This window comes from Diospyros lotus, chromosome 13, assembly GCF_014633365.1.
Source record: "Diospyros lotus cultivar Yz01 chromosome 13, ASM1463336v1, whole genome shotgun sequence".
Taxonomy (NCBI): Eukaryota; Viridiplantae; Streptophyta; class Magnoliopsida; order Ericales; family Ebenaceae; genus Diospyros; species Diospyros lotus.
Window position 1 is genome coordinate 6277798 of NC_068350.1, and position 118757 is coordinate 6396554.

Below are 118757 nucleotides of genomic sequence, written 5' to 3' on the forward strand. Positions count from 1 at the left end.
CTTTTGCTATTACCAACATGTTAGACAAAAATAACCTCGAACAATCGCCTAGATCTCCACATGTTCGAAGTCACCCAATCAAATACTTACCCAATGTTTGCTTCTACACCTGCTTAGCAAGGGAGTTAGTAAAGGATGAGCAGACATTTAACTGTGAATGAACAAAAACAAGCAAACATATCGATTCAACCTTAGCTAGAAAGGTAGCACCAAGTTGATTTGGATGTAAGCACTGTGGGAATACTAGGATTTTGTAACTTAGTGGCTTAAGATAGCCTAGTTTGACAAATAGAGGGGGATTTCACAATTATCAAAATAACCTAAACAAGTCCTATTTGGAATGGGCTCTACTAGATCAGGTTGTCTTTGAAGTAGTCTATTCTATATGGGTTCTATTCTATCAAGCAATGTCTAGAGCAATTCATCGTCCTCCTTATTCTCATAAACTAAGAGGTTTCATGTTAATAACTCAATCAGCTTCATAGAAAATATACCATATAACATCCATTGACAATAGCTAAGAATATTGACCACATTCTATTTGATGATTGATTTTCTGAAGTGGTAGCCGCACGCTCCCTTCTTGCCTCTCCGAAGGTACCTGCAATGGAGACGAGGACTTGCTCCCCCGGTCGATCTCCGATGATCAAGTTAGTCCTCGATCCAGGATTAATTCTCCCTTTTAAACTATATCTTCCAGAAGAGGATAAGAAGAATCTCCCACCTTTTTCTCTTACCTTTTCTCGGGATAGGGATCATGGAGGGATCTTCGGGATCTCCCTTCCGCCTTCTTCGGAACTTTCCCGATAAGGATTTCGCGATAATATCCGTCTCCGAAGAGTTCGGGATAGCTGTTACCTCCGTGACCTTCGGTGGGTTAGCCTGTTCCTGAGGCCTCGGAGATTTCTTTACTGAGTGCCTATCCGATTGACGTGGCGATGCTTGTCTGCCATGTATCTTCTGACCGCCACTAGGTATCCGTCTTGGCGTAATTATGGGACCGAGGGCGTTCTCCTCATCACTATTATTCCTATTTCTTAAGTGGTTTGAGGATATACATGAATGTAATAGAGATATACATGAATTGCTTCCTTTGCAATAAGCTGTTGGAAAATTAAATCCTGTTCTTTAAGATGCTATATCAGCTATACATCTTCCTCGTGTCTATGCTTTTTCCTTCTGCTGAAAAGTATTGAAGGCCTGAATGGTGAGATTTGGACTTAATTGCAAGCCAGCCATCTTTCTAGGAGAGCTGAACCTGAATTCAATGGCCTGTATATCAGGGAGGCTAAGCTCCAGCATGCCATTACATATTTTTTGGTTAAGTTGCTCTATCTGCCTCGTCACCTGTAATCTTCTAGTGCCTTTAGCTGTTCCGTAAATTCTCCACTTTAGAGTACATTCTACAAACGTAAACCTCTCAATTCAAAATTATCACCCATGACCATTGACTATCTTTCGTGTGCATTAGATTAGAAAATTATTTTAAGAAAGGGAGTCCATGTCATTAACTTTCATACTACAAATATTCACAAGAAGCATTTTTAACTCCTGACAATTTCAACCATTTATTATCTCAATTCCAAGTAGGTTAAATGGCTTGGGCATTATCAGGAGCAGTTTGGGCAGCCTAGAAACTGGACCAGGCCAGACAAGTTCTAGTAAGTTATTTTATTTTCTAACTTTCAGGGAAACCACACCCTCCTTTGTCTCTAGACCCTTCTGGGCAATTTTTGGAACAAATATGGACCTCACACACTATTGAAAGCATTTACAGATATCTAATGTTATAAAAATGATCAATATATGGTCCCTAGAACTGGTTTTTAGCTCTTCTGAAAAGGCTCATATAGTCCTTATTAGGTACAGAAATAATAATTCCTTTCCTTGTGACATCTTATGTCAAAGTTTTACTCCTCGTTAAAGTAAGAGCAGCAGAGTGCACTAGTACAGTTCTTTCTGTTCAAAAGACTTGAATTTAAGAAATTGGGATGAGGTTAGAAGCATGGGAATACAACCTTAAGCTGTGAGATAATGCTTTAAGTTGGAATCTCAACACTAGCCCAAAAACCTTACACAGTATATATGAACTTCCAAATAAGCCCTAACCCTTTGTAATACCCCGAGAGCCCAGAGAAGTTAGTATATATCGAGGATAGTGTAAGAAAGGAAACAACACCAGCTGGATACCTTTTGGGCTGAATGTTGGCAAAGAACTCCCGAGTTAAGCGTGCTTAACCTGGGGTAATCCAGGGATGGGTGACCCCCCTGGGAAGTTCGTGTAGGCCCATCAGGATAAGTTGTTCCGGATCTTCCTATCGCTCGAACGGGATGTTACAAATGGTATCAGAGCCGACCCCTGAGCCTTTGAGCGTGGTGGTGGGGCAAACCTCAGCGAGGAGGCTGAGTCCCGAGGGGGGCGTGAGGCCCCTATGGGGGGTGCGTGTAGGCACCTTAGGCGAATCCCACATCGGCCATGCAAGGGGGGAGAGATCTGGGACCGGTTGTAAGGTCGCATGGCGGGGACGTCATGTGCTTAAAGGGGGGGAGAATGTAATACCCCGAGAGCCCAGAGAAGTTAGTATATATCGAGGATAGTGTAAGAAAGGAAACAACACCAGCTGGATACCTTCTGGGCTGAATGTTGGCAAAGAACTCCGAGTTAAGCGTACTTAACCTGGGGTAATCCAGGGATGGGTGACCCCCCTGGGAAGTTCGTGTAGGCCCATCAGGATAAGTTGTTCCGGATCTTCCTATCGCTCGAACGGGATGTTACACCCTTTCCTTTCCCACTTCTAGCTTTCACATTGACTAATATTTGTGCCACTGATGGATTTGATACATTTTTCCATAGAAGTTTAGCAACCTCGCTTTGAAAATTAGATTATTCCAACCTTACCAATTTATAAATCCTACAACTTGTTTATTCTACATAAAAACCCTAATCCACAAACTTCTAACACTTTAGGCCACCATGGACCCAAAATAAATAAGAAGTCCAATTTTCACAAAGAGCTGAATGCATCACATCAACTAGATAATCTATGAAAAATAAATGGATGGTTTTCAAACAACTTCTACTTCTAGCACTAATATCTAGACCTTCTCAAAGTTTCAAGGGGATAAAAACCAAGTGCATGTTCATTTTGTAAAAATATCACAAAAGAGTTGCATTTTGAGATTCAATTCCAATCAACTTTGTTATTCAAAACTCTCAAGTTTCATTGACAAGAAATGTAGGCCCCTAAGTGAAGCTGGGAGCTATGATATCGAGAAGCTCAGTCTATCAAATATCAGGTTGTATTATTAAAGATATCTATATTAAAGATATCTAGCATTGAGTATACTACAGATTCTATCTTCAGTAAAGCAGCATCCAGAAATACAAAGGGGAACATCAATAAGTGATTTCTGCAACCCATGGCAAAGATATGGATTAAGAAACTGCATTTAAGGTTTTGGGGGATTAAAAAAATTAGGATATGCTAACAAGTACATCTAAATTATACCCTTCCTTTGTTGTCACTAGTAATTGAAGCGTAGGGAGACCAACTATCAACATTCCATTCTGTGCTGGATGAATTACGCTTTCACTGTAACTATCGTGTATTTTGATGACCTAATGAAACAGAGAATGGCACCAAAACCAACAAAAGGTATATAGAGAATATCATAATTTCTGAAGAAAAATTATCCCAAATATATTCTCATTGAGAAAATTCAGCTAAGATGATGCCACACGTAACATTTCAAAATTATGAGTTGGAACAGTGAGCGTTGATCTTGAATCGAGGAATCATAAACTACCATGCCATTATATATGAAAAAATTGCATAAATATTCTGTCTAGTCTACATAATATTACTCATTGCCAACAATGATATAAAAACCAAACGAGAAATAAGAAACGATAGAAAAGTTATAAAAGGAAATATGGTTTGATGTTGAAACAGCCAGACACCCATTTCCTCGCAAAACCATAATTCTAGAATTTCCAATAATCCAAATATATTTCTTTTTTGAACTGTATACGAAGTACAAACATTCTTGAGCAGAAACGAAGTAAAAGAGAACCCAATATCCAGTCATTGCTGCACAATTAAATGCCGCGATAAACAATAGAAACACTGAAATGAACTCAATAACTTATACCCATTTGATTTTTTGACCTCAACTTCCACATAACAACACAAAAATATGCAAAGTTTCAAATTTTTAATCACACTCACCAGAAGAAGACGAAGAAGAAGATGAAGACGGACAGTTTCTAAGATGGGTTCGAGCAGTTAGTGGTGAAGATGAACTTAGCAAATTCCTTCCCACCTCCATGGATGTATGGAGGTGTGGGTTTGTATTTGTTTGGAGATAAACCAGCAAGAAAGAGAGGGAAGAGTCGGGAGAGAGTCTTTGGCACTTCCGTTGCCTCAGAATTGATAAACCCATCTCCCCAAAGGATGAGATTTTCCAATTCTCCGGGCTGCTTGGCAACACCACCCCTGAAGTTTTCACTAATTTCGTGACTGCCCACTCTTGCTCAAATTTTCTTTAAGAAAATTATCCCTGCACCCCAAAAGTTTAGGGCCAGTGCCTCCCCATCCCTAGACGAATAGCCTACACCTAGGGATGGCAATTGCAACCGAAATCATGGGGAATCGAACCGGTCAACGCGGTTAAAAATTATTTGACTGGGTAATGGTTTGGTTCGGAGAAAAACCGAATACTGTTTCAATGGATATGGTTTGGTTATGGTTTTCACTAAAATCAAACCAAAACCCAAACTGAAACCGAACCAAAAGGTGGGTAACCGAACCGAACCGAATATATATATATATATATAATATATATTATATACAATCCCGTCCACCTGAGCTGAGCCCACCTCAGGCTAGCTCACCCCAGCCCAATTGCCTTGCTTGCAAACCCTTCTCCCCTTCTCTTCTCCTTCCTCACTCAATCTCGCTCTCACTCTCACTCACCCTCGTTGCCTCTCGTTTGTCTGCCCGCTCTCGCCCTTGCTCTCTGCATGTCTCTTGCTCTTGCTCGCCCTCGCTAGATCTCTCTTACTCTCGCTAGGGCTTGGCCTCTGCTCTCGCTTGCCCTCAATCTCTCTCATCCTTTCTGTTTCATTTCTTTTGCTCATCCGCGCGAGCTCGCCAATTGCCCTCGTTCTCGCTAGGGCTTGGCCCCTCTTGCTCTCGCTCGCCCTCGATCTCTCTCACCCTCGCTGCCTCTCGCTCTCTGCTTCATCTCTCTTCATATTAATTTATTTTTTATATTTATAATTTTATTAGATGGAGTTGGCTCATTCATTTAAGATGGATATGTATTAATTTACGAAGAATATATTAATGTTGTTGATGAAGGTATTAACTTTCGTAGCTAATTTTTTTTAGCTTAAATTACAATTTAATTATGCACATATTAATTTATTGATCTTAACAATTGTAGGTTTGGAAATGTGATTTTGTATCCAATAAGTTTTGTAACTTTATGCAAGAATAAGGTAACTCTATTAGAATTTATCTTTGTTTGTTGTGAAATTATCAAAAAAATTTATGAATGCTATTTGTCTTTGTTTGTTGATATGGATTAAACTAAAAAAACCATGGTTAAACCGAAACCAAATGGTTTGGTTATGGTTTTAAATTTTTAAAACCAAATGGGTAATGGTTTGGTTTTGGTTTTAGTAATTTAAGTTTGGTTTGGTTATGGTTTTGGCAAAAACCGAAACCAAATCGAACCATTGCCAACCCTATCTACACCATCTTCAAAGGGAAATGGCTTGTATTTTTAAATTTTTATTAAATGATTAAATATCTAAATAAAAAATAAAAATTTTATTTTTAAATTTTTTAACTTTATGATATTAATTAGAAAATATCATTTTTGATGTTTTCTAAATTTTTTAAAAATGAATGTTATAACTTCTTGAAACATAAAATATTAAAACATATTTAATTACAAAATTGAAATTACAGAGTAGAAAATATTTTTTAAAACTAATTGGAACAAAGTATTCTATAAACTAATGGTTCAAATTGGCAAAAGATTTTTAGATGAAGAAAACATCGAAGATAAGGGGCACTTTAATTGTGATAAATGATTTTCAATCTATTATTTTTAATTTTTATAAAATTTTGACTTTTTATTTTTTAGAAATGAAGAAATTAATTTTTAATCTTGAAATTAGAACATTCACAAAAAAAAAAACACTTTTATTGTCTTTTGTGTAATTTATGTTAAAGAATGTGACGAAGATAATTTAGAAAAGAAATTTTGAAAAAATAATATTTTTCACATCTTTAAAATAGTAAGGAAAACTAAAAACTTATTTTAGTGCTTTTAGGAGTTTAATTCAATTTTGAAAATTGAAAATTTTCAAATCTCTATTTTTAATTCAAAAAGTTTTCATATCTAAACAAGTTTTTTAGTTTTTTTGTTTTCTAATTTGTATTTTTTTGAATAATTATGACTAATTTCCACAACTAAATAGCCTGTAAATTTCCTCACAAATAGTCTATTTTCTTCTCGAGACTTAATCTCTAGTTATAAAGATACATGAGATTTAAAGATGAAAAAACTAATAATATTATTAATAAAGCTTAACAAAGACTAAACGTAACTTAATAGATGGAATATAAGGTTGGAATTATTCATTCAAAAAGAAAAAAGAGAGAGAATAAAATATGAATATGATATTTTCAAAATAAAAAATAACACAATGGGTAAGATAAAAAGTGTGCCTACTTTTTCTCAATACGTCTCTTGATACTTGTCTCTTTTACTAAATATATATATATATGTATTTGTAATGTTTTTGCAAAATTAAAATGTGTCGAACTTTTCTCTAGCATTTTGACAATGATATAACCTTTTCACCGTTCAAATAGTAACTAATTGAGAGATATGTAAAATTTTATATATTATTAATAGTGTTTAAAATCATTGACAATGGTTGGGACCAATCACCAAAAGGTTTGTTTTGATTAAGAACATGCACGAAGAAACAAGATTAGACTTCCCAATTTAGCCTTTGTTATTCAAGTCAATATGAAGTACTAGTAGAAATTATGCAAGGAGCAAGATCAATTATATGGATTTACCTATATAAGGTCTTGGTTCTTATGTTGGCTAGACGAGATGAAATACTCGGTATTATCTTCGACATTCCCAAGCTTAACAGTTATAGGTTGACAGATAATTTCTCAAGTCAAAATAGGATAACATTGAATTTATTGAATTAGTTTCGAATCCTCATAAATTAAGATCCAATAGTTGAATCTATTGACTTATTTATTAGAATCTATGCCAGACAAAAGGACACGTGACATTGTCTTATTGGTTAGTAATATGGGATTTATTGTTATCCAAATATAGCTTAATAATTTCATTCTTGGGGTGTTTCTTTGCTAAATAATTTTAATTTTAATAATTTTCCTTCACTAAAGATATCTAGTATCCTTTGGGTCCCCATGACATTCCATCACTAAATAATTTTAATTTTAATTTAATTTTTTAATTACTTAGTAATAGAATATTTCATTGCTAAATAAATTTAATTTTTTAATTATTTAGCGACAGAATATTCCATCACTAAATAATTTTAATATTATTTAGTGACTGGAATAATATTTCGTAGTTAAATAATTTTAATTTAATTTTTTTAAGTATTTAGCAACGAAATATTCAATCGCTAAATTTAAAAATTTAATAAAAAATATTAAAAATTATTTAGTGACGAAATATTCCATCACTAATTCTGTTACTAAATTTAAAAAAATTAAAAAAGTTTAGAGACAGAATATTCCATCTCAAATTCGTCGCTAAAATTTAGCGATGGAATATCCGTCGCTGAGTCGTCTTTAATTAGTTATGAAATTTTTTTTTCGTTAAATCCATCACTAAAATGTGTTTTTTTTTTTTTTTTTGTAGTAAGAGTAGGATCTCTTAATTTAGCCTTAAATTCTCAAGTCAGCATAAAGTACTAATAGAAAGTATGTAGGGAACAAAATGAATCATATGGATTTACATATAAGGGTCCCAACATAGGTTAGGCGAGATAGAAAATTTAGTGTTATCTCCAAGATTCATAGGCTTAGCGATTAAGAGTTGATGGATGATTTGTCTAATAAGATTAAGATAATAGTGAATCTGTTTCAAATTCTCCTAAATTGAGATATGAGAGTTGAATCCATTAATTTATTTCTTGGATCTAAGTCGAATAGAGGGAGACACGCCATTAGCTTATTGCTTGGCAATAGAGATGAATGGTAGGCCAAAATTTGTTGTTCTCCAAATAAAGCTTAGTAATTTCACCCCTTGGATGTTCCCTCATCACTTATAAGTAATAGTTTTGGGCTATAATTTATTATGACTATCCGAACAATATTCAATGTTTTCTATATATAGAAAAATTACAAAAGATATCCACACTAGGTAATAGAAAGTTCAAATCCATAATTTCATACTTTCATAAGATTAGAATTATCACATGAATCATCCTTAGAGACAATATATATATATATATATATAAACTACGACTATTTTTTTATTTTAATTTTCTAAGTTGCTAACCATTATCTAATGGGAATGTTAATTTCCAAATGTCCAACAAATATGATCCATAACTAGCATAATCTTTTCTTTGCTTTTCTTTTCTTCAATGTGTGTTAACAAATTATAGAGTGAGCTTTGTTTTAAAAGCAGGGTCCAAATTCATAGTAATAACATCTGAAAATAAAAATCAAATTTACTTGTCTCTTATGTAATATTAGCAATCTTTTACTCTTTATATTTCTACAATTATAGAAGAACAAAAAAGAGTTAAAAAGTACAATTTTTAACTATCATTTTTTCAAATATACATATTCTTATTGAGAAAAAAAAAAAAAAAAAGTTAACCTTTGGAAGATAATACAATAAGGAAATTACCCCCACAAGCATAAAATCAACTCTCCCATTGCAACCCAAAATCAAAAGGAAAAATCGAATGTTACAAGTTACCAAACACAAACAAATACCTCTTAATGTTGTTGGGCCTAAGAAGTATTTGCCAATCTCCTATAAGTTTGGCATTCTCATTTAAATTATAATCATTAAATTAATATTCAACAATAAAAAAGAGAACAGAGTGATGAATTGAAAGTTTTTATAATCCGTAAAAAAATAGTTAAAATATGATTGTTACTCAACATCTTAAGTAAAATGTGTCCAAACATAATCAAAAATAGTATTAGAAACTCGAGTTATGCACATTAATTATTAAAGCGCTAGATGTTGCCACAAGAGTTAAAATGCCCTGCAAATAATAGTTAGGTCAACTCAAAAAAAGTAGCTAATCCACGTGTTTCGTTTGAATTGGCGCAAGTGGTAGGTCCATATTGACTTATAAATTAATTATTATTTACCAACAGCACTCACAAATAGCACAACCAAAAACCACTCCCATACAAAGACATCAACCCCATATTAATAGCTTGAAAGATTTGCAGTGAAGCTAATATTAGATCATAGAATATGAACAGTTTTATAAAGATTGCCAAGCACTTCTATTTACACAAAGGGAAATTCTATCGCGAACCCGAAAAATTACTCTTCACAACCCACGTCTTATCAAAATTTTTAATATTTTTAAAATACCTATTTTATCCCCCCACAACCACAGCCAACACTCTTCTCCGATCACCTCTCATCGCCGACCATCATCTCGCATCTCTCTTTCCCTTCTACATCATATACACACAGACACATATATATATATATATACACACAACAACCCAGCACACACACACACATATATATATACACACACTCATACACACCTATATATATATATACACACTCACACACACAAAAGCATGGCCGCGGCCATGAAAACCTCCGCACCTCACGGTGCGGAGGTTTTTAGCAACTCTCGCACCGCGAGGTGCGGGAATTTCAGCAATCTCCGCACCTCGCGGTGCAGGAGTTTCAGCAACCCCTGCACCGCGAGGTGCGGGGATTTCAGAAATCCCCGCACCTCGCGGTGCGGGAGTTTCAGCAACCCCCGCACCGCGAGGTGCGGGGATTGTTGAAATCCCCGACTGCCAGCAGTTGGGAAAGCCAAGTTTTCCCGACTGCCAGCAGTCGGGAAGACTTTTTATATTTTTATATTTTTATTTTAATTAAAATTTTTATTATAATAAAATAATACAAATAAATAATTTTTAAATTTCTGGATTTTAAGTAATTATAATTTAACTAATTTTAAATTTTAAATCATGGTGTTGAATTTTTAATACTTAAAAGAATTTAAAATTAATTAATTTATCTTATTAAATTACTTAAAGATACACATATCTAAAAATTCTATCATCATTTAAAATATATTTTTTTTATAATTACATATATTTAAAAAGAATATATTTTAAATGATGATAGGATTTTTAAATTTATCTTATTGAATTAGGTAAAGATATATATATTTAAAAAAAATTATTTTAAATGATGATAGGATTTTTAGATATGCATATTTTTAAGTAATTCAATAAAATAAATTTTAAATTTTTTTAAGTATTAAAAATTCAACACTTAATTACAATGATTTAAAATTTAAAATTAGTTAATTTATAATTACTTAAAATACAGATATTTAGAATTTATTTATTTATATTATTTTTATTTTATTTTATTTTATTATAATAAAACAAATTTAATTAAAATAAAATAAATAAAATAAAACAAATTTAATTAAAATAAAACAAATTTAATCAAGCCTTCCCAGTTGGGGAAGGCTTGATTCCCCGCACCGCAAGGTGCGGAGATTTTAGAAATCTCCGCACCTTACGGTGCGGGGGTTGCTGAAACCCCCGCACCGTGAGGTGCGGGGATTTAAAAAACTCCCGCACCTCGCGGTGCGGGGATTGCAGAAACCCCCGCACCGCGAGGTGCGGGGGTTTCCATGGCCGCGGCTGCCATGGCCGCGGCCATGAAACTTGTATATATATATATATATATATAAGTGTGTGTGAGTGTGTATATATATATTTATATAGGTGTGTGAGTGTATATGTGGGTGTGCGCTGGATTGCATGGTCGCGGTTGCCATGGCCGCGGCCATACTGTGTGTATATATATATGTATAAGTATGCGTGAGTGCGTATTTATATATTTAGGTGATGGCTGAGGATGAGAGATGATCGGAGAAGAGAGTTTGTTGTGGGTTGTGGGGGTAAAAGAGGTATATTAAAATTATTGAAAATTTTGATGGGACGTGGGTTTTGAAGAGTAAATTTTCGGGTTCTGAATAGAATTTTCCTTACACAAATAGGGGCATGGCACTTGCATGCAAAATCTACTTAAATTATTGTGAATAATCTCAATACATAGTTTCATTATCTCGTTTATTTTTAATTTGCCCATAAAATTAGGCTTCTAAAGATCAATTTAACATTTTGTTATCCATGTTACATGCAAAAGCCCTCCAAGCCACTTTAACCTTTGGACTATTGAAGTTCCAAGTCGCTCTTTCGTGCATTTCTACAAACACACAAAAGGCGCCGTTGGGAAGCTTATTATTTCACCAATGGTCCTGTGAGATAATTGCCGCACAGCGATGCAAATGGACAAGCTGACGCTGCAAATTTTGTGGCCAATTTAGAAGCAACAGGTGAAGGTAGCCCAGTACAAATGTGTCACATTCTCTTCTCGTCGTCATTATATCTCTATGAACTCTCCTTGCAACTTGTTTTTGTTTCAATTTGCGGGCGAAGAAGATTCGGGGTCAGGAAGGGTTTCCCCTTTCCTGAATTTGCCAACTTCGAAAACTCAATATGTACTCAGAGAAATGACTTCGTAGATACAAATGTTCTCTGTTTTCACTTTCGTCTCTCTTTGGGAACAGTTTCAGATCCTTGATTCTTGAGGCATTTGTCTGGTTGCGCGCTGCTACCTTTTGCTTGTATCTGAATCTTTTGTCCTTATAATCTACACAGTTCGGATCATCTCTTTCTCTCTCGTTGCCGAGAAATTTCCTCGGCTTGTTCTTACCCTATGAGCAAATAACGGTTCCAACTTTAGATGACAAGAGGTAGGTGCAGGGGCTATGCCCTTTAGCCCATCTGTTGCTACAATTGGGAATGACAAACTCAGACAACGACACAACATATTAAACTTTAATCTGAAATTTATGTTGCTTGATTATAAGTTTTACTTACTTAGGTTGTTGGTTACTGGAGAATTATAGTTCATATAATCGACTCCACTTAATGAGATAAAATTTTGATAAGTTATTGTCCCCTACCTAACATAATCCTCCTCTGTCTAAGCCTAATACCGAAAATAAATATGAATTCAAGGATAGAGGAACACCTCTCCTCTACTACATGTCACAAAATCTTTGAAGGATACTCGATATCTTTGCAAAAGAAAAGGACCTGAGGTCAATTTTAGCATCCAAAATCCCTTCCCTAGCACAGGCATTAAAGGATTAGAGTGAACGCTAGGAGCTGTGATGTTGATCTCACATCACGTGCGAGTCACGCGCCTAACAATAGTGAGCTGATTTTTTGGGTTAGAACAGAGTTCAACCCATGCAACTCTCTCCCTTGCTCTCCTTTTCAAAAGTGAAAAGCGGAAAATTTGTATAAAAAGAAAAAATTGAAAGAATGGAGTGATCATAGAGAAAGGATCCATCAACAACGTCATTTAGGTAATTATTCAATCTAAGGATGCTGTAGCAGAGTGATTTGAAACCATTCATACGTTACTCCTTAATTGATGTGAGACAAGAACCATAAAGGAGAATAGCCATAGGAAGTTTCTTTTGCTAAGGAAAAATAGGAAAATTTGTACTGTGAAGAGAAATGTGGGGAGTTGAGCGGATCATAATTATTGTTTAGCAATATCTGTTCAACTATTCCTTTTTGAAGTACTTGTTTAATTGGGGAAGGCTAATCAGCAAGTCTTTTTTCAGAAGGGAAAAGAAAAGCATTGGCGGCAGCCCCATGGTCCCTACCGGCTGGAGTGCATCCAAGCTATTCCAATGTGCCTGTGATCAGGTAAACAGGCATATTTTAAACATTAGGCCATTTAGCTCAAGTAAAAATCAAGAGAAGATACAGCCAAGTAGGTCTGAATCATGACAATGATTTGCCTCAAAGACGAGAGAATTTGTCCCGTTTAATTTGTACTGAGGTGTCTTTTATCTCCTTGGTGGGTTTTTCCTGCATGCTAGTATTCTGCCAAATTGGCTAATGAAAGAAACAGAATCCCAACTAATAGTTTTCCATCAGTAGTACTACTCAAAAACCATGGAGTACTAAATTTCAAAACATCACCCATGCCTCCAGCACCTCCATCTCTACCAGCCCTTCTGAATGGCTAGTTTAGTCTCCACATCCCAGCCCAAGAAACTCTCTCTTTTCCTCAACACATCCTTCCTCTTCCTCCTCTCATTCTTCATCTTCACCAATGTCCTCAGCCAGTCCAAAGGCTCTACCACAGCCTCATTTATCCATGCTAGAAGAGCACTCTTGCAGCACCCAAACAGTGATAATTGCACAGGGATTCATCAGCACGCTGATTATGAAGCCAAGTGTTCATATGTGAAATCGGAAAAGGCTTGTTTGCCCAAAGGGTACATAAACTACCTCCAAGTTTTCTACTGCAGCTGTGGCCAAGTGCCCGTGTTGGGCTACGTTGTCTTGCTCATATGGCTTGTTCTTCTGTTCTATTTGTTGGGTGACACTGCTAAAGAATACTTCTGCCCATCAGTGGAAAGCTTGTCTAAGATCTTGAAGCTCTCGCCAACCATCGCCGGAACCACCCTCCTTCCTCTTGGTAATGGTGTCACCGATGTGTTTTCCAGCATCATCTCCTTTACCCGTTCCGGTGATGGTGGTGTTGGCCTCAACAGTGTACTGGGAGGGGCTTTCTTCATATCTAGTGTAGTTGTAGGCACCATAAGCATATTGATCACAGATCATGAGATTGCAGTTGACAAATCTAGCTTTGTAAGAGACGTCCTCTTCTTCCTTTTTGCTATTTCTTCTCTGTTCTTCATCGTTATAGTTGGAAGAATCAGCTTGTGGGGTGCAGTTTCTTTTGTTTCTATTTACTTGGTCTATATTCTGTTGGTTTCTCTCATGCACTTCTTCTACAGAAAGAAAGAGAGGGTAGTAAACTTATCAACAGCCTCTCCAAGTTCAAGGAGCTTTCTAGGTGAATTTGGTGAGACGGGCGTGCCATTACTGGGCTATGTTGATGAAGAAATCCCCATTTCAGTGGATAAAGCTGATCTTGAAGCTTCGGATCAGAAAGAAGGAGAAGTACTAATTCCGGATGTTGAATCACCAATTTTCGTACACTTGTTCTGGTTTCTACATCTTTTGGAGCTGCCCCTCTACTTGCCAAGAAGGCTCACCATACCAGTGGCTCGAGATGAAAGATGGTCCAGGCCATTTGCTGTTATTTCAGTTACACTGGCGCCAATTCTAATAGCCACTATTTGGAACACTCAAAGGCAAAACATGGATGCCAAAACCAGTTCTGAAATCTACATCACTGGAGCATCACTTGGCTTTGTTCTTGGGATTCTTGCATTTTCCACCACCAAGAAATCCGGCCCACCAAACAAGTTCTTGCTCCCTTGGATTACAGCAGGGTTCTTGATGAGCATCACGTGGACATACATCATCGCAGAGGAATTGGTTTCTTTGCTGGTTTCTTTAGGGCACATACTGGGAATTAGCCCCTCAATTCTAGGGCTTACAGTCCTCGCTTGGGGCAACTCAACAGGGGATCTGATATCCAATGTTGCACTGGCCATGAATGGTGGCTCAGATGGGACTCAAATTGCAGTGTCAGGCTGCTACGCGGGGCCATTGTTCAACACATTGGTGGGACTGGGGTTCTCCCTGGTTTTTGCATCTTGGTCTGAATACCCATCTTCTTATGTGATTCCTAGTGACCCTGTTCTGTTGGAGATTTTGGGATTTCTCATGGCTGCCTTGCTCTGGGCTCTTGTGATTTTGCCCAAGAAAAATATGAAGCTGGATAAGTCTCTGGGCAGCGGGCTCTTGGCCATCTACTTTTGCTTTCTGTTCCTGAGATTTTCCGGGGCTCTTGACATTCTGAATCGCTAATGGGGCTTGAAGATGAATTCTCCCACGTTTGAACTCGTTTTGCTCTTTCTCAGTAATATATACTTGTGAAGGATCTGTTCTACTCTGTTTAAATTCGATTTCAAATCTTTTCGTTTTCTTCTTCTTCTTTCTGTTTTCGATCGAGTCGAGAAATTCGTGTGCTTGACTCAATGGACTCGTTCAAACCCAACAACTGGGTGTGGAAAGAATCTGCAAAGGGCTTTCGCTTTCAAGAGGCAACGCAGAGAGAGTTGAGTTGTTCATTCCCCATGGGCAAAGCTCGTCGGCAGCCCGCAATGAATGTCGTCCGAGTTCCATAATTCCGATGGGTTAAGATCTCGCCAGTGTTGGGTGAGTCAATGCTTCCCATCCTTGCTTTTTTTTCTTTTTTTTTTTATAATATATATATATATTTTTTGTCAATAAGAACCTGCATTGCATTGAATAAATATTGGAAAAGATGTCGCCATAGTCCCTTACAATCTGGATTCATCATTTTTCTCATCTTTTACAAATTCAGACATTAAATATCATTATAATTTTTTTTTTAAATAAAAATGTCCTTATCCGTGATTAACCTCAAGAATTGGTCGGTGATAAGGGAATATTATAACGATTAAGGCTTCAATTATTTGAAGAATACGGCTAAGTTCACACACATATACGTATATGTGTGTTTAGTTGTAACTTGATTACTGGTTATGGGTTTTTCATTGTATGAAAAAGACTTATAATCTGTTTGCAAAGGAAGGATAGCCCCCCCCTTGGACGTAGCTCTGCTGGCAAAGGGAGACTCTCGGGGTGTTGCTTTTTAGATTCCCAGTTTCAATATTCAAATCCTGATCAAGAAAAAAGCTCAGCAATTATAATGATCTTGAAAGTTGAAAATTGTTTATCTCCTTCACGTTTGTGGTGAAAGGTTAGAGATCAAACTGATCACTGAGTCCTCTAATTTACGTATCTTACTAATATCATAAAATCGAATAACAGAATAGATGATACGTTAATAAAAAAAAAAAAAAAACATATATAGTTCACCTATTGTATACAAGTGCACTCCCTCGTCCCTCCTCAGTCCACCATCAACCAATTTGGTTCTGAAAGCTATGTCGTTGGGTCAATTTTGCCATGAAAACTTTTTATAAATAAAATATAGACCCTTTCAAAAGTTTATAATTTGGCGTATTTAGTCTCTTTATAATTTTATTTTTGATGATAATCCCATTTAACATATCTTTTTCCTAAAAATGAAAACATGCAGAAGATGCAGAGAATTTTAACAAAAACAAATAAACAGAGGATATAGAGAACTCCTGAAAAAACACGTAGGCAGTGTGGGGGGCATGTTTGGTTGTGAATTTTGCGCTTTTACAACCATTCCTGGAACTAATTAAAAGCATATTTTTGGGAGTGCAACTTTGTTTGCCCCATTAAGAGAGGTGAACATAACCCCTTTCACGAGGGGGTCGCCTCTCCCACATCAATCACTACTACAATCTCTCTTTTCGTGGTAAAAAAGAATAAAATAATAGTCAACACATGAGTTAGCAAGTGGCGAGGTAACGACGACGAGAAATGATTATTGGAGCAAGAAAAGGGGAGAGAGAGAAACTTTATGAGTAAGTTTTTTAGAAAATGAGACATATTCTTGATAAAAATTAACGAGAGATTATGTTTATCCATTTATCTCTTAAAAAAGGAAATGAACAAAATCGCACTCTATTTTTGATGGGTTTATTAAACCTAAACGTGCCCTTTTTGAATTTTAATGGTACGGGATGGTTTGTGAATTTATTTATCTAGGATAAAAGGAAGAAGAATAAATAATTGATGCAAGTGGAAGAAAAGGGTTCCAACACTCCTCTAAGGTCCAAGGAAATGCTAAATTTGGGTACATCTAGTGGGCCCACTCTATTCATTGGCAAGGCTTGGTTGCAAACCACTCGTACCCCCCAAAATTGACAACATATGATAAGTTGGACCTAACTCACCTGTCCTCAAGAATGAGGAATAAGAAGATGATTGAATTCACAATCATAGGTGTCGTGTGATTCAGATACCCTAATTTTCTTATCTATCTTACAAATTCTCCCACCCAATTCATCTTCTTCCATGGATGGTTTCGCTTTTAAGAAATTATTTTCGAAACAAGTTTGGAGAAGAGATTACACGGATTTTGTAGTGATTTAAACGACGCTCACAAGAATAAGTAAATATAGTGTCAAATTGTCTCTATAAATTCTAATCTCAATGTCCAGTGGATAAGATTAAGCTAATATTCTTTTTGCATAAGAAAAGTTTTAGACACTAATTTAACTATGGGTGTGTAAATGCTTGATTTGATTATTGGATCGATTGAAATTCAATAATCAAAAAAATTGAACTTCCGTAAAAAATTGAAACGAACAGATTGAACAAACCCAAAAAGTGAATTAATCAAAAATCAAACTAACCAAGCAAAATTCATAAAAACTAAACTGATGGAACTAACCGAACAAACCCAAAAATAACCAAACAAACTAAACCAATGTTCAGTCTTACTGTTGTCGCTAGCCACCTAGTCAATCGGTGATTTCAATTATCAAAACCGATTATCAGATTCCTCAACTACGGTGGTTCATATACTTAAAAATAAGTTTGATCCAATAATTGATTTTTTGTAAATTTAAAAATTAATTTTATTATCAAAAAACGTCATCGCCCACCAGTCACGGTGGATTCTGACGATCGGAATTGACCATCAAATTCGCCTAGACTTAGTGACCCACATATCCAAAAATCAAAAGAATTTAATGGTTGGATTTCAATATCTCTAAGTTTTAATCTAATGAGTCCAAGTATGATGTGAATATTTGAAAGAAACAAAGACAAGTCTTTGAGGTGATAGTGGCTACAAAGGTGGTGTCAGCAGGCGAGCGTGGCCGTGGTCGATGTTGGCGTCAATGTTGGCGTCGACATTGGAGAGAGTAATGGGTCGTTGGAGATGAAGGGTAAAGGAAAAGGCTTAAGGTGGTTCAGTCCTTCTAGCTTCCACCATTCTGTTTTTGTCTTTTATGTGTATTTTTTTTATACTACACCTAAAATAATGTCATTTTAATTAGTGTAGTTATTTCAAATAAAAAATCGAATCGAAAATCGAACTTTCCAAAAAAAATAACTGAACCAAACTATTGCAAAAAAATAACAAAATCGAACTTATAAATTTGGTCGATTCGGTTCGGTTAGTTCGGTTTAACCGAAATCGAACTTCTTGTCACTCCTCAATTTAACCCTTAAAACTAAGAGAGAGAGAGAGAGAGAGAGAATATGGTATAAATACATTATTACAAAAGTATAAGATTTTAATCTGGACTATGGTTACAAATGGTCAAAAGAAGTTCACTATGGTGTAGCATTTGTTTGGTACCAAACTTTTTAGTTGTTTCTTGCTAAAAGACACGAGTGACAACTAAAAAGAGTCCTTGTGTGATATTATTGTCAAGCAAACAAATGTGAGTGCATGTTTCTGACCACTTCCAACACAACACGTGCTTGTATAATAATATAAATAAATAATTTGGGGCCATAAACCCGTCATTTTTGGGCCTACACCGGCATGACTGTGATCGAGCCCAATCATATTTTCTTTCAGGGATTTGAGGCCTACCCCTGCCCCTGCGCTCCGCCTGGGCTTCCAAATCCTGGGCCCGCTACCTCCCAAACCTTCAAATACACGACTTTCAGTTTTAGCTCCCCGTCTTCATTTTTATTTTCATTTAAAATTAACAAGTTATTTTTGGTAATTATATTTGTCCTTACTTTGTTTTCTCCATAACAAAAATTCTACTTAATCACTTAATGAGAGAGTAACAGTCTCACAAGATAAATTAAGATCTCACACTTATCAACACAATTAATGAGGACAAAAATTACTAACAATTCCCTTAATGAGCTATCAGGGTACTAGAGAGAGAGAATTGTCGGGTTAGCAAATATTAAAGGGACAATGCGATTTAGTTATGAAATGAGTAGAGAATTTGATAGAACTTGGACAGTGAGAAAGTATGTGAAAAAATAAATATTATAAAAATATTTTCTTTATTTGGAAAAAAATAAAATTTGATAAGCAGTAATAGCGAAACAAACACATGTAGGCACATTTCTATTAGGATTAACTGTGACAGTTAAAAAGTGTCAGATATGATAATTATAAAAATTAAATTACAATTAGCGAATAGCAATAAGCATAGTTTTAATAGAGGGAGGGAGGGAGGGAGGGAGAGGGACACGTGAAGGTGATGAGGGGAGTGTGTATGTGATGGCATTCCATAAGCAAAATGCGTGCGAAGTTTGTAGTTACTTTGATGCTTTCCTCTTTCTTCTTTTGGATTTTTTTTTCTGAAAAATGACAAAACCTTGGAGGTGGCCTCCACCACTGGAGTGGGCCCACAGCCCACAATCAAAATGGGGCCCACGACAAAAGATAGCCCAAACTCTCACATCATCCCCTCCCGCACTACTATAAAAGCCCTCTTCTCTTTCCATTGTGGGGTCACCAGAATCCCCCAAACCAAGCTCTCTCTCCTCTCTCTCTCTCTCTCAAACCCTAATCTCTCTCTCCTCATGGGTTCAGAGATGGTCCTCCACAACGTCTCCTCGCAGCGAGACGCACACCCGCAAAACCTTGTTTCTGCCGCGGCCGGCGCCGGTTCTGGCTCTTCGGCGACCGCGGGCCGTCAATTGGCTCCGGCCAGAAAGGGGGGCGGTTCGTCGAGGGACCGACACACGAAGGTGAACGGCCGGGGGAGGAGAGTTCGAATGCCGGCGCTCTGCGCGGCGCGGATCTTCCAGCTGACGCGCGAGCTCGGCCACCGCTCCGACGGCGAGACCATCGAGTGGCTGCTCCGCCAGGCCGAGCCCTCCATCATCGCCGCCACCGGCACCGGTACCGTTCCTGCGGCACCGGTCTCCACCACCGTCGGAACTCTCCCGATCTCCGCCTCCACTCCGTCCACCTCCTCCCCGGTCTCCAGGGCGCAGCCGGTGGCGGCGGTGGGTCCCGCTGGCCGCATCCCGCCCGGTATGTTCACCATGGCCCCGCCGAGTTGTAGATTGGACCTGTGCCAGCCTTCGCCAATAGGGATCGACTTTTCCGGCAATGGATTCCGGAACATGCCGTTCACGGCGCTGCTTCTGCACCCGGCGGCCGACGAGGCGGAGGAGAGAAGCCAAGAAGAGGCCCTTTCCGAGTAGAAGATATAAATATCCAAATATAAAATATATAGATATTAGAGTTTATCTTAAGGTTGGAAAATGTTGTTTTTGGGGATCAGCTTCAGCCTTCAGCCAGTTTGAAATATCTATGGGTGTTTTGGTTGGCAGTGGTCAGTGGGTCTGTTCTGTTTAATGTGTTCTTTTATCTCTTTAATTCATTTTTTCTTTCTCTTTTTTCTCTTTGTTAATTGTTATGTCGTGCAAAATTAATGATGTGTATAAAATGGGAGAATTTGCAAATGTAAATTATCTTAAATTTCAAATACATTGTGGTCCCTTTTGGTTGTGCGACATTAATTTTAGTCCCAAAATTAGGAAAAATAAGACAAGACCCACCGATCACTTTACCTTGTGGTTGTCACCAAATTCGTCTCCTTTGGACACGCTGTGGGTTTATGTCACGTTGAGGTTTACTTATTCTCATAGCCTTTATGATGTTGCATTATTTGAGTTCAACTGGGTATTATCATGTTGTTTTTGTTTCATTCAAGAGTTTAGTGAATTTTGTTATTTTTGTTTATGGATTTTAATCAAGCGTGTGGTATTGTGTCACGTTATTATGTTGTTTGCGGGTTTTAAATGAGTAGTATTGTATCGTATTGTTAGTTTTCGTAAAACATGTTATTTTTAGATGTCTTTGTAAAGTTAAATTGAGTTATGTTTTATGGTATGACGCTATTGTTGATGAATTTTAAATGAATGGTATTGTCTCGTTGTTGGTTTTCAAAAAGCATGTTATTTTTAAATTTTTTAACTAAATTTATGTTGAGCGGAGTTTAATAATATTACGTCATTGTTCACGAGTTTTATGTGAATAGTATTTTGTCATGTTATTAATTTTTTCAAAATATGTTATTTTTAAATATCTTTCATTACGCGAATAATATTATGTTGTTGTTCACGAGTTTTAACTCAGTGGTCTTGTCATTTTGTTAATTTTCAAAAGTTATGTTATTTTTAAATATTTCAATTAAAGTTAAATTAAGTATATTTTATAATTCACAAATTTAATGACATCACATTGTTGTTCACAAATTTTAATTAAGTGATATTGTATCATATTATTAGTTTTCGAGAACACACTAGTTTTAAACGTATAAAATTATGTATCTTTTATGGTTCACAAATATAATAATATTATTCACGAGTTTTGAATAAGTGATTTTGTATTGCCTTATTAGTTTTCAAAGAATATATTATTTTTAAATGGTTTCAAATAAAATTAAATTGAGTATAATTTATAATTTATGACCTTAATAATATTACGTTATTGTTTACGGGTATTAAACGAGTAATGTTATATCCGTTATTAATTTTAAATAACATAATAGTATCATTATAAAGGTAACATGTTGTCAATGAATGCAAGATACGTCGTGATATTATTGTGGTGTGGATGGTCACAAATCATGTCATGTTCTAATATTGTGGATTTAAATTATGTTGTTGAGCGTAAATGGATAGTATTATATTCTTATTGCTTATCAATTAACCATTTTTAGTTGGTGTCCATTTAAATTAAGTTATAATTATTCAAACATTATTATCATATTTTATAACTCACAAGCTTATATCAACATTTTACCTAATTTTACATTATTATTATTATTATTGGCAAGTGATTCACCTAATTTAATATTTTTCAATCTCATTAAATAATTATTACTCACTCAATTTATATAAAAATTAAAATTATTTTAAAAAAATATTTTGTGATATTTAACCATCTAATTTTTGGGGGCACCATTTAAATAAAACATGTCTTAGGTTGCTACTAACATTTAAAAATAAAATTATTATATCGTAGATAAAATTTTATTAAGAGATCAAAAAAGTCAATAAGCCAAAATAACTTTTTGGTCTAAAAGATGTAAAACTTTTCATGCTAGTGGATTTCGCACAAAGTGCAAACTAAACAAGTTCGATATTCGAAAATCCTCCTAAAGATTCTATAAAAAGGATAGATAATTATTTATAAAAAATTATAATTCTAAAATTTTTTCAAAATATTGAAATAAATATCATTCATAAAAATTCTAATCTTAATATTACTCTATGTCCCTTTATTAATAGACATACACTCATTTCAAAAAATGTATTTCTCTAATATTAATTTTAATACAGTTTTTATCATCTTTAATATTTGACTTAAATATAAGAGTGTTTGCGTGGAGACTTTTTCGCAATTTCAGATTATTTTATCTCTTTCTGACTCAGGCAATTCAATGACAAAATTTCTAGTTAAATAAATTTATTATTATATATTGACAAAAATAAAAATAATACAAAAAGGCAATGACAAATAAAGTAATCCGTTATGATATAATAGTTGGGTCTTTTTTTTTTTTGAAAAATGTATTTATTTTATTTTTTTAATATAAAAAATATAATTATTTAATTAAAATTTTCAAAATAAAATACATTTATTATATTAACAAATCATCAACGGCGGGCGGTGGTATAATTTCCCTTGAAGGAATTTATATTTAGAAAAAAATTGTTATTCATAGTTAAATGGGAGGTGGGGTTGGTTGGAAGTGGAGAGTGGAGACTGACTACCCGCCTCTGGCTAGTGGCTGCTGCCCCTGTGACTGTGGTTTAGTTCTCAAGAAACTCTTTGTGAACTCAGCTGTCATTTTTATTTTTAATCCTTTATTTAAATAATATTGTATTCATTTAATAAGAGTAATTAAATAATATTGTATTCACAAAAAAAAGGCTCAGGCATGAGCCCATTTTTTTTTATCTTTTATTGGATCTACACATTTAATGAGAGTGATTATGTGCTATATTTTAATCAATTTTAAAAATACATTTTATTTTATTATATCTTATTTTTAATTTTGAACTAATCTTATTAATCAATTAAATGAATCAAAATATGTGCATTGATATCAATCAATAAACACGTTTAGAATTAAACAATAAGATATAATAAATACACATTAAAGTACATTTATTCCTGCCCCTTAGGTACATTACCCATCTTAAAATTTGCTAAAACTTAACTAAAATTCACTGAACTCAAACTAAATTTTAGGAATTAATAAGCGGTCCTAATTTTTTTTTTTTCTAAACATGATAAAACTCATCTCCCCCAAAGTAAAAAAGAAACAATTTGATTGTTTTCCTTCTTACTAATTATTACTAACTATATTATATAGATGAAATAACGTAATTTCCATAAAAAATTAATTAATAACATAATATTACTATTTCATTGTAAAATAGATAATATAGGTTTGGGGCTTCAATATCAAACACCACCCAAAGAAAGGTGTTTGAGGAGGACTGGTTTCTTAATCTTGAAAGTTTCTTCTAAAAATGGGGAAACTTGAAGAGTACTACTATCAACACTATAATCACAATCTCTACGTACCAGCCCATGCCATGAAGCAAGCATCTTGGAAGACACTACATAGACATAATACAACTTCTCCTACTCCAATTATCAATAAGAAAACAGTCTCCTACAGACTGGTTTCAACAATAAAGTTGCAAAAAGGAAAAGGCAAAAAAAAGAAAAAAAAAAGAAAATCTTTTTACCATTGCAAAAACGAAATTCCACAACTTGAACCTATATGATTACCTTATCACGCCCTGCTGTACAAGACTGATTTCAATAAAATTTTCCCGTCCCAGCATTTGCCAGCAAGCAAATGAATGAAGCCACCTTTGCTTCATTGACAGAAGCACAAACCATAGAAGCTCAATGAATTTTCCACCCTGTTATTACTGCCATCAACTTCTCTAAATAAATCTCCCAATGTCATAAGCATGCAGTCACGTTTTAAAAAGTTAGCTGCATGCATGGACAGCGCCATATTTGCGGAGCAATGAGAAATAATGAACAAAAAGGCTATTATAATGGTAAATTTATGTACAACATCAGTTGTGAACAAGAAGGTATCATCAATGTAAGAAAGCCGTCACCAGCACCACCAGGGATTAGATATAACTGCCCTTTCATGGCACAGAGCCAAAAGCCTCTCTAATGCTTGCTTCCAAAGGGCCACCACTTTTTCTTCCTCTTGGGATCGCAGGGCAGTAATTCGTCTGTTTAAAATCCAAAACGAAGGAAAGCGTAGCATTATAGTAAATCAAGGCAAGGCCAAGGCCGAATGGCAAGATGATAGTGCACTAATCACAAGCACTAAAGTATAAATAAAGACCATCCTAGCAAGTTCACTGATCAAATTGTTAGAAATATATGCAATTTTTTTCAACAAATCCCAACAACTTGGTGAATATATTGGAGATATGCATGCCAGTGGACGTACACATACTAGAGAAAAGCGTCAAGCAAGTTGTGGTAACATGCAACCAGCAAAGGAAACAACAACAAACTTGGAAGAAAGATGAGGTGCATGCTGCTCTTGTTTGGTGATAAGATTTCTAAGAACAGGTTTACCACTTCTGCCACTAATTTTAATTGAATTAACAAAGGGTTCTGTACCAGCGCAAAGCTTTGTCATCCTCAATGTGAAAAGTTAAAGAGCACTCACCTCCCGGGGGATAGATAGAGTTGTAGTGCACCTCTGCCCAAAAGCTCAAGAAAATGACTGCTAAGGAACAAAATTAGAAGTAATTAGTTTTCTTTGTTATATTGCCATTAGAGTAAAAAGTGAGCCTAAAAATAAGTAAATATAAAAGCTAATAAATTTTAAAATTTATACTTCTTTTAAATGCAACAGACATTGGTAATTACTCAAATACAAAGTAAAAAAGGTAAGAGTTGAAATAGAACAAATGATGTACATATCCACATACACATGTAAAAGTGGATCCATGCTACCAAGAGACAAATTTCCATGAGTTTTTCTTCGACATTATGGTAGATTGAGTTTAAGACATTATAGTAGGTATCTATTGAGTGCCACAACAAAGTAGGTTCAAGTGGGGAAAGGAGAAGTTAAATCTTTTAACCGTATAGAACAATTACCTACATTTCCCTCAGACATGTATCCTAGGTTCATAAAGCATTTACATTCTATTTCACATCTTCTCTGTTTTCTGCCATCGATACATCATACGTGCAACGGGAGCCTCATATAGGCTGGCTAACACAAATTTTCCTTCAATCAAGGGGTTGTATTATATATTTCTGCAAGTTCTTGTTTAAATTGTCTATGCCACCCTTTCTATCATTTCATTTGAGGATCAGATATTGCTAGGATTCAAGGAGAAGGCCTCTGATCAAGTCTTCTAGCAAACATCATCTTAGTCACTTCACTGCCAAATTTGAAACAGGAAGGGCATGAGAAATTGTTTGTTAAATTCAAACCTAACAAACATCAAATCTTACTAATCACAAGAAAATATTCTGTGATGCAGATGGACTACTTTTTCATATATGTTTCTTAATTTACTTTTATTTTTTTCACTGTCCCATGAGTGTCTTCACTATCCCAGAATGATTAAAGCAGCAAGAATATTTAGAAGCAGCTCATGAGAACAAGCTAAAGACACGAGGAAATGTCTACTGATTGGAAATTTTATTGATATCAAGTTTCATTCAATCAAATTGAGTGGATTATCACAATTATAGGATGATGCATATTGTCGCTTGTTATTTGCTAGATTTTACATTTCACTGCACATGATTGATAAATACATTTTTGTATACACCATTTACTAAGATTTATTTTAAGTTCTACAATTTATAAGGTTACTTAAAAAAATACAACTTTCAAACTATGTAGAAGCAAAATACTACACTTTCCAACAAATCACTTACGGTCTTGTAAAACGCTCGTGGCACTGGCGGGTATCAATTATTTAGTTATTAGGCTGATTTTCTTCTTTTCTTTTTTTTCCCCATTTTACAGCAATTCACCACTGGGACCAGTTTCAGAGTGTAGAATCACCACATTGGCAAGCTATGGCTGAAAGTGTAGCATTTTTCTAAATAGTGAAAATCATAGTATTTTATTATATAAGTTTTTAAATTTGTAGCATTTAAAAATGTCATTTACTAATTACTCTATTTGGATCTGTGATCTATGCAATCCAGATTTCAGTTAGAATCCATTGAATTCACTTCCAAATATGTCTTCAATAATAACAACAATCCTAAATCCCACCAGTTAAAACTGCTACATGAAATAGCTCTCGAATTACATCAATCCTCTTGCAAGGCCATCATCACAATAGCTGACAGTGCAACACTCAATAATTTTATAGATGACCAATACAAACATACAACATTATTCTAGCAATATCACTCAGAAAGAAACTGTATATCATTTGTTCAACCATTGTTTCAACTGTCATAAATTAAATAACAATAACTATATGATTAATAGTAAGCAGCAACATCAAAAACAACAACAATCACAAGGCTCAATCCCACTTTGTGTGGTTGGCTACATAAATTTTAGACCTCCACCCATCTGTATCCATGGCCATGACTTATAGTAAGCAATTTAACAAAAATACGTATATGTGGTACACCGGCCAATACTCTTAATACCATGGCCATAAAGCACTTGAGACCTAGTAGCATCTTTTATAAAAGTTTGAAGAGGTTTTCCTTTGTTTAAACAGGCACATATTACCACCTCATGGGCTTAAAAAGGTAAGGGCATTCTAGCAACTTTGGAATTTAAACATCAACTAAATTAAAGGGGTTCTAGTGGCTAAATTTGCAGGTTCCATGAATTCATTCACAATCCACATTTTCAGCCAAAGTTCTAACCAAATATTGAAGCAAAATTCTGTAACTACCTTAGAAATCCAGAAATCAATACCATCATCCTCATAAGCCTTAATTTAACAAGGTGAGGTAGAAATTTGGGAACTAATTGAAAATAAACAGGTTTAGCTGCCCACAAAACATATTGAATCAGACTACAAGATTGCTAGTTCCAGGCTGAACTGCCTGATCCTGTGTAATACTACACAATTTAGGTTGATGAAATCAGTGTTATTTTAATTAAATGAAATTTTAACTTCCAAAACTAGTAAACTATAGTCCAAAATAACATGGTGGCCAAAAGATGTACCACAACTAGTTTCTATTTATTTCCTTACAGGTTCCTTAAGGAGAATATAACAAACTAATATCTAAGAAGCATGGAGTTCTAATCAGATGAAATCTAAACAATGGGCCATAATGCTCCAAAAAAAATGTTATAAATTATTAATAAATTAAAAAACAAGTATATTTAACAAGTAAAAAAAAGTATATTGGATGCTTAATTATTAGAAGAAAATTGTTCATGGACTTTGTTAACAGAAAAACTACCTTTCTTTTTGGTATAATGGGTTGGGATGTAATTGTTATTAATAATCGAATAAACTGAAACAATAGAGTTACCTCGTTTGGACTTCGGAAACTTTGGAAGGATCTCGATGTAACAAGTATCCTTGTATGAAGTGATGACCAAAATTTTTACACCATACTGCAACACAACGTTAAAATATATTAGAATAGGGTGAAATGAATATTTGAACAGAACCAATTAGAAATCTCATAACTTAAACATCAGGACGTCACACACTTATGTATAAGGATGCATAAATATCATGCGTGTACATTATAAAGGCACTAAAACGTCTAATGAATGCATTCAAACACATTTTGAGAAGGTAGCAGATGAGATAGGGCGAGCATTCAAACTGCATAAAAAAATGAAAGACCATACAATCATGAGGATCAAAATTTCTAAGAAACCCATAAAAGTTCCCAAGGGCTAGATCAGCCTTCCCAAAACATAGAAATAAAAGGATCATCTTTGCGAACAATGAGTTTCCACTCCTTGATAGATAGGCAATTCCTCTCTACCAGAATGGACCACATTGAGCAATGTAGCAGTGCAAAACCACCCGAGAGAAGTTCCAAGGAACTCCATAAAAGCTCAACATCGATATCATTTAAAACCTGATAAATTCTGCTTGACCTTTATAACATTTATGAAGAAAAACATATAAAAAATTCTTAATGATAATAACCAAGGGCATCCCCAGTGCATGAGGCTCCCCATCACAATTTGAACCTCTGACCTTCTGGACACAAAGGAGAATCCCCAACAAATATAACATTTACGAATTACAATAGAATATTAAAATTGATGAATGTGGACCATATAGAATACTCCTCAGCTAAAATTGCTTGCTTTAACTTCTCAGCATGTCCAATGTTGATTGATCTTTTCGAAACAACTCAAATCTTTCCATCATCCAATCTATTTGATAACTTGAGCTCAAATTGTAATTTTTTCTTATTCCAATAGTTGACATCACTTGCACGAAACCAAACTGGAAGTCGATTTTGGAAGGCATGGATGTCTAATAATTCAAGAAGTTTTAAAATCTGAAGTGGAATCAGACAAATGAAAAGCGGGGCTATTAGTTTCCTAAACTTCCATACAAGGACTCATGAGTGATCAATGTTACAATCTTCCAAAGATCTGGGAGTAAGGTGGAGAGAAGCTTGATGAAAATTTGGTTCTTTAGAAAAACATTATTTTCCACACAAAAGATAGGTGAGAAAATGTTCTTCAGTGAACAAGGGAATTTTCCATGTTTTTAAAAAAGAATATTAATTAGGATGACTATTTTGGAAATAATAAGTGGAGTACTAGAAGCAACAAGAACAAATATTTTACAGATTGGCATTAAGCTCCCATTAAGTTTCAAGTATCTTTTCAATTTGCAGATGGAATGGTTGCCCACCCAATAAAATTTCCATTGTTAGTCCCTTAACAAGCAAGCTATTTAAAGAATTAACAAAATTCACTAATTACAAAATATCAAAAACCTTACTGTATAAGATATTTCTAAACTACAATCAAACTCAGAACAAACATTTCAACCAGAAATTATAGGCTAAGATGACAAGGAAAATTAATACTAATGACTAAAACACAAAAAATCTTGGTGATCCACAACCCATACCGAATCTGCTGCAGCTTGCAGTGTCACATGATCTCCCCACTCACCACTCCTAGTTTAAGCAATACAAAGGCATAAATATTACTATTTTGCAAATGATGTTAAAAGTAGGAAGAATAACAAAACGGAATATTTTAAGTAATACTCGGACATCTTCTTCAAATAGTCATCATATTCCATTGGAACATATGCCTCATACATGTCTTGACCAGACTTAAGCTGCAAACACAAACCATCACAGAGACATAATGATAGGTAGGATCAGATTATCTACACCATAAGAAGCTCCATAGTAATCAAGTTCTTCAAAAATATAAAATATAACTTCTAAGGATGACCACCTGATTAACAACTTCTTGTCTCACAAACTTGTGGTGCTCTGCGGTGCGATAGAATTGATCTGATAAAGCACGAAACTGAAAGGGCGGAAAAAGAGTGAACTACCTCCAGTATACTTACCAAAAAAAGAAAATCTAAAAAGCAGTTAGACAACAGAAAGCACTGTGATCGATCAAAGTAGAAGAATTTCAAGAAAATAACAGTCATATCAGACATTAGATAAATGCTTAACCAAGACTAGTCCCCAATCCAGATTCTATCAAATAAACAAACTACTGTAACTGCATAAAGCAACATAACAACTGGAAAACTTCAATACAGAAAGAAACCAGGATATGATGACAAGAGCTTCATGCAACTTAACCTATTAGAGATCATGAACTCCAAAACAAGCATTCATTAGAAAATAAATCAATCAAGTAAATTCATAATAACAATTTACAAAGCTTATCAAATTGAGTGGAAAATTTTAAGGTCTACATGTTCCAGAAAAATCAATCATGAATCTGTTAGGCCCCCGGTCCATTTGACTTATCAAAGAAGGTCCAAGGGGCAGGGGCCAGGGGCATGGGTGTAAATGGGCTGGCTGGCATAACAGCCAGCCATGTGCATAAGGGGTTAGAATGGGGAAATCGCTGGGTTGTGTAACAACCCAGCAAATGCGCATAACAGAATTCGATTATGGAGAGGGGTGGGGAATATGTAGGTGAGAGAGAAGATGGGAGGGGATAATTTTTAGTATTGAGTCTTAGGAGAGTTAAGGGCCTCTCGAAATGCCCAGATTTTACTTGTAATTGGATTAAAGTTGAAGAGTTGAATTCATTCTCTGTGAGTTTTTCCTTGGGTTCTCATCAATTTGGTATCAAAGCACTGTGATCCTAATGGTGAACTTAACGGATCAAGTTGGAGATTTAGAGACGAGATTGGATAGCGTACAACTGAGCGTGGACACCATGAAGAATGAATCGAACGCCATGAGAAGTGAGGTTCAGTCGATGGAGAAGAACGTTACTTCCCTACTGGAACAGCTTGAATGGATGAGAGCGAGGTGGGAGGAACAACAACGAGAGAGGGAGAACAAGGAAAAGTTGGGAGAACAATCACCGGGGGTAGGTGATTTGGAGGCGACACCCGAGGCGGGTGGGAGGCAAGCTAAAACAGAGGGGTTTGAGGGAGGCTGGCGACTAGAAACTCGTGGACGCCGGCTGGAAATGCCGTTGTTCGATGGAGGGGACCCAGATGGTTGGATTTTCAGGGCCGAGAGGTATTTCTCGATGAATGGGCTGACAGATGTGGAGAAGATGGATACTGCGGTTGTGTGTTTGGAAGGCCCTGCTCTCTCGTGGTTCCAGTGGGAAGAAAAACGGCGAAGGGTGAGGACTTGGGAGGATTTCAAAATGCTGTTGCGAGGCCGATTCGACCCACATAAGAAGGGTCGGTAGAAGAGCGTTTTTTAGCTCTTCGGCAGAGGGGTACTTTTTCGGAGCACTACCAGTGCTTCGAGACATTGGCGTCGACTTTGGAAGAGTTGCCAGAAGCCGTGCTAGAAGGGCACTTCATGAACGGTCTCAGTCCGGAGATTAAGGCTGAGTTGAGGGTGTTGAGGCCAAGGAGCTTGGAGCAAATGATGGATCTGACGCAACGTATAGAAGAAAAGGACCTTATGCTTCAGGGAAATTTAGCAAGGTCAACTTCAAGTAGAGGCCAACCCGCTTCTCTCGCTATTCCGAATTACCAGCGTAGGGGTCCTCAGCCCCATGTGCAACCAGCCTCTAAACCTATTGCAGTGAACTCCCCTTATCCATCTTGGCCCCAAAACAGTGGGAGGGTGAGTAATCAGCCTTGGAAACGGTTTAGTGAGGCCGAATGGAAGACCAAGTGAGATAAAGGCTTATGTTTTAGGTGTGATGAGAAGTATACAATAGGTCACAAGTGTAAGAATAAAGAGCTGCAGGTGATGATGATATATGATAAGGAAGTAGATGAGAAGGAACAGTGGGTAGGGGAAGAAAAAGACAACCAGTGCATTAGCCGAAAGAGGGAGGTAGTACGGGAACCAGCCCAAGGGGGTGAGGCTATTGAGTTGTCCATAAATTCTATGGTAGGATTGACAACAGCCCAAATAATGAAGATAAAAGGGGAGATAGAGCAGCAGCCGGTTGTGGTCCTTATCGATGGAGGAACAACCCATAACTTTATTTCTGTGGAGTTGGTGTAGCTGTTGGGCCTAATCAAGGAGCAAGCAGCAGGGTATGGTGTGATTATGGGGACGGGAATGGCAGTTCAAGGGGCTAGAATTTGCAAGGGAGTGAAGCTTCAACTCCAAAATTTGCAGATTGTGGAAGATTTCTTGCCCTTGGAGTTGGGAAGCTTGGATGTTATTCTGGGAATGAAGTGGCTAGCAGCGATGGGCAAGATGAATGTGGATTGGAAAACTCTCACCATGAAGTTTCAAGTAGGAGGCATTGGTGGTAACTTTGCAAGGGGATCCTAGCTTGAGCAAGACATTGGTATCTTTAAAAGCTATGGTGAAAGCATTTAAGGAGAAGGGGGAAGGGATGCTGCTGGAATTGGGGACATTGGCAGCTGAGATTGAAGAAGACAAGAGAGCAGTTCCATAATTATTGAAAGGCACATTGGCTGAATTTGGAAGGGTGTTTACTGTTGCGGAAGGGCAGCCACCTAGCAAGGAAAGAGACCATGCCATAAACCTAATTCCAGGATCCTCACCGGTGAATGTAAGACCCTATCGTTATCCGTATTTACAAAAGAATGAGATTGAGAAGTTGGTGGGTGAAATGTTAGCCGCTGGATCCAGTTCCAACCTATTTTCCAGCCCGATATTATTGGTCAAGAAGAAGGATGGGGGGTGGCGTTTTTGTGTCGATTATAGGGCCTAGAACAAGGTTACGGTTCCAAACAAATTCCCCATTCTAGTTATAGATGAGCTACTTGATGAGTTGCATGGCGCCAGGGTCTTTTCCAAACTCGACTTAAAATCTGGTTACCACCAGATTTGAGTTAGGCCCGAGGATGTTCCAAAGACAACATTCAGGACTCGTGAAGGGCATTACAAGTTCCTAGTGATGCCTTTTGGGTTGATGAATGCTCTGACTACCTTCCAAATGTTGATGAATGAAATTTTCAGAGATTATTTGAGGCGATTCGTGTTGGTGTTTTTTGACGACATTTTGGTGTACAGCAGTAGTTTGGAACAGAATGAGCAGCACCTACGATGTGTTTTAAGAGTGTTAGCGGACAACTAGCTGGTGGCTAACAGAAAGAAGTGTGTGTTTGGGCAACTGGAAATTGAGTATTTGGGCCATATTATTTCTTATCTAGGGGTTTTAGCTGATAGCAACAAGGTGAAAGCAATGATAGATTGGCCTACTCCAACAACGGTAAAGGAATTGAGAGGGTTTCTTGGACTCATGGGGTATTACAGACGCTTTGTGAGAGATTATGGTAAGCTGGCTTGGCCTCTAACGGATAAATTAAAAAAGAATAACTTCTTTTGGGATGTGGCTGCTGAACAGGCCTTCCAGCAACTCAAGGCTAAAATGGTATCCTTACCTGTTTTAGCCTTGCCCGACTTTGGGAAGCCCTTCATCATTGAAGCTGATGCCTTGAGGCATGGAGTGAGGGTTGTTTTGATGCAAGTACAGAGGCCGATCGCTTATTTCAACCAAGCTTTTAGTCAATTGGAGAGGAAGAAATCAGTTTATGAGAGAGAACTCATGGCCATAGTGCTTGCGGTACAAAAATGGAGACACTACTTGTTAGGCATAAAAAAATTTATTAGAACGGATCAAAAAAGCCTCAAGTACTTGATGGAGCAACGGGAGGTATGTCCTGAATATTTGAAATGGATGGTGAAGTCGATGGGGTACCAATTTGAGATACATTATCGGGGTGGGATGGAGAATAAGACAGCTGATGGGCTGTCCAAAATCTGTCACACAGCAACTTTGATGGCTTTGACAATGCCTAGGGTGGTCCAATTGGAGAAGGTAGCAAGTGAGGTAGAAGCTGATGAAGGACTGCAAAAAGTTATTCAGGAGCTGCAAACTGACCCCTCCTTCTATCCTAATTTTCAACTGGTGGACAAGCATCTCATCTACAAGGGACGACTTTACTTACCAAAGGGATCCACACTAATTCCATTGATACTCAAGGAAGGGCATGATGGAAGCATGGGAGGTCATTTGGGGTTCCTAAAAGCTTACAAGAGGGTGGCGACGAATGTCTATTGCCCGGGTATGAAGAAAGACGTGCATCGGTATGTAAGTGAGTGTTCGACTTGCCAACAAAACAAATATATAACCTTGGCACCAGGGGGACTATTACAGCCACTGCTGATTCCTAACCAAATTTGGGACGACATCGCCATGGACTTTATTGAAGGACTACCAAAATCTAACAGGGTGGACTCAATTTTGGTCGTGGTGGATCGACTTAGCAAGTATGGGCATTTTATTAATCTATTTATAGCAGGGGATGTGACTAGAACTTTCATCAGGGAAGTGGTGAGGCTCCATGGAGTTCCTCGGTCTATTGTGTCAGATAGAGACAAAATCTTTATGAGCAAATTTTGGAAGGAGATTTTCCGGCTACAGGGCACCAAACTCAAAACAAGTACAGCTTATCATCCGCAAACGGATGAACAAACCGAGGTACTCAATTCCTCCAAACCGAAGGTGTGGTTCACTTGGTTACCTTAGGCTGAATTATGGTACAATACCTCCTATCACACAGCTGGCAAGTTAACCCCCTTTCAAGTGGTGTATGGGAGGGAACCGCCTCCCTTATTGCAGTTTGAGAAGGGCACTACCCCTATCTTGATAGTGAAGCAACAAGTGATTGAAAGAGATGTAATCCTAGATGAATTGAAGGCACAGCTGTTGAGGGCACAGGCAGTAATGAAGAAGAGGGCAGATAGGAAAAGAAAACAAGTAAAGTTCCAAGCAGGAGACTTAGTTTATTTGAAACTAAGGCCGTACTGACAAAAGTCCTTGGCTGCTCATGCAAACGAGAAACTAGCTGCCCGTTATTATGGCCCATTTGAGATTAAGAAGGAGGTTGGTCCTGTAGCTTACAAACTGAAACTGCCACCACACTGCCAAATCCACCCTACATTTCATGTGTCCCAACTACGGGAGGCTAAGGGTGCAATGAAGGCTACTATGGAGCTGCCCCAACAGCTTAATGAAGACCTGGAAATGGTGGTGGAACCAGCAACAATGCTAGGAGTGCAGCCAGGGGTTGGCAAGAACATGCGAGGAGTAGAAGTGTTGATTCAATGGAAGGGGCTTCCACCACTGGAAGCCACTTGGGAGCCTTACTCAGTGATTCAGCAGCAATTTCCATTTTTCCACCTTTAGGACAAGGTGAAAGTTGGGGGAGGGAGTAATGTTAGGCCCCCGATCCATTTGACTTATCAAAGAAGGTCCGAGGGGCAGGGGCTAGGGGCAAGGGTGTAAATGGGCTGGCTGGCATAACAGCCAGCCATGTGCGTATGGGGTTAGAATGGGGAAATCGATGGGCTGTGTAACAACCCAGCAAATGCGCATAACAGAATTCAGTTATGGAGGGGGGTGGGGAATATGTAGATGAGGGAGAAGATGGGAAGGGATAATTTTTGGTATTGAGTCTTAGGAGAGTTAAGGGCCTCTCGAAATACCCAAATTTTACTTGTAATCGGATTGAAATTGAAGAGTTGAATTCATTCTCTGTAAGTTTTTCCTTAGGTTCTCATCAAAATCGTTGCCCAAAAAGGGATTCATATGAATGGGGTCAGCTAGTAAAACCAATGTAACAATGATGCATTATAAATTCTAACTTCACAGAAAAATCAATATTAGAGAGCTACATCACAATCATGGAATGTAGTCAAATTTCAAATTTTCACTTATTTTTTTTTTTTTAGGGGGGGGGGGGGGGGGGGGGAATGGGAGTGTAGGGTTGGTTTCACAATGAGAAAATAAGAATTTTTACTTCTTTTTTTTTTTTTCATTTCCAGTAATATTAGGAAAATATTAAACTGCAGCCGGCTTTATTGAACACATTACATTTTCGTTCTCATCTCATCAATCAGTTATATGAGAGTCCATGCAGTTTACATGGAGGCGATCATGCTAATAAACAAATAGAAGAAAGAAAAAGGTCGTATATCAAAGAATACAACAACATATCCAGCCTTTATCCCACTATGTGGGGTTGGCTACATGAATTCTAAACTTTCATGTATTTCTGTCTTTTGCCATATTTTTATTTAAACCCATACACTTCATATCAAACTTTAATGTCACTCCTAAAGTCTTCTTAGATCTGTCTCTACCTCTTTTTTTGACTAATTGTTCCATTTCATCAACTCTCCTCATAAGAGCGTCTCTTGATCTCCTTCTCACATGACCAAACCATTTTAATCTAATCTCTCTCATCTTCTCCTCGATTGGCACGACTCCTACCTTATTACGAATAACCTCATTACTAACAACTGCACCTTATTGATTCTGATCAACATGAATGTGCATGATCTGTGGATAAAGGCAACAAATAGGATACACATATTATGCTTATGCTGACAAATGTACCGCTGTGTAAGACATCAATAACAGATAAATAACCATAACTAAGGATGGCAATCTAACTGAATTTGTTGGGTGAGTGTCAATTTAACTTCAGTACCTGTCCCAACACCCCTAATGGGAGGATAGGAGCGGTCTTCTTTAAAATAGTAAAGCATTTGAAAATAAACCATAATCCAATCTACTTAAGGCAACAACCCATATCCCTACCATATCTAAAATGCTTAAATATCCTACTTATATTTCATATTTCCTTAAACACCCTTGTACAGAATATATATAAAGCAAGGGTTTCTGTGGAAACCACTTTGTTTTCTATCTTGCTCTATACTGTGGTGTGACTTCCTCGAGGCATGAGGGCAAGCAACAGCCAGTGTTATCTTGACAACCACCAGAAAGAACTCAAATTGTGGCCTATAACCTTCAAGTCAAGATCATAGTTTACTGGAAAAAAAACCAACTATTCAGCAGAGGGATAAGGAGAAGATCTAACCTGACAATTACCATCTCCTTGAACCTTGCGTTCAACCAAGCCATATAATTGCAATCTGCAAAGGAAGGAATTGAGTTTACAATTTTGTGCATCTAATACATTCCAAACAAGGATCATATTGCTAAACTAGAAAGCTTCATGGTCAAAAACCCAATATCAATAACACAAATCTAAAAACAAAGGTAAAATAGCAGAAAAACCCAGAAAACATGAAGTAAATGGAGCATAGGATCCTCATAATTATGCAGTAAATTCCAATATAAGATTTTCAAGTGTTAATAGATTATGTAAAAGAAGAGCCAATTTCCTACCAACCACATTTGCGTAATAAACGATACAAATATTATAAGAATGCGCATATATAACAAACAAGAAGAAAAATAGCATTATTTTTGCAAAATTTGTTATAAGTACTAGGTCCAAGTTTGAAAATGTTGGGATCTCTGACAAATTTCAACTCATGGCTTGTATTTGAGTTAATGCTGAATTTCATTATTACCTCTTGCAAGTGAGGTGATAAAATGTTTAAAAAATGTTGGGATCAATTAATCCAATATCTTAAATCCCACTTACAAAAGAAGCAACATTTTTCAGAGGTTCGTAATGTTTTATACAAATATTATAAGAATGCGCATACATAATAAACCAGGATACAAATAGCATTATTTTTGCAAAATTTGTTATAAGTATTAGGTCCAAGTTTGAAAATGTTGGGATCTCTGACAAATTTCAACACATGGCTTGTATTTGAGTTAGTGCTGAATTTCATTAGTATCTTTTGCAAGTGAGGTGATAAAATGTTTACAAAATGTTGGGATCAATAATCCAATATCTTGCTCCCCACTTACAGAAGAAGCAACTATTTTCAGAGGTTCCACATAGCATATTGCAACATTTTTTAAATTAGAAGAATTACATTATCTGATAAGCAGGGGTACAGTTAAAGATATGGATATGGATATAAACATAGACATATATTGACATGAGATATAGAGATACAAATAAATGAGGATAAGAAAAAGGTTATATTTTTACACATTTTACTATATGCGACCCATGTCTAACCAAAAAAAAGTGACCCATCTACAGAATAATATTGACAAACTACCAAAAATATTAATATAGTTGCAATAATGCAATTGAATTTGAAAATGTAAACATTGTTCAACATACAAAAGCAACATTATATTATAAATCATACCATTATACAACAATGTATGAAATATTTAAATTCAATAGTCACTAGATTATCAATTAGAATAGAAAATGTTACAACATCAGGCCTTAAATCCTATCTCATGTTTAGGGGTTTTCCACCAATTTTTTTGGTCTTCCTCTCCCTCTTTTGCTAAAAAATTCCTCCATTTCATCAACTCACCTTACAAGTGAGACTATCAATGTTCTTCTCACATGTCAAAACCATCTTAATCGTATCTTCCACAGGTTATTTACAAATCCCAATAGATGTCATCCCAATCTTATTATGTATAACCTCATTTCTTATTGTCCGTTCTTATCCACACATTTATCATAACATTCTCTTCTAGAGTGTAAGTCATTTATCATAACATTCTCATCTTAATTAAGCTCATATTTTGCACATGTTAATACTTAACTCTCCAATATTTTGAACCATACAACAAAAGATGATTTTATAATTGTCCAACAAAATTTTCCTTCTAGATTTAAAGAGATTTTTCAATCACAAAAAATGTTGGATGCACATTTTCACTTTAACTACCATGCCTTGATTCTATGAGTAACATCCTCCATAATCTCCCCTTTTGGTTGAACAATTGATACAAGATATCTGAACATTTCTTTTCTTGGTAAAGCTTGATCTCCAAGTCTCACAATGACACTATCCATGCTTCTATTTTTATTAAACTGACATTCCACATATCAAATTTTTGACCTACAAGGACAAGTCACAACAATAATCACAAACCTTAATCCACTAGGTGAGGTTCAATACATGAATTCTAGACTTCTAGCCAACTCTATGCATGGCTATATGCTCTGCAAGGTCATTACATCTTATGTCATGTTTAAATATTTCCCACACTAGTTTCTTTAACCTTCCTTTATGCATATTTTATGTGTCCAATGAGTGTCCTTGACACATGTTGGGTATAGATAAAAATTTCTTCCTTCATTAGAAATGATTCACATACAAAAATACACACAACAAAATATCAAGACTTAATCCCACTATGTGGGGCCAGTTACATGGATTTTAGCTCGCTGATCATTTCTATCTATGGCCTTATATTCTTAAAGGCCCTTATAACTCATCACACACAAACATACACATGTATATTTAATTTTTCTAAACCCGGCTGTAGCATTCAGTAGTTGGGAATGGTTGAAAAAGAATCTTTCACCAGTTCCAGTTCAGGCCAACCTAAGCTTCTTCAAATTTCTGCCAAGCAATCTTGAACAAGTAGAACCCACTTAACCTTGGAAAAAAAACAACCCTGATTCTTTCTCAGTCCAAAAGTAGAATATCAGAGATTCATCTAAGAGGTGCAGAACACGTTAAGCCATTTTTAAGTCCCATAAGATCACCCAAAGATATGCCCCAGAGTGTTAAATGGAAGCCACTTTAAGTCCAGACCCATAAATCTGGGTACCTCCTAATGGGATACCATGCTCAAAGGAAGTAATGATGAAAACAAGAATAGAATCTTAAAAAGCAAAAATAAAAACCAAAAAGCACCTATCCAGCAGCCTTTGATGATCAGAAGTTACTTCATCAATTGAAGGTATATCACCATTGATTCTAGGAACATGCTGCATAAAACCAATAAATAGTTTAAATCAGTGAATATGCCATGACTACAATAACAATAATCACAAGCCTCAATCCCACTAGGACTAGGTGGTATCAATTACATGAAATGGAAACAGCTGGGATAAGCTTAAAACACATGCATCATATTGGGAGGGTACATTTATATGTTATATATAGTACCAAATGCAAACACAATAGTGAAAGTGGATGATTGTACATTTATATATAATAAATATAACAAAATACTGATGCAGAGGGTAGATCAAGAAGTTATATAAATACTTGAACATCCAAAGAGGACTTTGAGACTTAGCAGAAAAACCATTTTATTCACCCTGCCAGAGATGCCAAGCTAATGAGCCTTCTTGTGCTTGACAGTTTTGAGTCTCAATCCTACTACTACTGCTTTCCAAGTTCAGGTTTTGCTCACGGATTGGTTGTTATTTGGATTCTGAAAAGGATATCACACTCATGATGCCAGCATTTAGAAGCAGCGTGATTTTGTAAAAGAATCACCTGAGAATCAATCAACCAATTCCATCTTCGATTTCCCCAATGGAACATGAGCCTTCTTCCAATCAGTATTTCACTACTCTTAGGTCATTCATAGAAAATAGATTATCTCCACCACAACCCCCCAAAAAAGCAAGAAGATTCTTTTTCTAGAATCAAAACTCAAAAAACAAAAAAAATAAATAAAATAAAAAGTCTCAGATTCCTTCTGCAGATTTCCCACCCACATTGTGATATAGATTAATGTGTTTTGAGTATAATGGATAGCTTGACCTAAGTACTGATATTAAATGTTCAATGACCTTTATGCATGTGGAATGTGGATTGTAGTATGACCAACCCAAGCAATTAACAGGAGCAAAGGGATGCAAGATGGCAGAACTTGGCATGCATGTAATGAGCTTGGTTCTCTATCTGACCTTAGCACGAGATTAAGAACTAAGATTTCAATATCAGTGTGAAAATAAATGTGTAATTTTCTAATTCAATAAGCAACTAAGCAGCAAGAACATAATTCTGTCCGAGTGGATGAATATGATTCCACAGATGTTTTGTTTATTTCAAAATGATTCTTCACTAAGATCTTAGAAAATAGAAACACATGAATAAATGATTAGATAGGTGTGCAATTGATATCCACGAGCACATAGATATTAAAACTTTTGCAAATCATATAATTTCCAAACAGCTAGAAAACTGCAAAAGCAGAACATGAGTATGAAAATGAAGCTTCAACATAGAGCTGATTAACTGAAAAATAATATAGATATTAAAACTTTTGCAAATCATATAATTTCCAAACAGCTAGAAAACTGCAAAAGCAGAACATGAGTATGAAAATGAAGCTTCAACATAGAGCTGATTAACTGAAAAATAATATTACACGTACATAGAACCCCAAAAGTAACTAGCACTTTCCTCAGTTTAGAGCTTAAGACCCTGAATAAAAAAACAAAACCTTTATCGTATGAACATTAACAAAAATATCTGTGGAAATATCTTTTCTTTCCATTTCCAGTCATAGCTTTCCATTCAAAGAATGAACCCAACCTAAATCATGGGTAGCGAAGACAAAAGGGGTGCTCATTTGCGATTTAAGGACATACATTATTTTGCATGTCATTTCCTATACATATAGAAGAGAAGCATATAATTTGGCTAGTGTTCAAAAGGCAGCAGTGATGAAAAAAAATAGTGCAAAATAAACATGACAAGACAGTGCGTGTATGACTGGCAAAAACCTTCAGAAAACATGGTGTACTATATACAAGTTCCACTTACAGGAACAGGAATCATTTGGTTCAACCTCTTGCCTACTTCTCCATCCAGAGCAGATTCATCTGTTATCTCCAGATTATAGGAATAGTCCTCCTCATCATAGTATTTATTTTCAGGACTAGAACATGAACTCGAGGGTCCCATATCATCTATATCTCCCTCTACCTGGCCACCTTTGTAGCCTGAAAAATTGTTAAAAGTTCATAACAAAGCTCATCAGCATGCTAAGACAATCCAAGAATCAAACAAGCAGCAGCTGCCTCGTATTACCAGGATAATAATTCCCTATTGATGGAGTTACCCACTCAGGAGCAGTAATAGATGATGCTTGCAAGTGTTCCTCTGTGTGTGGGGTTTCAGATTCTTCCGCAATTGATAGCTTGGAATATTCTTCCTGAAGAGCAATTGCAATGGTCTCATCATTCTCTATGCCACAGTCTGTACTGTAATTATTTTCTTGAATGTACTGTTCACGGGAGATGTTCCCGCCACTTTGATTGTTGTCACCAAAATAAGTAGAACTAAATAGTTGGTCAACATCAAGAAGACGTAGACCCCACTGAGCAACATCAGAATCAGGCTCACACATATTTACTTAGACCAATCAATCCAATTAAAAAAAAATAATTGCTCCCAGTTACAAACAGCAGACCAAATATTCAGCTATAGATTCCATCTTAATAGGAAGTTGATTCTCCCATTGGTACCAAACCTCTATCGCCTTTGGGTTGCCTTCAATTTGTACTTCCTGAAATCAAAATCTGGCTCAGACATCAATAGTAAAATAAAATATAGACTGTACTGATGAAAAGTAAGTGAGAAGGGCACAAAGAAGCATAGCAAGAAAATCTAAAGTTACTTTTTAGTTCGCATAACTACATTGGTTGCTTAGAATCTTTCTGAAACACAACATTCCATGATTGGATGCTTCAGCCACTATCACGAATTAACGAAAATGCACAAGTGACCTCTTTTCCATCCCAGGAAGGCTTACATATTCCCCTTTTTCAACATAAAGGGCACATGATGTTCATAAATAAAGTTAAAGCAAAAGTGAATTTCCTTCAATTCTCCATCCAGGAAATGATCTCTTTCTGTAATGGATATGTAATTAAAATAATGAATCATGGATTGTGCAAGGACTTGTGTCAAAACTTAGAAATGTAAGATATTGACAAAACACATTTACCAAAAGTGAAAGAAAAAACAATATTAGGTAGAAATACATTAATGATGGGTACACTACAAAATTTTGACAAGGAGCAACCGGACCTAAACAAACTTCCATGTTCAAATAATAAACTTTTTCTTTCAGTTAACATTGTTTTAGTCTGTAAGCTTGTTATATATAATTGATGATTTCTTCAATCATGGCACATGGAAGATCCAGGAAATTCTCTGCCATATTTGAGAAATAATAACAATTCAAAAGGAGGCATCTTTGCCCACTTGCTTAAACTAAAGCCACAGGCGAAAAAATGAAAAGCAATGCACGAGGCCCCACAAACACATCCTTATCCATGTATGTCATATATTATTTCTATGTTTCAAACCATGATGCCCAAGTGACAAGAAGCATCCTTGCCATTGCACCAAGACATGTATCAAACAAAAATCCTTAATATATGGAATCAAATTTATATACATGCTCTCGGCAAAAAAATAAATAAATAAATAAATAATATGCCCCAATAGTGTGCACACCACAGGATCTTTAATGTACTATAAACCACTGAACTTACCGTACTAATTATCTGAAATTAACATTGGAAATAATCATGCAATCCAAATGTTCTGAAAGTCTTCTAAAGAATTGTATCTGACCAATCCAGGAATTACACAGAAAAAAAAGCTCCAATATTGTTCTATACTAAACTCAATGTTTCAGAACCTCTAAACATTTATTGATGCCTCCATCCTATTGCCCCTCCTTCGCCCAACCCAAGAACCCCTGGCCCTAAGCATACAAGCCAGGGGATCAAGAAGATTCACAAAAAGATGTTCTAAATCATATTAATTGTTTACCCAAACTTATCAACAGTGAAGTGTGCTTGGTGCATGTTCTTTGACCAATTCCTAGCCCAATTTTTGGTTCACGAGGGAGCATAAAATAGTAAATAAATGAGAATTTCAATAATAAAATTCAACTTTCATCTAAATCTGTAAAACGTCAACTTCAGCATCGCCTAAACGCTTTGTCTACATTTCAAATTTTCAGATACAACTAACCAAATCTTTAATCTGCCAGCTGGCCATATAACTAAAACCCACTAGCGAAGCAACTTGGAATTAGGTTAACCTTGCCAGGAATCATATCCCCCCAGACTCTCCAGGTCCTGTACAAATCTAAATATACTCCTATTCTTAAAGGAAAACAAAACCTGCCTCGTATCTAAAATATTTCTGCTCGGTTTACAATCCGTCGCAGGCAAAATTAAGTCGGGGAGAAAACAAAAACAGATCCGAAAACAATTCCAGGGAGTGAAGCAACGACTATCCACCACGCCCAAGATCGGAAGAAATAAATAAACTAAAAAAAAAAACAAAAGAGGCGAAATCAAACAGCACCACGGTAGATATCCAAATCTCTCCGATTGCTTCCAACCAGTCTACATAAAAACCCCTACGCAAATACATCCATACATATACGTGCAGATATATTCGAAGCTTTGGTACCAAGAAATCCGAAATCCACAAATTTTAATTTCGATCATTCAATTTCGTACATAAGAGGATGAACAGGCTCGCCTTCGATTGAATAGCGGTGGCGTTCAATTGATTCAAACTGTGAGTTCTCAGTTTGCCGAAACCTTGAGGCAGTAATCTCTGGAGAGAGAGAGAGAGAGAGAGAGGAGTGATTGAGAATGAAACGTACGAAGATAATGATCGAAGAAGAGAAACAATTAAGGGAGGAGAGAGAGAGAGAGAGAGAGAGAGAGAGAGGAGAGAGAGTTTTAGTAGGGCTTATATACAGTTGTATGGCATTAAACTCCGAACGGATTGTGGAGGCTTTCGGTTTCCGACTCATAAAAAGTCCCTTTTGGCGGCGAGAAGAAGGAAATCGTTGGCTTTGGCTGCATTTTCCCGTCTCTCTCTCCCTCTCTTCCCTCTCTGGGCTTTGCATTTCGTTTGGCACACAGTTTTCCCCCTCTTCTTTCGATTTCGATTTTGATTTTTGATTATTTTTTCAAATGAAAATGAAAGTAACTTAAATCATCTATTCCATTTTGTCTTAACCTATTTTAATTAAATATTTATACAAAGAGGGATACATAGTAATATAAATGAACATGCAGATTATTAACAAAAGAAATTATCAACAAGAGGGATCAAATATAAATGAAATTCAAATAATATATATGCACAAGGAGAAGTCTTGCATGTATGTACTGTAGTAAATGTAAGAAAGGGGAAACTCGAACTTCACTTGTTTTACTGTAAACTACTACTATTATTAAATTAATCAGAAGGTTCACTGTTCATTCGGTCATCTCCGCGTCACGCCATCAAGATTAATTAAGATAGATCTCCAGTCACTTTTCACTTAAAAGGCCTGATTTTGTTGAAATTTAATATTCAATTAAATTATAAAAACTCAAATCAACTCGCAAACTTGCTTTCAAATTGTAAATGATCGACACGTAAGTATTTGCTTACGTGGGATTTCGTTGTGGATAAATAATAAATCATTCTTTAGGTGGGGTCCATTGGTAATTAAGTATCATTTTTCTGGCGGCTTCCCCCCACGCATCAACTCTTCCTGAGTACGGCATTATTCTCCCATTTATTATATATTATTGTGTCAGTTCATTGTGTATCTTTAGAAGAGAAACAAAAGGAATTATTTATAAAAACATGGTTGATTTGATCCACGTCACGTGACTTTGCCATTGGGTTCGCGCCATCGCCCAGGGTCACTTTCAGAAGAGATGTAGTCTCTGACTTCAACGGCGGCTTCAGTTGTAGGTTTATCTTCGCAAGTAAAAGAAGAGAATTTGTCTTTGAATTTATCAAAAAAAAAAAAAGGTCCTATAAAGCGTTTTAGGCGGAGACTAAGCAAGTGGAATACGTGCAATTGCACCTCAGTGAAGGTTTTTGTCTCGTGGGTGCCACGTGTTGTGGGGGCCATCTCTTAATTGAGATATTTTTTATATTGTTTTGAAACACTGTTGGACTAGGAGTCTCACAATCGATGTTCATAAGAAAGGCATCAATATAAACCACTTGATATGATCTCAAAGCCATCAATTTTACCTGCGAGTACAAGGAGTAATTTTTTCACTCAAATCCAACCAAACAGATACTACTAGTAAGCATGCAGCCAAACTTGCATGTCATTATAAATAAAACTACAGTTTGAACACACAACACTCATTTAGCCTCAGTACGTCACTTCTACCTCAAATGTCTGTTTCTAAATTTCTACAGCAAGTTAATGTCAAAAGTTCAGCACTGCATGTATCAACAACAACGGGGGGTATGTATTAGGGGCCCGGGAGGTATCTCCACCGTGCTCTCTATATATCAATCAAAACTCACCAGTTTATCTGAATTACATTATATGGCATCATCAAGTCTTCTCTACCACTAGAATTAGTCACAAGCCAACCATTTTCAGCCCAAAACAGTGCTGGAAACCTCAATTTCATTTTGTCTCAACTTCCGCTTTCATGCTTCCAGAAGTTTCCAGAGCAGCCGCCAAATCGCAACAGTAGCAGGAGGGCAGTTACAAATGTATTTGGCTGCACTCTGAACTATTTACAGACCGGGGGGGAGTTGTTACCTTAGCGTTTGTCTCAGAGGGAATGCGGTCAGCATGTCCGTACAAGCTTTGATGACATCCAATGTAGCCAACTATTTTCTTCCGTTTTGGTATCCGCAATCCTTCTCTTACCTTTGGCTTCGGTTTCCCTGGGGATTTCCCTGGGGATCAAGCCTCTTACCGGTGGTTGAGAGCTGCTTGTTTCTTCTAGTGACGCTTCAACAGCCCGATTCACCATTTCCAACACCTCGCTCATCGTTGGGCGCGATTTTGGATTTCTGGCCAAGCACCGGTTGGCTATAATGGCTAGCTTCTGGGCCGACCTGATGGGACTGTTCCTTCCGAGCCTTGGGTCAAGTATCAGCCGAAATTTCTTTGGATCTGCCAGGTATAGTTTTACCCAATCCAAGAGCTTCTGTTCATTCTTGGGACGATTACGCTCCACTGGGCGTCTACCTGTGATCAGTTCATACAGGAAGACCCCATAACTCCAAACATCACTTTTGGACTTCAGATGCCCGGTCCGGACATATTCAGGAGCTGCATATCCCATGGTTCCCACAACCTGAAAAATTGCGCAAATTGAACTACCATCGGTAACTCGATGAAAAAACTTTATAAGATAAATAAGGAACTGGAAGCCTACAGTCGTGGAATCGATGCATCATGCATGGAGCAGTAAAGTGCAAAAAACATGAAAAAAAATAAGTTTCTCATCGCTCACTTGTTATCTTTGGGTACATGAATACACTTGTATGGTTGCACATGCTATAAAATATAAATGACCTTTTCCAATAAATGTAAAGCATTTAGGAAGCCAAATCTATCTTGAAGAATACCGGGATTACCAAAAACAAAGCTTCCGAAACCAGTAAAGTTCTAAGAAATTGAAAGATTGGATTCATAGAAACAGAAGTGTCCTTGGTTTAAACAGGAATTCGGAAGAGGAGATGACTCCACTTAATGCAAAACCAAAAGCAATAGCAAATGAACATGAAATAAAAGATTAATACAAGACTTGTTAACAGCAACGGCCCAAACACCAAAGTTTTAGTGATGTAGCAGCATCTCAATTTTTCAATGAAGTATTAGTTTATCAGAAGCACTCACCAAAGTGCAAACGAACATATTATATATACCTGGGATAACATCCAAGCAACTAACTGAATGTGAGAATTAAAAAATAATAACTATTAGGAACTTCCATACAATTCCACGTGTCTCCATTAGATTACCAAAATTTGGGTCATAAGAAACTGCCCTGCTTTTTAGCCCTTGGCATTCTCATCAAGTCACCGATTCCAACTCAAGTAACCTATGATCAGTGACATCAATCCTTACATGATAATGTTTTAGGTAAGCTATTACAGCACTTGGAACACTATAGGCCATAGTCCATGCAGAAATTATTTTGGGAGAAGAATGAATTATTTTTATTCATTCGAGTGTGACCTATATATACAATTATAGGATATCTATGCTATATACAAGTCTACTCTATCTTCAGTTACAACATATCTATGCTATCTAATAAGTACAAAATAGCTATATTTAAATTTTAGGAATACAATCAAATCTAAATGAGATACTCTGCCTAATATTCAAACTGAATTATCTCCTCCTTGAATTTCGGGACCTTATCTCAACTGCATTCTTTGATTTATATTTATCCTGCTATCCCCCCCATTCCTTCTCAATTCTCCACACTCCCCCTCAAACTAGACTCAATATGTTATTCAAGCCAAGCTTGTAGCTTAAATCATCAAATGTTCTCCTCAGTAGAGCTTTAGTGAGAATATTCACAACTTGACTGTTAGTAGGTGTAGGAAAGCTGAAATACTCATTCTTCTAACTTCTCCTTGATGAAATGCCCGTTGATTTCTACATGTTTTGCCCGGTCATGATGAACTAGATTTTTTGCAATACTGATAGTCAATTGGTTATCACACAACATTTGTACTGGTTTAGCAATAATCATTTGTAATTCTTGTAGCAATCTTCTCAGCCATATTCCTTCACAAAATCCTTAAGTCATAGCTCTAAATTCAACCTCCGCACTTCTTTTAGAGACCACCGATTGTTTTTTGCTACACCAAGTGATTAGAGTTCCCCATACAAATGAGCAATATCTGGAGGTTGACCTCCTATCCATAGTTGTTAAAGGCGCACCTAGGCGCATGGCGCCAGTTCGACGCCTCGCTTGGGCCGAGGCGAGGCGATTTCAACGAGGCCCTCGCTTTGCACGGTGAGGCACCGAGGCGAGAGGCACGCCTCATGAAACTTAGGTTTTAATTAAAACCTAGGCAGCCCAATTCCTTCCCTCTTCTCAATTCCAGCACGTATACATTACAACATATTTACATTTCTTTAGTTTAAGTAAATGTCCACATTTTCTTTTATTTATATTTTACCTTCCATTTACTTTAATACATAAATGTAAATAAGAAAGTACCCCTCATTTGGATTCAATAAAAATATCTAAAAAATTAAAATCCATAATAATAAGAAAATAGAATTTTGGTTTTAGTACAAACTCAAGATTTAGCGATTTTACCACTCTCAAAATACATACCTACTATTTCTTGAAAAATACATTAAAAATCATTTTAACAACAATGAATATTAGCTATTAAAATATTAGGAGATAGTTTTTTAAAATGAAAACATTTTCTTATATGTCTCCTTATAATGCGCTAATCTTCCAGACTTAGAAAAATAGCATTTTTTAAAATGAAAACATTTTCTTGATTGTGGACTTGTAGTGTTTATATGTTTGTTTAAAACTTTGCATGATGATTGGTACTTGTTTGAATTTGAGACTTTAAGTTTGAACTTTGATGATATTTCTAGTTTAGAATTTGCATGATAAATTAATCAACTTTGATGATGTTAGTTTAGAATTTGAAGATAATGAATCATTAATGATATGCATGTGTTATTATTGATAATTTGATAGTTTTTTATGATTTTACAAAATTTTGAGTTTTTTTTCTAAAAGGTGCGCCTTGCTTCGCGAAGGCGCGTCTCGCACCTCAGGCTCCACGACCCTTTGCACCTCACACCTTTCAGAACTATGCTCCTATCAAGAACTACGCCAGCTCAATCAGCATCACTATAAACTTCTATCCTTCGATTTTTTGTTTTTCTGAATATTAACCCTTTGCTTGGAGTCAACTTTAGGTACCTTAGGATGCGGTAAACTGCTTTCAGGTGTTCTTCTTTAGGATTATTCATAAACTGACTCACAATATTTATAGAGAATTGGAATCCTATATCCGATCTAGTATGTGATAGGTATATAAGTTTCCCCAACAAACGTTGATATTTCCCTTTGTCAATTAGGACACTTTCTTTGCCAATGTCTAATTTTGCAGTAGATTGCATAGGGTGTGTTTACTGGTTTGCAACCCAACATACCCGTTTTATTTCGAAGATGTAGGATATACTTCCTTTGAGAGAATGAAATTCCCTCTTTAGACCTTGCAACTTCCATGCCTAAGAAATATCTTAGTTTTCCTAGATCTTTGATCTCAAACTCCCTTGCAAGCACTTCTTTGAGGTTCTTGATTTCAGGCATATCATTTCTTGTAACAATGATATCATCCACATATACAATAAGAATAGATAATTTACCTCCCAAGGAGTGCTTGATGAATAGAGTGTGATATGTTTGGCCTTGATTGTATCCATGCTTCTTGACAGCACTTGTGAATCTTTCAAACCAAGCCCTAAGAAACTGTTTCAATCCATAGAGTGATCTTTTTAACTTCCATACCTTGTTTCTCATAAGATTAGTTGGATTCCATGAGAAATTTCCATGTAGACTTCCTCTTCTAGATCTCCATTTAGAAATGCATTCTTCACATCTAATTGGTGGAGAGGCCAATCCAAGTTTGCAGCTAGGGATAACAATACTCTGATAGTATTTAGCTTTGCCACTGGGGCTAATGTCTCTTGGTAATCGATAGCATAGGATTAGGCGAAGCCTTTTGCCACTAGGCAGGTCTTAAAACTATCAATCTTCCCATCCTCCCCATATTTTACTATAAACACCCATTTGCAACCCACATGGTGTTTTCCAGGTGGTAGATCTATTATTAGATCTGTTATATTCCAAGTCTCATTCTTCTCCAAAGCTTTAATTTCCTCAAGGACAACTTCCTTCCACTTAGGTTGTTGAAGGGCTTCCTGAATAGTGGTGGGAACCTGCACTTTGTTTACATTTGAGATAAATGCACTGAATTTGTGTGAGAGACCCTTGTATGATATGTAGTTTTGAATAGGGTGTTGAGTGCATGATCTTACTCCCTTTCTCAATGCAATAGGCCAATTAAGGTCCTTATCAATAGCTGTAATATAAGAATTCTCACCAATAGTGGTACTTTCCCTTACCAACTAATCCGAGTTAGTACCTTGGTTAGTCCTGGGGCATGCTTGTTGTTCACTATCTTTTTTATTAGACTTTCCCCGAGAGTAAACTTGAAGTTCCTTGCAAGGGTGATGAATGATAGAAGGGTTTGAATCAGGTTGCTTAGATTGTTGTTGTTGCCTGGCTAGGAATAGAGTCAGGTTGCTTTGGGCTAGGAATTGAGAGGATATCCCAAAATTGATATTCTTGAGGATCATTTAGAGTGTTCTCCCCCTGAATATCAAGTTTGGGATAATAGGGTCGATGTTCCAAAAAAATTACATCCATTGAGGAAAAGAACCTCTTGTGCTTGGGAGAATAACATTTGTAACCTTTTTGATGAGGAGAATAGCCAAGAAAGATGCATTTGATGGGTTTAGGATCAAGTTTGCTCCGAAATTGGTGGCGAACATAAACAAAGGCAGAACAACCAAAGATTTTTAGTGGAATGTGGGAAAGAACCCGAGTGTGAGGAAAATCTGACTTGGAGTTTGATGTTAGAGGGTTCGTGAGGGCATTCTATTGATAAGATAAGTGGTTGTAAGGATGGCCTCACTCCAAAAATGTTTAAGGACATTGGTAGAAAACAATAGTGATCTGGCCACTTTTAAAAGGTGTTTGTTCTTGCGTTCTACAACCCCGTTTTGTTGGGGTGTATCAATATAAGAACTCAGATGGATAATGCCTTGATTTGAAAGATAAGTACCAAGGATTGAGTTAAAGTATTCCTTGGCATTATCTGTTCTCAAGATTTGAATTTTGGCATTAAATTGTCTTTGCATCATTGAATGAAAAGTTCGAAAAATGTGACCAGCTTCAAACTTTTCTTTCATAAGAAATACCCAAGTAAGACGAGTATGATCATCAATAAAAGAGATAAACCAATGAGAACCAGTAATATTTTTTACTCGAGAAGGCGGACGCATCACTGTAAACCAGTAATATTTTTTTAGAGTATTGATGATAGATTTCACACTGAAACACATGTGGATCTTGATTCTTAAACAATGAGGGAACAATTTCTTAAGGTAAACAAAATTTGGATGTTCTAACCTATAGTGCCATAACATGATTGCACTATAATTGTTCGAATGAAAATTAGAGAGACAAACATTGTGTTTAGTGGAGTAGCAATTGTTGGAATGAACTTGGTTGTTCCCGAAGTTAATCATTTTAAGAAGGTAGAGTCCCGAACATACCTCAGCACTGCCAATCGTCTTCCCTAAAGTTTGATTATGAAATTCACACACACTTTTTGAGAACTTGGCAACACAAACAAGATCAGTAGTAAGTCTACTGATTGATAAGAGATTGCAGTCCAAATTTGGCACCAAAAGAACCGATTTTATAGTAATATCCTTGGATAGAGAAATAGAACCTATTCCCACTATCCTTGAAAATGAGCCATCTGCAATCTTTACCGTCCAATCTTTGTCACATGGTTGAAAGCTGGTTAGGAGATTGATATGCCTAGTCATGTGGTCAGAGGGCCCTGAGTCAATAATCCACATGGTAGACAATTCTCGTTTAGCGGTGAAAGCATGTAAGGAATTACCTTTGTGGGCTACAATCCAAATGCCAGTGTAGAGGACTGGGGAATTTGTGCCTTGCCAAACATGTTTTGTAGCCATTCCATCTGCTCCTTGCTAAACAGATTAGGTGTTGAGGCGATGTTAGTCTCCTCCATAGAGGTTAGGTTGCTTTTTCTCTTCCTTTCATGGGCCAGCTTCCAATCTGGTGGTTTGCCATGTATTTCCCAACAGGTATCCCTAGTGTGTGTCCTGTTTTGTGACAGTGATCACACCAAGGACACCCTTTTTTTTCTGTTTGAATGTTTGTGGGTTGCCTCAAGTGATTAAGGCTGAATGCTCCAGATTTGGAGTTGCAAGTTTTAGCATGATCTTCATCTTGCTTTCCTCCCTACGAACTTCAGCAAAAGCCTCCCGAATACTTGGTAGAGGCTTTGTACCAAGGATTCTTCCTCTAACTCCATCTAGGTTTTTGTTCAAACCTATGAGAAACTTGTATAATCTCTTCTTCTCCACAATCTGTTTATATTTTGTCAAGTCTTTTGAACACTTCCATTAGATAGTATCAAACTTATCCAATTGAAGCCAGTACTTATTCAGGAAGTTAAAAGTACTGTGTAACATGGGATTCACCCTGCCTTAGATCATCAAGCATACTTTCAATATCAAACAACTTAAGAGGTATTTTCAACGTGTGAGTAGGTTTCCCTAGCAGCTTCCCAAATATCTTGTGTAGTGTCATATAACAAAAAAATTTCACCTATTTCGGTTGTCATGTAACTAATGAGCCAAGACATTACCATGTTATTCTCAGATTTCCAAATCCGGAGCTTTGGATCTTCTTCCCCTAGTTTGCTTGTGGCTCCAGCTAAGTAATCATCCTTCCCCTTTCTGCATATGAACATCATCACGAATTGGGACCACTGAAGGTAATTCTACCCATTTCAACTTATGTCCAGTAATGGCAAACATATTGTTGTCAATGGCTCCCGTGTTATTGGTTGGTAAGGGGATGATCTTGAAAGACTGATTGCTCTTGCCAGCCATGATGTAAATTAGCAAATCTGAAGGTTGTTGGAAGAAGGGATTGGAAAAAAAAAAAAACTGGGTTGTGCGGCGGTTAATGCCTAGGGTTTGACAACGAAAGAATTCTACTCTGATACCATGCAGAAATTATTTAGGAAGAAGAATGAATTATTTTTATTCATTTGAGTGTGACCTATATATACAATTATAGGATATCTATGCTATATACAAGTCTACTCTATCTACAATTACAACATATCTATGCTATCTAATAAGTACAAAATAGCTATCTCTAAATTTTAGGAATACAATCAAATCCAAATGAGATACTCTGCCTAATATCCAAACTGAATTATCTCCTCCTTGAATTTCAGGACCTTATCTTGGCTGCATTCTTTGATTTATATTTATCCTGCTATCCTCCCGATTCCTTCTCAATTCTCCACAGTCCAAAAGTGCCGGTTGAAATTACTCCCATAGTTGGATCATGAACATAGTTACACAGAACATGGTATGTTTAGATTCATGGTACGTATTCAGGTACGAGGTATATTACTTAGCTAGATACACATTCATGGGGGTAGGATTAGTTGGTTCGCCAATTTGGTTCATGGTTCGCTTTGAATAATGTATCAGTACTCTTACTAAAATTTGAGGGAAAAATTCTGTTATATTCATAAGATATTGCAATGAAAATAAGGTTGAACTAAAAGTAAGTCTGCAAATCTTCAATTGCATAAAACAATAATGGTAGAACTTAAACCCGGGGGGGGGGGGGGGGACTGAATGCTAACATAACAAATTTAAAGCAATCGCCTCAAAAAGTTAAAAGATAAAAGAGCACCTAAATACCAAATCTATAACCAAATTGTTTATAATTTACTTTTTTCCACTGTCTTTGGAATTGCTTCCTTTCACAAGCTTAGATGATGGCTTGTATGTGGCAGCAGCAAAGCTCTTAAGCAATCTAATGTAGCTTCCTCTTCATTTGGCATTTCAACATATTCACTATCTAGAGAACCCCATCTCATCTCCTCCAATCTGGTAACACAGTCCTCTTAAGTTATCATTCCAGATCAATATCCCCTCTTCTATAAAGTCCAACTTCATACTTTTGACAAAACCCTGATTGAAGACGAATAATCTAGTTTATCAACCCTTGAAATAATTTTGGGATCGATAATTTTGACGATTAAAGTCATGTCCCTCCCTGTTCCAGTATGCGTTCATACCGTGAACAGACTCAAGCTACCAGGAAAACAATTCATGGGGGGGTGCCACACATTATGTAACTATGATCATGACAATTCTTATGAAAACTGTTAAGAGTGTGACTCAAAATTGATTGAGTCTGTTGACAGTAGAATAAAGCATGTCGACCGTTAGGTTAAGTTTGGTCTTTAAGCTTTGCTGTTAGAGACTGCAGCTCCAATGGCCATATTCTGTTAATTCATCCTAACTGTAGCTAACTTCTTAACGAACTTCTTGATACCATCGAGTTTCTCTATATAATAGAATCAAAGCGGGCAAGAGAAGTAGAGAAAAGCTTTCATGTTTTCATTATACTCAAAGTGCATAGCACTGAATTGGGTGAGAGGATAAGGACTGTGAGGCGACAGTATTTCTGCAAGCCGTCAACAGTTTTATCAACAAAAGCATTTTGAGAAAACTACTATAAGTATAAATATATACATATATAACGTGGTCCTAGTTGCAGCCTTCTATGATGAATAAATAGAAGATATATATATATACATATATAAGATAGAAAAAGTAGCAACTTTAATATCAGGTCATTTCTTGAGCTGGACTTTTATTGAACTCGACCTTCTTACACTATAAAAAACTCTGCCTAGTGTGTTGAAGGTGGTCCTCCTATTTACAGTAAATTTCCAAGTTTGGATAAAAGGAGGGTTGGGTTAAGTACCCCACAGCAATCAAAAATTGATCTGATCAAACATTATGAAGTCTAGATACCAGAGATGTAGAATTTATGTAGCTAACCCCACCTAGTGAGATTAAGTCTTGTGCCTCTTGTTGTAGCCTTCTCCGTAAAAGACATGGAGACATGATCTATAGGTCCCATTTTCTTATAATTCTATAACAAATACTTAAATGGTTTATAAATTTTATATTACAGATCTCAAGTAGTCGGGACAAAGATCCATTGGGTAGATTAGTTATTCAGTGTGTGTATAGGCATACCGCTGTTGACACATGGGATAATCCGTCTGAAGGACCCAATCTAGCCAATCCAAAGTCTGACAGCTTTGCATTCCACTGCTCATCTAGTAGAATGTTAGAAGATTTGAAATCTCTAAAGATGATCTGCAACAGATATAATGCTGCATATATTACTACTTGACATATAGAGAGAATTTTTCTTTCTGTAAAATTCTATAATGCTGTAAAATTTTTCTTTGCCGTCTGCAGATCACAGCTTGCATAAAAAAAAAATTGTAAAAGAATTATCAGTTCAAAATATTGGGGGGGGGGGGGAGGGAACCTGAATGTCCATTCCTTCATGAAGATATGCTAGTCCACGAGCTGTGTCCTGAGCTACTTTTAGCCTCATGGCCCAAGAAAGGGGTGTTTCTGACCTAGTTGATAAATGGTCCTCCACACTTCCGTTAGGCATGTATTCATAAACCAAAAGCCGCTGGATCCCTCTTTCATCATCTTCAGCACAGTAGCCCAATAATTTGACAAGGTTTGGATGCTCAACCACCCCAAGAAAATTGACTTCAGTCACCCATTCCTTGTGCCCCTGCTAGCCAGACATTAGTTGAGAAAGGAAAGTTAACATAAAGACTAGTAACCTCGTATCTCCCCCCAAGCTGCTAGATTTTTTTTTTTTTCTGTAAATAAGAAATGCATAAGGCTAAAACCACAAAGTGTTTGTAGATCCTCACAAAATAGCAAGGAGGCAAAACTAGCAAACAACAAAAGTAAACCTAAACATTGAAGAGAGAATAAGTTCTCAAAACCAGGGATACACAACTATCATATGAAGAAGCCAGGCGTACATTTACCCCTTGGAAGCATAATATGATTGCCGATTGCTAAAGATCTGCAGCAAAGATTTGCTGGATTCTGACACTTTTTAATTAATGTAAAGACACTATTGAAATCTCTTTAATTGACAGTAAACACCAATCCCAACACCGCTAAGCAACTCATAGATAATGTTGGAACAACAACACAATATCAAGCCTAAATCGTAACACAAATTTTAGTTCACCAATCATTTGTCTATTGTCATATTTTCTGTCAGGGTCTTATAGCTCCTATCATAGCAAAGAGTCTCCCATCAAACCCTGAATCTCCCTTCCCCACCCTAGGGCTAGGGCTAGGGTTCCCTCCCCCCTCCCCCCTAGCACACACACACCCCAAAGAAAAAAATAAATAAATGGAAACGTAATCTAATTAGTATGCTCACCCTATGTTTCCAGGGGTAATATTGTCTGGATACACTAAAGTCAAGCTGGAGACTTGGATCAAATCCCCTGAATCTTACGATTGGGGAGTTTAAAGAACCAATTCTGCGCATATAATGAAAGCCCACAATTTATCCCCTATACTCATAAAAAACTGATCATTCTTGTTCTACATCTCAATGTGACATAAGAATCTTCAGTTGCAAAATAATTAAATCATTAAACCAACAAAACAGAGACACAAGAAACCTTACCTGCATTCCCTTTCTTCCTAATTGTTTCACAGCAACATCAAGTTTCTTTTGTGCGTCTTTAGGATTCTTGATGACACACTTATATACACATCCAAAGCCACCCTCTCCAATTTTGAGAGCACGGTTAAAATTCTTTGTGGCTGTCTTTAGCTCCAACAACGTGAAGATTTTGAGATCACTAGGCCTCGGGGATAAACTCGGGAATGGGCTCCTCCCCAGGGACTCCGTGCTGGTGGCGGCAGAAATGTTCTGGGAATTTAGGTCAGACCCGGATATCCTCGTGTCACGCTCGGTAAGATTGGAATACGAGGACGGTACTGATGTTGCTGATGTTGACTTTGTAGTCTTGGTTTCATCCTTCTTTTCTCCAATGTAAAACGGGAAACACTTCATACTCTCTTGCAAATTACAGCAGTTGTACTGCAAATTAAGATGTATAAAATGAAAGCCTCAAAATCATCAGGTCATTCAAAGAGCAAGACACATACGATATTATCTCACTTAAGATTAGTTAAGAACAAGCTGTCTGCAGAGAAATTTATGCTTTCTCACTAAAACATAGAATGACCAATAAGAACAAATAACACAGAGAATAACAGAAACAGGAAATAATCCAAAAATACCATTAACTTGAATAGTGCCCCTTAAAAAAATATATATAAAATCAATTCAACACTCAAAACCCAATTTAAACAGGCAATAACAATTGACAAAGAAAATGCTAAGCTCCCAATTTCCATCTAAAACAAGAAGAATCTCGGAGCCTCGAATGCTCAAAACCATATCCTAACCACTCTAAAAGTCCCCAGGCAAAAGGCTAAAGCAGAACCAAATCCAACCATTAAAAGCAACTACATCAGAATGTGTGTAATCCATCTAATGACAGAGCAAGGGAACTCGAAATTTAAACAAAACCCACCTTCAGACTCATCGATCTGGAAGCAGATATTGGCGTTTCAAGGCTGAAAACTGAGAAACCCCAATTTTCTGGGAGGCCTTACAAGAAGAAACCAGTCAACACGAGGCAAGGACGAGAAGTACATGACCATAGAGCAGTCTCCACACGGCAAACCATGAGACCAGGCCAGTTCACCAACCAGACGGAAACGATGTAATCCCAAAGACCTTTGTATAGGCCGAGACGAGACGGCGGAGCTGCTACTCTTGGACGCCCCCATGAGTGGGACCGGATTAATAAAGTCTTGGCTGGTGGGGCAGGGGCAGGCAGGCAAGAGATTGAAATCAGGGGGCGAACCGGAAAAGTCTCCTCCGGGTTGGAGCAATAAATGGATCGATACCAATCCAGTCAAGCGGAATGGAATACGAAACCAATAAATACATAGCTTTTCTTGGAATTTTCCTCCATTCCGATGATTCCGGGTTGGGGGGGGGGGGGGGGGTCATCTACCATCGTCGGATCACGTTTACTGGAGGCGGCCTTCTCGCTAGAATCGTTCCACTTCAGTCATCCATCAGCCACTCAAATCTATCAGCCTTCACCGCCTTCGTGGTAGTCTTAACCGTTCCGTAATTTTATTTTCTTTCATATTTCTTGAGAATTATTACTAAAATAAATAATAAACATTAGCGTGATGGACTCGCTTTCTTTAAATAATAAACGTTAGCGTGATGGATTAGCTTTTTTGTGATGACCTTCGCTGCGAGTCCATCACTCAATTCCTTAATTTCGTCGAAGGAAAGAGAATTTAGAGGCTGTTTAGCTTACCACTTTTAATTGTATCTTTTAAGTTAGTTAGTGGTTAATATAAAAATTATATAGTGTTTAAGTTGATAGCGTCTTTAAATAAATATGTTTTTAAATTATAAATTAATAGTTATGTGTTTGATTTGTAAAAGCTATAAGTTGTCAAAACTTGATAAAAATACTAAAATAAATATGATATTAAATAATACAAATAAAATTTATAAAAATATTATTTTTAATAAAAAATAGATAAATTATACATACTTATTAAAAAATATATCAATATAATATGTATATATCTTTTACTTTTTTCTTAAAAAATAGTATCATTAATATATATAATATATATATACCTATAAGTGTATATATTGTATATGCACTTACAAGTTGGGGACGCCACCAGCGATGGAGGAGGCGACGATCGAAGCTGGAGGCTAGGCCTAATGAGGCGATGGCGATGGCTGGAACCAAATGAGGCGATGGTGCGATCGAGGTTAGAACCAGATAAGGTGATGTTGCGACCCACCAACACGAGTTGCTTGCGACGCCCCAGCTGCACGACGGCAATGGCGATGGCGGTATGGAGAAGGGGCGACGACGGCGGTGATGGCAAAGCACAGCATCGAAGAAGATGATGGAGAAGAGAGCTTTGGATAACGATAATGAAGGTTATTTTAGTATTTTTGTTGGTCAACAATGCAGCGTTTCTAGCAAAGCTGGGGTACTAGCTTTTGCTAAACCTTGCTATAGCAGCTTTTCAATGGGATAGCGTATAAGTTGAAACGCTAAGCCAAACAGTTAACCATCAAATGCACCATAATGGATTAGCTGCACAAATAACTTGTATGCGGTTAAATCACTAAGCCAAACAGCCTCTTAAACTAGCGACCCACTAAAATAACATAAACATATCATGATTGATTTTTTGTCATTCAAATTATGTCTCTAAAGAAGATGGATTCACTTTTTTATTAATTATTATAATTAATTTAAATTATATATTTCTAACGATGGTAAATTCTCATAGTCAGTCTTTAAAAAATTTGTCACCCTGATTACCTCACTTTTCTTTTATCTAATTCACAAAAAATCTTATTATTTATCCCTTAGCTCAGGCATTTCTAATTGCTTTTTTGGGTTGAATCAATAATTGTAATTTGGGTAAATTATTTTGTTAATATCCGGACTTTAGATTCTATAATAAAATTAGTGGTAAATCTATGCGATACACGGGAGAGTTTAATTTAAAAATAAAAAATTAAACTTGTTATTTTAAATAATTATAACATAATTGATAGTTATATTTTTTTTTTTAATATTCAGTCTTTTATCAAAATTCAACTTTAATTAATTATTCACTATTTAGCATGTTAATGGATAACACTCTTAATTCAATATACTGTCATTTAACGTGCTAAAGAATAATTAACACATTAAATAAGTCATTTAGCAAAATACTTATAAATTATTTATTTATTATTATATTATATTTATTTATAAATAAATATTATAAAACTTATAATATATCCTTTCAAAGACGTTCGTTATTTTTTATTTATTATATTATAAATATAAATTAAAACTCTTAAATGTGAGAAAGAACAAGTTTTTCAACAATAACAAAACTTTAAAAATATAATATTTTTAATGAATTTTAACTTATAAAAAAATAAGAATAAAATTTTTGATTTCTTCAGTATTCTTAAAAATGTGATACCTTAAAATTAATTAGCATTCAAAAATCAAAGCATTTGACAATCTTAAATAATTTTTTATGAGTTTGTTAAGATATCAAGACTATAATATAATTATTAAAATAAAAATAATAATTAATTAATCACTACCTTTGATTTAATGCAAGTTTTTTAGGGAAAAATTCACCATTGATTTACACTTGGCAAAATATTTTACCTGACTATCCTATTTTAAAATTATATATATAATAAAGATATAAATATAAGATTTTAAATAAATGGATAATTTTTTATGACTTAATTAATAGTTGAAGTTGTCTATTAATATTTTTTAGAAGACCCATGCAACTTTAATACAAATTTTAGAGACAAAAAATAGGTTGACAGATTTTTGGAGAACAAAAAAATTACAAACTATTATATTTTAATATAATATATTATATATTATTATATTATATAAAGATAAGATTTTATTTAATTGACAAATTTCGGTGACTTAAGTGTCTATTCATATATCTCATAAATAGTATTTATTTCTTATTAATTTATAGATTAATTAAATATTTAATATTCACATAATAATGTATTGGAAAACCTATAATTAGCATTGAAAAACTCATGTATTTAAAATTTATTATTAATTTTACAGTAATTAGTACTTATTATTTCAAAGTAATTGAAAATTTTAAACTATTAGTGTAAATTATTAATGCAATAAGTACTAAATACAAATTATTAATGCAAGTTTTGGGGGAATTTGTTTTTTAGATTATCGTACTTATATATATAAATATATTATTATATTATATAAATATAAGATTATATTTATTAAATAATTTTTTATAACTTAATTAATACTTTAAGTGTCTATTCATATTCCTCATAAATAATATTTATTTTTAATTAATTGAATGATTAATTAAATATTTAATAGTCACATAATAATGTATAAGAAAACTCATAATTAGCATTGAAAAACTCATATATCTAAAATTCATTATTAATTTTACAGTAATTAGTAATTATTATTTAAAGTAATTGAAAATTTTAAATTATTAATGCAATAAATATTAAATGCAAGTTTTGAGGAGAATTTTTTTTTCCAGACTATCACACTTTTATATATATAAAGATATTATATATTATCATATTATATAAAAATAAGATTTTATTTAATAGATAATTTTCTGGTACTTAATTAATACTTTAAGTATCTATTTATATTTCTCATAAATAGTATTTATTTGTAATTGATTGACTGATTAATTAAATATTTAATATTCACATAATAATGTATTGAAAAACCCATAATTAGTATTGAAAAACTCATGTATTTAAAATTCATTATTGATTTTACTAGTAATTAGTACTTATTATTTCAAAATAATTGAAAATTTTAAATTATTAATACAAATTACTAAATGTAAATTATTAATACAAGTTTTGGGGGGATTTTTTTGGTTTTAGACTATCCTACTTATATATATATATAAAGATATTATATATTATTACATTATATAAAGATAAGATTTTATTTAATAAATAATTTTTTGTGATTTAATTAATACTTTAAGTGTCTATTCATATTCCTCATAAATAGTATTTATTTTTGATTGATTGACGAATTAATTAAATATTTAATATTTACATAATAATGTATTAGAAAACTCATGTATTAAAAATATTATTAATCTTACAGTAATCAGTACTTATTATTTCAAAATAAGGGGAAATTTTAAATTATTAATATAATAAGTACTAAATTGAAATTATTAATGCAGATTTTGGGGCAATTTTTTTTTTTCAAACTATCATACTTTTATATATACATAAAGATTATTTATTATAAAAATTAAAATATAATAACCAATTTTATTTATTGTTCATAAAGTTGCAAACTTGATAACTTTGTCAACATAAAAAAAGATACTTGCATCATTAGTCAACATAAGAACTTTATGCTTAGATAAAAACAAGATTACATGCAGTTTGTCCAAACTTGTATCATTTGACAACGTTAGTTAGGGGCAGATTTGCTCATTATCCACACTTATAGTTTAATTGAATGACGCCATATTATCTACATAATATCAATGTTATAGTATTTATTTAATTTTAACATCGAATGGTAGCTTAGTTGTAGGGAATTGCATTGGCTAATGGAGGCGTTTTCTTCACTTGTAAAAGTACATTTCAACTCCCGCCTGCTTCTTCACATTATCAATTGATTTTAAGAGACAAAAAAAAAATACATTATTATTAAAGTTTAGTAAGAATATTAAGTGACAGATAAATTATACATGAGTTAGTATTAATAAATCACGAGTTTGATACTCGATTTAGATAAAAGTCCAAAGCCCGCTTACAATTTATGTTCATTGCCAAAATTAAGAGTACGAACGACAAGAGATCATGCAATAACGATAATCTTAAGAGTATTATTAATAAATTATATAAAAATAAAAAAATTTATTAACAATATTTAAATTATTTGATAGCAAAGATTGCAAAAAATAAATAAGAGGTAAATTGAAAATAATATATATACACGTGTGTGTGTGTGCATGGAAAGAAAGAAAGAAATTTGGGGAATGTGGGTTAGATTTTGGTTTTAATATAATATATTTACGTTTTTCCGCCACTAATATAAGATGGAAAGTGAACCCCCCTGTTTCCATGGATATCGCCAACCATCTCTCCCCGCCGTCTCTTCCACCCGAATTTAATGGACCCAAACCTGGCCCTTTCTCCCTCGCTCCCTCTGTACCGCCAAACTCCTCCAACTATCACCCGCCATTTTCATTTCTACAGCCTCTTTTCTCCTTCCCTCATTTTCATCCTTCCCAGAACCCACATTATTATTCAACCTTGCATTGAATTTTACCAATGGAAGCCTGAAGCTTGCCATCTACGGTTGATCGCCGTCCGGCAGGCACAAATCAAAAATTTTCCAACTGTTTTTGAGTGTTTTGTGCCGTCATATTATTGCAATGAGAAGAGCAAGGGTTCTGGATGTGATATTATCTTTAGCTATTCTTTTGGGGCTTTTGCCGAACATTTGGTGTGCGGATGAGGATGGCAGAGGCAGGTCCAGTGGGAGTGCAGTGTCGCCGCTTGTTACGTCGCTTATCTACAATCAGATATCCAACTTCACGTCCGTGTTTAACAAAGATATCTCCCGTCATTTGGGGTTCTGCATAAAGGATGTGTAAGTAATGTGCGTGGCTTGTTTCCATGTTTCTTGGGTTCTTAGACTTCAAAATGTTATTTCTTTCCAGGGATGCTGATTGGAATGGAGCATTCAACTTTTCAAATAATTTGGATTTCGTGACCAAGTGTGTTAGGGAGATAAAAGGTATTTGCATTTTATGTCGTGGCATTCAGAATTGATTCTCAAGACCACCAGTACATTGTTATTGTAGGAAAAATGGAAAACAAATAAGTTTTTGATTGGAGAATTGAGGCGGGGAAAAAGCTACAAGAAGGGATTTCTAGGACATATTAACTACCTAACTATTGGAAAAAATGGGAACTTTGAGAGAGAAATTTCAAGTTTGGTGCATAATTAACCACTCACTGGCGCCTGTGAGCATCCCAGTTCTCCGTTTACCTGACCTTCTTTATTCATGTTTTTAATTGTTGCTGATGCATGCAAACAGGAGATGTTATGCAGCGGCTATGCACTGCAGCGGAAATAAAATTTTATTTCAATAGCTTCTTTGAAAGAGGGTCATCAAATGCCCATTTTTTACGGCCTAACAGGAATTGCAACTTGACCCATTGGGTTCCTGGATGCGAGTCAGGATGGTCTAGTTGTGTTCCTCCAAATGTGAAGGTTGACCTCAGAAACTCAAAGGACATGCCAACACGTACTAATGACAGTCGACCATGTTGTGAGGGCTTCTTTTGTCCTCAGGGTATTACTTGCATGATCCGTAAGTATTCTTTCAGTGCCTCCAACACGTCACAATTATTTTCTAATGATTACTCAATATTTTTTATTTTGTGCTACTACTACTACCACCATGCTTGCTAGTCCATGCTTGCTAGTACTAGTTATTACCGAAAAAATGTGTTAAGAGTTATGTCGGTTGAATGTGGATGATCCATGTAGAAAGGAAACTTAAAGAAAATATAACTTGAAAATGGATTCATCCGTGAGGAGTCGGACCTAGCACGTAGCACTCCATTGTTTTTAATTTCTTTTTATGTTTTTTTTTTTTTTTTTTGGGGGGGGGGGGTTTGGGGGGGCGGGGGGGGGGGGGAGGGGGGTGTTGGTTGGGATTGCAGTACTCTAACCCAACCAGTAGTTAATAAGCAGAAAACACGGGCAGATATTGTTTCATTGAGCAAAATAGCATTAATGGTTCAAGCTGTACATGCATCAAATATGGGGGAGTAACATTAATGGTTAACAACATACTTACTCTACTTCAATCAGTAGTGTTAATAAATGGGCAAATATTATTTAATAGATTCAAATAACAGTAACGGTTCAAGCTTGTACATGCAGCAAGTATGAAGGAATGGCAAGAAACCATATCATTACACCCTAATATCTCTTGTAACCCGGGAAAAAAATTCAAGGGTGATGTCCTATTGTTGATAAAAAAATATTAGATGACATGATGCATGCCTTTTCTCTATAATACTTCTCAAACTACAAAGACCAAAATATTTCCAGGCAAATATGAGGAGGCTAGTAACATGATTTTCACCAATGCCACGTCTTTTTCATTATAAGGAGTGCATCCGCTTCATGTTTAATTGCATATGTTATTCCCAATCGTTCATTTTGGGATCAGTCTTGATGAACTTCAAGATGTGGGCATTTTTCTTTGGGGTATAATTTTAATTTTTTATTTGCATTTTGCAAATTGGAGGGCACACATTTTTCTGACTTTTATCATGCTATGATGTTAAATGCTAGCACCTATTTTTCAAGTTAGGGTGTCTAGGAAGCTTAGAATTGGACAAAAACCTAGCAACAGTTAGCATTTAGATTTAACATTCGTGCATAAGTTTGTTTTTTGTGCATATTGTAAGAAATCGTTGCCATTCTGGGAATGCAGGATCCATGGAGTTCCAGGATTGGTCATTTTACATGCCTTATATCCTCTAATGTTTGCATAAAAGCTAAGACTTAAAGACACTGAATTATAGATTAAAACTAGTGACACAAAAATTTCAGTATACGTCAATTTGTTATTAATGCATATGATAAGAAATAAGAGCAATCATGCCAACATAGGGTTGCAATACATGAATTCTGTTGCTTGCTAGCTAGTAATATAAAGATCACTCTAAAGGCAAGAAATTAATCATCTTGATTTTGACAGTCATACTTAGTTAATAATATAAATGTCAACCTCAAATTTGATGAATTCTAAATCACCTCAACTTAGGCAGTAATACCCTAAGTTCTTTCACATATGTGTATATTGTAGGAACATTGTAGTTTTCCCACAAGATCCGAAACTTGCATTAAAGTTTATTGTTTTATCAAACTTGTTCCTAAGATGTATTATTGTCTGCTACTTTGTCATTGAAGCTTGTCCATTAGGTTCCTATTGCCCACGTGCAAAGCTCAACAAAACTACAGGCATATGTGATCCGTGAGTTCATACCCTGACTCGAACCTTTTATTTTCTGAACAACCAGAATATTTTCCTCATAATGACATATTTGTATCGGTTATGGGCCATTGATGAATCTACTGGTAGAGGAAATTTGCAGATACCATTACCAACTGCCTCCTGGAAAAGTGAATCATACTTGTGGTGGAGCTGATATTTGGGCTGATGTTACAAGTAGCAGCGAGATATTCTGTTCAGCGGGGTCATACTGTCCTACTACTACCGAAGAGGTTCCTTGTAGTAGTGGGTATTGAATTTGTCTACCTAAACTCATGGAACTGTTTTGTTTTGTTTTGCTTTTGTTTACAACTCAAATAGCAGCATCTTTTTGCAAGGATCTTCTGAATAATTTAAGTTAATTTTTGGCCTATCATGGCCAGTAGTTTATTGGTAATATCATTGATTGGTGCTTGCCATCTGCATCTACTAATTCTTATGTTCTTGTACATTTTCAGACATTACTGCCAGATGGGTTCTACAGGTGAACAATGTAAGTTTCTTAGAATGGTCTGATTTTACAGATTATGGAATATTATTAGATATTTCTTTCCATTGCTGAGATGGATTACAGTTGCTGCCATGTGGAGAAGTTTTCTTTCAGTTTTTACATGTTTAAAATAGATACAATTTGAGCTCCTCTGAAGCTTTATTTACCAGCATTTTGACATTGATAATAATCAGATCAGTAGAGTCTAATACTGTCAAATTGTAGAACTACTTGTGGCAGCATCCTTAGGAGGCACCTCGATGGCTTAGGTTGCATTCCTATAACCAAGGTACTCAAAGCTTGAGTCTTTATATGTTAAAGTATAAAAAAAGGTAAATCAACCTGTGGTTGTAGGTTGGTCTAATTTCCAATCCAAAGTTCCGGTCTAACTTCCCAAATAGTTACTAGTTTGAAATTTACTTTTGAGAGAGAGAGAATATTTATAGAAGAGAGATTTACATTTTTAGTTGATGAAATTAAACAATGATCAGCCTAAATAATTGAAAAACGAGCAAGAATTAATATTTTGTGATATGTCATTGCAGTGAGTTAACTGGCTTTTGGTTGGGGTAAACCCTAACATTCCCTCAAACTCAAAACTCAAGGAGGTAGCCAAGAAACCATTTTGAGTTTCATAACCAGAGCATAGAGGTGGCCCACAGAAAGCGTCCTTTTTTGAAATAAGAATTAAACTGAGCAAAGGAAAAAAAGGAAATAAGAACTAAATTGTGAAAAAGGGTGAGCGATTTTGGAGTGTGCCAGGTCATTGCAAGAAAGCTTAGTTGAGAGGTCAGTGGAGGTTTCTGAAGCCAGATGGTGGACAGTGGCAAGGAATGTCTGACAAATTGGATTGTGTGGTTGGCAAAGTTTTTGAAGGTTGGCAGCGGTTGACTGTTGACCTTGGCTTGGACTAGCAATAGCTTGCAAGTTGCAACTGGACCCAATGGTTGGAGGAGGTTTCTGAAGGCCAGATGGTGGTAATATTAGGCCACTAGCCCTAGTAGCTAGACAAGGCCTCTGGAAGTTGGATTTTGATAGGTGTTGGCTAGGTTGGACTACATGTGGTGAATTGGATCGAGTAGTCACAAAAGGTTTTAGGTGGATTTGATTCCATGCAAAGAGAAATAGAGAAACATGTAGAAGAGAATATTTGTAAGTTAACAAAACCTAATCAAGTCTGTTATAATAATTGAACAAAGCCAGGAAAAAATGGAAATACCACTAGGAATAATGGTATTGTCATATTTCATAGTAAGTCAAGTATGGCATTTGGCCTCACAGTAATCTAATTATGCTAGCAATCAAAAACATCTGCTGAAGTGCCTCAAGTAATTTATTTTCTTGGTTCAATCTTGTTTCTCCCACAAGGCAGCAGGCTCATGTGCAAATCCAACCCTCTAAAGTAATGCTATTTCTTTTCTATGATCAGTTGATCTTTGTTGAAAGCTACTCTTAAATTAATAAAGATATTCTAAAACTTTATATCCAAAAGGACCTTGCTCCTCTTTTGGATCCCTTTGACATTGGCTTTATATATATTTAGGTTTGTACGGACTAAACTATGATCCTTAATGGAGCAGGTGGAAAAGAAGATCAATGTAACTGGCTCCAAGTAATTGGGGAATGGACATAATTGAGTGAAGTTTTTATTGACATTTGGTACCAAAACTCTATAATTGGGTTCATGGAACTTTTTAAGGTTTGCCCATGCTTTGAAAACATTTGTGAAATGTTTCCATTCTAAGCTAACAAGAACAACAAATTGCAGAGCAGGATATTGATGCCTTGAACTAACATGCATAAGATGCTGGAAACTATTTAGTGGTCATTGGACAAGTCCAGGCAATTTCTCAGATTGGTATTTAATTTTTTTTAATTTTTTTTTTATCTCCATTAGTATGTCGTTGGTATGTGGTGCTCTTTGGTCAATTCTTTTTATTTTCCTTTTCCTTATTTTTTTTTTGGTGAAACTGAATTTAATGGCCATTCAAATGTACGTAGTTCACAATTATGGAATAACATTGTTACAACATTGCTATGGAGAATTTTGTTGCAAAAAGCTCTTGGCTTTTTGTATTTGAGGAAGAGTAAAGACTGAACTCTTGTTTTCTGGGGTACCTATAAAATGTTTTGATGTCACCACCAAATAAAAGCCTGTTGAGAAGGTGCTGCTTACTTGACTGGCTTGGTGTCTGAATTCCAATGGGATATGCAAAGATTTGGGTATATAATAGAAAGTGCTAATTTATGCAAATTCAAACTAGTGAAGTTACAATTACTGACTCTTCTGGGCACCAGATAAGGCACTCATGCCTTTCTTGGGTGCTGTCCATGTAACTTCCAAAATATCTCAGCCAGGAGACTTAGCTGTGATCGCTTACAAAAAGTTGACAAAATTCATCTCTTTTGACAGGTGGTAGATGCTCCTTTGTTTATGTTATTTATTTATTTATTTACTTTTTTATATCTGCCTTTCTCTCAGCTGCTTTTTGAAAAAGTTTAGGTGTACCAACAGCCTTTTTGTGTAGAAGTTATCAACTATCAAACGTAAGATTATTATCTGAATATGCATATCATTTTTATTCATATTTATTTGATGACTTTAGATACATGTGAATGAACTATTGACTATTTTTTAAAATGCTGCTCTTGTGTTCTTTCTCCCAGTCATCGTGTCCGAGTTCTTGTCTGTCAAAATAATTGATCTCTGTATCAGGATTACCACCAAAAAAATTGAATGAATTGTAATGCCATTTTAGGTTTTGGTCACTGGTTAGTGAGACACAAAGGAAGGTAGATTGTTGGTGTTACTTATGCTTAGAGCCCATAATGGAACAATTCCTTCCCTGTTCTGGAGGGGTGAGGGCTGATGGAAGATATATGAGATATGGGTTACAGAATGTGCAATAAGCGCACCATCATAATCAAAGGGTCAGAAAGGGGCATGCTGCTGAGTCTAGGAAGGACATTGAATGCCCAATAAACAGTTTTGACAGATTGCAGTGCTAGATTGATTTATTTTGCTGTCCCTAGATTGTTAGCATATTAATAAGTCCAATTTTCATTATGGCATACTTCTTAGAAATGCTGTGCAGTAGTTTCTTATGGTGTCCCCCCTCTCTTTTCCAGTAAGTGTTTGCTTGTAATATGTTTTGGTATGCCAATCGCTCTTCTTATCCTTTATTTATATACTCACTGTGGCCTACTTAAGAGATGAGCAACTTTATAGTTGCATGCTAACATAAACAGTTGTTTGCATTAGCATTTAACTTTTGTCTGATCATTTTGCAGTATGTTTCCAGTTGAGTACCTGCAACCCAAAAACAGCGACTCAAAATATGCATGCTTATGGGCTCATGTTTATTGTAAGTTTATTGCTTATAGTAAAAGTTCAAAATGTTGATAATTGATCTGGGTTTTGGATCTGGACAAGAGAGATGATTCTACACCTTGCATTTCAGCTTCTAGCTGTTTCCTTCCTCAAATAAAGAAGTTTCTATTGGAGCCTGGCTTTTGTCTATTCTCTGGAAGATATATTCAACAATATGCACACAGTCATTCCACTAGAATTCATAAATTTTGATATTAATACTAATCTGAATCTAGAAATCATAAGTTTGTAAATCCATCATCTATATCTTTGATTTTCATGAATGAAAAAAGCTGCCAAAAGTATATATTCTTAGTACAAATATAAGACATACCCATTTTCAAGCATGACACGTTTTGCACCAAAAGAATGATATATTATAACATGTTTATTGTAAGTAAAGCTCCTCCTTTTGACCAAAATAATAAGAAGGGGTTCCCCTGGTGGCTCAGGGCTCCCTGCTTTATGGGTTCAGGGGGAGGGTCATGTTTGCATGTAGCCTAAACTTAAACTTGTGACTTTCCCTTCACAAAGGAGTGTCCTTACCATTGCTATCAAATGTCACGCTCTTTTGACCGAAATGATAAATGTTCCAAATTTCACATGAAGTATGAAGTCAATGTGCATGTGTGCATACACACACAGTTTCTACTCTTGTAATTACTACTGCCTAAAGGTCTTTTTTAGAATTATCTAATCGCAGGGGATGGTTGTATGTGGCTTAGCAATCAATCATCGTTTGAGATGATATTGTAGATGATTTTATATGTTCTCTGCTGAGTAACTAAACTTTTTAGACATTGGAAGCACCCAAGTCTTCAGTCTGCTTTTGTATCATATATATATATATTTTGCTTTTTGTTTTTTGGCTCACTCACTATCTGGTTTTTTGCTGCATAAAAGATGCAAAAATTAGAGAGGTTTAATCCAGGTCGTAAATATCTTGTTCTTGAAACTGCTTCCAATAGAATCTAATGTTCTTCACTTGTCCATGTAGGGTGTGCTTAGTATCATGCTCCTAGTTATCTATAATTTCTCAGACCAAGTCATCAGTACTCGATATAAAAGACTGGCTAAGTCCAGGGAAGCAGCAGCAAGAAGTGCTCGAGAAACTGCACAAGCAAGAGAAAGGTGGAAGTCTGCTAAAGATGGGGCCAAGAAAGGTGCTTTCAGCTTGCAACAGTTATCACGCACATTTTCAAGGAAGACAACTAATAAACGATCAGAACAATTGAAATTTCCAAGCAGCTTTAAGCCTGGAACTGACAATTCTCCATTACCACATGTGCCTATGAAACCATCTGCAGCTCCAAAAGCAAAGAGTAACGAACCAAGTAACCTCACAAAAATGCTGAACTCTCTTGAGGACAACCCAGATAGTAATCAGGGCTTTAATCTGGAGATTGGAGACAAACATATCAAAAAGCAAATGCCAAAGGCAAAACAGTTGCATACCAAAAGTCAAATATTCAAGTATGCGTACGGTCAACTTGAGAAGGAGAAAGCCATGGAGGAGAAGAATAAGAACTTGACCTTCTCGGGAATAATATCCATGGCAACTGATGATGATATCAGGACCAGGCCTCCAATTGAGGTTGCATTCAAGGATCTAACCCTTACTCTGAGACGGAAGAAAAAACATCTTCTGAGGTGTGTTAGTGGGAAAATTATGCCTGGTCGAATTTCTGCTGTCATGGGTCCATCGGGGGCTGGAAAAACAACATTTCTTTCTGCTTTGGCTGGAAAGGTTACGGGATGCTCTATGTCAGGTTTAATTCTTATAAATGGAAAATCTGAATCCATTCACTCGTACAAAAAAATTATTGGTTTTGTCCCACAAGATGATGTTGTGCATGGAAACTTGACAGTGGAGGAGAATCTCAGATTTAGTGCTCGGTGCAGGTATGCCAATTGCAACTTACTGCTTGATTAATGCTTGTGTCCAATGGTTATTGCAGTTGTTTTGAAATTCATCACAGGCCAATATGTCTATTTATTTCTACAAGCACCATTAGCCAGTTATATGAACAACTGTTTAATTTTATGTCCTGAGAACTTGGTTCTCCATTGTGTTGGTAATATTATATCTATGCTTTTCTTTCATTGTTCCTTTGCCTCTACTCTTATCTGTAAAGCAAAATTTGACTAGAACATAAAAAGGGAAATCTTCGTATTATAAGAGTATATATAGGTTTCCAAGAGATAAATGCTAACAAAAAATAAACTTTTTATGATCATTTTCTAACCAAATATTATCCACGTGTTTTTGGTAATCCTAACATTTATCTTTACACGGTATATTTTGAAGGCCTTTGACTGCGGGTCTTCATTGTGTTGTTCTTAGATGTATTTCACTTGGTTTACTCTTTGCATGCTTTGACCACTTTTCCTACTCCTTGATAGGTTATAATTCCTGTTTTATCCAGTTAGATTCTGTTATTTAATGTTCTTTACCTGATGTTTTGACAAAGTGCAATCCTGCTCTGGAACTGTCCACAGTTGGTCCCTGTTTTGCCTAGATTAACTTCTGGGCTTGTTTTCATTTGTTTGTACTAATGTTTATCGTATTTGTTTTTGGGTTCCTAAATAATGGAGACTGGCTGCTGACCTGCCAAAAGCCGATAAAGTTCTGGTTGTTGAAAGAGTTATTGAGTCATTGGGGCTACAGGGTGTGAGGGATTCCCTGGTTGGGACAGTAGAGCAGCGAGGAATCTCTGGTGGCCAGAGGAAGCGTGTAAATGTTGGCCTGGAAATGGTCATGGAACCTTCACTTTTGATATTGGATGAGCCCACATCTGGTTTGGATAGTTCTTCTTCTAATTTACTTCTCAGAGCACTTCGGCGTGAAGCTCTTGAAGGGGTAAACATCTGCATGGTCGTTCACCAACCAAGGTATGTTCTATGTATGTAATATTGTGATGCAATGTTTTTCAGCTGAAACCAGATAGTCTGAAGCTTGAGCTACTAAAACCAGCTTCTTGTGCCTTTTAATTCTTCATTGGCTACATAACAAGCAAAGGTTACCAGATTATCCATATATATTGTTATGGAGATATCTGAATCCTTGAGACCAGATCTCACCATGAATTGACACCAGCAGAGTCAAAAGTACTCTTTGGAAAGATAACTCACTCATGCCTGCTGGTCTTTTTAAATTTGATACTATCTGCTGAATCTGCAAATACAATAAGATATGCTATTGCTGTTCATCTCCTGTTGGTAATTTTGTAATTCCCAAGGCCAATATCAAAATGATTTGTGATTTTTCATATTTTTATCTGCTGCTGGGAAGAAGATTTGAAACTGCCATTGAAGAGGAATTTTGTTGGAAAGTAAATCAATTGATCACAGAAATTAAGAAACTTTTTAGACCTTTCTAGTACTTGAGAATTAGAACTGGTGTAATCCTGCATAGATTTGGTTGGGAGTATCCCAGTCGAGATAACTTTATAGTCAAATAGAAGAAACAAAAAAGACACCAAACTTACAACCCCATCTGTTAATTCTTTATTTTCAATTTGTAAGTTTCTATTTTATGATCGTAGGTAAGATGAAAAGGAAAATAAATAGAAATAAATAATGGTAAATAAATATAATTAGACTTTACATTGCAAAATGTGTATGATTAGAATTTTTGGGTAATGGGGATTTTACCTGTAATTTATTTCTGGGACAGGTCCAATATTACCTGCAACATCAAGATGTTGTCAAAAATATAAATTAAAGTAAAATTTTCAATGTTTAAGACCAAATAGTATATTTAATATCAGTTATATAAGTTACCCAGGTCCAGGTGAGATTGAACAGTGAGAAGAAAAGTGGACCATCAGTTATCTCTTGGCTCAAAGTGCAGTCCTTGGCTCATATTAATATTTATATTTATTTGACTAGCTATTTAATAACCTGAACCGCAAGGAAAACATTCAATTCTCGACTAGCCCATACTAGCAGTGGCATGGATTTTTTTAACCTTTACATTTTACTCAGTTGTTTATTGTAGTTGATTTTCTTTTTCTGTTCAGCTATGCGTTGTTCAAGATGTTTGATGACTTAATCCTTCTCGCAAAAGGTGGTCTTACGGTTTACCATGGATCTGTAAAGAATGTTGAACAATACTTTGGTGGCCTTGGAATCCATGTACCAGATCGTGTTAATCCTCCAGATCACTTCATTGACATTTTGGAGGGTTTGGTTAAAACTGGCTCAAATGTGACCATTGAACAGCTTCCTGTCAGGTGGATGCTTCATAATAGTTACCCAGTGCCCCCAGATATGATGCATTATTGTGATGAAATTGCACAGTCCTCATCAGGTAAAACTTTAAGTACTGAGGGGGCTACTGAGCAATGGCAGGATGTGAAGTTCAATGTTGATATTCATCGAGATCATTTAGAGCTCAATTTCTTAAAATCTCATGATCTATCTAATCGAGTTACTCCTGGTGTCCTCCGGCAGTTCAGATACTTCATTGGAAGGTATAAGCATCTGTTTCTTTTATTTAATGTCAAATGTAACTTCTCCTGCTACCTCTTTTCCCCTTAGTGTCATATTATCTGCAAATTGTTGATGTGCTAGAGTCTCCAGAAAACTGTGCTTGAGAAATCAATGAGAATTAAATAATCTTGAGGTTTTATATGCATTTTTTTCCTTCCAACAGAGATACAGCTATCTAATGGTAAATTTTGTTTCCTGCTAGTTATTACCGTAGAATCAGCTATATAGAAAGCTTCCTTGTTCAATTGTTTGTTTCAATGATGTACTTAATCCATATGAAGAGTGAACTTGATGCCTACTCATAGCAGTGGACTTCAAGTATGGTTAATCCTTATGACAATCCATTTGGTTATCTTTCATGAAATGTTACTTGATTAGTGAGAAAAGGGTGACTCTTTTTCAGGGTAACCAAGCAGAGATTGAGAGAGGCTAGAATGCAAGCAGCGGATTATCTTATTCTGCTACTTGCTGGAGCAGCATTAGGAACCCTTGCCAAAGTGAACGATGAGACATTCGGGGCTCTTGGTTATACATACACTGTTATTGCTATTTGTAAGTGAGAAAAAACAAATTTGGCAGCTTTATCATTTTACTCTTTATTTATCATGTCTTATTAAATTGGATTTGCTTTTGATCTCATGGATAATGAGATTAAAAATAGTAATTTTTTCACTCTTTCAAATGTTTTCTGGATACCAATACCATCATTTACCATACAAGGTACACTGTCACTTTATGGCAGCTACGAATATGCTATAAACTTTATTTTTGTTGATTTTCTATTGCTCCTTATCTTTAATTAAATAATTTTCTTTTACTTACTGAGTTGCAGCACTGCTTTGCAAGATAGCAGCTTTGAGATCATTTTCACTTGATAAAATACACTATTGGAGGGAGAGTGCGTCTGGCATGAGTACTCTAGCTTATTTTCTCTCCAAGGATACAATAGACCACTTCAATACACTTGTCAAGCCTTTGGTGTATCTTTCCATGTTCTATTTCTTAAGCAACCCGAGGTCAACTTTCACGGATAATTATCTTGTTTTGCTTTGCCTTGTGTACTGTGTAACTGGCATGGCATATGTATTTGCCATCTTGTTCGAACCTGGTCCAGCTCAACTGGTATGTTTCAGGTCATTTACGGCCAGTCTATATTAATATTATCATATTCTGTGTTCCTTATGCTGATAAGCCACTTCACCCCTATGCAGTGGTGTGTTCTTCTTCCAGTTGTTCTGACACTCATTGCAAACCAGGATAAAGATTCTGAAATTGCAAAACTTCTAGGGAATTTTTGCTATCCGAAGTGGGCTTTAGAAGCTTTTGTAATTGCAAATGCTGGAAGGTAACATGGTTATTCTTTCTTTTGTAGTGATTTATGGTGATGCAGTTGCCAGAATAAGCTAGTGTTGCTCTTTCTTTGCATATACTTGCTCTTGTTAAACAATATACCCTGAGATTTTTCCAAACTCTTCAAACGATTTTGCACAATTTGGGATTATGTACCACGGAGAAGAATCACCAATTTGAGAATTTCTTTCTGGAAATAGGTTAATTTAGTCGATACATCTTGGTCCTATTTGTATTTCTCCAAAGTTGCATCAGTAAAAGGAGCTTATACTGCTCGGATATACAATGTTTTGCATGCCTGTTATTTGTCAAACGATGAAAGACTCAAATTTCTGGATAATTCCTGCAGCATTTGTATCAACTTGGTGTACTCTCTCTCTCTCTCTCTCTCTCTCTCTCAGGTGAGAGTTGATTTGGCAAGCAATACACCTTACCTGCCATATTTTTAGCATGTACTTTGATAATAGGTAGTCAAATAAAAGAGAAGCTGAGACATTCTTGACCATATACACCAAACTTGTTTATTACGTTCCTTGATCCCATTAGATGAACTGAAAGAATAAGTCAATTTGCAAAGTAATTAGAATACAAATAGGACACCATTTTCCTTGACCGAAAGTTATCTGACCATTCTTGATTCTTCAGAATAGATTTGGTTCCGACTAAAACAAAGATACGCATTTATATATTAATCTGATTAAGATGGCCGCTGTTAACACAAAAAGTTATGTGATGCAACAATTTTGTCTCAGCATCTGCCAGTGTATTAGTTAAGGATTGAGGCAACATATAGCGGTAACAAGAGAGTGTTTAAAGTCAAAGTAGCCTTAGTTCTTGATATATTAAGGAATTTTATAAATAGCAGTGTTATAACAGTAGCATGGTTATGCTAAAATTGTTAGCTTGCTTGTGAAATTGTATTTCCAGGGCATGAAAATATTAAGTTCAATTAGCTAATAAGAGCAGACTATTTTTTTTGCATCCAAGATGTTGTATATCAATTTCTATAACATCTGACTGATCCAAGTCATAGCAGACAGCATTGTGCTATCAACTGTCTTACTAAGTCTAAATTTCTGCAATATTTCTTGCTCGCCTAATCCTTCAGGTACTCTGGCGTATGGCTGATAACTCGCTGTGGTTCATTGATGCAAAGTGGCTACGACATTGGTAACTGGAATAGCTGTTTACTTTGCCTCATATTCACTGGTATACTATGTCGTTTGGTAGCTTACGTCTGTGTCCTGACCTTCCAGAAGAAGTGAGTGCTACTCTTCATATTCCCACCATTTTTTGTTTTTGTTTTTTGTAAAAAAATGTAGAAGTATAGTTTTCACATCCTTGTACCATACATAGCATTCAGTTGTATTATTCCAAGTATTCGGAGTGACAATACAAAATTTATTTGTAGCAAAATAGTGATTGTAGAGGTGCGATGCAAAATTTTCAGGTGAAAATGGGTCTACAAATGTTTCTATAAACTTGATCGTTCTTTCTGATCTTTGAGGAGAAAAAGAGAATTTGAAAACTTGTTTTGGGTATTCATCCATTTCTTAATACTTGTTTGACCCTGGATGGCTAAGTTGCAAAGTTAATTAGTTTTGGCCGGCCGAAGAATAAATACAAGCATACAGATAGAATTGCACTTTAAGTTCTTGGAATTGTGTCTCTCTCTCTCCCCCTACTGTCACGGCCTTGAACGTTACAAGCCAACTATGCTGTGACTTAGCACAAAACACCTTTCGGTGACAGGTAAGTCAGCCTAGCTTGCTATGCAAGTCAGGGTCAGGAACTCGAGTGTTGGAGACCACTACGAAGGTAGAGAGAGAGACAGAGTCTTAAGGGATTAATTATAAATGAGGATGATATCGGGGAGATTTGGTTCAGGTTAAGTGTTGTATAATCGAATCAGGGAAGCGCTAATAACACCTCGGTCTTCTAGGCGCACGTTATTCTTTTGAAAATTTATATTTACACCCATATTATTCTATAAATTTCTTTTTTAGTTACTTAATTATAATTAAAGTAACTAATCAATTTAGCCCATAGGGCATAGGTCAAGTGGTTGGTGCAAGATAAGTTGGGATTCACATCAATATATTATGGGTTCGATTCCTTATCCTACGTAGTGAGGCAAAGTTTTCGCTTGTGATTTACTTTTTCTGTCGAAATTGAGGACATGAACGATGGGAGATCACGTAAGAACGATAATCTCAAATAACTAATCAGATTTATGTATAAAGCACGATTTAGATCAAACTTAATTGACATGTTATAACTAAAATTTAAAAGTTAAAATTAAATTATTACATGTTCAAGTTGGGTTTAGTTGATTGCAATAATTATAAGAAAAAAAAAGGTACATAAGTTTAATATTAAAAAATAATCTTTTATTCGACCATTTTATTCTTTCTTTTTGACGTGCTCAGTTCACTTATTGACATGTTTGAATATACTAAATTAAGTGATAAGTCTCAAAAATAGTTTTCATGCATATGATAAAATACTTATTATGCATAAGTCACTACATTTAGTTATGACAAATAAAATAATAATTATTATTTATTGTTTATCAAGTAGAGCTAATTCGTTTAGTTTGGGGTGAAATGCCAATCACCCTTTAATAATATTGCATTCTTTTGCTTATTTACCAAGTTAAATGAATAATAATATAATCATATATGTATGCATGCCAAAAAAATGAGTTTCAATGCAATAATAGTAAAATTTATTCATGCATGAATTCAAGGATGTGGTGCAATTTATGCTAATTAAATAATCTTATGCATAATAAAATGTAAAGTGTAAGGTGCAATTTGAAAGAAAGTAAAGGTCATATGCCTATTGAGTTCATGTATAATAGCTCAAAAATTTGTGGGTAGAAGTGTAAACTTATAAATTTAAAAACTTTTGAGAAATTGCACTTCCTTTCCCTTTCTTCTCCATTAAGCTTATTGCCATTGTCCATACTTTGACTAACCTTTGGCTACCTCGGATGACTTCTTTTTATGCCATAAAACCTTCCTAAGACGTTTTCAATCACAAATTCTCACTTTGTTGTCGAAAATAGTTTTACATCATTATTTCTTTATTTTTTTCCGACCTTCCAATTTGTTGAACTAGTTATTTAATGACTCTAAAATCTCAATTTCACTCTGTTTTTTTTTTTTCCTTTCTTTATCTTTTTCTCTTGCTTGTGGCCTTCGAAAGAATAGTTTTTTTATAGATGAACTTTGGCAACCCAAACACTCGACAATTAGTTTGTCAATAACGTTTACTATTATTAATCACTGCCCGACACTGCCTTGATGCTATTTGGTTGTTGCTTGACATTGCATTTTTGGCACACGGTCATTTCTATCAATCAATTGGGTTGTCTTTAACATTTTTATTGTTATTTTAACCTTTAAATCTATTATAAACAAATTTAAGAGATCTTTCATCTCAAATTTGGCGACACCATGAGTTTTTAAATAAAATTGTCGGTAACCCATCTAATTTTGTTCACAAACTTCTAACTTTGATATCTTATTTGTCTATAATTGAAAATTGGTGTAAAATATATTGACGTATTTTCTTTCATACGATATATAGGCGAATAAAATAATTTAATTAAATTTGCAGCTATTTACTTGAAATCTTGACTCAACGTAACTTCTTCTAATTATTTGTTATGTCTTAAGTAACTTTTTTCGCAATCTTTCAAGATCAATAAATTTTGGTTTGAGAGTCGATTGTGAAATATAGTTATACTATTTAATTATTGGTTATGCCTATTTTGACACTCATTTTTTAATTTTATTTAGATTTAAAGTAAGTTATCTAATAAACTTATTGCATTTTTAAACCAAATTATAGTTTGAATAACTTTCAATTCGCTTGTCGTTTTCAACTAACTTGGGTCACACACATTCACCTTAACGTTGTCTATGATGTTTGGTATTTAACTTATCCCAATTTTATTTAATTTGATCCAAATTTTATGTTTAAAACTAGTTTCAACTAATTTCACTTTAAGTGCAAGTTTTCATCAATTTATTTGTTCGGACTCTCCTAGATTTCTCCCAATATTCATTAATTTGTCAAACTAGTGGAGTCTAATTTCAATTAATTCAAATTTAATTTTATCTAGTAATTGTACTTATTCCTCATTTCTATTTTCTATGAGCCAATGGATATCTAATTTTTATTGGAAGGTTCCAAGTTCAAGTCCCTCCCTTCCAATGTTTTGTTGTATAAATGGCCATGTGGTCAGTTAATTTAAGGCTAAACGGTTTGTGTTGATATTTATTTTAAATTTATACTACGCTTTATCTTCCATTAAAGTTGTTCCCTAAAAAAATTAACAATATATAATATTATGTGTACTCACTTTATTAGAGTTATCAAATTATTAATTAGCATCACCAAAATATGTAACTTAGTCTATTGCCTGTAACATTTCAAGCTACTTTATTCAACAAATTTATTATTTTTAAAATTATATTATTTAATTAAAATTGGCATGTCAATAATTAATAATCTATTTTAATAATCTTTATATATATAAAAGTAGGATAGTCTTGAAAAAAAAAATTCTCCCTAAAACTTAAATTAAAGATTTGTAATTAATATTTATTGCATTAATAATTTATATTTTGTTATTTGCATTAATAATTTAAATCTTTCAATAGCTTTGAAATAATAAGTAGTAATAAAATTTCTTCCCAAAACTTGCATTAATTATTTCTATTTAGTACTTATTGCATTAATTATTTGTATTTAGTACTTATTGCATTAATAATTTATATTTTGTAATTTGCATTAATAATTTAACTCTTTCAATTATTTTGAAATAATCTTTATATATATAAAAGTAAGATAGTCTTGAAAAAAAAAAAAATTACCCCCAAAACTTGCATTAATGATTTGTAATTAATATTTATTACATTAATAATTTACATTTTGTAATTTGCATTAATAATTTAAAATTTTCAATTGTTTTGAAATAATATGTATTAATTATTGTAAAATTAATAATGAATTTTAAATACACGAGTTTTTCAATGCTAATCATGGATTTTTTAATACATTATTATGTGAATATTAAATATTTAATTAATCTGCCAATCAATCAAAAATAAATACTATTTATGATGAATATAAATAGATACTTAAACTATTAATTAAGTCACAAAAAATTATTCATTTATATAAAATTCTATCTTTATATAATATAATATAAATATTATATATTATAGTAGAATAATATGCAAATATTTTTTCCCTCAAAAAATCTGCTAAACTATTTTTTACATCTAAATTTTGTATTAAATTTGCATGAATTTTTCAATGCTATTAATTAATCAAAAATAAGTATTTTCTGTTAGATCTTCTCATCAATTAGTTCGTCAATCAATCAAAAATAAATATTATTTATGGGAAATATGAATAGACACTTAAAGTATTAACTAAGTCACGAAAAATTATTTATTAAATAAAATTTTATCTTTGTATAATATAATAATATATAACATATTATATTAAAGTAGAATAGTTTGCAAATTTTTTTTCCCTCAAAAAATCTGTCAAACTATTTTTTGTCTCTAAAATTTGTATTAAATTTGTATGGATTTTATGAGAAATATTAATAGACAACTTACACCATTAATTAAGTCATAGAAAATTGTCCATTTATTTAAAATATTATCTTTATAATTTTATTTTATATATATTTATATAATATTAAAATATGATAGTCAAACAAAGTATTTTGTTAAGTGTTAATTAATGGTGAATTTTTTCCCTTCAAAAAATTGCCTTAAATAAAAGGTAGTGATTAATTAATTATTAATTATTTTAATAATTATATTATAGTCTTAAAAAGATGATATATTAACAAATTCATAAAAAATTATTCAAGGTTGTCAAATGCTAGGGTTTTTTAATGCTAATTAATATTTAAGATATCACATTTTTAAGACCATGAAAGAAATCAAAATTATTATTTTTAAAATTTTGTTATCATAGAAAAAACGTATTCTTACTCATATTTAAGAATTTTAATCTATATTTATAATTATAATATAATAAATAGAAAATAACGAACGTCTTTGTGTGAATATATTATAGATTTTATAATATTTATTTATAAATAAATATAATATAATAAATAATAAAATTTATAAGTATTTTGTCAAGTGACCTACTTAATGTGTTAATTATTCTTTAACACATTAAATGGTAATACATTGAATTAAAAGTGTTCTTCATTAACATATTGAATATGAAATAATTAATTAAACCTAAATTTTGATAAATAATTGAAAATTAAAAAAAATTATAATTATTAATTATATTAAAATTATTTAAAATAACAAATTTATTTTTTATTTTTAATTAAATTCTCCCGTGTGTATCACAGGTTCACCACTAGTTATGATAATAAAAGAACAATAGTTAGAAAATAATAAAAGTTTTTTTTTTAGATAGGGTGTATTTATTATATTTTATTTTTAACATTTACATAATTTTATTGGTTGGTTAAATAATTTAAAATACAATATATTTATTATCAGCTAATAAAATTATTTAATTATTAAAAATAAAATATAATAATTACACAAATGTATTTATAGGATTACTTATAATAAATATGTAATGATATATAATTAATTTGTGACATGGATAAGGATAAAATAAGGTGTTGTGGACCCCACCGACATGATATAGTCGTAAAGTATTTGAAATTTTATATGAAATATCAAGATTTGAATTAGTATGATGACTTATTAAAAAGTTTAAATTTTGTATCAATTACACTGAATATTTAATTTTAGGTATATATAAATTCTGTTCGTATTTAAATTAGAGAGTGCAATGTCACCTGTTTGAAAATTAATAACGAAACTCCAACGCCTCAAGTGAATAAAAAAAAAAATAATAATAAGATGTCGCTTTTGAATTTTGATGCCACTCCCCCCCGCACACTTCATTGCTCTGTTTAAACAACTTTATGGGCTACGTGTTGTTCATTTAAACCCCCGCCTATACGGAAAAGCGACCATGAAATTAGCGTTTCGGTGCGCTTACTTTACTTTTTCCCGCTCGGTAAACCCTAACCCTAGCCCCCATTTCGCTCTCATCCTCGTGAAGATCGACAATCTCCGACCGCTGTCAGCCGCTAGGTGCTGCTCTTCGTCTCCGATGGTGGGCGGTGAAGCTGACGCGCCTTCTTCGCCTTCCTCCACGCTGCAGAAGCAATTCGATGGCTTCCGGAACCATCTGGAAGAGTCCGGGAGGTTGCGCGAGAGCATCCGGGCTGTGACCATGGAGATTGAGTCGGCGAACAGGTTCATGCACTCTGGCCTCCTCCGGGTTCACCAGTCTCGGCCTGTTCCTGGTACTCTCTCTCTCTCTCTCTCTCTCTCCTGTGCTTTGATTGCGGCTTTGTGGCATTTGAGCAAGTTAAAGGGAAAGTGAGAAGGGAAAGGCTAATGTAAGGGAAAATGCAGGATATAAATAACTATTTTCTCGTATATGTTTCTGTGAACAAAATCGGAAAGCAATGACTGTCCTTGATTACTTTGTGTCTGAAATTATGGAAGAGAAACGGAAAGTGAGAGGAAATGAAGAGAAAATATTGATTTGCTACTGCATAGAGACCCCGGGGGGGGGGGGGGGTTACTTTGGTGTTTTCTCTCTCCTTTTTTTTTTTTTTGGTTTGACAATCAAGTGAGAGGAAACCTTATTTCTTCACTTAGAAACGTTTCTTTCTCCACTTAGAAATCAAACAGGAGCAATTCTTCTTCTTCTTAGGATTCTTATTCTTCACTTAGGATTCTTCTTCTGATAACCAAGTGACAGGAACCTTTCTGGCTTTCTTTCTCCACTCAGAAATCAAATAGGAGGAGATATCAAACAGGGGGAGCAAGGGATATTCCGTGGGCAATTTTTTTTCTTTTTTTCCATGTCTTCCTTGAAACAGCCTGAAATTTCCAAACGCAGTCCGAGTTTCTGATATTTTTCTTCTTGATATTGATTTCTTGGAGTTTGGAACTTTGGATAGTTTTACTTTCGGGAAAAAATGTTGGCAAGGGAAAAGGATACATTCTCAAGGTATTATATTTCAATTCATTTTAGAACTACTTTCTTGCTAATTAGCAAAAAGAAACTACTCTCTTGCTTAGTTAGGGGAGTAACAAAAAGGAATTTTTGGTGTAATGGGAGTCTTCTATAATGCTAGCGAGTCCATGACTAAAAATTAATCAAGTCACCTTGCATTTTATTTGATAACCAAGCTGCGGGATAATGAAATGAATAATTTCTCCTAATTTTGGTTCAATGCATAGTTTTTTGGGCTAGATGGCTTTTGGGTATGGAAAAGAAAGTTTTGCTTGGAAACGTAAGCTTGTCTGCAAGGTGAAGTATGTTTGACTCTGCGGTTGTACATTTTTTTTCCCACCCAAACCGCAGGACAGGAAGTGAAATCACTTCTGCTGTTGTTGTTTTTTAATGCTTATTTGTTGTGTTTAGATGATTTTTGAGTGGGAATCTTGTTGAATTATAAGGACGTGAGGAAAGAGGCAGGTTTTATTTGGTTCTTGGGGGAAATGCTGTGAAGGATGGAAAGAGAGCTTGGATATTCTTAGGGTACTATTTCGTCAGCATTTTGGAACTACTTTTCTTGCTTTTAAAATGGTATTGAAAGGAATAGCTACTGTAAAAGTGCTGAAAGTACTTATGAAATGCTAATCAAACTGTGTGAAGCAAGTATAAACCTGTTTTCTGTGTGTTTTTTTTTTTTTATTATTTCCAATACCAAATGAATGGAAAACTACAATATATCAATCCTTAATTCCACTAGGTGGAATGAAACGGATGGCAAGGAAATGAATGTTTTATTGACTTTAAAATCTCATTTTGGTTTCAAAACCCATTTCTGTGTATATTTTGGCCTCCAAAGTTGAAACATCTGACTGATGATGTAAATTTATGGTGTGAAATGTGTCAAATGTGAATTGTCTCTTATAGTGTGCACACAAGATCAATTATTTTGATGAAGAAAAAGCAGCAATGCTCAAGTATAGAATTATCCTTATAGCAATGAGATAAAACTGCTATCATATTTCCTTTCCATTCTTGCATCGACAACACAAACTATTGCAGGGATACTTTACAGGAATTAGCTAATTGTATAAGCTTCTTTTCATTGCATATCCTGTATGCTCTGAAGTTAGTACTTCCTGGACTTTATGCACGTTAAAAGAAACATATAAATTAACGAGGGGACTAATTTCTGTTAATTTTTCCATCTCCTTTAGAAGTCTTGAAGGAGGTCAAGTCTCAGATAGGCAGTCTGAAAGAGCTTTATCATAAACTTGCTGAAATTCTTCAAGAATGCCCTGGGCAGTATTATAGGTGAGTGGTTGGGGCACTTAAAAAGTTGCTTTATTTATTTTTCCATTAGCTATTTATTTTTTTCTGTTTGCCCTTTTCTTAATTTGTGTTTAGGTATCACGGGGATTGGAGGAGTGAGACTCAAACCGTGGTATCACTGCTGGCCTTTATGCATTGGCTTGAAACTGGGAACCTTCTTTTGCATCCTGAAGCTGAGGAGAAGCTTGGGCGTATGTTCTAAATTGTTATTTTTCTTACGAACAGCTTATAAGTGGATAACAGATGCCTCTCCCCATGGATTGCTATCACATTTCCTGTTAGTTGGCAATACTAGTCATACTGTAATTTGGCATGTATATCAAAATTTGCAACATAGAGAATTATAGAAGTTTGACAAAAGGGTTCTGAATCTTCTGGGATACATGCTATGGTCTGTTCTGTTTGAAGGGATAATTTCCTTGTTCATCCAGCATGAGGAATCTATTCTCATGTAAGAAACCTGACACAGATTGATATGACAATTTCAAAAAATTCTTTAGCACAGCATGAAGTCACAACAAAAATTTGGACTTTTATATGTTTTATATATGATATATATTTCTATTTTATTCAAATATGTTGAAGTAAATAATACCAATTTACTTTAAAAAATAATGTAGTGCATAACTTTAAGGTCAATGTAATATCAGTTATCAATTTGAAAGGAGTTCAGTTACCAATATGAAAAGAGTGATCCATATCCATAATATTAAATAATACTGTGATGCATTGCATGGTGGAATGTGTTTGATGAGTGTGATTTCATGTAGGCGCACAACCCCAAGAAGACAGGATAATTTTATCTTCCAGAGGTGTCTATGCTTGTTAGGTTTCTCACTACTTCCATGATTCCTTGGAAAGTCTTTTCATGCCTGTTTAATTTTTGGCTATCTGGAAGCATATGAACAACTTGTGTACCAAATTACATATAAATGGAGAGCAGGATGCTTTCTTCCTTGGATTCTAAGAGCAGGAGAGAATGCTACTGGGGTAGGGGATCTTGTCTCAAATTTGTTCTGAATAGGGTTGGGTGCAAAATCTAAAATGAAACAAAAACTTTATTTGATTGAATCTCCACATGTTCTGAGTTTTGTTTAGTGCCTTGTTAGTTGTTACTTGTACTCAAGGTGCAACTAATTGGAAAAATCCATCAGAATTCCTAGAATGGTCCACCGGTAGGATCTTATGCCACTCAGGCTTGGTCCAGACTATATAACTTCAAGGGTCGTATAAGGTTCCTCTCTATGTTTTCTAATGGGATCAGGTCAATCTTTTATGTTGTGATTGTAGGATTGTACAAATCTACATTGTTATTTAGACAATCATGGGAACCTTATGTGTTTTATAAATCAAAATGCTTATTGAACTATCAGTTATGTAATTTATTTTTTAAAATCTTATCTTCTTCCACAGAACCTTTAAATTGCTGTCCTTATGAATGCCATAGAATAAGTAGCTTTGTAATGTACCTTGCATACTTATGTTTATTATAGATCTATCTCAATTGTTGATCTGTAAATTGAGTTTCTTGTTAATTTCTGATTTTCTGAATGTATATTGCGTATTTTTTAATTACAAATAGGGGTTTGGTTTTGGTTGTATTCTTTTACTTAAAAGTTTCTCTACTCATTTTATGGGTGACTGGTACATCTTGCATTTATTGTCACTTACGGAGAGAAATTTCAGCATTTCTTCTCATCTGTTTTGCATGCTTATTATGCTAGTTATGTCAATACAAGTACCTGTTAATCTGCTAACCAATTTTTATCTTCCTATATTTTTATTAATGCATCATGCAGTGAATAGTTCAGAATTTGGTCTGGATATTGAAGATTATCTTATTGGTGAGCAGTTTAAAACTCTTTAATACTTTTATTGCAATGGATCAGCATTGATAAATTTATACTGGTCTTGATGTGTATAGGGGATGAAAACGGTACAAATAGTTTGCTTTTGTTGTCTCCAGTGGACCAGAAGTATTAGTTTTTTTTTTTTTTTGTGTGCAACTTATCACTCCATAATATAAGAGGTTTCTGCCCCTTTATGGCACTTCTAATGTGTTTATTTTCATCGTGGCATGAATACTTCCACATCCTCAATGATTGTTTAGGCCAGGTTCTTTTTCAGGACACTTGTTTTTATAGATGCATTGACAGAAAATATTTTCTTACTGTGCAGGAATTTGTTTTATGTCCAATGAACTGGTAAGATCCATTTTCCCAGCTCCTCAGAGAGTGCTTTATTTTTGGTTTTTTGTTTTGAGTCTGACACATAGTTTACTTCCATGATGTGATATCAACTAGTTTACAGGTTTTTGTGGCATGAATTTTCTTTGACAAAGTATATTGAATTATGGGTTTATAAGTCTTTCCCTGGTCATGATGGAGTGCTGAAATTCTGATCTTGTGTGCTTCATATAATTGAGAACCTATAGGATTTTTAGATGAAGCTCATTATTAACTTTCAATAATATTAACAATTGGTTAATGGTGGAGTTTGAGCATAAAATTGTCTTTGCAGCCAAGGTATGTGGTGAACCAAGTGACAGCTGGGGATTATGATTGCCCAAGAAAGGTGTTGAAGTTCTTAACAGATCTTCATGCAGCATTCCGGATGCTTAACCTTCGAAATGACTTCTTGCGCAAAAAGTTTGATGGTAGGATAGTACTACAACCATGGCTTTTGTTCTTCCTAGTTTTATGGTCCATTTATCTACTTTATGTTGTAGTTCTGCTTACACTGGCTCATGTCAAACTTTGCACGTACTAGTACATGGAAAAGGGGATAAAAAAGGGAAGCTTTTGTGTACTAGTAGTAGTAGAAATCTTAAGATGTTTAGTTGATTCATTTTTTTTTTCCCCATGAATCTTACCCATGGCAGGAATGAAGTATGACCTCCGAAGGGTTGAAGAAGTTTACTATGATGTCAAAATTCGGGGCTTGGCAGCTAATGGAGATTCAATGGGGGACCAAGAAGCCCAAGGAAGATCATAGGTTATATAGCTTGAATTTGGCACAGAATGTCAATCATCATACGGGCCATTGTATATCTTGAGGATAATTCTGTTCACAAAAACCTGAGTCGACCCGAGGGCCATCTTCTTCTGAGCACCCAGCGAGAATAAATTAGCAGCGGAGTCACATTTTTGTGCAGACTAAGATGTGAAGAAAAAAATATGGTTTTTGGTGAGAGAAGTGCTTTTAATATCTCTGTGTATGCATCTATAGGTGTGTTGATATCTCTGGTACGTCTTGCTGATTTTAGTTTGAATTCAGAATTAGTAGTTAAACCGAAATTATCTGCTTTGTATCGATGTGGCTGTTATTATCCACGGGCAGCAGATGGTGAATCATATTTCATGTTTCAGTTGGATTATTGCTTTATTTCTTAGAGCCGGTTGTCATGCCCAGCATGCTTTGATTCTGGGCTGCAGGAAAAGGAAGCAAGGCTTGGAAGCTTCTGGAATTCTCTAGTTCTATGGACAGATTTCGAGACTTCTCTTGGAAGGTTACAGTGGTAATGGATAGTTTTAGGTCCTCCTACGTTTTGTTAATGCTCCATTGTTAATGGTGCAGATATTTGGTATTCAATAGTTTTAAGGTGGAGTGCTCCTCATTTGGTCAAACCATCTGAGGAATCAGGTAATATCGTAGATATTTGATTTCACAAGCAAATTAAATTATTGAGAAAAGGCCTCGTTACTCAGAAATATTCACATTTATTTTTCCAGTGGTTAATATATATATATATTAAATATGTTATTTGATATTTTGAATTGTATATCTTGTGAAAATGAGAGAGCAATTAAATCAGTGGAGGGTTCTAAATAAAATCCTTTCTAATATCTGCATGACAAAATTTGAGCCATCCCTGTCCTATTTTGAAACGTTTATGTAGAGACAATTGCCATTTGTTTGGAAATAAGGTTTTTTCTTTTCTAAATAACTAAATCAAGCCAAATGGTATATTTTTGTCTTCTTTTCTTAATTTTAAAAGCACACGAAAATTAAATCAATTAAAGACATGCATGAAGTTCTTAATCTTGAGCTTCATCTTGTTTGTTTGCATTTATAAATTTAAAAGTAATAGTTAAAATCATTCATATGAAATACTTCAAAATTATAAGACCAGGCGGTGTTTTTTTTTTTTTTTTTTAAATTTATTGTTTGAGATTTGTCTGATTCATTTTTAGAGAGAAATAATATATTTTTAAGTAAATTTAAATGTGGACAGAATCTATATATATATATTTAGAATTAGACATTTAATGCAATTTATGTAGAATTTAAATTTTTTAATAAATTTTTACACTAATTCAAATCTTGATATTCATGATACTTTATCCGGGGCGGTGCTTGGTTTTATTGATTTAGGAGGAGAGTGGGGGTTAGTATGCCGCCAGAATCAGCCAGCATTAGCAACAATCCAGTCCAAGCAACATTTATACCGCCGCGGAGAGTGACGTGCTGCCGCGGCGGACTCCAAAGCGTATATTATACCGAAACCGCCTCACAGTCACAGCGTCCTATAACATTTCGATTCCGTCGAATGAGATTCAGTGGCCCAACCCAAGACCAGGAAGCTTCCCTCACTTTTTGTTCCTTCTTCGCGTCGCTCTCTTTCTACTCCTTCGCTTCGCCTTTCCTTCGTCCTCTCTTTCCAACACCAACACACACTCTCTCTGGTTCTCATTCGCTTCTTCGGACTGTTCGGGCCTTCTGCTTCACCGCACTGATGATTCAGGTCATTGGACATATATTTGTGATTGTTATTTTGTGTATAAATGTGGATTTAATTTTTTTCTTTTTGGTTTTCGGAGTTTTTCTGTATACTTGAGCGTTCGAAGGTGGATCTTTGTAGCTTTTGGGACCAAATTGGTTAGTCTTGATGTTTTCTTGTAATAATAAGTAAAATCAGAGGATGATAGGATTCTGCGTGATCAAAAAGCTAGTTATTGTTTGATAGAAGGAATTTCGTGCATGATGATTTTCATTTGATTGTTGTGTTTGTGGTTTGTAATTGTGTTGTAATGATGATTCGCATGCCCTCCTTGTTAATAGATTCTAAGAAAAACATTAATTTATCGTTCATACAAGATAAAGAATATGGCGCAAGTGTTTGCACTCTACATTAAATCTGAAACTATTTTTGCCGAAGGAAAGATGTCGGGATTACCATTTGACGAATTGATCAATATTGTCGTGCAAAATTATCCAGAATCATTGAGAACTGTCGCCGTTGCTGGCTGATTTAGCAGCTGGAGTAGAATTTGAAGGCCTTTCTGCGTTGTGGTTCACTATACTGATATGGCCATGACAGACCTTTTTTGTTTTTATTTTTTTAACAAGTCACTGTAGCTAATTGCAACGTTGGGGTTTGAGATTTAATTTTTCAGAACCCATGTGGTAAACGGCTGTCAAAGTTTTACAATGACTGCTGTTGCCTAATGCTCCCTTCCTTCTTTTTATAATCAATAGAAACAATTGCTTTACTGAGTGGGAATATATGGAAAGAGTATGAAATATTTTCATATGTTTACAGGTTAACAGAAAGCCCATGATAGAGGTCCCTAGAGATTACTATGATGGTCTGTGGCAAAGAAAGGCATTCCCTGTTAGATTGAGAGCACTGGCAGTCTGTTAAATCACCCAAGAAGCCAACAAATCACTAACTCTCACCCTCAATAACTTGCTGATACAACATACAACATAAACCGAAAGTAAAGAACAGAAACAGAATTGAAAGAAAGATCAAAGTTAAGAACAATCAAACCACACAATAGGCACCGAGATTTATCCTAGTTCGAACTGATAGAATCAGCCCTACATCCAGCTGCTTTCAGAGAGAACAATCCACTGGAACTTGATGAAAAACAGTACAAGAATCTCACTCGCACAATCCCTCTTCCCTCATTGATACACAAGAACTCTCACTGCAAGATTACAAGGCTATCTTTCTAGGCTCTCTCTTACCCCACACCTCTTATTTATAGACACAAGGGTGTGAGTTACAAGAGGGATGATATAACTGGGACATTTTCCTAGCTACCCCTCACTTAATATAATATATACAGTTAGCCTAATTTCCCTAATTGCCACTGCCACACATAATCCTCAAAAAGATGTTTGAGTCCTTCTAAACTTTCCAGCCACTCAATGCAAAACTTGAATAACATTCCCAGAAAAGCCATTGTCACAGCCCAAGGGCTGGTATGTAATTAGAATGGTGTAGCAGGGTATAAGGGAGACTGGTATAACTGTAATAAGCCACTTGGCACATGGCCACTTGGAGATTCTAGAGATGTAGTTAGAGGAAGTCTCTAGTGTAACCAACTCCTATAAATAAGAAGCTACTCACGAGGATGAGGATATGTGAAGATTAAGCCACAAGTTCTTTCCCTCCTAATTCAATCTCAATTCTCTCTCTCTCTTCCTATCTCGTTCTCCCTCTCTTATTTCCCTTCTTTCCCTAAATTCTGGAAGTAACTTCTAGTCAGATTCCGAGATCTGACATTTGGTATCAGAGCCTAGTGACCTATCGGAGGGTAGAATGGTCGACGGAACACGAGCAAAGCAGGCGAAAGTGAGGTTGGATGCCATGGAAGCCGAACTGCGCTAGAACCAGGCACAAGTAGAGGATCACCTGGAAACTCTGGAATTAGGCATACAGAACACCCAGGAGGAGATTAGTAGGAGTCGATCGGAATACATGACCAATTTGGATCGGGTTGCGGGTGGAATTAGATCGGAGTTTGCGGGATACGTGGTCAACTTCGATCGGGCTGTTAATGGAATTAGGGAGGAATTCGCTGGGTTAAGCCAGCAGGTGAGTGCTGCTTTGGGCATTTTTGCTGGGCAACCCTAGGTTAGTCTGCTGACTGATTTTCCTTCGAGGGCCTCTTCGGCGCCAATTCTGACTACACCACGAGCGAGGCAAGGGCCTAATGACCTAGTAGAGGTAGGGGATAGGGGGGAAACAGAGGAAGATACAACGAACTGAGGAGGGGGAATAAACCACTCCAATCCTCAAGGGTCAAGGATGGACATTCCCCTGTTCAAGCGCAATCGACCTCGATGGTGGGTAAGACGTTGTGAGAGGGTCTTCTACCAATACCGAGTGGCGGAGATGGACAAGGTGAATATGGCTGCGGCTTACTTGGATGATGTGGGCGATGCTTGGTTCCAGAATTGGAGTAGGGGAAGAGAAGAGCTGAGTTGGTCAAGGTTTGTGAACGACATATGCAATCGGTTTGGGGAGAAGACAAGGACTAATGTCATAGAGGAATTCAATAAGCTTAAGCAAAAGGGATCGGTGGAGGAATACTTGGTGAAATTTGAGGAGCTGAGATCGTTGTTATCCTTAGCTCACCCCTCTTTGGATGAAGCTTATTTCGTATCCAGCTTCATTAGCGGGTTGGATGAACAAATCCACCCCACGGTCAAGATGCTTTACCCTACTTCTGTGGGACAAGCCGCTGAACAAGCTTACCTGCATGAGATGGCATTGGATGCTTTTGTCAAGAGACATCAGTTGTCCCCTAAAGGGAGTAGGGAGGAGAATTTGTTTGGAACTGCAAGTAAGGGTAACAATCCACCATGGCAAAGGAATGGGGTGGCGGGAAGACCCCAATTCGCTCGCGCCAAACCTGACTAAGGATTTCACCCTCGACCAGAAGCAACAACTGAGACTATGTTTTCGTTGTGGAGAGAAGTTTGGCCCAGGACACCAATGCAAACGAATGTTGCTTACTATGGAAGGCCACCAGGAAGAAGAAAAGGAACATGATGGAAGGGAGGAACCTGAGATGGAGATAGAAGAAGACGAAGGAGGGGAAATATCAATGCATGCATTGGGCAGAGTATTGAAGGTAAGGGGAACAACAAGGAAGAGGAATTTGGTGGTGCTCGTTGATAGCGACAACACCCATAGTTTCCTTGATGAGGAAACTGCCTCTGCCCTGCAGTGTGAGATGCAAAAGACTACCCCTTTGTCGGTGATGATTGCAAATGGAAGCAAGATGGTAAGTCACTACAAGTGCAGAGGATTCAAATGGAAGATGGGGGGTCATGAGTTTGCAGTGGATCTGTGGATTCTTAGGCTTGGGGGATGTCACATTGTGTTGGGTGTGGACTGGATGAGGACGATAAGCCTTCTGGTATTTGACTTTAACACCCTAGCTTAGAGGTCACCTTTGACAAGGAAGGCCAGAAAATCACTTTGAAGGGGTGTCAAGAGACAGGGAGTGCAAGGCTGTTTCAGGCAAAAGATTGCAGAAGCTACTAGATCAAGGGGGAACGTTAGTGGGTCAACTACATTCCTTATATGCCCTAGAGAAGGGCAGCTACCGCGGGAATGTCATGCTAAAAACAAAAGGCCACCCTACAGTCCACTCTGTTGATCTCAACCACACTCAGGTACATTCCCTAGACCCTATTCGCTCATTGTTGATGGAGTTTGAGGATTTATTTGCCATTCCTACTAGTTTACCCCCACATTGATTTCTTGACCACTCCATCCACCTCAAACCAAATGTTGAACCAGTTAACATAAGAGCCTATCGCTACTCACCTGTCCAAAAGGCAGAAATTGAGAAACTCATTAAAGACAAATTCCTCATTCAACCTAGCCAATGTCCCTTTGCTTCTCCAGTCCTCTTAGTAAAGAAAAAAGACAAATCATGGAGATTTTGTGTCGATTATCGGCAACTAAATACACTCACCATCAAGAACAAATTTTCCATTCCTATCATTGAGGACCTCTTAGACAAACTAACAGGAGCAACCATATTTTCAAAGCTAGATCTCACCTCTAGTTACCACCATATCAGAATGAACCCAAATGACTGCCATAAAACAGCCTTTAGAACACACCAAGGACACTATGAATTCTTGGTAATGCCTTTTGGTCTTACTAACGCCCCACCTTCCAAGCTCTCATGAACCACATTTTTGCTCCCTATCTTTGAAAATTTGTGCTGGTCTTCTTTGATGACATATTAATCTATAGCCCCTAGCCTAAACTAGCATGTAACCCACCTAAGGAAGGTATTCGAAATCCTTAAAAGCCATCAACTCTTTGTGAAGAAGTCTAAATGCACCTTTGCAGAGCTAAGAGTGGAATATCTAGGCCATATAATCACTGATCAGGGAGTCAGTACAGACCCCCAGAAGGTGACAGCTATGAAGGATTGGCCTACACCAAAAACATTAAAGGAATTGAGGGGTTTCTTAGGGCTCACTTGCTATTATCGGCGATTCATCAGAGGCTATGGGGTATTGAGCAAACCCTTGACAGTTTTACTTAAAAAGAATAATTTCCACTGGGGCAGTGAGGCAGATAAAGCTTTTGAAGCATTAAAGGCAGCCATGACTCAAGCTCCGGTACTAGCCCTTCTAGATTTCTCGAAAGAATTCGTGTTGGAGACGGACGCTTGTGACGTGGGAGTAGGAGCTGTTCTAAGTCAGGAAGTATCATATCTGAGCCAAACCCTTGCACCAAGGCACTTAGGCCTCAGCATATACGATAAAGAATTACCGGTGGCAGTGGAAAAGTGGCGGTACTATCTAGAAGGCAAGCGATTCATCATAAGAACAGACCATGAAAGCTTGAAGTTCTTGTCTTAACAAAGGGCCCACAACCAACTGCAACGTAAAGGGATTACTAAATTGATGGGATATGACTATATCATCCAATACAGAAGGGGTAAGGAAAACTTAGTGGCAGATGCATTGTCAAGGAAAGTGGAGCTTGTTAGTTGCTACGCCATTTCAGCCTTGGTACCAGATTGGGTCCAGGAGATAACTAACAGTTATGAGAACACGGAATGGATTAAGGACAAAATCACTCGGCTGACAGTACATCCTCAAGGAGAGGCGGGATACTCCTTCCAGGGAGGCTTGCTCAAATACCAAGGCCGAGTGGTCATAGGGAACGATGATCAACTGAGAGGCAGAATTCTGCAAGCATTACATGATTCACCCATAGGGGGGCATTCGGGGCTAAATGTCACATATCGTCGGGTAAGACAATTATTCTATTGGCCCGGCCTAAAGAAGGACACCACTCAGTATGTGCTGCAGTGCCCCATTTGCCAGCGGTGCAAGCATGAGCAAGTCCCATATCTCGGCCTATTACAACCATTGGAGATTCCCTCCCAAGCTTGGGAACAGATCTCGATGGATTTCATCGAGGCCCTACCTCAGTTCGAAAGGTTTGACACCATCCCGATAGTTGTAGATAAACTGACTAAGTTCAGTCACTTCCTTCTCCTTGCTCACCCTTTCATAGCTACTGAAGTGGCCAGGAAGCTGATAGATGTCGTCTTTAAAGTTCATGGTGTACCGAGGGCTATGGTTTCAGACCTGTGATAAGATATTTACAAGCCAATTTTGGAAAACATTGTGTCAAGGGCTAGGGCTCGGGCTTCAAATGTCATCTGGTTACCATCCAAAGACCGATGGACAAATTGAACGCTTTAACCAGTGCTTGGAGACTTACCTCAGGTGCCTCTGTTTTACAAAATCCAGAAGTTGGAGCCGTTGGTTATCATTGGCTCAATGGTGGTATAACACCAACTTCCATACAGCCCACAAAAGAACCCCATTTGAGGCCTTATTTGGCTATCCTCCTCCTATAATTCCTGCTGTTATCCACTACACTCCAGCAGAAATATCAGTTGACCACTACCTACAGGCACGGTACATGTAATAAAGAGGGAACTCAACATGGCTCAACAGAAGATGAAACATAGGGCAGACATGCACCGCACTGATCGGACCTTTAAGGTGGGTGACGAAGTATTTCTGAAGGTAAAAAGGTTCCAACAACACTTATTCCAAAAGGGACTGTTGTAACATTTGTATTAGATTAGATAAAATGTAAATCATGTACTTTGTATTGCTGCATATTCTATTTCTTGTTTTTAGCGTTAGAATTTAATTGTTCTTCTAGAAGGTTTGTTTCTAGAAGAAGGCAACCGGCCTTATGAATTAGTTATTTTGTTAGGCAGTCAGTTAGTTTTATATCTTGTGCTCCGCCACCCCTATATCCTATAAATAGGGGTCGTGGATAGGTTTGTAAGAGGGGAGAGTTTTAGTGTCCCAGAAATCGTGAAGGATTGTTTCCGGTTTACTGTCTTGATTTGGGATTGAGTGCGAGAGGTTGGGAGTGGCTGGTTCTTAGCTTGTATTCCCTATAGCTTTCAGTGTATATGGGCAGGAGGGATTAAGTTCTCGTTGTAATCATCCTTGGGTGTTCAAGATAGTGGATTTCAGTGGCTCCGTCTGGATGTAGGTCTTGGATTTCAAGACCGAACTAGGATAAATCTTGCTGTTTTCTGTGGTTGTGTTGTTTCCTTTATGTTTTTCTGTTATCAGTATATTCTTGGGTTAAATAGGGAGCTGGTTGAGTTGAGAGAATAGACTAGAAAGCTGTGAGATACTCTAACAAGGACCTATCTCTAAAATTAGCCTCAAGTACTATGGTCCCTTCAAAATAGCGGCCAAGATTGGAACCGTAGCCTACAAGTTGCAATTACCTGACGGTGTGGGGTTACATCCGGTCTTTCATGTGTCTCTTCTCAAGAAGGTGATGGGCAATAAGACTGATGCTAGCAAAGATTTACCAGAGCTACATGATGATACGGTAATGGAAGTGGAGCCCAAGGCAGTGATAGATTAGCGTGTCATTTACAGAGATTCCTTGCCAATTACTCAAGTCCTAGTCCAATGGACGCACCTACATCCAGATAACACCACCTGGGAATACCTTCTGGAGCTCCTTCAACGCTATCCCAGAGTGGCCAGCTTCCTCTAATTTCTTGGGGACAAGAAATATTTCAAGGGGTGGGGAGTGTCATAGCCCAAGGGCTGGTATGTAATTAGAATGGTGTAGCAGGGTATAAGGGAGACTGGTATAACTGTAATAAGCCACTTGGCACATGGCCACTTGGAGATTCTAGAGAGGTAGTTAGAGGAAGTCTCTAGTGTAACCAACTCCTATAGATAAGAAGCTACTCACGAGGATGGGGATATGTGAAGATTAAGCCACAAGTCCTTTCCCTCCTAATTCAATCTCAATTTTCTCTCTCTCTTCCTATCTCGTTCTCCCTCTCTTATTTCCCTTTTTTCCTAAATTCTGGAAGTAACTTCCAGTCAGATTCTGAGATCTGACAGCCATGTGGCCCATGCCCAACAGAGTTAAGATTATGGTGAGGGCATTTTAGAGGCGATTAATGACTTAACTACCATTGTGGACTTAGGGATGATAATTGACAAAAAAATTAAGTAATCCACCAGCACCAGAAGGGTTTGGGATCTATAATTGGGTTAGAGTGGGCGACGAGAAATGGTTAGAACCCAAAGCTGGTAGACACAAGGTAAAACTAAAAGCATGGGAGAGAAGAAATAGTTAGAACCCAAAGCAGGTTGACTCAAGGTAAAAGAGTGGGAGACGAGAAATAGTTAGAACCCAAAGCAGGTAGACACAAGGTAAAGTTTATATCACTGCATTTTAGACAGCCATACTGTAATGATACTGCAAAAATTCCTTGATTATATAAGAAATTTCAGAGCTTTATTCCTTCATTTTTCAAAAAAAACTTTAGTTTAATTATGTATAATGTTTTTAACTTTGTATTCTACTTTTTGTGTTTGAGGTGAGTTTAAATTGTCTAACTTAGGAGAGGTGAGGATGGATGAGGATATTCAATTTGGCATGAGTGCGGGTTTAACAGGTTTCAAAACACAGCAAGTCTGGGTGGATTATCTCTTATTAGGGTGGTTTAGCAAATCAATTAATTGAATCTTATCTTTTTATGTTAGTTATGAATAAATCCGCTAGATATACAGAAGATCAAATAACATGATTCTTACGTTGCTTTAGTTGATAAAACAAAATAAAGGCAAATGTTCAGTTGGGAATTCACTGAAAAGCTTTAAAATGAAAAAGGGCTTAAAATAATTTTATACTAAATTCAAAATGTGAAATACAAATTTAGTCAAACAAGTGTGGCTAAGGTGAATGTGTTGTGGAATTAGAAGTGATTAAAAATAGAAAAATTCTCGATAAAGTATATCTGCTTCTTCTGAAAGTAAAATGTATGAAAATCAAGTAAATTGTTTTACAATGTACAACAAGTTCAAAGAGTGGCTCAATTAATACAAATGTTAATAGCATTAGAGTGTCGGGTTTCTCAATGATGAAGCCCTAGTGGATGGCATGCTTTGGAAAAGCAGAATGGCAAACAAGACAGACATAGCTGTCCCCAAGTGGTTAAGAAAAATGCATAGTTGGTTAGGATTTGATGCTTGACTTTAAAGTTCCATCTCGTTTTTTTCTCCTACTACTTCATATAAAAGTCGGTTCATGTCCCAAAATTAGGTCTACCATTTTTTAGCATCATAAATTTGTCCCTTTTGTCCAGAAATTGGATTTCTTTGTTAGTATATGATATTTGATTAAATATATTCAATTGGCAGATCATCCGAAACCAATACCTAGTGTTAGAATTTTGACCTAAAACTATATGATTTTAATTTCTCTAGCTATTAATGAAAAATCTTGCCCCTGTTTTTATTTATTAATTTAATTTTTCTCTTTCTTCTGCCAACCAACTGAAGATATGTGCTCTGAAGCTATTATATTGGTCTTAGGTCTTTTATGTGTGCTTAGCTGTGCATTTTACTGTTTATTTTTGTATTTTTTATCTGAACTGATTTTAGATGAAGGAAAATTATATTCTTGGTAAATGCTCCTCAGAATCCAGATAAACAATAAAACAACACCAATTATACACCTTTGCTGAAGGCATGATCACTTGCAGCAATGACATCATGAGGTAGCTTCATTTTTCCGACGAAGTCCCAAAAAATGTCAAGCCCTCTGAACTAGTGATCCAGCAAACAACTGAAACTTCTGTCTAATGTGTATTTGCTTTCGTATAATGATGGTTGGATCAGCATTGGTCTCTTTCCACTTGATTTATTTCCTTTCATGAGCTTGTGATGTAACATGGTGTTTTCTACTCTTAGGTTGTGGAAGGAAATTCCTTTCTTCCTGCATTAGAAGATGAGGCAATTGAAGTTGAGTGCCTACTTGTGGAACCTAAAGATGATCATCTTTCAGTGGATCACATCTTAGGTTTTGATATGGAAAATCCCAGCAAATGCATGGCAATTGAAAATCTTCCATGCAAATTTGGTATGGTTCACAACTGGTGTTGCTACTGTGTCTTTGCATGCAAGGAGCACTTTTGAGAAATTTTTGGGTTATTAATAATCTTTGTTCAATATGTGGACATTTTAGTTTAGTAGATCTTGTGATTGTTGTATAATGTTGGATTTTTGTGATTCTGCAAAGATTGGCTGATTTCAGATACTACCCAGCACGCATATACATGTTTTAAAGTTCCCATATTCTTGGCCTTATCAGTTAGGGATACAGGATTAATTATCACACAACGAGTTGAATTCTTTCATTGGACATATATACAATTGATTCCTGGCATTTCTTAGTGGTTTTTATTTTCTTCTATTCACTAACAAATGATTCTAACAATGTTGCATTTTTGTGATTCTGCAAAGGTTGTCTGGATTCAGATGCTACTCAGAAAGGGGAAGATGATATGAAACTGGAAGTACGTTATGCCTTTTTTTTTCTACATTTTACGACGTCTCTTTTCATTGTTTTTAACATTTTATTCTTGGGGTTTCAATGCATTTCTCCCAGTTATCATATGATTGCCTAAATGGATTGATTTCTATATTAGATTCATCCATGTGCACATGTACTTTTGGCTAATGTTAGTTTTTTAATGTCAGCATCACCAAATGGCCATAATAACTTTTCTTATATGATGATCTTAAAGTGAAACTTTGTGAAAAAATTCATTATTGTACGATCCTATGAACTCTGCTAACTCAAAAGTATCTTTAAATTTAGTGTAAATTGTATTGGCTCTGAGAAAAAGACCAATAGAGGCTCTTATTAGGAAAGTGAATGGAATGGAACAAGCCTTTAGCAAGAGGTAGAGAGGAACACCAAGAAAAACTTGGTGGGAGACTCTTAGGTAGGATATGAGTTATAAAGGCCTTATAGAAGATCAGACAATATATAGAAATGATTGATGATTTACTAGAATCATGTAGCTGACCCACATATTGGGATTTAGTCTTGATATGCTATTTTTGTAGGGTAAATTATGCTAATCACTTTTGAGGTTTGCCTAAAATACACATGCTGACCCTTGATTTGAAAATTCAAATGAGTATTTCTCTAAGATTATGTTGCTTAAAGTAATTACCTGGGATTGGTTAATTAGATGCTTTGCCCTTATATATCAAAATCATGCTTTAATTATAAAATTACAAGAAGATAAAAAAAGAGTCAACAAAACCAATAAAAAGGTTAAAAAAAAAATCAAAAGAAGATAAAGCAAAGTCCCCAAAAATATAAAAAATAAGGAAAAAATGAAATAAAAATAAATCTCTTTCCTCACCCTCTCTCTCTCCTGCCGTCACTACTTTTATCAATCATATTTCTTACTCTCACCATTTTTGCACTGTGCATGTTTCAACCCAAGTACCATGCAAAGCTACCCATATATGTGTGCGTGTGCATGCATTGTTGCCCCATTCCTTTGTCTCTTTTGTCTTCCTATGTTCATTTCCCTCTGTCAAATTCAGAAAAGATATGGGCATTGATTGCTAACAGAGATAGAGAGTGCTGGAGACTATGGTTTAGCTGGCAGCAATGAGGGCTCGTACTGACAGGGTCACCGGGATTGCTGCGACTAAGAGTTCCAGCACAATCACTACAATGTTAGGGGACAACTCCATCAGTCTTTAGCACCCTACCATGGAGGATGGCTCCATAACATCCTTCAATGTTGCCTTTACTGGACACTCCTACTTTGTCAAGGATGAGGTCCTCTCATCTCAAGGCATATTCATGGTCTCCTGCTCGTAGCATGGTGGTGGTATTTTCAGGATTGAAGACTTTAGGTGGCGGCACTAGGCTGTTGTGGTTGGTTGGTAGCAGGTAACTTGGTTGGGGTAATGTATGTTGGTGGCTTGTTATTGGTAATATGATGGACGACTGGCTGGTGGTTGGTTTTAGCCTGGGTTGGTCAGCTTGTTGGACTATAGGCAGGGAATGGAGGAGAGTGTGTGTTTCTAGAAGATCAAGTAATTAAAAGTTAATTTGGCTGATTAATTAGTTAATTAATTTTTTTTTTTTACATAATGGAAAGGGTATGTTAGGCTAGTAAAAAAGATTTATATTTTGACCAAGTCAAGCTGTTAGTTGACTGACAGGGCTATAGTGGGAAGTTTGGAAGTGTTATTGAAGTTCAAAACAAGGGTGATAATTGTAATTTTTAGAACTTGGGGCTAGAATGTATATTTTAAGCAGACCTCAGAAAGGGTCTCTGTTCAATGAACTTTAAGCTTACATGCATTTAGTTTTTTGTTTTGGTCTGAGGGAAGCCTAGATCTAGCTAAGATTTGAGATCCAATTCTATCTTACTCAAGCCATTTTCAATATTCAACGTATTACTGAAGACAAGTATTGACACTTGATTGGTATAAAGTGTTTGATTACTGTTTATAGTAGTTTTAACTTTCAAAGACATTTGCAGCACTCTGCAGATTACGGTAACCACTCTACACAGTCAAGTCTTCCAATAGGTGGGGTTGACTACATGAATATTAGCTCACCAATCATTTCTATGATAACATATCATCTATAAGGTCATTTTATCCCAATCATGTCTGAGAGTTTCTCACCAAGTTTACTTTTGGTTTTCCTTACCTTTTTTGGCTACAATTTCTTCTATTTGATCTACTCTCTTCACATGAGAGTTTATTGCCTTTTTTTTTTTCATGTGTTCAGACTATTTTAATCATGTCTTGCACATCCCACCTTCAATGGGTGCTACTCTCAAGGACAATCTTTTTTTTTTTTTTTTTGTGTATGGTTGCCCTTGCTCATGCATTGTAATGTTCTCATCCCAGCTATGCTTATATTTTATACATGTGAGTACTTAAGTGCCCTGCATGATACATATTTGTTACAAAATTTAATCATGTCACTAATTCTTATATTCATATTTGTGTCACTTATCATTTCTCCTATTTGTATTGAGCTAATATCTCCAGTGGAAACTTCCTATGTGAAATTCATCATATGCCGTCTTTCTTCTTTAACATTGAGCTTGGTGTGTTAATGCATGTGAAACACCAGCTTTGCACATCCCTGTCTGACAACAGAATTATGTGGATCTGGGTGCATTGACCTGTCTACCAGAATCACAGAGTCTTCTTGGGCTTGTTTTTACATTTTGCTTTTGAGACTGTATTACCTATCTGTGTTTGTCCCTGATATAATTAGGTTCTACTCAAATATCAGTCCATTGAATAAAGATCTCATGCATACATCTGTAATAAAAACCTTAAATAGTGTTTGTACATCCATTAAATGGTGTTTGTCATATGGAATGTAGCTATACTGATGATATATTGTTTAATTGGTAGGTATTAGAGGTAATGCCATGCAAAGTTGGTATGGTGGAAATTCTTGAAGCCGCAAATGATGCTAGCAGTACATGTGATGATTATCTTCTAGGTGAACCTTCTTATTGTTAGTATTGTGTAGTTTGAAGCCATTATGCTTAATACTGATTACTGTCGTATTCACTGTTTTTCCCCAATAATTTACTCTTATATTTGTTTTTAACAATTTCATGGGGCAGATATTGAATTTGCTGAAAGAGTTCCCAAATCAGATTGTAATTCCAGTGAAGCATTGCATTCAGGGAATTCAGGTTTAGAACATCAGATTCCAGGGTTTGGCAGAACTGCTGATAGAGCTCTTGGGATGTCTACATCACTGGAAACATTTGTTCGGATGCCTGAATGCCATAATGATCTACTTGAAAATAATATTTGCAAATTAGATGGTGTCTTTGGCTGCTACTGTGAGTGTAAAACACCAGTTCCTGACAGTCTTTCTATGCAACTCCCTACCTCATTTGATTTAGCAAAGGTCAACCAGTTGGAAGAGGTTTCAGATTTCTTGGAAGAAGGTGTCTTCTCTTCAAGTGAGAAGCAAAATGATAAAAATTTGACTCATGGTCTTACCGCAGGGAACCTGTCTAGTACAACAGTTCTGGTAGAAAACATTGCTTATCCAGGAGAAAAAGGTGTAGAACAAGAACCTGATGTTAAAGATGTATTGAGAAACAATCCTGCTGGGGCTGACCAAATAGAGACACTCCTCACAGAAAAGAGATTGCGTAAGCCTACTAGGAGATATATTGAAGAATCATCGGACCTTAATTCAAGATGTATTAGGAGAAGATGTGAGGTTTCTGCTTCTATTTCAGAAGACAAGTTCATGGAAAGTAGACTTCACAGGGATCATGATATTGGATCCAGAGCAATGATGTTGGTTCCTGAGGAGTCTCGTCATGATGCTGGTAGTCAAGTGCAGCATGGTTCTGGAGTTTGCAAAGACCATTTGGATGAACATTTGCCCACATTGGTAAGGAAATTTTTACTTTGTTTTCCATGTTCTAACATTATACAACTTCCATGAGAAGTTGGCTCGGATAAGAAAATCCACTCAATTTAATTTCAACATCCCCTGGATTTCTCCATCAATACATGGCCAATCTTATGTAATTTTATTCATTTCCATCTTTAAGTAATTAATTTTTAGTCAATAGAGTAGGATGCTTGGATTACAAGTACATTTTGAGAGAACCACAAAAAGGGCTATGAGGTAGTCCTTTGGTCACAACCAAATGCAGATTACCATCGGTTTATCTGTGTAGGAAAAATATTCAGCTAAGGGTCATATGACCTGCTTTTTGTTGTTAAAATGATGCTGAAGGTCCTTATTATGCAATTTGCCAATGTTTCAAAGGATTCAGTACTACTTGTGCACTCAAATTTTTTTGAACTTGAGAAGGTTCCTAGCTGCCGGCGCCCCCCCCCCCCAACCACCCCCCCCCCAAAAAAAAAAAAAAAAAACACATACAAAAACCAGGTGCAGGCATATTAATTTGAGCATGTTAACTTACTGCCTCAAGATTCCTAAAACTTTACTTCCTATATATTTTTCCCTCACTTGCAGGGAGCAAACTATGAAAATGAACCTTCTCCAGATGATTCAGAAGATGAATGCACGACAACAGTAAGATCAGAATATTATGGTGGTCAGAGGAAGCATCATAGACCTTGGAAGCTCTCTGAGGTAACAAGGTTAATTGAGGGTGTTTCTCAGTGTGGAGTTGGAAAATGGACTGCAATAAAGAGGCTCCTATTCTCATCATCTGCTCATCGGACACCCGTGGATCTCAAAGTAAGCACTAATGCTTAATCTTCTAAAAAGTTGCATAGCCTGCAAAGCTGAAAGTTTACTTGTGAACTCTACAGGACAAATGGCGGAATCTTTTAAGAGCTAGCTGTTCACAGAATCAGCGCAACAGAGAAGTTCAGTGTCTTATATATTTCCTCATTCTTCCGTTTGTCCTTTTGTTTGAATTGGCTGATTGGTTACCTAAATCGTTAACCTTTAACTACAGTGGTTTGCCATGTCAACAGAGTGGTGTGGGATGTTTTAGCTCAACTCTATCCAGCCTCTAATAGAAAAATCTTGTTGAATACCTGCTCCCAAGTCTGCAACAAATTCTACCCCTGGATTCGGTATCCATGACATGTTGAACACCCTTAGCCCATCTCCCACCTGCTTTTGGAAAGTAGGATTGACTGAATAGGTTTGGACAAGTTAAAACCCACATAAAACTTCAAAAATTTATAGACAATTTAAACATTTGAAATATATAGTAAAAACACAACACACAATTGAAGTAGATTTTTTTTATGCGAAAAATTAGGGAAACTAAATTTGAATATTTCTTTTGCAATAAAGTATTTTTTTATACCATTATTATATGGTAGGGGTATCTATGATATTGTAATACAGCTAGGGCATGGTCTGAGTAGGCTAACCTTCTAGGCTTCTACCAAGTCCCCAACCTACTTTGGGTCATAATGATTTTTCCATTATCTACCTGAACCTGACTATATAGATCCCATGCCTTCCTATTGGAGAAGAGAGAGAGAGAGAGGGGGGGGGGGGGGGGGGGGGGGGGCGGAGGATGGGGGGATCTGATGCCTACCACTGCTAAATATGAAATTGATACATGACTATAAATGTGAAAGCACAAGACTGAGACACAGCACCAGGCATGTCAGTTTAGTAGCCTTGGCAACCATCTTAGGCATCGTATTGTCATTGTAATGTGTCCACAACCATTGCTATATTCAGAAGAGGCTTTATGTAAAAAATAAGAACATAAGATATGAGCATAACAGGAAAATATGAATATAAGATTTTGTGGTTTGGAGATATGGAACTTCTAAAATATGAACATAAGATTCATGCTTTGTCAAAATGCTTGGAGGATTTTGTGGTTTGGAAAATTATAACGGTCAATTAACACTATCATCAATTTATTAGTAGTCAAAATATGGAACTTATCCTGTCAAGGCCTTCTCGTTGGGGAAAAATGATTCATTTCCTTGATTGCTGCCTTCTTTGTGTTCTCAAACATCTTTGTCCTGGTACTCTTGTTTGCTTTTAGATCAAATCTAATCCTAGTTAAAATATAGTTTAAATTGTGTAGGATGCACGTCTTCTCATCTTTTAGGTATCTATATCATGAACTTGATGCAGATTTTCAAATTTCTTAAATTTCTTCACCATGATGATGAACTGCACCTTATCCTAATCATGTTAAGAGTCAGTGATACAACATTTATAATGTCAATTGACTTCAAAAAGTCACATTGATAATACAAATCCATATAAAAAAATAATGTGGCAAAATTTTATACTGGATGCCTTCCTTATGCAAGCCTCTAGCAAGGGAATGATGAGATAAAATTTTGACACCATCTTTATATGAAAAAGATTCATAAGATAGTAGTGAATGAAGACAACTGATATGGTCATGTTCCATCACATAGTTTACTCATATAGCATGTTTGCTAGATTTCAAAGTCCATTATTTGATCTTGACCTCTTAGACTCTTTACAACCTCTAATTGGCTTGCAACACAATATAGATTATCCCAAGTGCTTGATGCTTGTATCTGCTGGTGCATTTCTTCTCTGCTTTTTGGTTATCATATAGGTGTAAATACATGTAATTTATTAAACAGATGTGGGTAAGCATATATATACATATTTATACACACATACATATGCTGCATGCAGGTTTTACATAAAACTTTTATCATATGTGTAGAAAATATTTAGGAGAAAAGAAAAACACACCCTTTTCATTCTTGCATAGGATGTATATATACATATGAGTACAAGATATCTACCTCCTATAGAAGTCTACTCTATTTACAAGATATCTAAGTTATTTAAAATACAAACTAGGTATTTCTAAATTTTAGGAATACAATTTAAACTAAATTATATAAACTGAATTATCTTCTTTTCCCTCTATCTCTAACTTCCCTAGAACTTTAGATCCTCATCTTTGCAATATTCTCAGCCTATTGGCCTCCCGATCTCTTATTTTTACACTCTCCCTCAAGCTGAGCTGAATATGTTGTTTAGGCCAAGCTTGAAACTTAATTTATCAAATATTCTTCTTGGTAGAGCCTTAGTGAGAATGTCAACTACTTGACTATTAGGAGTGTAGCTTAACTTGAATACCCCTTCTTCTATCTTCTCTTTGATGAAATGCTTGTCAATCTTCACATGTTTTGTCCGGTCATGATGAATCGAATTTTTTGCAATACTAATAGTCGATTGGTTATCACACAATACTTGTACCGGTTCTATCATAGGTATTTGTAATTCTTGAAGTAGCCCTCTTAGCCATGTTCCTTCACAAAATCCTTGAGCCATAGCTCTAAACTCAGCCTTCGCACTGCTTCTAGAGTCAACAAATTGTTTCGTGCTACGCTAAGTAACTAGATTTCCCCGTACAAATGAACAATATCTAGAGGTTGATCTTCTATCTAGAATTGACCCAGCCTAATTAGCATCACTATAGATTTTTATCTCTCGGTTTGCCATTTTCCTGAACATTAATCCCTTGCCTAGAGTTAATTTTAAGTACTTTAGGATGCGATAAACTGCTTCCAAGTGCTTTTCTTTGGGATCATTCATAAATTGACTTACAATGCTCACAAAAAAGTCTATATCTGGTCTAATATGTGACATGTACATGAGCTTTCCCACCAACCTTTGATATCTTCCTTTGTCAACTAGAGTGATTTCTTTGCCAATGTCTAATTTTGCTGTAGAATCCATAGGAGTATCTACTAGTTTGTAACCCAACATCCCTGTCTCATTTAGGAGATCTAGGATATACTTCATTTGGGAGACTGAAATCCCTTCTTTGGACCTTGCAACTTTTATGCCTAAGAAGTATCTTAGACTTTCGAGATCCTTAATCTCAAATTCCTTTGCAAGTACTTCTTTAAGGCTTTTGATTTCAATAATATCATTTCTCGTAACAATGATATCGTCCACATATACAATAAGAATAGAAATTTTACCTTTCAGGGAGTGCTTGATGAATAAGGTGTGGTTTGCTTGGCATTGATTGAATCCATGCTTCTTGACTGCCCTTGTAAATCTCTCAAACCAGTATCTCGGGGATTGTTTAAGTCCATAAAGCGATCTCCTTAGTTTGCATACTTTGTTTCTTGTAAGCTTAGTTTCATATCTAGGGGAAATTTTCATGTAGACTTCTTCTGATCTCTATTTAGAAATGCATTCTTTTTGTCTAACTGGTGCAAAGGCCAATCCAAATTTGCTGATAGGGACAACAAAACTCTGATGGTATTTAGTGATATCCCATGGTATTTGTCACATGGGCAAATGTTTCTTGGTAATCGATACCATATGATTGGGTGAAGCCCTTTACCACTAGTCGGGCTTTAAACCTGTCAATCCTTCCATTCTCTCTATATTTTACTGTAAAAACCCATTTGCACCCCACATGATTCTTTCCGGGAGGTAAATTAGTGATATCCCATGTCTCATTTTTTTCCAAAGCCTTGATTTCCTCAAGGACAGTCTCCCTCTACTTAGGATGTTGAAAAGCCTCTTGAATAGTGTTGGGAACTTGCACTTAACCATATTTAAAATAAATGTGTTGAATTTGGGTGAGAGACCCTTGTATTAGATATAGTTCTGTATAGGATGTTGTGTGCATGATCTTACTCCCTTTCTCAAGACAATAGAACAATGTAAATCTTCATCATCAATAGAAGCAATGTTAGAATTCTCACTAGTGGCTGTATTCCTTCCCCTTATCATCCCCTTATTTTATCACAAAATCTGAATTTAGGTCAGCCTCTTGATCAGTCCTAGGGCATGTTTGGTCCTCACTTTCCTCATGGTTAGACTGTCTCAGAGAATAAACTTGAAATTCCTTGGTAGGAGAAGGGGAATGGCTGATCGAGGAATTAGAATCTGGTTTCTTAGGCTCCTGGTTACTTGCAGGGAGTTGGTTATTAGTAGGGAAATAGAATATCCCAAATCTGGTATTTTGAAGAGTTATTTCGAGTGTTTTCCTCCTGAATATTAAATTTGGGATAATATGGCTGATGCTCAAAAAAGGTTACATCCATAGAGGTGAAGAATTTCTAAAGCTCGGGAGAGTAGCATTTGTAACCTTTTTGATGAGAAGAGTAGCCTAGGAAGGTGCATTTGATGGACAAGATCAAGCTTGCTTCTAAGATGGTTGTGAACATGAACAAATGCACAACGACCAAAAATTTTTAGAGGAATTTGTGAAAGAATCCGAGTGTGAGGAAAGGAGGTGAGGAGAAGTTGACTAGGAGTTTGATGCTTTAGGATGTGAGGGCATTCTATTTATAATGTACGTGGCCGTAAGAATAGCCTCACCCAAAAAATGTTTGGGGACATTAATAGAAAATAATAGGGATCTTGCCATTTCTAACAGGTGTCGGTTTTTCTGTTCAGCAATCCATTTTGTTGGGGGGTATCAACACATGAGCTTTGATGTATAATGCCTTGTTGGAAGAGATAATGACCAAGAATAGAATTGAAGTATTCTTTGCTATTATCAGTCCTTAGGATCTGAATTTTGGCATTAAATTGTTGTTACACCGTTGAATGAAAGGTTTGGAAAATAGGACTAACTTTAGATTTATCTTTCATAAGAAATACCCAAGTAAGACGAGTATGATCATCAATAAAGGATATGAACCAATGAGCCCCTGTAATGATTCTCAAAGTCCCCACACACCACTATGAATCAAAGAAAAAGGGTAAGATGGAGTATAGGTTTGACTGGGATAAGTGTTTCGAATTTGTTTAGAGAATTGACAGATTTTACATTGCATCATATGTGGGTCTTGATTCTCAAACAATGAGGGAAACAGTTTTCAGAGGTAAGCAAAATTAGGATGTTCTAGTCTATAATGCCATAACATGATTGCACTATTATTGTTAGAATGAAAATTAGAGAGACAAATAGAGGATTTAATGGAGGAACAATTGTTGAAATGAGCAAGCTTATTGCTGGAAGTAGTCCCTTGAAGGATGTAGAGTCTCGAACATGTCTCAACACTGCCAATCGTCTTCCCCGAAATCTGATCCTGAAATTCACACTGATTTTGTGAGAATTTAACCACACAATCATGATCAATTGATAAATTACTAACTGATAATAGGTTACAGTCTAGATTTGGCACCAAGAGTATAGAATTTAAGGTAAGATTTGTAGATACAACAATTGAATCTATTCCAGCCACCTTTGACAATGAGTCATCAACAATTCTTACCATCCAATCTTGCTTGCATGGTTGAAATCTAGTTAGTAGATTAGTATCTCCAGTCATGTGATCTTAAGCCCCTAAATCAACAATCCATATAGTAGAAAAATTACTCTTAGCAGTCAAGGCATGCAAGATGTTACCTTTATGAGCTATAGAACCAGATGCCAATGTAGGAGACTGAGAAATCTGAGTCTTGCCAAACATATTTTGAAGCCATTTCATCTGTTCTTTGCTGAATAGGTTGGGTGATGGGGCTCTTGTGGTTTCCTCTGTGGAGGCTAAGGTACCTCTACTCTTCCTGCCTCCACTCTTCCTTTCATGGGCCGACTTCCAATCAAGTGGCTTCCCATGGATTTCCTAGCAAGTATCCTTAGTGTGGCATGTCTTGTGACAGTGACCACACCATGGACACCCCTTCTTTTGTTTAATTGAAGTGTGATGGCTTCCCCAGGTGATTAAAGTCGATTGCTCCAAGGTCGGGTTTGTAGGCTTTAGCATGACTTTCATTTGGCTTTTCTCCTTTTGAACTTCTGCAAACGCCTCTCTAAGACTTGGTAGAGGCTTTGTACCAAGAATTCTCCTTCTTACTCCATCTAGGTTTTTGTTCAAACCTATGAGAAACTTGTATAGTCTCTTCTTTTCCACAATCTGCTTGTACCTTCCTGAATCATCTGTACATTTCCATTGAATAGTATCACACTTATCCAATTGAAGCCAATACTTGTTTAGGGAGTTAAAATACTGTGTAATATGGGAATCTTCTTGCTTTAGATCATCAAGCATACTCTTTATCTCAAATAATTCAAAGGTATTCTCAATATGTGAGTAGGCTTCCTTAGCAACAACAGCCCAAATCTCTGTACAGAGTCATAAAGAAGAAAATTCTCACCTATTTCGTTTGTCATAGAGTTGATGAGCCAAGACATCACCATATTATTTATGGACTTCTAAGCTTTGAACCTTGATTCTGTTTCTCCCGGTTTGGTTGTGGCTACAGTTAAATAATCATCTTTTCCCTTGCCACATATGAACATCAACACTGATTGTGACAATTGAAGATAGTTCTGATCATTTAGCTTGTGCCTCGTAATGGTGAACATGTTATGTTGTCAATGGTTCCAGGGTTGCTGTTTGGTAGGGGAATGATCTCGGAGGATTGGCTACTTCTGCCGGCCATTGTGAATAACGGCTAGATTGGCAGGTACGGGTATAAAGGAGCTGGATTATGCTGCAGCTAACCCCTTAGGGTTTGATAACAACAACATATCCAGCCTTTATCCCACTATGTGGGGTCGGCTAGATGAATTTTAGACTTCATGTATTTCTATCTTTTGTCATACATTCATTGAGATTCATACACTTCATATCAAATTTTAATGTCTCCCTCAAAGTTTTCTTAGGTCTGCCTCTACCTCTTTTTTTGATTAATTGTTCTATTTCATCAACTCTCATCACATGAACGTCTCTTGGTCTTCTTCTCACATGACCAAACCATCTTAGTCTAGTCTCTCTCATCTTCTCCTCTATTGGCACTACTCCTATCTTATTACGAATAACTTCATTTCTAATTTTATCTTTTCTTGTATGACCGCACATCCATCTTAACATCATCATCTTCGCTACACGTCTTTTGCTCATGTTGGTATTTGACTGCCCAACATTCTGAGTCGTACAACAAAACTGGTCTTATAGCTGTCCTATATAATTTTCCTTTCAATTTTAATGAGATTTTACCATCACATAACACCCTCGATACATTTCTCTATTTTAGCCAACCTGCCTTAATTCTATGTGTGACATCCTCGTGAATTTCTCCATCTTTTTGAATCACTGATTCTAAATATCGAAAATGGTATTTTCTTTATAAGATTTGGTCTTCCAATTTTATTATAACATCTTCTACTCTTGCATTCTTACTAAATTTACATTCCATATATTTTGTTTTCTTTCTGCTTAATTTAAATCCCTTAGATTCTAAATTGTTTCTCCATAACTCAAGCTTAGTGTTCACTCCTTTTGTTTCATTCACCAACACTATGTCGTCTGCAAATAGCATACACCATGGCACCTCTGTCTGAATATCTTTAGTGAGTTCATCCATTACTAAAGCAAATAAGTATGGACTTAGTGCAGAACCTTGATGCAATCCTATTGTAATTTTAAACGGTTCAGTATCCCCTCCGCATGTTCTGACTATTGTCTCTGCACCATGATACATGTCCTTAAGGGCTTGTATATAGGCTATTCAGACTCCTTTCTTCTCTAAAACCCCCATAATACTTCTCTAGGGACCCTATCATAGGCCTTTTCTAGATCTATAAACACCATATGTAGGTCCTTCTGATGATCCCGATATCTTTCCATTAGGCGCCTCAGTAGGTATATAGCTTTCATTGTTGACCTACCGGGCATGAAACCAAACTGATTTTCTGAGACCTCTGTTTCTTTTCTGAGCCTCTGCTCTATTACTCTCTCCCAGAGTTTCATGGTATAGCTCATTAACTTAATTTCTCTGTAATTTTCACAGTTTTAAACATCTCATTTGTTCTTATATATAGGGACCAAAGTACTATTCCTCCACTCATCTGGCATCTTTTTTGATTTAAGAATCGCATTAAATAATTTCGTTAGTCAGGAGATACCCTCTTCTCCCGTGCTTCTATTGGTATATTATTCGGTCCCACCGCCTTATGATTTTTCATCTTTTTTAATGCTTGCCTTATTTCATTTGGACTTATGCGTCGATAAAATGTATAGCTCACATTCCTTTCGGAGTTACTAAGATGTCCCAACCTAACTCTTGTGTCGCCATTATCATTGAATAATTTTGTGAAATACTCATTCCATCTCTCCTTAATCGCTCCCTCATTCACTAATACATTTTGATTTTCATCTTTTATGCATTTCACTTGATTTAAATCCCTTGTTTTTCTTTCTCTTGTTTTAGCTAATTTATATATATCCCTTTCTCCATCTTTTGTATCAAGTCGTTTATATAGATTCTCGTATGTTTTTGACCTTGCTTCACTAACAGCTTTTTTTGTTGCCTTTTTTGATTCTTTATAATTTTTTTGATTTTCTTCATTGTTGCACTGATATACAACCTTATAGCAATTTCTCTTATTTTTAATTTTCAATTGCACTTCTTCATTCCACCACCAAGACTCCTTAAGGTTAGGGGCTCTACCATTTGTCTCTCCAAGCACTACATTTGCTGTGTTTCTCAGGGCATTAGTTATTTCTCTCTATATTTGGTTTGTCTGTCCTTCTCCATTCCATTCTCTTCTACCCCTTAATTTTTCTTTGAAGATTAGTTGTTTCTCCCCTTTTAAATCCTACCACCTGATTCTTGGATTTTGTTTTATGTGATTTTTTCTCTTCCAATTTTTTACTTGGACGTCAAGTACTAGAAGTCTATGTTGAGTAGTCAAACACTCTCCCGGTATCACCTTACAATCCCTACAACATACCCGGTCCTCTTGTCTCATGAGGAAGTAGTCTATTTGGGTGCTTAATGTGATATTTTTATATGTGATTAAGTGTTTGTCTCGTTCTTTGAACCTAGTATTGGTTATGAGCAGCCCATATGCCATTGCAAAATCTAGAATAGACTTACCTTCATTATTAATTTCCCCGAATCCTTACCCTCCATGTACCTCTCTATAGCAGTTTTCGTCTCTACCTACGTGACCATTTAAGTCACCTCCTATAATCATTTTCTCTCCTCTTGGTATCATTTGTATGAGTCCCTCTAGGTCCTCCCAGAATTTTGCTTTTATCTCCTCACCTAATCCCGCTTGTGGTGCATATGTACTAAAGATATTCAGTCATTCTTTCTAGAATAACCTTCACCATAATAATCCTACCCCCTATTCTCTTTACATCTACTATCTCATCTACTAAGCTTTTATCCATAATGATCCCCACTTCATTTTTTGCTCGATCATTTCCTGTGTACCATATTTTATATCCATTTTCTGACAAAATTTTTGCCTTTTCCCTACCCATCTCGTCTCTTCAAGGCACATAATATTAATCTTTCTCCTAATAATCACATCTACCACTTTCATAGCTTTGTCTATTAATGTTCTTATGTTCCATGACCCAATCCTTAATCTATGATTTTGTTTTTGGCTTTGGCTTTGATCTTGTTTTTTTATTTTGATTTTGATTTTGTTTTTGTTTTTGTTTTTGTTTTTGGTTTTGATTTTGATTTTGTTTTTGGTTTTGATTTTGATTTTGATGTTGGACTAACTTCTTTACCCACATCCATCCAAGTAAATGCGTGAACCCTTGCTCATTTGTCTCTTCTATTTATAAGATATCCAAGTTATTTAAAATACAAACTAACTATCTCTAAATTTTAGGAATACAATTTAAAATAAATTATATAAACTGAATTATCTTCTTTTTCCTCTCTCTAAGTTCCCTAGAACTTTGGATCCTCATCTTTGCAATTTTCTCGGCCTGTTGGCCTCCCGATCTCTTATTTCCACAATCTGCAAAATGAATTGCACCGGCATATTAAAGACAGTAGTCTTATAGTAGCAATTACTTCAAACATGCTATAAATAATATTCTAGAACTACCTGGTATGTTGAGTAAAATACTGACACAAAAATTTCCCTTTCAACTTGGCGTAAGTTAGCATTTTGAGGAATTCCGGTTGGCTCTCAACCTGCTTTGGACTTCTTCTGTACGATAAACAGAGTTCCTTTTTTAGAGAGACACTTTTGATAATTCTCATATTGTATCATTCCGACTGTATTATTTTTCTTGCTTGGAGTGAACAAGATATTGCATTTTGTGTGATAGTCGACAATGATGACTGCAATATTGAAGTACCTGAAAATGGACGATGCAGGATGAGCAAAACCAAAAGCATGCCTGGCAGCCCTTACCGAAATCTGTGCTTCGCCGTGTCAGTGAACTGGCCATCATTCATCCATACCCCAGGGACTGCAAGGCCAAGCTCTCATGTGTTCGCCATGTCTCCTCTTCCACTCTACCGCTCAACCACAGAATTCTGGGCACAAGGACTTGAACATGGAGGACTTAGTCAACTGCAGCAGGACAATATACTGGAGAACGTGTGTGTACCTTAGTTCTGATTACTTTGGATTTGAGTCTGACATGCATATAAACATAGTGTGGAATCTTTTGAAGGCTGGCCTTGCCATCATGAAATTCATATTAAAGTTTCAGGTTGAGTCTGACGTACAGAAACATAATAATGTGAAATCTGTTGAATGCTGGGCGCGTAATGCAACTTCTCCTTTTTTTTTTTTGGGGTGGGGGGGCTTCATGTGGTACTTAGGATGCAAATTATCACAGGCTAGGACTTATCCTCTATTTGTTAGTTTTGCTAGGGAATCTAGCTGGGGGCCTTCCAGGTCCCTTCGGGAGCCATTTAACTTATAAGCTATATAATATTGCAATTTAGCTGTGAATTCGTGTTAAAAAAGTATTATGGCAAATGAGCATCTCATATGGTTTGTCTTTCACGAACTTCTTTGAAGTTGAACTGGTATAAAATGTTTTCAATTAAAGTATATGGGTGTATATAAATACAAAAGATGTGTTCTTATTTAAATTATTTTTAATTTTATTTATTTTTTAGTTAATCTCACATAGTGAAATTAAGGCTGGGTACATTATTGTTCCTTAAAAGTGACTTTAAATATAATATTTGAACATATTTTGTGCAAAAATAAGTAATATAACATGCACAGATTTAAGGAAAATGTGCTCTTTGTTTTGTGAGATACCTAGAGTCTATACGTGGCAATTTACTATTGGTCTCAAAATAGTATTTGCTTGAAAATTAAAAATTGGCTTCAAAATTCTCAGAACAATCAAGAAAGATATGCTCTCAATTTGCCAGGTCCTTGCATCAAGGATTACGTACTTGAAACCCACTATTGCTCCTGAAAACTCGTGTGCTCTCTTTGTGCGTGCTAATGACTCGGACTCGAATTTGAGATTTAGATGACTCATTCACTACACAGCCCATGTTTAACCTAATCAAAACATGATTTTGACTAGCTTAAAGTTGGTCTGTTTTGATCAGGTGAAGTTTATGTGGTCGATGCTTAAGTAAGATTCTTGTTCCACATTAAGCTGCTGTGTTCTCCATGGACTGTATGCGCTTATCGTTGTTAATATCATCACTAAAGAGTCAGTTTTCACTCCTAAAGTTTAATGTTAATATTTTACTTTAGGCTTTGTGTGATTCTCCAAAATTTTTTAGTGACTAAGCAATTTGATCACCCCTAGAGAATCAATGACTTTTTTTTTTTTTTTTCTAAAGGTTCATTTAGATAATTAAGTAACCATGTACTTCTGTCTCTATTAGCCTTATTTCTTGTGGTGCCCAGAAACAAGAAGCTGGCCCATTCAAGAGGGGGACCCAGTTTTCTTGTCCTTTTAGCTTGTTTGATGTTGATAACTATGGGAAGAATTCATATGAATCCTGAACTGTAGGATGCTCAAAATGTTTAAGCTCCTTTGGTTGAAGATGCCAAACCCCGGCTTGCTTGCTTGGACACAAATTTTAAGGGAGTTTTAAGAATTCAGTGTGGTGACCTACTGGCCAAACTTGAAGAAGATCAAGACATGGTTTTCTAGTCTCGATCTGATCACTGATGTGCTAGGACCCTTCTTTCTGTTCATGATTATGGATGAAGTCTCGTTAACATTTTTTGAGTTGGATTAGAAAGCATTATTAGCAAATATGTTGAATCATATGAAGCATACAAGTAGGAGTAAGTAACCCAAATTACAACCCTTCTGTTAGAGCCTTTTCTTGTACAAGTTTTTGGTTATTATTGCTTATGATCTCTCTTTATCCACAATTATGTGGGCTGAGCTGAGGTTTTTTTTTTCCTAAACAATTAGTGTCGCCTACGAAAATAAAAGAGATGACTCGCATCCATCGATCTTTTGGTTTCTTCTTTTAGGAAGTTAATGTGGTTTCTTATTAACGGTACCTACATTTGATCTCTTTTTGTTTGAATCTCTATTGTTATGGTTATGTTTTAGAGTATTTTACGATACCCGGTTAGTTTTTATAGTTAAATAAAGTTATTTTTGTATATAATTTTACTAATACTCAAAAATGAAATGGCTACTATTGAGAACAGTGTACCAAAATTCAATTGACGCACTAATAAAATGTGTGAGAAATGATTATAAGTCATTTACAAAAAATCAATAAATTTTTTTGTGAAGGGAATGGATGGGATGAAATGAGTCTTTTTAACAAAAGAGGTAAAATAAAAGAAAATTTAGAAAAATTTAGTAAGTGACTATTTTTAGTAGGAGAGGTTTTTTATTCATAAGGTAGAACCGTAAGTAGAAATGATTAAAGAATTTGAATTTATTTAATCAAGTTCATATCATAAGATTAAAATTTAATACATTGTATGTATATGTGTGTCTATATATATATATATATATCTGCTGGATCGTATATGCATGGATGTCATGGGAGAGGAAGCATGGGAGGGAGTTATACGGGAAGGTTGGATTTATTGGTGCCAGCTCATACAAAGGTGCTGCCATCTTTACGTGCAAATGCCTTTGTCCAATTTGAGTCCAATCAAACGATGGCCGGTGACCGGAGGTGCACGGTGGCTGGTGGCTAGTGGCCGGATGCGCCAACAACCAGCTCAGCTGTCTCAATACCCCCCTCCACACCCACCCATTCTTGTGTGTGCCCTCTTTTCAAGAATCTTCTCCTCCAAAGTCAACACATTTTTGAGGAAAATTAATAGATGTTTGTGAAAAAAAAAAAAAGAGATGAAGTTTAATAAAAACTTAATATGCTGCTGATCTTATATATATAATAAGATGAAAGTTTAACATATTATTATGATCATATTTCTCATTGAGCATAACAGTTGGGGAATTCAGTAGGAATGGGATACTTTTTATGTTTTTTGAATCAACCAAACAAATCACACAATTGTCTCCGGGGGATGAATCAGTGGGTGGGCTTTCAATATCATCTCGGAGAGCTTGCTCTTATTCTCCGACGTGATTGAAATGTTGATTACATTTGATCACTTGGACAACCCAAGTTTCTTAGTTCACTTCACTGGAACAGTTAAAACCCACATCATATGAATGTATCATACATGCATGGGTACATTACATAACATTGGGATCAAATTTTATGGGCGTGGAGGAAGAGTTAAAATTGAGATCCGCCATGGATACGGGGGATGCAGAAGTTTGGAATCTCAAGACCGTGCAATGGCATGATCCATCAAATTTAAGGGTTAGGTTTGAATCTCATATCAGAGAGTCTTCTCTCAGCCTCTGCAGTCAAAAACATGGATGGAATGGAAGACAGATGATCCTTTTCCATGTTGTTGCCATTTTATCTTCTGCATGCACGTATGGCCTCTTGCTCGGAACAAGCTTTTCCCAAATCCAACATTTTTTCATATCCAAGAGCCAGTACGGATTGTACAGTACTGCTTTTGGGTTTATAATATATATATATATGTGCTGTCCCCATGCCATACACATCCACGTGGATTAATTTGTATTTGGTTCAGGCTAATCAATTGCACTATGATTATTTCACAACAATTGCACCATTTTTATCATTGATTGTTCAAATTGGTTTTTAAAAATGAAGAATGAAGTATGCATACACGTGAAATTAAGAGATAAATGAGCTGAATATAAAGCAAATCAACTTGATGATGGCTTATCTCCCAAATGTGGCTTCCAAGCAAGCAAGCTTTTACAGGGAAGGTTCCAAGATGATCAGCTAATTGATTGGCTGCTGAGAAATGGATTCTTTTCTTTCAAGACAGGCTGTGCACTTTCTTGATTCATTATATATTTTCTATTAATCCACCACACTACATATGTATATGCCTAGAGAATTCCAATTAATATAATCCGTCACCACCACCATCATCCTTTTCTCTCTCTCTTCAAAACAACAGTGATTTATATATATTTTACAATATCTACCATGATGAGTAACAAAACACATTGACAAAAGTAAGTGGGCATTGCACTTTGCCCAAGAAGGCTTATCCCATTCCATATCCCCA

The 118757-nt window shown here is 35.9% G+C and overlaps 8 protein-coding genes across 13 annotated transcripts in view; 5 read left to right on the forward strand and 3 right to left on the reverse strand.

Annotated features, from left to right (window-relative positions):
* Positions 1 to 4443, reverse strand: part of LOC127788390 (RNA polymerase sigma factor sigF, chloroplastic) — a 9773-nt gene extending 5330 nt beyond the window's left edge. The window contains exon 1 of the mRNA XM_052316580.1: positions 4230 to 4443. Within this exon, the coding sequence (XP_052172540.1) occupies positions 4230 to 4443 (214 nt within the window). The remainder of the gene's footprint in view (positions 1 to 4229) is intronic.
* An 8539-nt stretch (positions 4444 to 12982) lies between these two features.
* Positions 12983 to 15625, forward strand: LOC127789267 (cation/calcium exchanger 1). The gene has a single exon (XM_052318132.1). It carries the CDS (start codon positions 13356 to 13358, stop codon positions 15120 to 15122), a length of 1767 nt encoding a protein of 588 aa, XP_052174092.1. The 5' UTR covers positions 12983 to 13355; the 3' UTR covers positions 15123 to 15625.
* Positions 15626 to 19662: 4037 nt separating this feature from the next.
* On the forward strand, positions 19663 to 20489 carry LOC127788858 (transcription factor TCP11). The gene has a single exon (XM_052317509.1). The coding sequence runs from the start codon at positions 19725 to 19727 to the stop codon at positions 20352 to 20354; it is 630 nt and encodes a 209-aa protein (XP_052173469.1). The 5' UTR covers positions 19663 to 19724; the 3' UTR covers positions 20355 to 20489.
* Positions 20490 to 24079: 3590 nt separating this feature from the next.
* On the reverse strand, positions 24080 to 44407 carry LOC127788401 (OVARIAN TUMOR DOMAIN-containing deubiquitinating enzyme 12-like). Of its 5 annotated transcripts, none has more exons than XM_052316609.1 (12): positions 44247 to 44407; positions 44001 to 44100; positions 41545 to 42022; positions 41278 to 41456; positions 39409 to 39482; positions 36690 to 36744; positions 29612 to 29686; positions 29416 to 29489; positions 29274 to 29322; positions 27694 to 27778; positions 24881 to 24940; positions 24080 to 24431 (listed from the first exon to the last, which is right to left on the reverse strand). In XM_052316609.1, the coding sequence occupies exons 3-12, from the start codon at positions 41861 to 41863 to the stop codon at positions 24367 to 24369; spliced, it is 1035 nt and encodes a 344-aa protein (XP_052172569.1). In that variant the 5' UTR covers positions 41864 to 42022; positions 44001 to 44100; positions 44247 to 44407; the 3' UTR covers positions 24080 to 24366. The 5 variants fall into 5 exon arrangements, with proteins under 5 accessions (XP_052172569.1, XP_052172572.1, XP_052172571.1 ...); XM_052316612.1 differs by lacking the exon at positions 44247 to 44407 and having other exon boundaries at positions 41545 to 41668; positions 41927 to 42022; positions 44023 to 44224; XM_052316611.1 differs by lacking the exon at positions 44247 to 44407 and having other exon boundaries at positions 41545 to 41668; positions 41927 to 42022; positions 44001 to 44224.
* Positions 44408 to 45469: 1062 nt separating this feature from the next.
* LOC127788677 (serine/threonine-protein kinase PCRK1-like) lies at positions 45470 to 58153 on the reverse strand. The gene is made up of 5 exons (XM_052317235.1): positions 57610 to 58153; positions 56691 to 57110; positions 55506 to 55766; positions 55205 to 55327; positions 45470 to 46601 (listed from the first exon to the last, which is right to left on the reverse strand). Exons 1-5 carry the CDS (start codon positions 57619 to 57621, stop codon positions 46086 to 46088), a joined length of 1332 nt encoding a protein of 443 aa, XP_052173195.1. The 5' UTR covers positions 57622 to 58153; the 3' UTR covers positions 45470 to 46085.
* Positions 58154 to 62752: 4599 nt separating this feature from the next.
* LOC127789076 (putative white-brown complex homolog protein 30) lies at positions 62753 to 76883 on the forward strand. 2 transcript variants are annotated; one of them, XM_052317840.1, is made up of 14 exons: positions 62753 to 63297; positions 63368 to 63444; positions 63749 to 64024; positions 65641 to 65704; positions 65826 to 65972; positions 66181 to 66215; positions 69504 to 69577; positions 70580 to 71484; positions 72178 to 72474; positions 73605 to 74057; positions 74480 to 74628; positions 74909 to 75198; positions 75288 to 75421; positions 76535 to 76883. In XM_052317840.1, exons 1-14 carry the CDS (start codon positions 63080 to 63082, stop codon positions 76689 to 76691), a joined length of 3276 nt encoding a protein of 1091 aa, XP_052173800.1. In that variant the 5' UTR covers positions 62753 to 63079; the 3' UTR covers positions 76692 to 76883. The 2 variants fall into 2 exon arrangements, with proteins under 2 accessions (XP_052173800.1, XP_052173801.1); XM_052317841.1 differs by having other exon boundaries at positions 65653 to 65704.
* A 5541-nt stretch (positions 76884 to 82424) lies between these two features.
* LOC127789197 (uncharacterized) lies at positions 82425 to 88219 on the forward strand. Its single transcript, XM_052318015.1, has 7 exons — positions 82425 to 82807; positions 84729 to 84825; positions 84919 to 85034; positions 86643 to 86687; positions 87022 to 87047; positions 87364 to 87499; positions 87725 to 88219. The coding sequence occupies exons 1-7, from the start codon at positions 82471 to 82473 to the stop codon at positions 87835 to 87837; spliced, it is 870 nt and encodes a 289-aa protein (XP_052173975.1). The 5' UTR covers positions 82425 to 82470; the 3' UTR covers positions 87838 to 88219.
* Positions 88220 to 88236: 17 nt separating this feature from the next.
* LOC127789196 (uncharacterized) lies at positions 88237 to 114967 on the forward strand. Its single transcript, XM_052318014.1, has 9 exons — positions 88237 to 88360; positions 89218 to 89587; positions 98875 to 99043; positions 99427 to 99479; positions 102376 to 102481; positions 102594 to 103384; positions 103979 to 104206; positions 104281 to 104337; positions 114548 to 114967. The coding sequence occupies exons 2-9, from the start codon at positions 89237 to 89239 to the stop codon at positions 114725 to 114727; spliced, it is 1935 nt and encodes a 644-aa protein (XP_052173974.1). The 5' UTR covers positions 88237 to 88360; positions 89218 to 89236; the 3' UTR covers positions 114728 to 114967.
* The last annotated feature ends 3790 nt before the right edge of the window (positions 114968 to 118757 follow it).

Excerpts from the sequence above, each read along its gene's own strand:
- LOC127789267 (XM_052318132.1), top strand. The coding sequence starts at position 13,356 with ATGGCTAGTTTAGTCTCCACATCCCAGCCCAAGAAACTCTCTCTTTTC.
- LOC127788858 (XM_052317509.1), top strand. The coding sequence starts at position 19,725 with ATGGGTTCAGAGATGGTCCTCCACAACGTCTCCTCGCAGCGAGACGCA.
- LOC127788401 (XM_052316609.1), bottom strand. The coding sequence starts at position 41,863 with ATGTGTGAGCCTGATTCTGATGTTGCTCAGTGGGGTCTACGTCTTCTT. Across the intron at positions 36,745-39,408 it reads CATCAAAGGCTGCTGGATAG|ATTGCAATTATATGGCTTGG; the intron begins GTGCTTTTTGGT and ends CTTCCTTTGCAG. Across the intron at positions 29,687-36,689 it reads AAGGAGATGGTAATTGTCAG|TTTCGTGCTTTATCAGATCA; the intron begins GTTAGATCTTCT and ends CCGCCCTTTCAG.
- LOC127788677 (XM_052317235.1), bottom strand. Across the intron at positions 55,767-56,690 it reads TAGGAAGAAAGGGAATGCAG|GGGCACAAGGAATGGGTGAC; the intron begins GTAAGGTTTCTT and ends TCTGGCTAGCAG. Across the intron at positions 46,602-55,204 it reads TATCCCATGTGTCAACAGCG|GTTGTGGGAACCATGGGATA; the intron begins GTATGCCTATAC and ends GCAATTTTTCAG.
- LOC127789076 (XM_052317840.1), top strand. The coding sequence starts at position 63,080 with ATGAGAAGAGCAAGGGTTCTGGATGTGATATTATCTTTAGCTATTCTT. Across the intron at positions 65,973-66,180 it reads GAGGTTCCTTGTAGTAGTGG|ACATTACTGCCAGATGGGTT; the intron begins GTATTGAATTTG and ends GTACATTTTCAG. Across the intron at positions 66,216-69,503 it reads GGGTTCTACAGGTGAACAAT|TATGTTTCCAGTTGAGTACC; the intron begins GTAAGTTTCTTA and ends ATCATTTTGCAG.
- LOC127789197 (XM_052318015.1), top strand. The coding sequence starts at position 82,471 with ATGAAATTAGCGTTTCGGTGCGCTTACTTTACTTTTTCCCGCTCGGTA. Across the intron at positions 85,035-86,642 it reads AGCTGAGGAGAAGCTTGGGC|TGAATAGTTCAGAATTTGGT; the intron begins GTATGTTCTAAA and ends TGCATCATGCAG. Across the intron at positions 87,500-87,724 it reads CTTGCGCAAAAAGTTTGATG|GAATGAAGTATGACCTCCGA; the intron begins GTAGGATAGTAC and ends TACCCATGGCAG.
- LOC127789196 (XM_052318014.1), top strand. The coding sequence starts at position 89,237 with ATGCCGCCAGAATCAGCCAGCATTAGCAACAATCCAGTCCAAGCAACA. Across the intron at positions 103,385-103,978 it reads ATGAACATTTGCCCACATTG|GGAGCAAACTATGAAAATGA; the intron begins GTAAGGAAATTT and ends CCTCACTTGCAG. Across the intron at positions 104,338-114,547 it reads AGAATCAGCGCAACAGAGAA|GATGAGCAAAACCAAAAGCA; the intron begins GTTCAGTGTCTT and ends TGGACGATGCAG.